The sequence below is a fragment of the Buteo buteo genome, chromosome 5, assembly GCF_964188355.1.
Source record: "Buteo buteo chromosome 5, bButBut1.hap1.1, whole genome shotgun sequence".
In the NCBI taxonomy this organism is placed as follows: domain Eukaryota; kingdom Metazoa; phylum Chordata; class Aves; order Accipitriformes; family Accipitridae; genus Buteo; species Buteo buteo.
This window is the reverse complement of record NC_134175.1, coordinates 33,639,323-33,757,754: the sequence shown is the minus strand read 5'-3', so window position 1 is coordinate 33,757,754 and position 118,432 is coordinate 33,639,323. Positions and strand designations below refer to the sequence as shown.

Below are 118,432 nucleotides of genomic sequence, written 5' to 3'. Positions count from 1 at the left end.
TTTGCTCGTTGCTTGTGAACAGCTATCTTTTTACACAGCTGCACAGACCAGACCACTGGTTTTTGCCAAATTGATTCACTGGCGTAAATGTGGCATGTTAAACCTCACTGTCTTCAAAAGAATAGAAGGAAGGACAACTGGTGTAGGTGCTCTAGGTAGAAAAATGAGGTCGGGAAGAGATAAAAACCTTCAAGTGGCAATTGTATGCTGATATTTATCAGATTTTAAAAGTTCAGCCACAAAAAGAAAATATGTTTTGACTTTTCACCCAGTCTGTGCAACTTGTTACAGAGATGCAACCTGACATACGTGGTACGTTTTTGTGTCTTTGGCTTCGTCATGCAATTGTTTTAAAATGGCAGGCAAATAAAAAACACGATTAGAAGGAATATTAGCAAATAAATTAAATACTTCTATGTTTCAAAATAACTTTGCTAGGATTCTAATGAGTCATGACAGCAAAAATGCCACTTGTAGGAAAGATCAATAAAAAATGTAACACTATTATAATTTCACTTGAATGCAGTAATTTAAGAAACAAATTGACTTAAAAAAAAGGTTTTTTTCTATTTCTAATAGTCTGTCCTGATGCTTGCTGCTTTCAGTGCTTTCTGTGGGAATAGCATTTTATGAGAAAAATACAGTCACTGCAAAACTGAGGCACAGAAAAACCTACGTGATTGTTCCATTGTAGCATTGGAAACATTGCATAGGTGAGAATGTGAAACTAAAGTTTCTCCTGAGTTACTGTCTTTCCTTGCAAACAACTGTAAGGATAAAAAAGATTGCCTCAGCTTGGCTAAAGAGATCTGAGAGCATTTGACCTATGCAGTTCAAGCGTAACCTTTTTTAACTCTTTCTTTGAACACGTACAAACCCAGTAATTTCTGGACAATTAGTAGTGTGGATATTAAAAGACTAGCAGATTTCTGCTGAGTCCTACCCCAAAATATTCGTTGAGCTGTGTGACTTGGCTTCATTTTCATCATAAATACACCTAAGCTGCCTAGTCTGTTTTTTGATACTTGCTATGCTTCTGCAGCACAGTGGTCCTTGTTCTAAGACTCAACATTTCCTTGAAACTAAATTTCTGGGCATTCTTCAATCCTCAACTCAGTAGTTTTGTTTTTTCTTTTAATTCTTTGTTAGCCCTAATCAAGTCCAGGTGTTTATCAAGTAAAATAAAAAATATATATTGAGAAAAAAACCCAATGGATTCAAGCTATTCAGTATGCACCCCACTTCCAGAAAATCAAGCTCTCCAGTTCTCAAAAGTCTGTGTGCTATTTAGAACTATGGTACTTGATTAACGTGACAAAATTATGCCTTTAATTAGAGTAAACTTTCACAGTTATTACTGACAAAGTGAATGCTTAAAAAATCCAAACTATCTGTGATTATCTCTGAAAACTGTAGAAGGTTTTTGCTGGATTTTTTTATTTCACCCTTCCACACATACCTCCTTGCTTTTATCAAGATATTTTCAATGGGGTTTTATATGTATAATGGCTTCACCATAAAAACCGTCACTATAATTTCTTAAAGATGGTTACACTAAGAGAACTAATATCATACCTTTACATTGAGAAAAGAATTATCTCTATTGAAGTACTAGATTGAAACCACAGAATTAGCTAGTTTTTTCAGTGCAAGGCTATAAGCAGGCCTAAGTCTTGCCTCCCAATACAACGTTTTCTCTACAAGCACCCCAAATTAAATTGCATCAAATGTAATGATACAAAGGATCACCTTAAGGAAAAAAAAAAGTGATTTGTCCAGTAAAAAAGGCATGCCCCAAGATATAAGCCTGAATTTGTAATTTATGTGTATTTATTCTCTCAATGTACCTAGAATATGTTGAACACGTATTATGGTCCTGATACAATGAGCTGTGCATCCTTGTTCTTCCTGAGCATTTCAAAAGCCCAGTTTTAACTTTGAAAACTGGCCCATCTGTTTGGGCAGTACTTCATGAGAGCCAAATTTATCCAATGAGTACAAGCAGAGATATCACTAGCTAACTTCTTGGCAGTACTGCATAACTCTTTGAAAATTATCTGTGGCTGAATGTTTTGTGAGGAGTCTTGCCTATTATTATAGCTTGTATTGAATGTTGAGTTTAGCATTACTGTTAAAATGTGTATCTTTTATTGCAGATAAGGAAAAGGTTCCAAGGGATTAAATCAGTACCACCAGTCTCGGTCGTTTCCAGAAGCTGCTTTTCAACCTAGTCTGAAACTCCCTCTGTGTGCACTTACACAAACCACAGCATGGTAATACTCTGGTGTTTCTCCTGACTTAATTTCCCCTTTCTGCACTTACTATCAAGAAGCAGATTTGCACTGTGTTTTCTGTTGGTTTTGGTTTGGGCTTGGGATTTTTTACCTATTGAAAAGTAAGAATACTTTAGTGTACTTTTGTAAGACACTTGCGTAGAGGGATGGATTTTATTGCTAGCTTCAACAACAGTGTTTGCTGTTTCAATAGCAAGCTCTGTGATTCCCTGCGACAGCTTTGTCCTCAGCCCAGAACATCCCCCTGCTGGAATTTTGCCATGAACTGTAACACAAGAACAGAATTAAATTCTGTGCAGGGTTTTGAGAATAAGAATGATACTCTTCAAATCAATCAAATCAAATCAAGAGCTTATGATTTCTGAAAGGTCATTGTAGCTAAAAATGAATATTTAGGTTCAGCATAGCGTTGACTGGGTGGCATGTCGGGCTTCTGAGATGCAGGTCAGACAACGTGACATACTGGCTTCTGCTCCTTCGCGCTAAGGCTGCATGAAATCAATCATTCAACAGTGTCTATAATAAACTGTGCATTAGGTGATGCGATCTGCACTGGCCAACCTTGAACTTCTATAAGGCATAAAGTTCCTTCCTAGAGAGAACTGTAATAGTCCAGGGTGAATATTACATATGTATGGATTACAGTGGCTAGGTCTTCGTCTAATGGGTCTAAATCTACTGGACTAGATGTAATCTTCTGGGTAGCCATGGATGAATGAACCGAATAATATACTGCTGTGGTTATTTGTGGAAGTGAATTGACGAGTCTCAGGGAACTGATTTAGCAGTGCCAAACATCTGTAATGATAGTATTGTAATGGAAGAAACATTTTCTTTTAATACATTTCTCTGTTCTTATTAATCCCTTGTAAATATTTATGATAATTAATGCTTTATTAGTTCCTCTGAAATAACTACCGTGAAGAGTGAACAACTTTAAAAATCACGTAAGTGATAAAATATTTGGATAAATTAAACAGGCGATGTTTCACAACAGCAGAGTACTGCTGATACTTTTTATAGCCCTTTTTCTGGAACTCCACCTTACACAAAGAACTTGATTTCTGAACTTCTTATATACTTTCAGAATACTGCACACAAACATGTAATTATTATGGAGGGAAGGGTGCAGGTGACTATGCTATCTGGTACTCCTTATGTTTATGCAGCACGTAGAAGTTCAGTTTCTGTAATGTGAGTTGTTCAGAAGTCAGATTCAAGGTCCTTTAACAGTAGTCATTTTGTAGAATGGGAAACAGAATACAAGCATAAAAAACCCACAAAACCCCCCCCGACCCCTCCCCAAACAACAACAACAAAAACCCAACCCAAAAACCCAACAAATGTAGAGCTAAAATGACTTTTCACAAACAGCCACAGCAGTCATAAGTCTCAGCAGCATTTCTGAGCTGCTGCCAAGGACACTGAAGCAATAGTACCAGACAAAGCACAGTAAGAGTCTCCAGATACATGTAAAGAGGAAGGGAGATGTAGAGTTATTTTGGGAAAAAGAAACAACATACTTGGTCAGACTCAAGGCAGGTAGCATTCCACTTTTGGTATCAAGAGAATAAGGATGATACATTAAATTTAAATACAAAATGAATTCTGTATTTTGAAAAATTGATGTATAGAGATCTGTTTGCCTAAATGCAGGCATCTAATACCAACTTAGATACTTATTCTACCATGCCCTGGGAAGGCAGGGGTTTCCTGTTCATCCTGTGTCACCTCTGACAGCACAGTGTGGATGTTTCAGATATCTTTGGACATTAAATATGGCATCAGACTCTTTTATTTACGTGCCTGAGTTTCACTCATATTTTTTTCTGCTTCTGTAACATGCAGCTCACAATAGACTATCCATGACTTTAGGAAACAAAATTAAAGTCTAGTAACTTCAGATATATTGCATTGTGAAATTGCATTTTGGAAGGTTTCATTAGATCTAAGGAGATTTTTCTCTAATTCTGGCAATAGTAAGAAATTTAAAATGTGATTGTATGCGTATCTGCATACATGTGAGGGGAGAAGGAATTTTTTTTCTTCCAAAATCACTAGAATAACTTAGCCCAGATTTGCACCCCCAAATTTGCACCAGCCCTGACTGAGCAAAGCAATTTCCAAATCAATCTACCTGTGCATGTGCAATTTAGAGCGCCTTGAAAATGGGCTCTGAAATGGAAAGCTCTGATGAACCTTAATGATGGAGTCATTACGTTCCTCCCAAATGACAGAAAGTAAAACAAACAAATGCTTATCTGGCCAGCTGGAATTCCTAAGGTAGTGCCGCTGTATGATAACATATCTGCCACCATTTTAATACATCACCTGGTAGGACATTTGGAATGAATTAATCCCACAGAGTTTACACAGAGAAGGGGCATTTGCTCTGTCTCAGGAGTTTTTTTCCAAGAAATCTATATTCAGGGAATGAGGTATTCAATAAACCTTTGAAAAACCAACCTACCGTTCATGTTTTAAAAGCATTGTGCTGACTACTTGGAATTTATTATATTAAAGGGTTATTAATGCAAACGTCTGTAATTCAGGAACCCTATCTAACAACAACAATCTCAGCACTTATTATGAACCTAATTATCACAACATCAGTGCACCTAACATTTTAACGTATTTATTCCCCTCATACGGCTGAGTAAATGTTTGCATCTTTATGTGACTGAACATGTTTAAAAATTAACCCTAAGTGGGTGTTCAGAGAATGTGACTTTAGACACTATACCAAGCTAGATTGGCCATTTAACTCAGAGGCATAGAATTTCCAGGAGAGAAACCAGACTCCAGAGGTCAACTAAAACACACGTAGGGGTTTTAGTGCTGACAACCATCCCAGAATGATTTTTTGTTTCCTCTTGACTACATGGGAAATCTAGGGAGAACTTTCTTCTGACAAGCATCTCAGTTAGCTGTTGAAAATTAGACAACACAATTAATTTGCTAAGTGATTTTCTCAAGATCTAATGGAATTTGTGGCTGAGTAAGGAATGCAAACTCTGAGTCCAAAATTAGTACTCTAATAATCAGGCTGTCCTTCTTTGTAACTATAATGAAGGTTTCTTGTTTCTAAAAATAAAAAAGGTAAAATGTATTAATACTTCAGTACTCCTGACAATAAGCCAGCTTTAAATCTGGTCCAAAAGGTGATTTTCCTTTGAGCTGGAGAAAAAAGTACCTTTTGCTTTGATTTCATGTTTACTAAAGCTGTGCTCTGGAGTTGTTTAGTAGCTACTGTACTTCATTTTTTTCTAATAGTCCTAATTTTACTATAACGAATAGAACAATTTTATTACACTGAACATAGGCAACCTTCTAGTTCACTTTTGTGTATTTATGAAGGAGATATTACACAATACATGAATAATAACATACAAGATAATTCCAGACAATTGTGTTACACATAGTGGCCCTGTAAATTCAACTTCAAAGTCAAAAAGTCTTACAAAATTTGCCTTGGGGTGGGAGAGGAAATGAGAAAAATGCTGGCTACTGAACAAGTTCATAAATAATTTGCACCTGACTTCAAAGACATTTAACATCTGATGTATGTGAAGCATTTGGGAAGCAAGAGTACAAACCGAGATCACATCTAAAATTAGGAAAATTGTTATAGCCACTCAACCCTTTTAAATTCAACTTCCAGTGTTTTCTGTCAGTTCCATAAATTTAGCTCAATCTGTTGTACTTCTTTGAGAACTCAAATATGAAAAAGCAATGCATGGGTTTTTTTGCATACCTTGAACTTATTTTATAAAACAATAGCAATGCAGTTTTCAGACTTCTAACCCACTTACACTTTCATCCTATCATCCAAGAAGAACTACTGTACTAATATGTTCCCTTTTCATAAATTCCAGATTTTTAATAAATCCACACTAGACACAAAAGTTGGTATTCTTTCTCGTGACTGGATTTCTGTGCTACTGGATCACTCAAGATGACATGCCCATTCTACAGGAGGAGTAAGCACACAGTCACATTTCTGTCAAATTAGCCACAGCACATGATAAAGAATCTGTAGCAGCTTTATGTTTCTGGGTTGACTTTATGCAGGCTGTGGGAGGACAGACAATATCTGATCTGGCAAAAAGCCTACTGGTAAATATTCAACCCATTGAAAAATCTCTTAACAAGTTTGAATTACTTAAGTAGGTTTGAGGATTCTTCCTATCGCAACTCTTCAAGGCCTCAAGCCCATTTTAGCATGTTGTCAAGCCATGACCTCAGAGCCAATACCAAGCCTCTGACCAAGAAATCATATTAAAGCCAGAACATGTCACTGAAGGTGATACATGAAACTTCCTAACTGATAAGTTGTACTTTGTGCAAGTGTTAGATGGTGCCTTAACTAAATTCCAGTTTACATTCCACCAGCCTGCATGGTTTTAGTTGGAGAAGTGACTTTGCACTGTAGCTGGAGGTAGCCCATTGAATATTGCATTCAGTCCAAATGTAATTGCAGGTCAGCAATGGGTGAAGAGAGATAATTGTTGCATGGACTAAGTTTTGCTTCATTGCAACTTGGATTCAGGCAAAAGCGGACATACAGTTTCAACAATGTTTTGAGTTTCCATAGGGAGTAAGAGGCCATCATCTAAATACGAGGCTTCCAAACATTCTACTTTCAAAGTGGCTTTAAAAGAAAGGTATATTCCAATCTCTTTTATTAGCACAGCCCCTTCAGAACATTTCTCCTTTTATTTGAAGGGAAAATCTACCATTAAGTGATTTGTTAAGATGTTAAAACCCCATTCCATTTTCTAAGAGAGTTTGGCTGGCTCTCAAGCAAGAACGTAGGCTTCTATTATAACATATTGGGAGCTTTTAGAACCAAAGCAATTCATAATAAATTTATTCAAATTGACACATTTCTGGTTACAATGTCTTCATTATTTCTTCAGAGTTACGAAACATGAATTATATCACTGTAACCACAACACTAGTCAAGGAAATCTAATTTGCTGTGAAGTCTGTTTGTACAGTCATCATGTAGCTCAAGGCATACATTCGATTATTTTCTTGTACTGTTTCTTATATTGTTGTTAGTCCAAAGGCTCTAGTAGTATTATAACCTCCTTACATCTAACTTTAAAAAATATTCTTACATGGCAGGCTCTAAAAATATATAGCTACATAACAAATTAAAAATAATTACATCACTAAAATCTATTAGGCATACATTGAAAAGAAGTGTATTTCAGATTATTTTATATATTTCAAACACTTTCTTTTTAAGCAGTACATGCATTTTATCATCATAGCCAGCAAGCTAGCCAATATTTTATTCCATTCAAATTAAAGCTGAATTAAATTAACCCAGCATAGAATTCCTGAATCATGAGAACAGAATCATTAACATGATCAACATAAACCAAAAAAGGACTTTTTAAAGCAAAATGAAAAGGTTCTCCATAAGTATCTTTTCTCTCTTATACTTCGTTTATTAAATTCTTCTAACAAGAATGAAGTGAATTATAATTAAAAAAAAGAAGCTGATAGCCTCTTTTACAGCTTCTTAGGATGGAAAGATTTTTTTCTCTCTCACTTTGCTGTCAGAAATGAAAGCCTGAGCTACAATTATTAAAGGTCTGAATTTGCATTTTTCAGCAATCCAGAGAAATGAGAGCAGCTATTGTTATGATCATTATCATTATAAAGTTCTTTGTCTATAGATCTCCTAACAAAGTTGTTGGTCAGCTGTTTGTTAGATGCCTTGCCAGTTACCAGATAATATCATAGTAGATCAAAAAGAACAGCAAATTAAAATGATAGCTTTGTATACTCACAGATGGTAAATCCTCTATAAACTAAAGTAACTGGATGCCATGCCTAGTGCTAGAAGTTAACGCAGAAAATTTGCAGAAGCTAAAAATACATTGATGGATTTGTTTGTAAATAGCTGATAGGATTTTGTCTCCAAACCTGGTTCTCTTTCCCCCCAGTCCTTCTTGTTGAGAGCGCTGTACTAGACAACTTCCCAGAACTAAAAACTCCCCTAAGCCATGACCTCTCAAGCTTACTGTATTCTGAACAGCTATTAAGGAAGAATATTAAAGTAAAAAAAGACTCTTGATAAGACCTTGGTGGCCTGAACTACCAGTGAGAAGGACCAGCTTGAGAGAGCAGAGAGTGCAAGATCCCTTCTGGAGTAGTGGAAGAGGGTATCTTCTCTGCCAAAAGTCAGACAAGTTCAGATGGCTCTTTAGGCAACTGAGCTGATTGAGTAAAATAGGCAACCCCAGATTATTCTATGAATGAATCTTTATAGACCTGCCTTGAAACATCTCCAAAAACAGCTCAAGCAGACACCCACTCAAACAGTGTGTCAGGAGCTTATCTGCTGGAAGTACCTGACAGGAAAAAGTGAAAGCCAAGCAGAAGTTTATTGTTCCTAGGAAGGTTTAAAGTATGTGTATTTTATTTCCAGTTTTCCCTTACAAAGTATATTTACTTGTATTACTTTTCACTGTAGACAGGTATGTGCCTATCTCTAGTCTTCATGTGGAGCCAGTCTTGAAAGATGGAGTCTAGCATAGCATCCTCTGATAAGTCTCTGCCCTGTTTCACTCAAAATTCTGTTGCTGCAGCAGTTACTGTGGAAGACTGTAGTGGAGGGCTACAGCTACAGACAGTCTTTTTGCCACTGGCAGCCTTTTACAGAGCCTTGACCCCAGGGCCTATGCAACCGACTGCCTATGTTCAGCCTGTTCCAAGGTAGAACAGGAGAGATGAAGTGAGGTAGCGGGTCCTCACATTTTTTTTAATGCTTTGGAAGTAAGGCAAGATTATGTTCATCCGCACAGGCTGGCTGTTAGGTGATCAACACCGGGGAATAAGTGTTTGCTTCCTGGTCCTGCACAGGATGGGAGGACAGCTGAAAGACAGTGTCTGCATCTGGTGTAGGTTCCCTTACCACCTCTTTGGCTACCTCTGGCAGACCGGTGGCATGGTCACTTCAAAAGCTCTTGGTCCACCTTGCTGTGCTATATAGGCACTGCAAGTCATAGATGTGATAGAAGGGCTTCCCAAATACATGAGAGGTGGTGTGACGCTGCGGTGAGGCAGGCGTGGAGAACTCTTCTGAGTCTGCTGCCTAGATGTGGACAAGGAACTCTGACCTGAAAAGGTCTTCTGAACTGCTTGGCAGCAGTCATATAGAGCAGTTGAGGTATTGCCATTGTTTCCAGAGTTCAGGGAATTAATGCATTTTCAGTCTCCGGCTGCTGCATAACTATGGGAACAGAAATAATTTAACAGGTACTGCAATTTGTTTTCATACTAGGATTCCATTTTTCAGGGAGTAATAGTGAGAATATATCAAATTGTTGACCCTTTGCAAGCAGGCTTCAACATAAATTAATTGTTGTGTAAAAAACTGAATTTAATGTTTACAGTGCCATTTGTCACCGAAATGGAGGCTCAATTAGAGTCTCAATGATTTACTAAAGACATTTTAAACATAATGTCCAAACAATGTTACATAAATTAAACATGATGTAATTGAGTGTAACACTAAGTGGCTCATCACTGTTGATTCATGTGGAAATCACAGAAATTTTACTGATCATTACGCATTCATTCAGTATTCATGTAGATACCATATGTGCTTCCATAGGGATTCTACTGTTACTCAGCATTCGTTAAGTTTTAATGTACCATTAAAAAGGCATCAAAAGACCCATATAAAAATACCGCCACAAAGGTAGTTCATTTAAAGAGAGTTAAAGAAACATGTTTCACTTTAACATTGCAATACAAAGTTAATAATGAATCAGCAGAAATAGTTCAGGTGAAAACACTGTGTTTGACTGCAAGCCAGACTAGAAAGAATATTTGAACTAAAGGCAATACATTTTTCCTGTTCTAGATTTCTGGACAGCTACCTGTATTTGTAGGCAAAAATGCTCCTCATGCAAGTACATGGTCTTCATTCAACTGATGCTTTACAGTAACCTTCAGCACAGTGATTGACTACACTGCAAATGTGATTTTAAAAAAGGGGAGATGGAGTACAAATTATGGCCAGATGGCCTGCTGCATTCAGTTTGGTGGATAGGGATTGAAGGGGGATGAGGAAATCCCAGCAGTGTTAGTAACTTGCCCACAGCTCCTTGCTTTTCCTGCTAGGCCTGGTGTACATCTGCTAGCAAAATGTTTTTCCAGGGGTGAACTCTAGCATATCTCAAGTACTACATTGCTGTAGCACCTTCCACTCACTGGCATCAGAGCCAGGTATTGAGGCCCGAAACGCATCCTCCCTTGTCTTGTGGGTTTGGCTCTCTGAGCTCAAGGCCAGGCCATTGCAGCTGGTGACCTTGGGAAGAGCTCTTCAGACAGCTCGGTGGGGAGGCTGTAGTCAGGGCTCTCCCCTTCCTGGGGAGCTGCTCTTGATCTGAGGCTTTAGTGCTTTGTGCCCACTTGAGCTACAGTTCCTGCTGCATCCATGCCCGTGTCTGGCCACGGACCTGCTGGTCTGCACCCAGAGCCACAGACGTTTCCTCTTCACTGTGGACTTGTCTGCTAATCTGGACTCTTGGCTGACCCTAGCTGCTCTCCCCAGGCCTGCCCTGCTCCCTCCCTCAGGGGTGGTGGGATGGGGCCCTGCCCAGCAGGGTCCCTGCGTTACTGTGCTGGGTTCTGACTTGCCATCCCTTTGGGAGCAACAGCTCTTGGTGCTCAGGTGGGAGGTAGCATGAATGTTTGCTTGGCAAGGCTTTTTGTTGTTGTTGTTAAGCTTCTTCATTTCTCATCTCACTGTTGGAAATCTTATATATTTGTGCCTTGATAACTTCCTGCAAAAATTGCTAACGGATGAATTAGAAAGATTAGATGAGCTATTCTAATCAAACATAGTATGTTGGTAGTGGATTTCAACAGAAATTCCTATCAGAAAAATGGATTGAAATTTCACATGTAAAGGTGGCACATTTTAGCTGTCAGAGGAATCTCATTATTTTAAGTTGAAACTAATGAACAACTATCACAGTAAACTGAGCAACCTATGTATCATATCCTCAAGTTTTTAAACTCTTTTGTTCACTGGCCAGAGAACTGAAAAGATCATCTGTGAATCAGATGATCACATCTATGAATAAATAGGACTTAGGTTCTATTCAGCTGGATATTTAGTACTTTAGAAGTGTGACACACAAACTTCTCTCAAACTCTTGATATTGTACAGAAGATAGGGGTATCCTGCAGGTGACTCACTATGGCAAACAGCTGCAAAAAGAGACAGATTTGAAAAATAAATGTGGCTAAGAGAATATATCCTTTTCCCAAGATACTGAGAGAAGTGAGTCATAAGGCATGCTCAGAGCTACATCTTTGTTTTGACAAACATCAATAGCATCTAACACATAAAATGGCAAAAGTGTACAAGTTTCAAATGCCTACGGTACAACCCCTTATGTTATGTAAAGACATGAGTGGCATCGAGAGCATGGATGGGGATTGATGAGTTAATGTCTCTTTCAGAAGAACTGGAGAGGATAAAATTAAGCTAGCAAGTGGAAGTTCACAACAAACAAAAAAAAAGATGGTTCTTCAGACAGTGTCATTAAGTCAAAGAACTCCTTGTCAGACAGTACTGTCTGTCACTGCTCAAATTTTACTGGAGTTGAAAGAATGAGTAGCCGAGTTCTTGAACAAGACAACTACTTAAGACTATTTAAGACTATTAAATACATAGAAATCTTCTTCACTTAGGCATTATCAGAGCTAAAAATTGTTGAAAGTTGAGCATACCTGGGGTAAGTATTACTTTGTGGGTTTTATAATCTTATGTTTTTCCATAGGCATGAATTTTTGATAATTGTCAAAAGCCAAGTAACAGGCTAAACAAACCTTCAGTTTGATCCAGTACAGCTATTCTTCCATTACGCTTTAAAGTTGGAACAGCCTATTGCTTGAAAATACAATGATTAATCACTTGCCTTGGTTTAGCAGCTTTTTTTGTGTTGAAACATGGTTATGTCATCTTAATCAGTCTTCCTTTTTTTTTTTTACACAAAACCAACCCCATTCCTTTAATCTTTCTTGACATGTTTTCTAAAGGTCTTATAAACTCTTGTTTTATTCTCTTTCTTGCCCAAATTGCCTTCCATCTTTAGATTATCAGTCTAAAAAGTCAGAATTCAATCTAAAATATCTGCTGCTTTTAACTGCTTTTTTTTCACTTTCTGAGACAAAATTGTTCCAGTTTGTTTTCTGCTATGTTGTTTTCCCCACTGATGATCAGGCAACTTACATTTCACATCACCACCAAACTATGTTTTTAAATAAATGTAATAGTTACACAAGAAAAGACTCACCTACTTCCTTTTTCTGACAATATAGTCTAGCAGACCCTTCCTTACTTCTCTTTTCAGCGTTTTATCTTTAGTGGGCACCAACATATATGCCTTCTACATCTACTAACTTCCAAGTACACCCAACAGCCTAGAATATTTTTTTCTTATTTTGAAAAGTCCCTTTTTTTTTTTAAAGCATTAATAGCAGACTGTTTTAATAAAAAAAAATATTAAACCTACCATTTCCAGGTAGAGCCCTGAAGCCCATATCCCCCAAACCTCCCTCTCTTAGGGTCCTTTGTCCTGATGGGCCAGCCCCAGATGAACTCTGTGCATAGAACTCACACCGGTGTCTCATGATAGCTTCTTGTAGAGGTCCCTTACACAGCTCACAGTAGAGCTCTGGTAGAGCTCTCTCACACAGCTATGAGTAAGAGAGTTACCATAAAGTTACCAGCAGTACACAGACTGTAATGCTCTCCTCTTGCCATCCCTTGGTTGTCTTGGTAAAGGGAGACTCAGGTAAACAGTGTCTCTGAGAGCTTTCAGTCCTCAGCACTCTGGAGATGGTTAAAACATGCCAGCTCTAAGAGCTGGGGCCATCAGCAGCTCAACTGCTTCTTGGCTGTCTCCCAACAGACCTTCTGACCTTTCAAGAATTAACCCTAGCAGTACTACAGCTTTTAATAAGACTTATGTCGTGGTTTAACCCCAGCCAGCAACTAAGCACCACGCAGCCGCTCACTCACTCCCCCACCACCCAGTGGGATGGGGGAGAAAATCGGGAAAAGAAGTAAAACTCGTGGGTTGAGATAAGAATGGTTTAATAGAACAGAAAAGAAGAAACTAATAATGATAATGATAACACTAATAAAATGACAACAGTAGTAATAAAGGGATTGAAATGTACAAATGATGCACAGGGCAATTGCTCACCACCCGCCGACCGACACCCAGCCAGTCCCCAAGCGGCGATTCCCTGCCCCCCCCTTCCCAGTTCCTAAACTAGATGGGACGTCCCATGGTATGGAATACCCCGTTGGCCAGTTTGGGTCAGGTGCCCTGGCTGGGCATGAGAAGCTGAAAAATCCTTGACTATAGTCTAAACACTACCGAGCAACAACTAAAAACATCAGTGTTATCAACATTCTTCTCATACTGAACTCAAAACATAGCACTGTACCAGCTACTAGGAAGACAATTAACTCTATCCCAGCTGAAACCAGGACAAGTTAACAGTAACAGTATGCTAATCCTTGAAAGTAAGGCACCTAACTGTGCAGTTGCCTGGGTGCTCATCTTCCAGTCCTCCACAATTTAAAGAGGAAGTCTTCTGCAATCCAATTCTTCAGCCTTTGCTTCACCTTTTTGTATCACTTAGGTGCTGGAGTTTAGAATTGCAACAGCTTGGCATATGTACCATAGGGACTTACTTGCTTGGTACACGCACTTTGTAGCTGCAGGTGTCTCCTGATGTGATCCATGTTTGTGTGACCAAATACACTTCAGTTTGCGGAACACGTGTTTAATTAGCTTTTAGCATTTGAAGAAATGGAATAGCGTCTGCTGATGGGATCAATCATGCTGTTTAACCAAGGTGGCCAATTGCAGCTCTCTTCACATTTCTGCCCCCATCTCCCTGTTTAGTTCAAGTGTTTCAATTAGAAAACTGCAATCAGCTTAACTATTTTAAAGATGTTTTTCACTGTATTTTTGATAAATCAGAGCTATATAAAGCCTTAAGCAACTGCAAAATAAATTCATTTGTCCTTGCCTTACCACTTCAGATTAAGTGTGACTGTAGCCATCATGTCTTAGTTCTCACTCAGGACCACATAGGGGGAAAGAAAAAAAGAGAGTAAACAAACAGGCAGACACACACATACAGCTGGGGGGAGGAATTATGAAATTCTGAATCCAACTATAGTTTATTATTTTTTCAACTAGAAATATATTAACCATTAATAAGTACACTAATGGTTAATGTACACCAGCACTAGTACACTATGTACACTAGTACTTGCAAATAGTCACTGTTGGCCAGATTTATTCTTTAACAGCAGTTGCAACTGCAGATTCTGTGGACTTAATTCCCCGCCCTGCCCTGAGCTGATTGTATGCTTCAACACCTTTACTCCTCTGGATATTCACTATCACATATGCAAGCCCATTCTTTAATATTCCCATTCTTTTAATTATTCTGTCACTTGTGAGAATTTCCTTGTATATGTACTGTATTTTAGTGTGTTCTTGTTGCTCTGGCTATGATGATATCAATTATTACAGGCTAAGCAAGGTCAGCCCTGCTTAGTACTTAGAGGGAAGACTTAAAACAAGTGGCATTACCCTCTGTGTGGTACAAGAAAGGGTGCTGCATTATTTGTAGCTGGTATTTTGCTTTTTGACTTACTGTGTTACAGATTGGTAAATAGTACTAGAAAACCCTGCTGTGTTAAAATTTGCTTCTGTATAAAAAACAGATCACAAAAGGAGGACTAAGAGCTCTGTTCAGTCACTAGACATGACAAAGTCAGTTCTGTAGAGGTGGAAACATCAGCTCTCCAGCCATACTGTATTCTAAGTAACTATATTCTCTGTACCCAGCTTTCCTTTGACACTTGTACAAGACTGTTCTACAACACTTTAATGCTACAGTCTCCACCTGGTAAGTATGAAACAATTATCCACAGACTTCAGTTTCAGTATTTCAGAGTTCCAATCCTTATTTGAACAAAAAAATGTCAGCTGGTAGACTTCTTTAAATTACTCACATAACCTTATGTTTTGTCTTTTTATTTAAACCTCACTATTTATAATACATCACTATGTTCTATGTTTTCCCCTCCTTGAGTCTGTATCAGCTTACTTCAAAATTAACAAAATTTTCTGATCTGCACATTGATGGGAGTACTCTCTTTTTTTCCATTATTACCTGTAGGAATTCAGGTACCCGATACCCACATGAAAATAAGGTACCATTGTGACCATCTAACCCTATGCAGTGGTAATATTGTAGAACCTCATGCAGAAGTCTCTGCATCAAGCCTATAATTTGTGATCAAGTTAAACCTCAATTCACATAGAGAATGTAAATAATGACTAAACCTAACTTTCTGTGGGAAGTTGCTTTAATGGTTAATTAATTGCTTTCATATTAGCGATGTTGACTTTGTTATGCAAGTTTCAGAGCAGCACTTACTCTCGCATTAGTGCCAGCAGCACACAATGTTCTCATTCTTAAATCAGAGCAGGCTTGAATTTATGTCTTAAAAATGACCAAAGACAGTTGTAAAGGAGCCATGACTACTAAAGCAGGAACACTTTAATATTTCAAGCATCGCTGACATGGTATGGACATCCTCAGGTGCTGTTCTAGTCCGTTTATTAAGGGAATGCCTCTAATCAAAGCCACTGTATACCTTAAGTGTCAGTATTTCATTAATAAAGTGATAAGGTCCACCTAATTATATAGTGATAAACATCTGGGGATCCTTCACACTTAGAGGTGTTAAAACATTTTAACAATTACACATTTGTTCAACATTTAAGTTCAAAATGATATTCAGATTAAAAAAAAATCCAAATAGAGACTTAGAACTAAAAAAGGTGATGCCTCATTGCTTTGACATTCTCTGAGCATGAGAGAATGCAGAAGCAGAACCCCCTATACTTACAATAGCTCTATTTTTAAAGTTTAACTTGAAACTTTGAAGACTGATGGAATATTTAATGAGCATTTCTTGGCACCCTGCAAATTCTTATCTTCACAGTAAACTGAGATGTAGGAGACTTTTACAGATTTACAGTTCACATAACCTGATGCAACTAGATACCACAGCTGCATAAAAATGCAGACAAATCCTAAGATTAAATCTGTGAGTGTTTGATAGCTATGTAAATACTTTTGAACATTCCACACTGTGATCTCCATTTTTTGCCACTAAATAACCAAGGGAATATGATACTTAATTCATACATGGCACATAGTTAGGTATACTATGAAGAATCATGCCAATCCAATGAAATCAAAGATTAAGGCTTTGAATTTTAGGTATTTCAGTTTATTCTCTCCAATGGAAGAATAAAAGGAATGGTCCATTAGCAAATTGTGGTTTTTTTCTGGAGTTCAACTGCATTGATCTTGAAGCTTCCTCTCCCTCACCCCAACCTCCCCCACCTCTTGATGCCCACTTTTTACTGAAAGTGGATCACTATTAATACAAATAACAAAACAATGCTGCCTTACATTTCATGTAAGGCAAGACTAGAGTGTATTCTTCAGAAATGCCTAGTCTTCCACTCTGATTAAGTTTTCTTCAGCCTCTTCATCTATTTTACCAGTTGCTCTGAGGAGTATTCAGATGACTAAGGAGCAACCTAAGAATTAGCTTCCCACCCTACCCCTAAACTCCTGTTTTAAGCATTGTTTGCAAATGCCCATGCACTCATGGAAACTAATGCTTCAGAAATCACCAAACAGATCATTTGTTGGAAGAGAAGACAGTTGTTCTTCACATACAGCAGCTGATATCAACAGGACAGCTACTAAAAATACACTCATTATACCATCACAAACTGGTAGCTAGTAAATGTCACTGGCATTTGTGTATAATCACATTGGCTATAATATGTTATTGGCACAAGACCGTTCTCAAAGTTTGGGAAGTTCACAAAGGAATTAGCAAATCCAACTCTTCTGGATTCTTTTTGGCACTGGAGTTGTATCTATTTCTGCTGGAGATACAGCCCTTGTTACTCCCAGGCCCTAAGTTATACATGCACAATCACTCTGAAATAATGATTACCAATAGATGTAGTTGAAATTTCCTAGTTTTAGTGTCCTTTTCAGGTACAGTTGTTTCTCCTTTTCTCCAATGCTAAGAGATTTTCTTTCATAGGTGTATTAGCAAATGTGAAACAATGCCTGTCCTGCGCAGGATTGCATTTCCATCATTGTAGTGATTACATGAACGGGGATCACAAGTTATCAGGCTTTCAGAGTTAAGCTTTTAGTTTCTGGCTTGTACCCACATGTTCCAAAATGGTACAATATTTGTAGAACCCTGAAGCCAAACCAGAAAACATAAATCATGAAAGGTGGGGGGAGAAGCAGCACTTCCTACTGGAAGACACTGATGAAGAATACCAAATTCATTCAACATCTTCCACTGGGAAGCAAATGAAGTCATTCCTTGACTGATAATTTGCCTGTAGAAGATTACTCCTTTATACATTAAACAGGGGAGGAGCAGAAATATCCTTCTGCCTGTCCTCACAGAAGTGGTGCTTCTCCAGATCAAGAAAAGCAGAACTCCTTTTTCTCTACCTCATCTCCTCTCCTTTCCCTGCCCATTAATTTTATTCTCTTAAGTGTCTTGCATAATTTAGGAATAACTGAGTCCATTAACAGTTTTAGTGGTCCTTCCAGGAGGATAGAGGAAGGGGGGAAGGAAGTGTTCTAGTCTTCCACTTAAACACTAGCTGTTGTACCATTACGTGAAAGAGATTTAATACAGCTAAAAGGAAAAAAACTATACATCTCTTCCAAATCTGCTCCTTGAAGACATATACACACCAAAAATGTTAAGGTGTTAGGTGCTTGTGTTCACAAGCAGGAACAGCTGACAAAAAATAATGCAACTTTATGTACAATACATTGTGATAGATTACTGACACACAGTTTCTGTGTTAGTTACCATGTCATGTAGCTCTTGCAAGGAAGACAAAAAGAAATTAAGTATTTTTTAAAAGTGTAGTTTCCTGTTACTTGCAAATTTCATGTCATTTTAACAAGGACACCTTCCCTCTCACAAAGCTACCTAAACAGAAATTTTAAAGGAAAAAAAATCCACCTTAGCTGTGATTTTCAGTTGGATTGTATAAAATAATCCACATAGAAAGCATCATTTTCAATTAAAAGCTGTGAAGCATTTCCATTAGTGCTACAGCTTTGCTTTATCATTGAGATAGACTTCATAAGAAATCTGTCTATAACAAGCTGTTTCAGATTCAGCTATCCAGTCAGCAGCCAAGCGCTAACAGAACATCGTAGCTTCTGAACCTCAGCACCTCTGAATTCTCAGCATCCAGAAACAGTTGTCATGCCTGTGAAGATGGCAGCTCTGGTCCAAACACACTATTTTGACTTCAGCCTCACATTGTTAACACGGACATTGACAATTAAATTAAGACACATTTTCCCTTCTTCAAAGAGCTCTATTTGCGTGGCTACCAACCCATCAACTTCAGTCATTTACATTTACTCTTCAATCTAGTTGTAGTTGTCCAACATCTGATAGATGCACTCTGGCCAAGCATTCAAGGATATACGCCCTACTGCTCAACAGCATCTTTTCTTGTTTCTGTTTAACAGGATTCTTTCAACCTTGTCAGCAACTGTGTATTCAAATGGGATTCTAACCATCTCCAACTGAAAATGTTTGCTTTGGCTGGTAACAGGTGCCTGTACAAACAAAATTAAAAGCATTAGCTGCTCTTATGTTATATTCTCATCCTTCACCTAGTGTGTGTGATCCCTTGCCTCTTGGTCCATATCCATGTCATTTTCCTGTCTTCCTTGGAGATCTTCATGTTGTATGCTACAATATGCTAGGGCACAAATCACAAGTAGCTGGGAAAAACTAGGGCAGTGAATACTAAATATATGTCCCCAAAATGGAGACATCCAGTGGTTTAACATCTTTCAGCTGCAAGTATGAGAGCTCTTGCCTTTGCCTTAAAACCTCTAATCACAAGAATACTTCCAAATATTATCTGGTGATGCTCTCCCAGCAAAACTGCTCCCTTCTCCAGGTACATCTGTAGTCTTAATTTTGTTCTTCTGTAGAATAAAGAAAAATTATGTCATCTATAATAACTAATGAGATAATTTTGCTATCTTTTTTTTTCTCTTCTAGCCTTCCTTTAAAAGTCCTGAAGTTTGAACTAGATCAAGATGCCACTATGCTACGTGGATATCTGCTGCTTCTTCAAAGAACTCATGACACTAAGACATAGCACACCTTTATTGGGGTCTGCTATTTTGTCTGCACAATTGCATTATTTCACTTACTGCAATATCCTGACTTCCCTTTCCTAAACAGTTTGCCATTCAAAAGCAGCAAGGGGATTGTAAGTTGTACGGCATTAACTAGTTACCTTCTGTTGGAAGACATCTGTGATACATGTTGCCCAAACTGTAAGTATTCTCAGGCCCCCCAAAAAAGTCTGTTTTCCCTGCACGCAAGGAATCCACAACAAAAATTTACTGCTAACTTGGGCTTGCAGTTGCTAGAAACACTTACTTGTTACTTGAGCAGAAATGTTTTCTTGTTTGAACAATGAATAAACGTCAAGTTCATCAACAAGAGTTTTTCTGGTAGAATTTAATAAAATATAAGAAATAATTAGTCTCTAGATACACAATAGCAAGATTTTAAAATGTCTTACATATATAATGTTGGAAGAAGGGTGAAAGAGAAAGTTTTGCTAAACAATGTTGCCAGCTAGTAACAGAAAATCTCATTGAAGGGTTTCACAGTACTATAGTGTCTGTAGACATTTCAGTTAATTATCAAGCAAGTTCAATTACACAGACAAGAAACCCTAAAATTCAAGCAATTTGTTTTTAGTTTTAATATCTGTTACATAAGATGATATTTGCCTTCAGGAGTTCACACAAAAGGGCAACGTACTTTTAACATATGGGAGTAAGGAACATACAGTAGTATAGTTTTGTAGTCAAAACCAAAGGAAACAACAACCAACCATGGTTATTTGAACTTTTCACCAAACCAGAATAATTGGACTACACCGATTTGGTTGAAATAGTGGAATGTCACATAGACTTGTATTGTTAATCTCCACAGGTGGAGATTAAATTAGTCTTATGAAATAACTTTGGTCACCTTGGCAGAGAATACAAAGGTTTGAGAAAAAACATGTAACTCCCTCCCACCCAAAGTACAAACAAGGAGATTCCTTTCGCAGTGCAACCTCTCTGTGTCAGTTACAGATCGCATATTGTATAGGAATGCTTGAAACATGGACTTCAAATATCACAATGAACACAGACGCTAGAATCCTGGGAGTGAGTTACAATTTTCAAGTCTGTCCCTTAAGACATGAAATCTAGAATGTGAGCCCCAGTTAGAAACTAGAAAAAAGCCCACCTCTTCCATCTTACCATTTTCAAGTGAAGTATGAAGCGTTGTTTTGCAATCAGACCCTGAAACAGATCTTTTGAACTACCTTCTGGGTTCCCCCCGCCCTTGGAATTAGCCCTCAATTGGAGGCAAGAACAAGGAAGAGAAGGAAGTGGCAATACATGTTGACAGAGGACTAAGATATAGGAGAGAAAATAGGAGAGAACAGCAGTGAACAAATGTTCATCAGCTCTCTCTATGAATTTTTATTTACTAAAACGTTCCTTGAAGGGTTTCAGCATTAAGTTAACACTGTTATTTGTGATCAGTAATTGTATCTGTACTAGAAAAGTAATGAGACCTCTTTGAGATTATTGCACAAAAACCTGGCAGCAAACCATTAATATGCCCTTGAAATGCACATATAGATCAGTTTCTGAAACTGAGTTACAGAATGTCTCTAAAGTATAAAATAAATATATTGTTAAAGAATAGAAACTACAATTACTTTTATTTAAATCAAGTCCAGCAAGAAAATATTTTAATATGGCAAATACCCTAGCACTGGCTGCATGCATCCATAATCTAGCTATTTCATCATGAGTGTGTGATTGTATTTCCACCCCTCTCCCCAAAATGTATAACCTTGACAAGAAATGCAAAATAGATAAAATATAACATGAAGCATTTTCTTTTAATATATATTCCATTTTGGTATTTAATGCTTAATCTATAAATAGACACTCTCAGACACAAGAATGCTTTGTAAGTGTGTTATTGTGCTGTTTTAAGATTAAAATATTTTACATGGATAAGTCCAAAGCCATTCATTCTTTAGTCATACTTCCAGTGAAAAAAATCTTCTTCTATTTCATTAAGTATCAAAACTGGAATTTGCATTTTATCACTAAGTGACTATATGCTGATGACTACTTTAAGATATCTCTAGTTCACAAAAAGTATTGCTTATCTGAGTGCTAGGTAAACACTATATACAGGTACTGAAAGAGTAGATGAGAAACATCATGTAGTGCTACTGTTAAGAAAAGTTTTTAAGTAGTACAAAAAATTCCAATAATTTATGTCCTGGGTTTTTTTTTGTGTGCTACCAGGAAAAAATTAAAGGAGATTTTAAAAAAATAAAAAAAAAAAATCAAAAAACTTATCCCAACTACTCTCAGCTGAAGGAACAAAACCATCTATTTTTTAACCAGAAACAGTATTGCATATAATTAGAGATTTTCTACTAATTACAAATTTAATTTAACAAAGTAATATGGAGGCAGCATGTGATAGATTTATATTCATACAATCTGTTAAAGTAATACACAATTGAAAATTAATGATCTAAAATTCTTAGATTGCTTTAAATCTGTAATTTCAACATAGTGCTACATATTGTTCAGTCTTGAAGGCTAAAATCAAGAATTTTTGATTCTCATTCTAACATAAGCAAAGCTCATCTGCACCTTCTCTTAAACCTTTTTAGCAGCATAGTCAGCTTTATAAAGAGAAAAAGGCAAAATATTACCATAATTTACATACTCTACTAATCTTTCCAAGGCATCAAAGAACCCAGCTTGAAAATCCTATAACAACTGACAAAAATATATTAACATATACTTGCATTTACACTTTCAAAAATCTGTAGTTAGTATTAAGTTGGCCTATGAAGCAGTAGTAAAGTGCAAAATATTTGATATAATATCTAGTGATTAGCTTTTGCTTCTGTGGAATACAAATGAGTAAGCCTGGCTCTTCCATTGACAGATACGGTGTTTGATGGAGGACCAACCTGGAGGTGGGGTGGGGGGGGTGGATAAAAAAAGAGAAAAAAAAAAAGAGAAAAGAAATATTAACCTAATTTTTCAGATTCTGCTCTCTGTAGTATGTTACACAGTATTACTTCAATGAAACAGAAATACTGTTACTTCAGATAGTGTTTTTCTTATTGCAATGGAAGACCTCATATGATTTCTGAACAAAGCACATATGCTACAGAAATGGAAACATAAGAAATTACTTAAAAACATATTTTATCCTGTCTAAAAATTCCATGTGTAACTATTCAAAACATGCATAATTTTTAGTCCTTCTCCAGACTCGATTGCAAAGAAATACTTTAAAAAACATCACTAAACCAAACACTTTTTATTAAATATTGAATAGAGCTGATTTCTTACAAGATCTTCTAACACTCCTTTATACCATGATAATGTTTCTTTTATCAGGAGCGAACTATAACTTTTAGGATAGATAGCAAAGACCTGATTTTCAGGGGCTATGCATAAACCAACAACTCCAATTGGAATTAATGGGAGCTGTGGATGCTCTGAAGAGAAAAATGGTTAAAGAGAAACCTCACTTGACCCATTTTAGGTTAGTAGTTACTGAGGGCCCTTTTGAACAGAAAAGACCAGCAACACAAAAGGCCACAGATCTCAGCATTGCATACTCACAATGCATTAAGTAAAACAGGAAAAAATAAAGAATTTGGTTAGTGGTGCCAGCATTTTATTTTTTTAATGATTCTCTCGCATAGCTGAAAGAAGGGAGAGTATGGTAAGAGGTAAAAAGAGAAGCAAGCACCTGACAGACCTCTTTCACAATTCAAATGGATCAGGTTATTACTCAGTTTACTAAGTGCAGCATGGAAGCTATGAGGTGAATGCATTTAAAAAGTCCTTTCAACACTGGAAATCACTTTTGGGTGCTAATAAGTTATTGATACAAAATGCTTAATTTCTCTGTCCTACTACTGCCAGTTCTCCATGTTAAACATAAAATGAGATCCATGTTTTTAATAAATTTACCATAGGCCAAAACCCCTCTCTTTTCTGCTGTCAGACATACCTGTACCACAGCATATGTGCTCTGGGTAAGAGTGAAGAGAACAGCATGTACAATTTTAAGTTTGGCAAAATTTCAGTGGGTTCTTCATTGCCTTTTTTGTGTGTGTGTTTCAGGGTTGTTTTTTTTTTAAGCCTGTTTCAGGTGTCTGTGTTGCAGAATGCTTTTCTTTATGCTTACAGCATCTTCATTACTGTAATTTCTTCTTAAAAAGTATAGCACTCCCCTCATCCCCAGTCTTAACAGATACTATACTGAGAAAGAACATCTCCCGCCCATAAGAGAGAAAGGGAGGGGAAAAAGGACTTCAATCATCATCTCTCTCTTCTTCCCCATGCCATTCTTGTACCTAGATTGATATATGGGTCAAATCTACCCTAAGAACATTTCTATTGGAAAAGAATGAATAACCAGATAATGAAGTTTTTCTTTGTGTTCTTTCTAGTAGAAATAGACTTCCTGAATTTTGAAAAGCATATTATGAGCTTTATTTTTTAAAACAACTACAAGCTACTGTGCCAACAGCCATGCCTATGCATATTTCCCATAAAAATCAAAAACCAAAGTTCACACACTATGCAAAATAAATAAAGTTCAGTATTATTCAGAATGTAATTATGCATTGGAGAAAAAAACCCAACACCTTAATAAAAAAAATCCAAACAATGTTACTGGTAGAACAAATACATTTGACCTCTAAGTCACTCTGAACAATACAGCATTTTCTTAATCTTATCCTGTTTTTGAAGTGGCTGCGGTTAGTGACATGTAGTTAGAAGTAATAATACAGTGTATTATCTACCACTCTTACTGACTAGGGGTCAAAACCTACTTGAGCATGCTTGTAAACTTTCTGGGAAACTGAATCTTCCTATTCAGTGTAGAAATGATGGGAGGTCTACAAGCCTCAGAGAGGCTGTTGCAGTGCTACACTGAAACAAAACCTTAGGTATGAAATGGATTGTTCTAATATTTGACCATCCACTGAGAAATTTTGACCCTAGGGAATCAAAGACTTCCATAAAACCAAAAAAACCCCTCACATCCACCCACCACACATCATTTGTTTCTTTCAAGTGGGAAAGGGAAGGAAAACAAAAACTACTGAATTTCTTTAACCTTCTGCAATGAGAAATTATTCCTCAATAGAGAATGCAAAATACTAATGCTGGGTCAAGAAAGCTTTGTGTGAGATTATTGTTAAATTGTCTGGTTACAAATTTAAACCAATACGGATTTTTGAAGTGTGCAATGTTTTACCCAGTGAGAGAAGTATAGGTGAATTTTAGGAGAGAGAAAAGAAAAATTAAGCCACAGTTTTAACCTGAGGGGGGTAGGGGAAGATGGTCCTACCAGGACTGTTGACAAAACATTGAGAAATATCTTACTAATGATACCAAACAGCAGCATGAGGCTTGAAGTACATTTAAGAATTAAGGACCTGAGAGAGTCTAATAAGTAGAAAAATACCATCTTCAGAACTTCTGTGTGTTATCTGCCTGCAAAAGATTGCAGCTACTTCAGGTCTAAGGTGAAGCTGCTTAGCATGTATCTAAAACCATACCACTTCAAACCATATAATACAAGCAAATAATTGAATATGTTCCTGATTTTATGAAAGAGATACTTAATTGATAACTTAAGAGATTTATAATTCATTTTAGGAAGATTTCCAATTGGATTTGTACTGCTTGAAAATATGGACATATGAAGCTTTGCGTGTGCATTCACCAGTTTATTCTGCAAAACTGAACTCTCTTCCCCACCTCCCTTCCCATTGTTAAGAGATGTCCTGGCAGCACTTTGTGCCACAGCTAGCTACTTTTAGTGTCAGGCATTAATATGGTAATTTTGAAGGAAGTACCACGAGTTCATTGTTATGGATGCAATGATGAAAACTCACCCTTTTCAATTTGGCAGCAGCTTCTCCAGAGCGGATTGCAGCCAGCAAGCTCTGGTGGATCTGTTCTGGGTCAGAGCACTGGAACGTCATCGCGGTTTGTCTCTTAGTGACAGGGGGTGGGTGGTCAGTGGAAGCACCTGACTGCGCCTGACTCCTCTGCTCAGTATTCACATTGCTGCCTTTCTATAAAGGAAGGAAGTGGGAGGAAAAGCAAAACAAAAACCTTTAATCTGAGTTAGTCATAAATGGAAAACTAAGTCAACCTGGCACAAGATTGTATATCAAACTGCCACCGTTCTAGTGTTTGCTTCATTTAAGATTTCAGAGATCAGCGACATTTCCACTATAGCACAGTTTCTTCCTCAGATAATTATGCCAGCAAAATTTTATACCCCCATTCAAGTTGTGTTTGTGCCATGATCACTTGAAGCCAAACCGATTACACTACTCAATTAAATTTAAGAAATCAACATACAGAACCATGAACAACAAATCATAACCGCTCTGAACATAAAAACAGGTATACATAGTATAAATTATTCTATTTAATTTACTGTTCTTCAAAGTAGGGGATGCTAATTAGGCAAGAAATAATAATATTAAATAATCTGAATGAGGTTTTTACTTTAACGTTCCCTGTATTCCTGTATTTCATTATGATGCTGTGCTACTGCTAGACACCACAAGGTGTTTACACTGTATGAATAGAGCACTTGCTGGTCAGGGAGCAGTTCAGAGACTAGCCTCTAGATAGTTACCTTATTCATTAGACTATTTTGTGACCCCCCTGTTATGGTCTGTAAGGAAGGATTTTTCACTTGAGGCACGGAGGTAGGTGAGGAGGATTCAGCTGCTGAAGCAGCAGAGGAGACTTCAACAGGAAATTCCTCTTTTGGTGCCTGGCTAGTGATTGTACGCATCTTATTGAATGATTGTGACCTTTTGACTGCGGATGAGACAGCAAGAGCAAAAGGGGATGGTCTCGAACTGGAGTACGGCTTTGGAACTGCAAAAGTTCTTAGAGTTCTTAGGTTCAATGGTGCTGGTGGACAGGAGGGAAAACTTGGAGGTTTATTGCTTTTAACAGCAGAAGTGGAAGATTCAATTTTTTTTCCATCATCAACTTTTTCTTCATCTGCTGGAGGAGGAGAAGTACTTGTTTTATGTAAAGACAAAGAAGTTGGATCAGGCGATGAGATTTTTTTTCCCATCTCTGTATTCTTAGCTTCATTTTGAATGGAATTAGGAGCACAAACTGTACTTCTGGCAATTGCAGATGTCACATAATGACCTGAAGCTCTTCGTTGCATCTGCAGATAAAAAGAACTAGGCTTTGTTGTAGGACTTAATACACTTGACTTGTCCTGAGTCTCAGAAGAAGGATTTGTATTATCCAAGCTTAGCATCAGTGGGACACGCTGTTTGGAAGACTGTGTTTCTGTCCAATTGCCCTCAGTAATAATCTCAGCTCCAGATGTCACAACACGTTCAGAAATGCTGTTCAATCTGTGCAGCACATCATTTGCTGCTGCAGGTTCATTTTGTGAACCAGCCTGTGAATGACCCACACTTTTTGGAAGATGAGGAATTTCAGCTTTCACTGTGAATTCTTTGGGGTCTTCATGCTTCAGAGAGTTTTCCAAAGTAGATACCTCTTGATCCTTATAATCCGATGGAATTTCTGATTCCCAGCTCTTCATTATTTCTAAGGATTTTGGAGGCACTATTTTATAAGTAGTCATTCCAATTTTTGGTATGTAATCCCTTGTAATTTCATTAGCGGGCTTGGGTTTAGGTTTGGTGTCCTGTCTATATAGAGCATGACATTTTACAGGAGAACCATCAGGAGTTTTTGCAGTTGTTTCTGGCAAAGCAAGATTACTGCCATTTATACAAACGTGACTCTGATCTTTCATGGGAATGACTTTTTCACTGTTAACTTCTTGTCTCTCAAGATTTTGTTCCGTAGAAGTATCTTCATCCTCTCGTATTCCATCCATCACTTGAAGAAGAGGATTGTTTATATCTGTGTTGTGCTGAGGGACCAGTCCTCTAAATGTGGATGATTCACAACCCTGAGGTACAATAATTTCTTTCTGTGTAGTCCTTTCCAAATTGCTATCCAATGGACCTGTCTGGATTGCAACATCCTGAGTTTTTACTGTGTCCAAGCTGGTTTGATTTGTTTTCTGATCTTGCTTTTCTGGAATCAGTTGAGGATAATTCCTATGACTTACAGAGATGTCATTTTCACATGCCTGGCAGTTTGATAGTCTGTCAACTTCAAGCTTGTTATTTTCTCTAAAATCTTCTGTTTTCATTTCAGCTGTCTGAAGTTCTTTCCCTTCTTCTGTTGTTGGAAGGAGTTTTGTATCACTGTGATCTTTAAGTTAAAGAGATATTCCAGAATTAATGCAAATGCCAAGAAGATTCAACCTTCCCCCTTACATCATGAAGGCCCGCATCCGAGTATTTAACTACAAGGACTGGCTCCTCACTGATATTGAAATTTTCCTTAACACTTACTTTTAAAGGCTATTTAAAGATATACTTATCTTTGACTAATATTGCTAAATAATAGTATTCTAACTCAGGTATTCTTCCTTAATTAACAGACTACTGGTGCCATGCATCAACATAATAGAAAAATCTATTCTAGGATCATTTGACAAGTGCTAATGAATTTCAGTTGATTATATAGGCATCAGTGACTCAAGAGCTCAATGACTATTCAATATTAAGTTAGATGCAATTTTTATTTAGTTCCACACTTTTGTGGCTTCTGTGCTTTAGTTTTAACATTACAGATATTATTTTTCAACTACAGCTTATGTATTTGTACAAGGGAACAAATGGAAAACATATCGACAAAAGCAATTTTCCAACTGTATTTTTCCAACTGTTTAGCAGGTCTGATAATTCAGTTTTCTATTCCCACACTAAACACGTAGTCACCTCCAAAACACAGGAATATTTGGGTCAAATTGTTTTAAATACAATATTGGGAAAAATTAAATCCTTTAGGAATAATCATCTGGGGTAGTATTTTGCAAAAAACCAACATTTTAAGGATCTTATAAAATAGCAGTTAAGACTTATATCACATATAAACAGGACTCATGCAGTATGTTGTTATGATTTATAAACAGAGGTGTCCTGAATATAAAAGACTATTGAAGGCCTAATATATAAATCTGAAAAATCAGTGTCATGAAAGGGTAAAATAAATCAGTCAGGTCACTAAATCCACAGAAAAATTTATGATCCATTAGATGCACAGGATGTCGTCATTTCTTTTCATATCAGCGTGTCACTTTGTTCTATTTGTGTTTAAAAAAATTTGCATTTTCATGCAGAAAACTCATGCTAATTTCATAAGCAAAGAACAACTGATGGCTCCTCCTTCCCTGCTGTGGCGCACTGCCCATGTCACACCATGTGGCAGGATAACTTCTGTGTCCAGCCTTCCCTCTCCTCAGCACTGCTCCACCCATACTGCCCTACAACAGCAGGATGCAGCTTTGACTACTGCTATAATAAAAAAAAAATTAAAAATAAAAAACCAAAACCCCAAAACTGCAGTCAATTCTTGTCACCTCATCTCAAAGAGGATACACCAGAGCTAGAGAAAGTATAAAGAAAATAATCTGATGATAGCAATTCAAGAGTTGACTGTATTGTCATTTTTTTTCAAAGGAATAGAAAAGTTCTCTTCAACCTTGCTTTGAAGTATTAAAAATGAGTGGGAACTACTCACCATCAGTTTTATTTTGATCCAAAATTCTAAGCTTCCTGTCTTTTTCAAATGCAGCTTGCTCACTGCTTATCTTAGTCTGTAGTCCTCTGTAAAGCACAACAGTACATTAAATATGCTGGTATCATTCATTTCAGTAAACACAAGAAATGATGCAAGAGAACTGGCAATATTCTCCAAACACAGATGGACAAAATAGAATCACTCTGCCAAACATTGGAGTACTCAACAGAATAGATTGTGGGGTTTTGGTTGGGGTTTTTTTTGGTTTTTTTTTAAAAACAATAGGAAATGCTGCTATGATATTTTACCAAAATGACATGCAGCTTTACTCTCTTCTGTGTAAGCAGATGATCAGTTTTCCTTTCTCCTCTCCCCCTTCTTTTGTTTACTCGTGCAGTTTGAACAAGCCCCTTTCCATAACAACTCAGTTTCAGTAAAACCACAATGGTTTATCATTCATATAAGAGTGTTCTTAGTGTGAAGTGTTCTGACACCCCCAACATTTAAAATATGTCCTTGATTTTGTCCCTGACACGATATACAGGAAGCTGCATGAGACACTGACTGCATATGAACATATGAACTGTGCAGTATAGACTTTTCAAGACAGTAATGAAAAATTTTCCGACCCTTTTAAGAAATACCTTGAGAACAACAGAGAAACATGCATGCAACATATAACCTGCATACTAAACATTTTGCAAATGCATAAAATTTCTGTCCTCAGATCACAGGGGACAAGAGAACTGCACAAATGCTGAATAAACCCCCGACCTTTTGGGGAGGGGAATATTAAGTCCTTGGCCTATATACTTAAAATTTCTCTTCAAAAAAAGTTATTAGAACTTCAAATTTACATCTCTAAGACATTTTTATTTTCTGTAGTTACAAACACTGGCATTATGAAGATTCCAATTCATTTGCCACATCAAATGTATTAGTTGTCAGGAACCAGTGCCTTGAGCTGAAACATCTGCCTTGAATCATTTAAAATGAGAACTTCCTCAATAACCATCCATTGTCGTGTTGCTTCTATGGTCCAAAATATACTGCAAGTGTCCAATAAACCACTAAACAGGAGCATACACTCTCAAAATCATTGTTGGAAGAAAGTTGAAGCTTAGTCCTGCACTCTGTACTCTTGCTTATCTCCTTCCTGTGAACACAGCTGAGGGACTGAACTACAAGTATTTACAACAGGCTGAACTGTTTAAAAAAACAAAAAACAAAACAAACAAAAAACCCACCACCCCCCACCTCCCCAAACCAAACCCAAAGCCACAAAACACCAACAGAGTATTGTTATAGAAATCAGTGGTTTTGACTGGAATATTACACGCATCCCTGGTTTGATTAAAAAGCACTTCTTCAAAGTAATTAGATCTTACATAAAAGATCTGAATTATCAAAAGGTTTCCAGAAATATGGCAGAGAAACCCTAGTCCTCATTCTGGAATCCCTGTGATATTTCAGGAAAGAAAGGACTGCCAAACTCTAAAGTTAGAACACACAGTACATGCTAGATGATACTCACCAGGATTATAGGCCATGAAAGGCTATTACAAGTTAGTGGGGGAAAAAAGAAACATCCCCTGGACAATTGGCCAAACTGGTCCAATAACACAGGTCTGATAATTTGCAAGTTCAAGACAACTTAAAAATAACATTTGGCCGATCCTCCTCCTTGTAGATCCCCACAAAGCAGACATTCCCAAGCAAGTGGCACAGTGTTTGTCAGGACAGAGCACCAAAGATTTTTGCAAAGCCCCATTTGGCCTTGGACTGACAAAAAAGACCCTTGAAATACAAGTCAAAGCTCTCCATACTACCTTGAAAGTTCTTGGCTACAGGGGCAGTCACACATTTTGGCTTCAGTACAATAATTGAAATAGTTCTTTCAATTTAATTTGGGAACAGAAGCCAGTTTAGTTGCCCCAGGGAACAGAGAAAGAGTGAATTACATTAACACAATGGGACTTCTCTGGACAATCAACATTTATTTCAAGCAGGCACTAACTCATGTTGGAAACCTGCTGAGTCAGGTAGTTTAACAAACATGCTGAAGGGCAAAGGTACAACATCACCAGAAGGGAAAAAGAGCGGTTAAGGAAACTAATGTGTTTATTCTTTAAAAAGGCAGAATTAACTTGTTTTCCTGAGAGCAGATGGATTGAGACAGGTCAAGACAACTGGCTAACATATAAGGAAAAGACAAAAGAAAAATTTAAACCAAAACAAATAGGTAAGCAATAGATAATTGTGTCCAGAAAAACAGAAATGGCCAATCTACCTATTTGTCCCCGACTGTAAGAATTAATTTGTAAATTTTCATTTAACTAATCAATCTAAATCTTTTCACGGCATGCTGCTCTAGTAAATATGCTGGGTATTTTAGAGCCAGGTTCACCTTTTCGGGGTCCGGCTCTTTGAGTAGTAAGGAAAGGGAGGCTTAAACAGAATAGCCTGCAGAACACTTCTTTGTCATTTTTGTTGAAAAGCTTCATGAATTACTGTGCACAGAAGAGTGCTACAATGAAAGCTAAGCATATTAAGCTCATTCCTCTCTCACAATTCTCTATTCTGTGCTCCACAATGAAACAGCACTCTACATTTTATTTGCCTCCCCCATTCCCTCCCCAATGCTCCTTTCTTTGTCACAAAACGTACTTACTTGCCATCTGTGCTCATATTTTCTTGTTTTTCTTCCTTGAAGCTTTGTGAGTTGTCTACAGAAACACTGCCAGGAACTGGAGCTGATGAAGCAGGACCATTTTTTTCAGTTTCCAGTGGTACCTCAGCAGAGCTGAAGGCTGCAGTAACCTCTCCTATCCTGAGCAAGGTATTTGTACTTTCACTGTCCTCTCTCTGTTGCACACTCATCTCTTCCCTTTCATCAATTTCTTCCAGATTGTATTCTGAGCTCCTGACACCTACACTCACAGGAAGAAAAAACAAAACAAAACAAAAAAACAAAACAACCCACAGCTCTCAATGCAGGGTGTAGATACAAAGGGACTGGTGAAGTCAGCCTAAGTAGTTTAAAGAAGGAAAAAGGAGACTTCTTTTCATAATTCAAGTTAAAAAAAAAAAAAAAGACAACTCAGAGTTTTAACTTCACAATATTTTCTGGTTCTTTCCAACTCTCTCTTTATACGCACAAGAATATGCTCATCACCATGCTACTGTCCGTCTGTTTCTGCATCTGTAACTACTGTGTGACATTTTCCTTGTTTAACCCAAATACTGGATTAGGATAGATCAAAATATATTTAACAATAACATAATCCCAAATTTCATGGGGGCACACAGTTTATTTTACCCAGATTTCTTAGTACTTCCATTAACTCCCCAATGAGTTTTAAAATACATGGGTTTTTTATATCAGAGTAGGTATGCTAGAGAACTAAAGAGCAAACTAAATCTCAGTTTTGCCTGTGGTTTGAACAAGTTTGATCATCACTATCAAAAATTTCCCATGATTATCCTAAATGTATTAAATCATAGAAGTATATTGTGCAGTGCACTGTATACAGTAAAAACACACAAAAATAGAGTACATATAAAAGCATTAATCCATAAAAATAATTAAGTTTTCAGCTACAGCATTGTTAAATTAAAAGGTTTAGTTACTGGATTAGGACACATGTACATCAGTGTAACTAAAGTTAAACTAATACATCTAGCTATTTTGATTTCCAGGGGGATTAACCATCTCTAGCTTTACTTCCCTGCCAGCAATGTTCCTACAAGACGATGATTCATATTTTTCAGATATTAGTAAGTAGACCACACAATTAACCTCTTGGCTTTGCAACTTGCATTCTATAACAGAAAGACGACAGTAACTCCATCTATATAGTGCAATATGGTGCCAGGGAAGGCTATCGGCAACAACCGAGCCATACAAGGAGTGCACTCTGCCTGACCTGACCAGGGTACTCCTCTCAGCTTTGCATGCACCGATACCTTTTAGGTACAGGCCTTGCACCCGGGCAGTTAGGTTTCAGACTTTTCTAAGTTGTGTCAGTAAATTTCCAAGTGTAAACCAAGGCTAACAATGAAAACAAAATACTGGCTTAAAGCAAGCAATACTGGAAAGCAGCAGATCCCAGAGTATGAAAAATCTTAAGATTGACTTTTTTTGTACAAACTGGTATCCTACAATGCTTCCAGTACTTCTAGAGAAGTACGCTGTTATAGAAACATAATAGAAGTCTGTATATATTGGACAAGATCTCAGTACAGAACAGAAACTTTGATATTTCCAATAGGGTCATTAGTTAAGAGTTCAGTAATACCAAAGTTACTCATTCACAGTTACAGAGCAACTACAAAAGCCGAACATTTTACTATTTAACTCTAGTTTTTGTATTGCACTCTTGTAATAATGCTTTGCAGTTACACATTAAGTAATGTGATCAACATGTGTCATAGCACTGAATGTAGAGGTGATTTAGATCCCCAGGAAAAGAGGAGCAAGACTGCAAAGTGGTGCAGGTGAGCTCCTTCCATGTGATTTAAGCACAGGTACATACAAATATGCCACACTGGTATTAAAGGGACTCCTTAAGAATTTACCATTAGTAAGGGCCTTCTCTTCCTTTCCCCCCCCACCAAATCCTTTCATCTCCATCTAGGGAAAAGTCATGCCAGCAGCCTCATACTTTGGGAGATGATTTTAGTGACAGCAGTACAATTTTTTGTGTGCAAAGATAAATATATATGTCACAAGGCACAAACAAAGCATAACAGAATGTGGGCAAACATCAAACCTGCTGACACTATTCCACAGCCCATAACCAGCCCTCAAGAACACTGTCTCCTTCACCAGAGAACTATTATGCCATGGGCCTGAGCCATCACCAGCCACAGGAACAAACACTAAGGCCTTTCGTCTAAATACTCCGTGGAAACCTGAATTATACAACAAAGCACAGCCAGGACTCCTGACAAGACAAATGGAAGCATTCTGGAGTTGCTATGGCTTTGTGCCCAGGCACTGCTGTCATCTCTATCACTTTTTCTCTGGAGAGAAGTATAACAAAGGCTGAGTTGTATCTATACTGATGGGATGGAAACTTAGCTTGGGTTGGTAGGAGGCATTCCTGACATTCCTGCTACGTGAAAAATCTGTCCTTTGCTGTGCTAGGAACACTTCCAAGCTTTGGAGTTGACTAACCTGACCTATGAATGCATAATACCAAACAAAAACAACCCTCACACTTTTTCCAAAGTGCTCTACTTCATTTGTCAGCATAATATCAGCCTTGCTTGGTGTTAGTTTCAACTAGTGGTTTTTCATCTGTTACTGGATCTCATTCCAGACCCGGGCCACCGCTGCTGCGGCAGAATGAAGTCTGAATGCATTTGATATATAAACAATATTTAACAGCCATCCTTCACTTACATCATGCAGTTAACACCCCAGAGGAACAGTTCAGATTTTACGACTTGTTTCCAAACCCTCAGTTTAGAGTTTTTATATGCAGCACTTTGCTAGGAAGTACTTACAGCAATACTGGCTACGTACTGTTGCCTTATTGCTTATATACTCTATACGTTGGTCCATATATAATATAAATTGCGTTTTCATCTGTGTATAATTTAGTTCCTATGAACATTAGTCATTGAGTTTTAATTAGCCCTAAAAGAACATTATTAAAGCCTACAGGATGACATTGTGAAGACATACCTCATAATATGACTGACATACCAACTGCAAGTCTCCTTTGAGTTAGTAAGAATACCCTTTGCACAACAGAGAATAGGCTGACACTGTGCTGTGAGCCATTATGCTTGTAAGCACCAAAGCCAGAAAGCCTGACCCCATCATGCAAATCTGCCAGTGTTTTTCCTCTTGACTCTATAGGCCTTAACAAGGGTCTTAAGACATACTGTAACCAAGAAAATTATATCACGGGATTTGCTTCATGGGAAATTATTTAAAAATCTGTAATTTTAAAATTATTTTTTTAAACACCCTTTCATCCTCTTCCCTAGAAAAAAGACTGAGCATTAATTGAACTTCGGGAAGGGGAACAAAAATCTTAATTGAGAAAAAAAATTGTTGTTTATAATCCCAAATGTTCAAATTAATTTTCTGTCAATGTTTATTCCAGTAGATGTATGCCTTCAAACTACTTTTGTCAAGGTACAGGCTATATCTACACCATGGGAAAACTGTAATTTCACAACAGAAATGTTGCCTATTCCAAATTGCATAGCATAGTTCCACTTAATGTATACACATCTATTAGCTATGCACTACTTAGACACCAAATTGAACATTTTTAATGGTTCATTATAGGGCAGAAGGTAATGCTATATTTGCAGCTTAACTTTTTTTGCTTATTTGCTCAAGTAGCAATGCATAACAGAACTACTTTGGGAATGCCAGTCACAGCTGAGCAAAAACTCACAATGCTTCCAGAAGCCTGACAATCAAAGCAGTATTAATCCAAATGGAAGGAACAACCAAGTTTATTGAAAGTTAAAATTATATCCAACTTAGCAATTAAAGAGATATTGAACTATTTTATCCATTTAAACTAATACCCAAATATGCATAATTTTCAAACTAGGAATAGGACAAGTGTACTGCAGTTGATTTTGCTACAGGTGAATACTGGTTCTCACAACATGATGGGTTTTCCTCAAAGGAGCCTTTATACATAGGCCTCAGGACAGTTTCAGAGATGCCACCAGAGAGCAGCAGTATCCCATGAGAAAAAGAGGGAAAAAAAAAAAAAAAAAAAAAAAAAAAAAGGCAGGGAAGCTGTGCTGTGTGACTCGTCTCTACATTTAAAAAAAACAAGAACAAAAAAACCCCAAACAACAAACCCAACAAACCACATTACATTAAGTCTTCAGCAAAGGACACTGCATGAAGACATTGGCAGCAGAACTAGAGAATGAAGACTGTCACTAACTGCAGAGGTAAATCCCAGAGCTCAAACACAGATTGTTCTAAGCCCAGTGAAGATTACATTTTTCTATTTCTTTCCATTACAGCTTAAATTAAAATATTAAATTACAAAATTCAAATGCCTCAAGCAGAGGTTCCTAAAATTACGGAAAAGCAAACAAGCCATTTCTATGAAGTTCAGGGTTGTTTATCTATGCAGCACTTGGACATTACAGTGATGGGAAATGCAGACATTCTAGCACGGATCTACAATCTTAAAATAGAAACAAGAAAAACTCAAGAAAACCAAACCCCTTGATTTTCAATCATAGTATAATAACTTTGCTCATCATCTTAGACTCATCATATGTAGGTAAACATAGTTTTCAACACAGAAAATTAAGTACTAATAAATATCATTAAGAGCCACTCACTTAGAAGTGACCACCTTCTGTCTGCTACAACTAGGAAAAGGAAAGGTTACAGCTTCAATACGTCTTCAACTTCAGATTGTGCAGTATAGGTTCATACTTCCCATTTATTAAGTTACATATTATTTCTATTAAAGGTCTTTTCTGACAATTTACATAAATTGCCCTAAACACAAACCAAGCCCAAATTTACTGATTTATTTTTTTCCCCTTTGCCAGAGACCTAGGATGGCAAGTGACACTTTCAACTCTTGTACATTTGTGTTTTACCACTCCAACCAATTCGATTGGCATTCCAAATAAAACAGCTGGAAAACTACTTAAGAGTTGCTGTCAACTAGCACAGAAATTGAGTGCTTAGCCTCATATAATGCCAGTGGCACTCCACATACTTAGTGTTTATATATTTCAACCTTAGTGAAATACATTGAAGAGTGATTTTTCCAGACTGTACTGGCACTGATTATTCTAAAAGCTTTTACAAATTTTAGAAGACTCCTAGATGCTGTATCTTGTATTTGATCCCTACAGTCTGATGCTTACAAACAACAGTACTTAACAGTACAAACTGCATAAAATAAAAAAGTATTAAGTTCAGCAGCTAAAGAATTGTATATTAAATAGCTATAATTTTATATATCACGTTTTTTTCCATAGGACCAACAAATGATTTCATTTAATGTATGAACAACTATTTATGCATACAGTTTATATTTACAACCCATGTTGTCACAGGCTGTTCAGATGCAAACAAAAAGGCAGGCACAGATTTGCTTCTACCCTTAGATTATGCAGGTCAAGTGCAGCACAAGGCAGGGTTCTGAAATCAAGACTGGGCTTTAGCTTTTGAAAGGCTTGTTATGAGATATACAAAAATCACAGAAGTACTGGCTTGTCCTTGTCTACAACTTGTGGGGGAGGAGGGAAAAGAGGAATAACGTTTAGTTTATTAAATGTAAAGCACAGAGACCAATAGAAAATACATTGTGTGTGTTTCTGTAGACAGAAAAGGTAAAACATCTTTATTTTAGAAAGTCATATTTGTACTTCAAAGGAAAAGTTAATTGATCTGAAGCATTACAATTAGTTCTATACTTATGACACATCTATAGTATAGTAATTTATTACTATGAATTATCATAGCTTGCTATGAAGGAGATTTTATCAATGCATTTGGAAAAAGAACCAACCTGTTTCGGACTGCATTTCGGTGGCTCTTTCTTCCACTTCAGTAGAGACTGATTCTGTTGACTCTGTTACTGCAAAAAGTCAAGCAAGAAGCTTTTTTATTGCCTCACAATTTCTGCACCAATGAAAGTTCTAGATAAAATGTTAAATCGTGATCCTACAGGCTGGTGAGTTCTTCAAGAAATGCGCCTTCTCTTAAGCAACCAGTGCTCGTTGTCACACTTCCCAGATATTTTAAATCTCAACTCCTAGGTATTTTTGAACCAGAGACTTGAATTTTTGATCAAACAGAAGAATTACAGAAGAACAATACAAAACTTTCTCTAAAATTCTTCACAGTCCATTTCCTATTAAACCCTCTCTGATCCAGAGAAGCTAATCTTTTCTCCCCACCCCAGGCTGTCCATCTGACTAACACAAACACAATTGCTATAGTTAACCGAACTATAATTAATTTGGTATTTTCTGCTTTTTTCTGATCTGCATGCCCTAAACCCTGCCTGCTTTCTCACACTTGTGGGAAAATAATGGAAGATTGGCAAGAGGCATTGTAAACACGCTCAAGTGACTTACAGCTGTGGTATAGAAAAACACATGTATCATACTAATTGTTGTTTACCCTTGTGTGTTTGACAAGTAGAACATCAGTTTTCAGGTAAACATAGGCCTCTGATAGACTTAGAGGCACCCTATCAGACATGCTTGAGATTCCTGCCCTGCTGCGGGAAAGATCAAAGCACCGTGGTAAACTATGCCTGTGTGAATCCCTGATCTACAGGTGAAAACAGCAGGTTCAGTGATCCTCCAGCATAGACTGAGCTCCGCGGTGCCTGTGTCCCTGCTTGGGTGCCTCTGCCCGGGTGCTGCTTCGGGGATCCCCTGGTTGGTGAGGTAATGAAAATAAATTTACTCTTTGCATTTCATCTGTGGCTTTGTGGTTGCTCCTGCGTCCTGTCCTGTGCTGGCTCACGCGTTTGACCTAGTTGGCAGGATCCAGGAACAAGTGTGCCATGGCTGGCAAAAAAATAGGGACTGGGGAGGCCACTATGCTGGCTCCCCATATTCTGGGATGCCCCAGTTCTGAGCACTGGACCCCCGTGACCACTTTCCTGGCTACATTGGCTCTGCCAGAAGCATGGGCTGAAATAGATGATGGGGCAGTGGTTAGCCCCCAGACAATTGAAATGGCTATGCACGGATTGCCATGGAAAACGGCATCAGATTCTTCTCTCAAGTTAGTGGGGAGATTGGGATGGTTATTAGTTACCAGTCTTAGAGCTCTTGACCGTGACGTCGTTGCATTATGGAGTAAAATGAGAAAATTGGAAAAGGAAGTCAGGACTTTACAAGATGCAAAGGCGATCATGCAAGAAGTAATTATTACTCGAGCAGAGCCATGGGTTGCAAGATATTGTAGAACAGTTGATAGCACGTATTGCTAATAAACAGTGGGGGGGGTGAGTGAGCAGCTTGCACTGCTTAGCTGCCAGATGGGGCTAAACCATGACAGTCCTTTTTGGTGCCCAATGTGGGGCATGAAGGGTTCAAGATAACCACAGATTTGATTGGAATGTGCTAGATCGAGTTAACAGTTATTATTGCTGTTTAGCTATTAATCAGCAGACTTCTGTGCTTGCCATGGGGCTTGCTTGCCTTACTGGATGTTAGAGTATAGTGCTTAGTGGCTGCTTTTTGCTTTCGCTGCTTGCTGTACTGCTTATCGTCTCAGTCTGATGTGCCTGGGGACATTCTGATAACAGCAATGGCTCAAGCATTGATTACAGGATTCAATCCAGACAAGGTAGCAGTAGCAAGAAGTATCAAAATGCAGCTTTTGAGAGGAGCACCCGCCTCACTCAAACCCTTGATTATACCAGCAGTCACAAATGCTACTGGTAGTGTAGGCACCCTAGCAAATACCTTGAAGGAATTTGGGGCTGTAACTTCGGGACCATCTGTGCAAGTGGTGAATAAAGGAAAGCCAGCAAAACCAAAAGGAGTTACATCACAGGTGACAAGGAAACAAATGTGGAATGATCTTGTACAAGCTGGTGTCCCACAGTCAGAAATAAATGGGATTACAACACCAGAAATGTTTCACTGATGGCAAAAGTCAGCAGCTATGCAAAAAAGCCGGCTGCCCCTGGCCCCAGCCCTGCCTCCCACCTCAAGCCAAGGCACTACCTGGCAAATGCCAAAACAGAAACAAAGGTTTGGCAGGTGCCCCAAAATTGCCACCACTGTAGCCTCTTACCAAAAGGCGGAGTGACAACCCTGTGTTCCTTTAATAGTAAAGTGGTGGTCTGGGGGGGATTTTACATGTGTTAGCTCTGGTTGATACTGGAGGTGAGTTTACTGTATTATATAGTAATATTAACAATAAAGAAGCCACATCACAATCTGTGGATTGGGGGGAAATCTGAACCCTGCCCTCTGAGCTAAGGTTACCGTAACAATAGGAAACGCCACTCCACTTACAATGGTGTTAATTGCCCCAGTTAAAGAATATATCTTGAGTATTGATGTGTTGGCAAGACGAACAGTTGAAACTTTAAATGGTCACTTCTGCTTCAGGACTTTGCAAGCAGGATTTGCTATTCAATCTATAACCATCTTGTGTGGATTCCCGAAGTGGGATCCTGTTGTGCCACCTGTGCCTGCCAAGGTGGTAACTGTAGAACAATACGGTATTCCAGCAGGGGGAGGAAGAAATTACTCAAACCATTCAGGCACTTCAACAAGTGGGAATCATTAAGGAAACCATGACTGCTTTTAATAATCCTATTTGGCCTGTCCAAAAACCAGATGGTACTTGGAGAATGGCTGTAGATTATAGAGAATTAAACAGAAGTCCTCCCCCAACACTTGCAGTTACAGTACCAGACATGGTTACTCTTATAGAAAAAAAGTCAGCAAAAATTTACAACCCTGGAAGGTGGTGATAGATCTTGCTAATGCTTTCTTTTCGAGAGCCATTACATATTTATATAAAGCATATGCATGTAATTGTCCTATTTGTACACAGCTACATTTAAAGGCATTATATAGGCCATAGGGAAAGATAAAACAGGGTCAATGGGCCTTCAATACCTGGCAGGTCGATTAAATGGGGTCCCTGTCGAGGTGGTGGCGATATGTACTCAATGCTGTGGACAGTATCAGGACAATTTTTTGCTAAGCCCACCACACACACTAATCAACATAGCACAACAGATGCATGAGAATAACTAATTCATCAATATGGACCTCCTCACCAAAACCAAAGTGACCAAGGAACACATTTTAGTGGACATAATGTCCAAGATTGGGCTCAAGAGCTAGGGATAGATTGGATATACCACATTGCCTACCATCCCCAGGCTAATGGCTTGATTGAAAGAATGAATAGAATGTTGAAGGAACAATTTAAAAAGCTAACCAGTACTAAAACTTTGCAACATTGGAGTTCACATCTTACTAAAGCAGTTTTTTTTGTTAAATAGCTGGAATATTCATAATCAAACACCCTATGATCATATTACAACACCTCCAGTACAAAACACGGTGAGGACTGAAATTCTTCCAGATGGTATCTCTCCCAGAATATTAACTACAGGGGAAATGGAATTGTTTACTCTGATGGATTGTGTGGTGGGACCACGAACTATTAGCCTAGACGTGAAGATTCATATAACAAACCCTGAGAATGTCATATGGTTGTGTACCCCAACTTCTGCTCTTATTTTACATCCTCTATTGATATCAGATTCTTGAGTTCTTGTATTTCAGGTATCTTCAACAATACCTGCATCTTATCTAAAAGAGATAGCATTGGAACAGTGTTATTGGTGTCGTGAACCCAACATTGAATTGAAGTTCAATCTGGAAAAGCGCAAGCCATAGCTCTTCAATCTGTGTAGGCAATTACCTCATATCAGGTTATCAAACCCAGAGTGATATTAGCTGAAGGACCTGGAACAACGACATATGTATTACTGGAAGGAGATGATACTCCTGTTTTCCTCCCTTATCACAGGTTGGCTCATTGTGCTTTGCAGCCTTGTACTACAAGCACATGCCCTGGATACCTGTTCACGAGATCAATGTGTAAATATTTGGATTTGGTTAGCCTCTACTGTAACTAACTCATCTGCCTTTTGTATTGAGGGAGAATTAACAGCTGCAGATCTTCAGACAACCTGTTTCATTGGCATGCCAACCCCCATAGCTGTTTAACAGAATTATACTATGCTAAGTGCTTTTGATATTAATGCTCCTCATTGCTATTTTTTCCAAGTAGGTAACAGCTGTATGCCAAGGAACATTACATAATTGACTGGCGGTGGACTATCTCCTTTTTCAACATCATAAACGCTGCTCCAGTTTTGAAGGCATGTGTTGCTTCAACCTAACTGATGAATCAGCCAGTGTAGAGGATGACATTCAACATCTCCAGAACTTAATGCATTGAGTGATACAATCTACTGGTGGTACCTTGTTGGCTGAGTAGTTTCATTCCCTGACAGGATGAGCAGGACACTTTATTCAAAGCCTTATTGTAGAGATATGTTTATTCCTTTTTCTATATGTGTTTATTACATGCCTCTGTAATTACCCTGCCATACACCCTGCAAGCCCAAAGGGACACCTCCAGCCTTGCCAGCCGCAGCAGAAGTGCTCCCTTGAGCGAGGGGGTGGAATGTGGGAAATAACGGAAGAATGGCGAGGAGGATTGTAAACACACTCAAGTGACTTACAGCTGTGGTATAGAAAAACACATGTATCATACTAATTGTTGTTTACCCTTGTGTGTTTGACAAGTAGAACATCAGTTTTCAGGTAAACATAGGCCTCTGATAGACTTAGAGGCACCCTATCAGACATGCTTGAGATTCCTGCCCTGCTGTGGGAAAGATCAAAGCACCATGGTAAACTATGCCTGTGTGAATCCCTGATATACAGGTGAAAACAGCAGGTTCAGTGATCCTCCAGCATAGACTGAGCTCCGCGGTGCCTGTGTCCCTGCTTGGGTGCCTCTGCCCGGGTGCTGCTTCGGGGATCCCCTGGTTGGTGAGGTAATGAAAATAATTTACTCTTTGCATTTCATCTGTGGCTTTGTGGTTGCTCCTGCATCCTGCCTGTGCCAGCTCACACACACTACATGAGCCAATCTCATTATGTAGTATTACTGCTCCTTAAAATCTGAAGATGTTTGGCACTCATATTTTTACTTAAAGTTCTTATCTCATAAGGTGGTATTTCTTTAATGTTTAGCCAAGTTGCCATACTTTGTTACCTCCCAATTAAACAGCATACAAAGATTACCAGTCTCACTACTGCTTTCACTTTGATCTTCTGGTGCTCTAGAGGGTGGTGAGGGTGCTTTGCGCTTCATCCTCCGTAGAGAGCTGTTCACGGAAGCAGCGTCACTGAGCGGCAGAGAACCCTTCCGTACTAATTCCAGAGGGGCCTAGGAAGGGAGACAGGGGAGGAAGAAGATTATTAGCAATCAAAGAAAACCAGCAAAATAGCTCTAGTAATTATTCTCCAAAAGTATTTATAATGTACATTTGGGAAAGAGAGAATATAGAGAATATATACCTATTACCAAACGTATTATATTTCTCCTCTTAATTCCTCTGGGGAGTAGTTTTCCAAAAAAAAAATAAAAAATAAAAAAAAAATAAGAATTTCTAGAGTAATTGAATATATTCACAGAGGTACAAGATACAGCAGTAAAAGAAAATCACTTGTTACATATAGTATAAAAGAGAATTTGAATTCTTTTATGCCCAAAGGCTATTCTACAACCCTCAAGTAATTTTTTTCTAAAAGTAGCTAAAAATCATTGTGGAAAGAAGCTTCAACTACACCACACTGCAATGACATGACACAACGTTTCCTTCTCCATTCCTTCAACAGCAGTCCTAACTGGGCTGTATACATAATTATTAGGATTTTTTTTCCCTACTTGAAATACTTGAACTTTTATAGAAATTTTTTGAATGCCAGCTTTCAAAACTTATCTTGGAAAGTACAACTGTCTTATAATACTTACTGAAGTTAAATTGTAATAAGTTGTAAAAACAATAATTATAATACCTACTGATGTTGAAGTGTAATAATGTCCTCATCATTGTAGCAAAAGACAAAAAAAATTTTACTTCACAAAAAATCAAAACCATTTAAAAAATGGACAAAAGCTACCTGCTGAAGACTTCATAGTTTTATGATATAGCAGTCCAATTGCATTTTAAATTGTTTTAAAAATACATTCTGTGTCTCAAAAAGACAGTGGTTGTAAATTTGCCTGCCATTCTTAACTGCAGCTTGCCTTATGCTGAAGAAATCTGGCATTTCTACAGCTATTAGAACGGTAACGTTCAGGATCCCAGCAATAAAGGAGTCTGTTTTGGTACTAGACACAGCTGCCTATTTCTGTAGTAATTTTGATCCAAATCACTTGTCTAGTCAACAATATAATAAAATCCAGCAGTGAGATTCATTTCTTGCTAGACGGATCCACACAGCAACTGGATGTGGGGTCATCTTCAGAGAACTTCCCCATGCTTCAGTTAACCAGCCCACTTCACAAAGCAGAATATCGAGGAACAGAGATGGCATAAATACACCTACAAATTTTTGTTTCACTGACAATCCTTTCAAAAACATCACTGACAACAGAATTGTTGACTGTGTCAATATCCATGGAATAAGATGCTTATCATTTAGAAAGCTACCACTGAACAAATACACATCCTACAGTAAGGGGGATGTTAAAGACCAAAAGCTAGAGTATTTGGCTGTACACAATCAAAACTATAAAGAAAATTACTCACAAGAGAAGTGATACTGGCACAAGATGTCTGTGAAGTAGTGTTTAGCAGCTCCTGTTAGATCTCAATAGAATACCTGAATGAATGAACTGGGATGGTGAAAACCATCCTCTGAGCTACCCTGGACATACTCAGTCATCTGTTTTGTCCCACCTCGATGTCAGGTATGACAGATCCCTTAGATACTTTACTGCACTCTAAGGAGCAACACTGTCCAAAATGTTCGCACAATTCTTCTACCACTTTAATGCCAAAGCAAGCAACTCAAACCTTTTACAGCAAAACAGGACTCAGGGTTTTAAGGAGAAAAAACAAAGCACAAGGTGAGATGTTCTTTTAAGAACAGCAGAGGATATGGACATAGCACTCCACTCCTAATTAAAAATACTTGCATGCTTGAATAGTTTTTAAATAAGTCAGTTTCTAGATTAAAACGTCACACAACAAAAATCACTTTACACTTTCATAGCTTCTTATTCACAGTTCCCAAATAGCTCTACACACACACACAAAAAGAATTAATAGTATTCAGCATCTAAATTTATTCAGGAGGGGATATCAAATATAATATCTCCCCAAATTAGGCTTTTTTTTATTGTTTAATCATTTTTCTCCTTGGTGTTGGGCAGTTCTATTTTTCTCCTCTCCAGGCTGCAGCCCCTCCATTCTACACAAAGACACTGTTTCTCTGTTCAAAGGTCTGCATCCTCATCTGCTTCGCACAGGCTCCCTCAGCTGACTGGGCTGGCAGAGTTCTGCACATACTCACTGAACTAAACAGATGTCACCAGAGTTCCCTCCTGCACAGAAAGAGTACGTGTGTAGGGGGGAAATAATGTTCTCAGCCTAAGAGCACAAATGCTACTAGAAGATTTTTATAAGCCTTTCTACTGCCCTTTGCATCCAAAGAAACAAACGATTTGCAAAGAGAGATTTCGAGAAAGTACTAAATGTTCTAGTTAAGGTTCAAGTGTTGAACAGATTTTCTCAGGAATTATTCAACATATGAATATTAAGAGCTTTCAAATCCTAACAAAGGCTGTAATGTGAAAATAGTAATTTAAACAGATGGAAAAAAATTAAAATAATGTTATTAAGATGTATCTGACAAAGTTTTGGAATATACATCTGGGTGTTCATGTGTCATACCAACTGCCAATGATAACCAGAGCTTTATCAGTTACACTTAAATTAAAATTCATGTTAGAATCACTAAAGTAATTAACTGTGCTTGTGCAGAAACACCCGTGAACTCTATCATAACTTCCAAAACCATATGCAAGAGTTCCACTTTTCACACTGTACACCCTCCTCATCCTGGAACAAGCAAGAGTGGATATGAAGGTTTTTAGCCTCAGATGTGTACAGACAAATTTGGCACCAAATCCCACACCACCCCAAGCAGACACTTGTAGAGGCCAGTGCTTCCCGAGTTCCAGGCTCTGTAAGCAGTGACAGACATGGTGCCTGGCCCTTTCTATCATTTCAAAAAACAATGGAAAGTAATTTTGCCACTGGAATGGAAGTGTGTGTGGGGGAGTATTTGGGAAAGAATGTAGTGGTGGAGCATTTCAGTGTGCTGGAAAGCATACCTCACACCAGGGTCACATTTTCACACCACCAGTACCTACCTCTTTTGCTCCATAGGTAACTAGGTTTAACAGAAGATATACAGGTGACTGGGATATCACAGCACATTGCTAGCCATATTGCTAGTATTTCTTTCTTGCCTTTGTACACGTATGCAGGCAAATGTATGTCCAAGGATTAACAGGAAAAAAAAATGTATTTGCTCTTACAAGGATTAATGCACTCAATTTCTATCACATGACTTAAGTTTCCCAAAATACTTAAACTTAGCCAAAGTACTACAGAGGAAGTAATAGCTCTGACCTATTGGAAAGAAAGGACATACAGGATATATTTGGAGAAACTCAGCTGGTGTTATTCTGTCCAAACTCCCTGTACTACTATTCTCTTCTATGATTTATCTACACACTTGCTGGTACAGAAGTAAATACAATTAAGGGGACAAGGTTATGCATTTGGTATACTGAGAAGTGGATGCATGAAATGTTCCTTACCAATTCTGAATCATATCAGAATCATATCAAATGATCTTCATGCAAACTTCAGTAAGAGCAAACAGCTAGTCCTGAGCACTCTCTTCTCCCAGGTAACCCTGGCTCTATTCAGGACTTCCCTGATGTTCATAGTGCTCACTAGGTCATTACCCAACCTCTCCTCTAAAGGGCTGACCATCAAGTCTCAGGCAACTGAGCCTCTGGTGTAATTTCTTAAGCATGGAACTCATCCCTCCCAGAAATTTTAAGTAAGCTGTTCTGTGACAGTGGCTAATAAATCTTTTCAGAAATACTGTATGATAGTTTAGTTGCTTCCCACGCTTCCCCCATTCTCCCATCTTCTACTTCCCTTACTTTTCTAACGGGTAGACTGGAGATTTAAATTTCTTTAGGAGTTAGGGTTGTGTAAATAACAGCAAGCTATATTTCTACAGTTGAGAAGTTCTATCCTTCATTTAAAACTGTAAATGTTTTGACTAAAAATCTCCACTTAATTGTTCCTACCCAAGCATAGTTTACGTATGCTCCTTTACAATAACTGAAAACAGTGTAAGGATACAAACATTCATAGGATAAAATGAAGATATAACAGTCTAGTTTTATAAATAAAGCATTAGGAAGAAAATCAGCAATGGCATTTTGGACATAATCAAATGCTTTTCTTTTAAAAGAAATTTTCTTTTAAAGAAGTGTTATTACTAGAAAATTGCATCCACTTATGAAAACTGAAGATACACATACTGCATTACACAACAGCACTTTGCAAAACCCCTTGAGAGTCCTCTCTACTTGCAAGTTTAAATAAACTAGTTCTAAACATACTTCTGGCAAGAGGCATCTTGCCCAAAATTAGAACTGACGAGTGAGGGATTTCAGTATTAAAGACTTATGTGCTCATTTCCAATCTGATTTAACATAGAAATTTTCTGGACAAATATTAACTATTTAAACTTACTAGTCATCTTCTGAGTCTCATATAGAATGAGTAAATCATGCTACATAATAATGTGTACAAGCTACCCTTACATCCATTGTACTAATTTCTCCCCTAAAAATAGGAACTTATCTCCAAAAACTAATACTTTAATCACTCTGAAATTGAGGCAGAAAAAATTCCAACCCTCAAAACAGAATTTAACTGCTTATATAAAGAGAAAGCAGTTTCTTTTTTAAAGGAAGAGGAGTGGAGAAGCTGTAGGAGGTAAACATTAAAACCCTTTTTCATACTGTGAGAAACTGGACTACAATACACTGTGAATTTGAAGAAAGACAACAGTGAGAGCTCTGTTCCCTTAAAGTTGGCTCATTTCACTGTTGTCTGATGTTACTACTTTGGCATGTTTCTATCAACACCAGGCAAACAGTTTATCCAGGCAAAACTGACATTTCACTTTGTCTTCCTTGTGGATGTTACAAAAGAGATTTGTCCATAATAAGGCACATGTAGAAGGTCACTCTGGTCCATAGAAGAAACAAAGTATGTATCCAGTCCACCAAATAAACTGAAGTGCAGGCTTCAGAACTTAGGCATTCTTAAAAGCAACATGATTTGCAAGGAAATGCTTCTTGTAAGGCAAAAGCAGATAAAAACTAATGCTTAAGAAAAAAATAAAGTATACCCTAAGTTCTGTAAATTAACTTAATGGGACACTGCAATAACAGCAAAACTCCCAGACATACTAAATAGCCCAGTAAACACACCAATCAGCCTGGTGAGCAACCCAAAAACCACTTTAAATCCTACCAGCAGGACACACATTTTCAACAGTGGGGAATACGAGAGACCAAATTCTTATACTGTATACAATAAAATAATGGTGGTCTAGTGTGACCATTGTACTTGCCTCATTACTGAGAACTGACTTGGATTAAACGAGTATAAATCGATCATTTTGGGTTGAGAAAACATTAATGCACATGATACAGATGAAAAAATGCTATTCAACCATCAAAACTGATTTTATTCTACAATGCTTTTACGTTTAATTTCAAATTCCATATTTAGGATGTGAATCCTTGGAATAAACACTGATTCTTACTACGTATTTAAATAGTGCCCAATTTAATTTGTAAAGTTGCAATGCCTGTAAATGACATTTTTATTTAAATAACATTATTTTACAGTGTCCCTTGCCTAACAACTTATGTTTTTAAGGGAACTTTCCTTTATTTTACAGTTAAGTGAGACCGGAATTCTCAATAGCTAGAGATACCTTTTATTTTATTTTAGAGACTTCAGTGGAAGCTCTGAGAAACAAGCTTCCAAATCTTCCCCTTGCCAGCATTACTTAAGCAGTGCTTGACCTCACAGCAAAAACAAGTATTTGTTGGTTTCTGTTAGTGATGAAGCCCTATTATATTTTTTTCTGTTCTCCTAATTATGTGCATACAGTTTGGAAAAATCAAGAGTCTGATTCACCCATGTGAAATAGAAAAGTAAGTTGGAAGGGACCTTTGGAGATCATTTGGTCCAACCTTCTGTTGAACACAAGGTCTTGGATTAGGTTATTGCAGGAGTCTGTCAAGGTACATCTTGAATATTTCTGGTGAGGGAGCTTCTACCACTTTTCCTGAGTGACCTATTCCAATGTTCAGCTGTTCTCATGGCGATGAGTTTTCTTCTTGTACCTGAATGGAATTTCCTCTGAAGCAACTAGTGCCCATTGGTCCTCATCCTGTCACCATGCATCCTTGTGAAGAATATACCTCTACTTTCCCTGATAACACCTTCTAGGTATCAGAAGAACGTGATTAGATCCCATCTGAGCCTTCCTTTTGCTAGAACATTTACTTTCTCCATCCTTTAAACATCATGGTGGCCTTCCACTGGACTCTTGCCTTGTTTTTAATCTCTATCTTGAACTGCAGGAACCAAATCTGGACATAATAGTACAGGTGTGGCCTAAAAAGTATTAAGTACACCAGATGCGAGGTGGATCACATAGCCAGACCCCAGCCTGTACTAGTGCTTGGGATTACTCCATTCCAGATAGAGAACTTCACACGCATCTTTTTTTTAAATCTCATGCAGTTCCAGCCTGTCATTGTCTCCCTGAATGGTGGCTCTTCTGGTGGACCTGTCTCTCTGCCCGGTTTGGTGTCAACTTCAAGTTTGTTGAGGGTGCATTCAATTCCATCATCTAGGTTGTTTATAAAGATGTTTAACAGTACTGGCCATACTACCAACTCCTCAGGAACTCCACCTGACAACCAGTCTGACTTTGAGCCATTAACCACCACCACCGGAGCTGTTTAGCCAGTTTTTATCCTATCTTGTTGTTCATCTGTATAGTCCATACCTTACTTCTTCAACGAAAAAAATGTTGTGGTAGACTGTGACAAACACCTTGCTAAAATAAAGGTAGATGACCTCATCCTTCATCCTTGGACTTCTGCTTGCTGCTAACTTACAAAAGCCTTTCTTGTTATTCTTGACATCTCCTGCCGCTTCGAGCTTCAGGCTTGCCTTTGCATTCCTAACTGCATCTCTGCACGTCCAAGAAGTATCTCTGTATTTCTTTTTGGGAATTGCTCTGTCCCCTTCCCATCCCTCACATGCTTATTTTTGCACTTGAGCTCTCTCAGTAGCACATTTAAATGAGACTGTCTATTTTTATGCCTACTCCTTTTCTCACTTAGGGGAATGGACCACTCTCGTGCTGCCGGAAGGCTGTCTCTGGAAATATCTCAGCACTCTTCCAAGAAGCAGCTTTATCTTCCAAGGAAGTCTCTCATAGGATCCCTCTTAAGAGTTCCCTGATCAAGTTGAGCAATATGTACTATGCAGTCCAAATTCATTCATTAGATGATATTTATTGGAAAGTAGATACTAAAAAGACAAAATATTTTACATGAATTAATAAAATTCAAAGCAAAGAGCAAATATTTGCCCACATTTAAGTCCCAAGCTCTGTATTATCTGATAAATCACTGTGCAATCAAATCAGAATAAAACAGAAGCCATCTTAAAACACACATGCCAAAGGCTTCTAAGTTCTAAGGGAGCTGCCCAAAGTAGTACAAAATAGAAAATACACACAAAAATATAACTTAATCTAGACTTCTGTCCTTTCTTTGTGAGCTGTTCAACTTCAGTCAAATCACTTTAGATGAATAAGAAATGTCAGTACAAAATAATAAATCTAAGCAATTTTGTTGAGTGACAGATCCTAGCCCAGCAGTCATACATTACTGTTAGACATAACAGGATATTAATCATTTAAAGCATGTTGACATTAATAAATTATTTTCAAAAAATTTGAATTCAATTAAAAGACAAACAAGAGGAGGTAAAAAAAGATCATGATTTTTTTTCTCCCCCAAGGTTCGTTTTATTAAAATACAGAAAGAAACCTTTGTCTTCTTCAAATGATAAAGCTTTTCAGCAGGACACAATACACAAATTCAGAACTTCTGTTAAACAGTGCTCTCTTGTGGTTCTGTGCATCAATGAAAGAGTAAATCATTCCATAAAGATAAAGGAAGTCACAGTTTGAAATTTCTTATCTCTGGGTCTAACAAAAAATTAATCCCTCAGACTTGTATTTCATTTAGTTCTGCATTTTATTTTTCTAGCATGCCAATAACCTCATTTATTAAAGACCACCTTCAGATACTGCATTCAAAGCAAAGTATAAAATGAAAAAAAAAAATAATTTTAGCCTTGATCTTTAGTTAGAATTCACAGTTGACAATTTGTGCAATACCAGGATAATACTTAATGCATCAATTCTCCCAAATTCTACTGGCAGAATTTCTGCATTGCATGGGATATATAGGTTACTTAAAAATGTAGCCTACATGTCTACATTTATTTTTTTTCTTCCCCCTATTCGATTAAAATAAAAATGTAACTTTAACTTGCTGGGAGCACAAGAACGTTAAGACTACTCCCCAAGATTTCTACCTTTTTCTAGTAACGTAATGTAAAGAACAAACTACTCGTTATCACATGTAACTAAAACATTAAGAAATTACTGGAAGTGTCAAAACATCAATTACTAGATATGACAAAGTGAGACAATATTCTCACATTTAAATATATAAACTATTCATCCAAAAGAAGAAAAAGGTGCTCACAATACCAACTTATATAAAAGAAGTTAGTTTTACCTTTTCAAAATACAGCAGCTACTTTGGATACGGGATATGAAGTTTAAAAGGAACACATCTTTCAATTTCTGTAGTTATTTTCAAACTAAAATTTTTAAAAGCAAGTACTACACTTTTATTTCCCATTTGTTTCAAGCCTCAGCAGATATTAATAGGGTTAATCAGGATTATTATGTCTAAGCGTCTTAAGAGGAGTGAAGCAAATGTAACTAACCTGTTCATTCCTATCAAAGCTGTTAGATTTCACAATATCAGATGCCGGTCTGACCTGGGCTTGTGCAAGTTCCTGGGGAGCGCTCTGAGAATTTGGCATAGGCGGTAAAGGAGCTCTCCGTTTCTTCGGCATTTCAGATGGCAGAGTGTTTGAATCATACTGCTTGCTAACAGTGTTAGATCTCGTGATAAATGTTGGCCTTGGCTTGCTCATCAATGGAGTTGCTGGGGCACTGGCAGCCTTGGGGTGCAGGGGGAAGAAAAAAATCCAAGTTACTTATACTTTCTGGAAAACAATCAACAGTATTGATTGCTCAATACGAATGTTTCTACAAGTTTTGCCTATACAAAGTTACACCTTACTTGTTCTTTTTTCTTCTTGCTTCGTTGAAAAAAGCTGAAAAATCCTTTGTTTTCTTTCTCCTTCAGAACATCTAAGTTTTCAGATTGGTAGGAGTCTAAAATAGAAAATAATAGTTCTAGATGTTATTTATTGCACAGATTATTTCTCCTGCATTCTTACAATTTCACTGTCTGTCATAAGCCTCCTGGAAGGATATACAAAACACAAGTCACCTATAATAGTTTTTCTAAACACTGCAAAATGAGCAGGTTTCCTACCATCTGTGTTCTTCCTGTCTTTCTCAGAACTAGGAATAGATGAGTTTCAGCTGCTACTAATGCCCCTAACATCTAATCCAGCCCATCCCACTTGTCATATGTTATGGTTCATATCACAATGGCTGTAAAAGGGAAAAAGAACATCAACCTCTCCAGCTCTCAGTTCCTAACAGTTTAAATTCATGGCAAAGTGTGAGGTGGGACAGGTCAGGCACAAGCCTGCCCATGGTGTGACTATGGAGAAAGATCACCGAAACACCTGAGAGGTGCTGTGCACATAACTGCATGGCAGTCATAGTAAAGATAGTCAAGTCCATTCTGGTATCTTGCAGAATTTATCCTCCTTATATTGTCTTATTCATGCAGACAATTTGTAAATCTAAAGGTTGTCTCTTTTTAATTTTTACTAGATTTAACCTTCTTAAAGAAATCCTACTGAATGCAAATGCAATGAGCAACAGAAATCATCAGCAAGGCCACTATGGGTTCTTGGTACAACTATCAATATAAACATGACCGTAAATGTAATCAATCGATCTAGGGTAAAACTATACAGAAATACTTCATATATAGCTGGGTATATCCACTTCTGTATTATCTTTTAAAATATGTATTTATGATAGGACAGAGATAATTACTCATGTCACAGTTAAGCAGATGTTACAATAGGAGCGGATGGTAATGTCATGTAAGTGCTACAGTTTCACCACCTGTTTCAGTAAATCGTACCTTGCAAAGACGGTAAATTTAAATCAACTGGTGATGTGGCTACAGAAAGACAAAAAGAAAGACAGAAAATGTGAATCTGAATCAAGGATGCAGTTATAAGTTACAAACACAGAAAGCCAGGCTGAATCTTCAACATTAGGAAAAAGTAACTGGGTACTTTCCCAAAGTAAAAGGATGTGTATCATTACTACCTAATGCTATAAGCCATTTAAGAACTTGAGCCTGAAGACATGCAACACAGACTGGAATCTTGTAAATAAGAAGAGACACTCCACTTATATTTCTGAAGGAAAAAGGAAAATAGGTATATAGAATAGTCTGCTTGCTAAGTTTTGGATTGTCAGGCAGTCCAAACTTGGAAAATAAAGAGGATTGTAAAATTAAAATATCATCTGAATAAAATAAAATCTGAATTTAAATTCTATTAAGTAAAAGGTACACCTCGTCATTTACTTTCATGAAGAAAGCTGAAAATTCAGAGCTTTGAAGCTGTCTGCAAAACTGAAATGCTGAACTACTTTGTCTTGAGGGAGCTGAAGTATACCTACATTTCCTAGCTGGACACTGCCACGTAGAAAGCATATATGCCCTCACATTCTCTCCTAAGGATTTTTGGCTATTGACTCAAATGAAGCACACGTCATACTGTGCAGAAGGCAGCTCTGCCAGTCTGTAGATGAAAGCAGTAGCCAGACGACAAACAAGACAATGCACTAGGGGCATATGTAGTCCAAGTAACATGTTTAGGCAAGTTAAAATATGTTTTCCAGTGGGGAAGAGAAAGATACTTCATTTTTGTTTTCTTCATGGGAAAAGGACGTATTTTCCAAATCTGTCATTCTCCTGTTGTTCAAGATAACTGGCCTTTGGGCAGTAATTGAGAGAACTTTTGAAACTGTAACCACCAAACGATAAGGTTACTGTATTTAGGTAGAAGGGGGGAAAGGACACAAACAAACAAAAAAAACCCCAAACCAACAAAACCCCCCAAGTTTTAGAGCAGAAGGAAAGAAAAACAAGCAAATAGAACAGTGGTCAAGACCAAGAGTGAGCCCATATTACTGCATTCTATATTGAGGTAAGAATTTCCTGTGAGAAGTGTCTGAAAAAGAACAAATCACACTGTATAGAATTTTTAATCACAGTACGATAAACTCTTCATGAAAAAGACAAGCTTACACCTAAAGGTGAAACCAGACATACGAAATATATACAAATGTAAGTTAATTCATTGTGCCCCTGTTGGACCACAATTAAAAAGAAAATTATTATTCCTACACAATCTATAAAATTCGCAAACAGCACTTAGAAATACACATAAACACCATCAGAACATTCTAAAACTTTTTAAATTTTAAATAATTTTTAAACAAAACTAAATTTCTCTAATGTTTGTTCTTTTCAGCTCCTCTTGATTCTATGTCTTTTTTAGGAGCTAAGGGAAAGTTGGTCTTTTTGGGGAAAGGCTGGGGGAAAGTAAAGAAGGGGTTGCTTTTAATTGATGGTTTGTACTTAGCCACCTTTGCTGGTACCTAACACTTTCTTAGAGAATGAAACCTTTATAAAGCACTTCTCAAACATAAGTACAGGTAAACTTGTCCCAGTTTCAATTTTGTGGAAGACTATTGACATATATACTAAATGGCTAGAAATTAATTTCGTCGTAAGTAAAAAAAACCTCAACAAACCTCAACATTATTGAAATACTAAGTAATTATCTTTTCTATAACTGCAATTTACAAAAGTTATCTTACCTCGACTGATATCCATGGCATATAATTCTCTTAGTCCAAGGTCATTAAGAGATTTTGTCACATCAAGGGGTTCTTGAGACTGGTAATTCTTCAACAGCAGAGTGTGTGAAGGATCAAACTCACATTTACTACAGATAATTGGTATGAGTTCTTGAAGGGGTGAATGTGGACTAACTCTTACTACCGTCTTCTGTGTCTTCTTGTAGTTTATCACTACCCTTACTGTTTGCTAAAGAGAAGAAAACTCCAATAAATACCAGCACAAATTCTGAAAGAAGTGGCATTTTTATAACAGCCTTACAGTAATCAAAGGAATTCCACTTATGGCCAACTTCACCAATGTTATAGATTCAGAAACATTACAAGTGAAAATAAGAACTATTTTGTGATTCCCTTCTACACAAGAAAAGGACACATGAAACAGTCTGCTCCTCCTTTAGCATCTGTCATTTGCCTGTCTGGCAGAGTACATGCTTGGAGTGAGATGCCCTACTAGGTTAGGTTACATTAGGTAGCTGTACAAGTCAGCCAAAGAGCCACGAGTGCACGCGTGTGTGTGCGCACGTGTAGAACGAAGGTAAAAGGGCAGCAGGAGAGATCCCCTGGCCCTGTGCAAGTGCTTTAGATAAATTAAAAAAACAGTATTCTTCTATACAGCAGGACAAAGGGAGAAGGAAAGATTTAGGCAACACCTAGAAGTTGCTTTAGTACTTCTAAAAGCCCCTGCCTTCTTAAGAAAGAAAAAAAGCCTAGTAACAACAAAAAAGTACAGTATGTATTAAAGGAAAATGAACATACAATCAGAAGGGCACATATATCACAGCATGACAGATGGCACAAGTTGTTGATTTTCAGTTTGTGGAACGCTGTATTCTGCCACACTTCATCTGCAGAATTTGTCAAAAGGACAATAAGGCGTGGGATTTCAGATAATATTGTAAAGTTTCCTTCTTTCAGCAGCAAAGATGTTTGCTGCAACAAACTGAGATATATTTTACCTAAGAGGAGGTTATCAAGAACATGAAGCCAAGCATTTCACGGGGGTACATGGTGAGAGGATGAGACACAACAGGAAAAGCTGAAACAAGAGGCTCAGCTACCAGCTTAACTTGTTGCATACAATAGTGATTCTAATTTCTCAATACACTTTAATTTTAGTTCTCACCTCTGGTATAACCGGAGCAGGTTTCTTCTTATCCATTTGTTTTGGCTTTACAATCACCTTTTCCACTTCAAGCATTCCCACTGGTGTGTTGGGTTTAAATTTAATCTGACTGTTTTCTGCTGATACCAACTCTATGGTATAACTTGATGGATTTAAGTGGTACTGTGCACAGAGAAAGATCAGCAAGTCCATCATGGGCTTCCTGTAAAAGACAAATGGAACTGTCACAACAGATGACAATTAAGCAGGCCATAACAAAACGTGGTGCTAAACATTTAACCCAAGTCATCCTTTCCTTTCCATGACTAAATAATTACTGCCAGGCACCAACTTTAAACATCTTCAACATCAAAAAGAAAAAAGGCAAGCCAAATCCCAAAAAGCACCACTAAAAAGAAAATGAAACCAGCTCGCACAAAAGTATGCCAAGTGCTTGAGCAAAGGGGGAAATTTTTGCTTGTGTGAAGTGATGCTTTTCCTGAGGTCAGCAGGGACACGTGAATTAGCCACCTCATTTGACATTTTATGGGAACTGTAGCAGTGGTGATAAACGGTATTCATTAAAAACAGCAAAAGCTGTTCCTTCCAAAGCTTGAAATTTTTATATCCATTCTGAGGTTACAAGGGACTTTATTTTCAGAAATTCTGAGCATGAGCCATTTGGAGGAAGCAGAAGAAATGAAGTTTGAGGATGTCACCTTTTAAGGAGGTCTTACATTAGGGATCCCAAAATGAGTACCAGGTTTTTAATACAGACAGAGGGAAAGAAGCTAAATGACAATATAGTAGTTGAATGCAATTTCTTGAGAAGCTCTGTGTGATGCAACAGATGTCCTTTTCACAATGAAGTATGGCAAACTGAATTTTTCGTATGTAGTCACTAACTGTATGTCCTTGTTCTCTCAGTGCTCAGTGAAGAACATGCAGAACAGTGTATTAAGATAGGCTGATAATTCCCAGTTGCTACTGGAATAAATTTATTAAAGCTGTACTTTAAACAGAAGTGTCATAGAAGTTTAAATAGGCCAAAGGTAAGAAGAGTATCCTAACCTTGCATGTTACAGCCACTGAATAAGGTTATAGTACTATCAGGTCACTGGAACTGGTCATTCCTCAATAACTTTTAGAGTTGGGTAATCATCTGTAAGGAGCATTTCATTTTGACGCCCTCTGCATGTCTCAGTTACAGCTACAAACAGGGAAATCTATCACCTGCTCGCTCATAAGCATATTATGAAAAGAATTCAAAAGTCTGTGAAGCAATCAAATACTATGTTGAAAAGTACACTGAAGTGTCTAGCAGAAAATTAATATAGGGTTTGGCTGCTATGGCTTTATCAGAAATCTTAAATTCCAGATGTAATCTCATAACAGATGCAGGTATTCTGGTAGCATAGCCAAATGTGGAAATAGATAGCTTCTACAAAAAGCCATCAAGCTAAGCAGAATTCTAGATAATATAAAGATTGTGAATAAATTTATTAAGTAGGAAGTTAAACCAGACTTTTCATGTGATGTGCTTCTTTAAAAAGAATTAAGAATGACTCAATCTTAGAAATTACTGTGAACACTGTTCCCCCCCTTTAATTAACCCTAGAATATCATGCCTGTTTTCACATGGTCTTAAAGAACAAGTGTTCCTTAAGCAAACTGCCTTCTGATCTCTAGAAGCAGGGCTGGATGCCCTGGTGCACATGCTGCACTTCTAGAAGATGGAAACAGTTTTAAAGCTGACAGATATAGTTACTGAAGACCTGTTACTTTGGTTTTTTTCCCCAGAGAAAAAATTTCTGCCTGCTTAAATGGCAGAATACTTGCCCTCAGGAGACAAAGGCAGGAGGAACAATAAAACCAAAAAACATGGAGAAATGATGCTCCAAGGTGTCAAAAAGCAGCTATCAGGTAGTCTGAAGAGGTATAGAAGAATGTAATATACTCCTGTGCCTTCATCTAGATGATATATATCATCCTGAGGGATTCCATGAGAAATGCACTGAGCACTGCAGAAAAATAACTATTCCTCCCCTTTCACATAGCTAAACCAGAGAGTTTATTTCAATTCTTCTCTCGCATATATTACAGCCTGCACCGATTAGAAGAAAGAAGAAGAAACTACTCTATTTCTCGTACTTCTAACCCACAATAGAACAAGTACATCCACCTCGCCCTAATAAGAAAAGAACTGCAAATGCAAATCATGTCATTCTCCCATTTCACTGGGGGCAGGGCAGGAGGGAGGAGGAAGCCAGAGGAGACAGCAGACACTACTTCTGTAGTCAACCTTTCTGGTTATCAGCCTAGCCAATAAGTTACCCATTACTTTTTTTTTCCTGGTGCATTTTTATACACTGACTAGCTTTAAAAACTACGCTTCCACTGGCCTTCAGTTATTGGAGAATGGTGAGAACGATGAGAATTCACAAGCAAAGATCACAGAAAGCTGTCCTGTGGAAATGCACCATGGTGACAGGGGCAAGCCCTCACATTAACCAGAGTCACAAGAAGTGACAGAATGGAAAGTAAGGAACATAGCTGCTCACAAACAACAGAGAGGTACATGCAAATTAGTACATGAAAACAGTAATTCAGTGCGAATTTGCTTTCCATTGGTACTTCCAGAAATGCCCTGCTTGACTGGAGGATGCTAGACTTTAAGTCCCCCCTCTACTGGAGGCCAAGACACCTTCAACAACTGTTTTAGACAGACATTCCTACAGCGATACAAAAAGCAATCTTTTTTTGTAATCACATCCTCCAAAACTTGTAAAACTATTTTTTGCTAAAGCCTTCAAGGATTGCAGGTAGAGGAATACATATAACACAATAAATTTAACAGCTGCCATAATTAATACTTAGTAAAACTCCAAGAAGTGGCCATCAGCTCTCTCAGAGTATATCATCTACTTGTCCTCCTTTACCTAATTTCAGTAAAATCTTTATCTGCAACATCTTTAACTTCATTACATTACTTAGTTTTCCAGAAATCTCAGATCATAAATTTATTTACATATTCCTGCACCCCTTCATCTCTCATCTATTTTCCCCTGGTTATTCCTACCTGACTAAATAACAATAAAAAGTGGGGAAGAGCAGCCTCTCATTACATCACATCACTGATAGTTAAACAACCTTCACCCAGAACGTATGAAACCATGTTATGTTTGTAACTGTGGGGGCTGACCCTGGCTGGACGCCAGGTGCCCACCAAAGCCTTCTATCACCCCCCCTCCTCAGCTGGACAGGGAAGAGAAAATGTAACAAAGGGCTTGTGGGTCGCGATAAGGACAGGAACAGATCACTCAACCAATTACTGTCACGGGAAAAACAGACTCAAATTGCGGAAAATTAACTCAATTTATTGCCAATCAACCAGAGTAGGGTAATGAGAAATAAAGCCAAATCTCAGAACACCTTCCCTCTACCCCTCCCTTCTTCCCAGGCACAACTTCACTCCCACATTCTCTACCAAGCCCCCCCAGTGGCACAGGGGGACGGGGAATGGGGTTTACGGTCAGTTCATCACACGTTATTTTCTGCCGCTTCATCCCCTTCAGGGACAGGACTCCTCACACTCTTCCCCTGCTCCAGCGTGGGGTCCCTCCCACGGGAGACAGTCCTCCACAAACTTCTCCAACGTGGGTCCTTCCCACAGGCTGCAGTTCTTCACAAACTGCTCCAGCGTGGGTCCCTTCCACGGTGTGCAGTCCTTCAGGAGCACACTGCTCCAGCGTGGGTCCCCCACAGGGTCACAAGTCCTGCCAGAAAACCTGCTCCACGGGCTCCTCTCTCCACAGATCCGCAGGTCCTGCCAGGAGCCTGCTCCAGCATGGGCTTCCCACGAGGTCACAGCCTCCTTCGGGAACCCACCTGCTCTGGTGTGGGGTCCTCCACGGGCTGCAGGTGGAGATCTGCTCCACCGCGGACCTCCATGGGCTGCAGGGGGACAGCCTGCCTCACCAGGGTCTTCACCACGGGCTGCAGGGGAATCTCTGCTCTGGCGCCTGGAGCATCTCCTCCCCCTCCTTCTTCACCGACCTGGGGGTCTGCAGGGTTGTTTCTCTTACATGTTCTCACTCCTCTCTCTGGCTGCCGTTTCCGTCCCAGCAACTTTTTTTCCTTCTTAAAAATGTTATCCCAGAGGCGTTACCACTATCGCTGATGGGCTCGGCCTTGGCTGGCGGAGGGTCCGTCTTAGAGCCGGCTGGTATGGGCTCTGTTGGACACAGGGGAAGCTTCCAGCAGGTGCTTACAGAAGCCACCCCTGAAACCTCCCCCGCTACCAAAACCTTGACACACAAAGCCAATACGGTAACGAACAGTAAAAAGTGTCACTTCAAATACTGGATCAAGTGTTGAAAGGAAAAAAATGCATCAAATTTCTACACTCCTCTCCAAAAATGAGGGCTAGAAACTTGCTACTTGAAAGTTGAAGTTATGACACAATCAAACTTTAGGAACAAGGTCTTCCTATCATGAGGCTCACAGTAAGCACCACTGAACAAATAAATCTGTCAGTAACCACCGAAAGTATTCCTAGGTAGGGATGGAATAGAGAAGGGGGCAGAGGGGAGAAGAAGCTGGCGGGGGCGGGGAACCCTACACACACTTTGGCTTTCTATAGATCTCTGACTACTTAAGCCTATGGCTTCATGGCCTTCCTTGCAAAAATATTTACTAATCCTATTCTCTAAAGAGAAAAAGACATTTGTTTTCATGCAGGACAACAAAAAAAACACCAAAACCCCCAGAATTTGTTACTAACAAATGTTAATTACAATAGGTTTTGAAAAGTAGGGCAACACCACAAAGCTTGTTATTCACTGGCTAGCTATACAGAGTAAACCAACAGTTTATTAAGAATACCCTAATGACTGAAAATACTCAAGAATGGATCAAATGGAAACTCACAAAGGACTCTAAGAAAACAAATTCAGCAAAGCTAAGGTCTCTGAGAGGCATCTGAAACTGAAGCCCTAAACATGTAATCCTGCAAAACTACTTGTCTGACACACCATTTCCAAATAAAATGCATTGCACTATCATACTGGCCCTTGAAATCTCTAAGTTAATTTACTGAATCACACAACTGAAACTAATTATTCAATTTTGAGAAAACTTTTTCAAACTCTGCATTTCATCCTTGTGGGAAAACAAAAAACTAACTTAAAATGATCAGGCTGCTAAATAAAATAGTTCAAGTAATTTTTTTTCTTCTTTGGCTTCAGAAAATTCTTCTGTCCTATGCTATATTTAGAACCAATGGAGAAGATTCATAAACTCCACTCTGAAAAACATTCCAATTAAAAAAAAAAGATAGAAAAAAGAAGGCGCAAAAAAAAGAAGGCACTTCACTCATTCCTTCCTCCAAAAGACTGTACCCTTCATTTCCTATCACTCACTGCTCTTACCATGTTTTTGGGGGGGGTTATGCATGTTTGCTTTTAAATAACTGCTTGCCTCGACCCCCCTGCAGGAATCCTGGTGATAGGAGAGTGTGAATGTCACTATCAGATTCTGAACAGATGAACTGAATCACTATCACCAACTGCTACAAAATAGAAATTGGTGTCTAGGTTTAAATAAGAGAATCCACCCATGCCTGAAGTTTCAGAATGAGAAATGACCTATTTCAGTCCTCCTTCCTTTTCTCAGTCTCTCAGTTTTTTTGCTTTAGCTGCCCACAGATCAACTCAAGGATCAAAAATTATTCTCTCTTGTAATCTTTTTCTCTAAAACCCCTTTTGGATTTCATTCTGATCCTCTTCTGCCTACTTCTACTCACTCAGGATATTTACATATGTAACATCTTGCTTTGTTCTACATAGCTCTTGCTATCCACTATGCCAAAGCAGAGAGCAAACCAACCCAACTTAATCTGACAACAGTAGAGGAGTTTCTTCTAGTGGACTATGGCATTTGAGCACAGTTGTACAAACTCACAGTTTTGCTTTTTCTAGTATGAGATTTTAAAAGGTATTCTCTCCTCAGGAGCTTTGAAGCTGCTCATCTCTGATTATGTACAGGAAAGAGACAAACCAGCGATTTATCTATGTCATTTCTAGAGGAATCTTGCCTATTTGTCCACAAAATTCAACTATCAAGACAGAGCAAAACTAGAAGATAGTTTGAAGGATGTTTCACAGTGGACTGCAGGTCCTGCACAGTACCTCCCCTCATTCTGAGTGAGCTTGGCAGTGCTAATATAGGTTCTCATTTGCAAGAGAGCCATTTATGAAATTAATCACATACAGTATCTTGATTGGAAAAAAAACCCAGAATAGTAACTGTGGGAGAATAAAACTGATGGGGAAACGTGTGTGCTTCCTGATAAGCCTGTGAGCCCTACCTTGAACACTGAGTAATTATACACAATGTAATTTGACCAAGTGAAGATATATGCAACATTGCTTTCTGTCACTTTCTTCTGATCAAAGCAAGATAGAGGGCACACAGTACTCAAGTGTGGACAAAGGGAGTGAAAAGGAGAAAGAGAAGTGTCTGACAGTATACACATGGAGTCTCACCTTTAAAAAATTTTAAAAGCAGGGGAAGCCACCGTATTTACAGACAGCAATGTTCCTTGCTGGAAACATGCTAGCACAAACACTATAAAGCATCATAGTAGCCACCAATTATTTCAGAAAACTTCTTCTGACAAATATAACCTCATACTTAAGTTATCCTGAAAATCACATGCGGGAAATCCACAAAAGTTCCACTGCAGCTCTGGTGAACAAGCTGGTATTTGATGTCTAAGCAACGATCTCCTGAATGCTAGCAAATGACAAAGCATGCAAACAGACTGGAGTCAGACTTTATCTCTCACTAAGAAGTGAAGTAGTTGTAACTATGCATTTACATTACCTGGTTTAAATGAGTAAATTAAATAAATCAGCCTGCTTGCTTTCAGCAGTGAAGACACTGGCAATGCACTAACATGAGCACAATATACAGATAGTTTCTTTATTTCAGCTTACAAAAGCAACAAACTGGCATCCTAATTGCTCTGATCCATACAAGGCCTTGCACAGCAGCCTTCTTCATAGATGGTCTATGATAATTAATATAACATTTTAAGTCCCAGAATTTATGATTTCAAGTCACCAGTCAATGTCCCGGTCTTTCTGAACTAAAGGTGACCTCAAAGTTATATGCACAATCTATACTACCAATTAGCAGACTGAAATATGTATTTCAAATTAAAACCAGTTAAGAAAATATATTTGTTAAAAAAAAAATGTCCAAAGCTGTAGCTAGAAACTATTTCTCTGAAGCATTATAGATTTTGTCTGAAGCGATGACACCTTTTTTTAGGACTGCTAGTAGTCTATAGGTAGCAGTGCTGAGCAAGTGCTGAACATATGACTTTGTACCCAAATAGGATGCTGAACATATGACTTTGTACCCAAATAGGATGCAGGAACTCATCTTAAGTCTAAAAGGAAAACTTATGTGGGAAAATTCAGTGACTCTTACAAACCAGTATTTTTCTATAGATTTGCAATGACTAGAAAGAGCAACAGGTATGGCTACACATCCTGATAGATGCCATACAGAATTTCTGAATCTCAGAAAACAATCTTCCCAAAAGGTAGGTAAATGTATGAAGTATATGCTTCCACAGCTACCCCAAAATCAGAGTAGAATCATAGAATCATTTAGGTTGAAAAAGACCTTTAAGATCATCAAGTCCAACCGTTAATCTAACACTGCCAAGTCCACCACTAAACCATGTCCCTCAGTGCCACATCTACATGTCTTTTTAAAACCTCCAGGGATGGTGACTCCACCACTTCCCTGGGCAGCCTGTTCCAATGCCTGACAACCCTTTCAGTAAAGAAATTTTTCCTAATATCCAATCTAAACCTCCTCTGGCACAACTTGAAGCCATTTCCTATTGCTTGTTACTTGGGAGAAGAGACTGACACCCATCTCACTACAACCTGCCTTCAGGTAGTTGTAGGGAGTGATAAGGTCTCCCCTCGGCCTCCTTTTCTCCAGGCTAAACAACCCCAGTTCCCTCAGCCGCTCCTCGCAGGACTTGTGCTCCAGGCCCCTCACCAACTTCGTTGCTCTTCTTTGGACACACTCAATGTTCAGGCTTACACAAGTCATATATCTTACTAAGTGACTAAAACCTGGATGGAGGTCAAAGTAAACTAGAGCAAGAAAGGAAAATTAAGTATAACTTACCTCCCGTTAACTGTAGTATACTTGATCACATCTCCTGGCAGGACCACTGACAGTTCAATATCTTTATCGATTACATTCTCTTTCTGTTCCATGATGAGGCTGGCTGATTCTGTGTCATCAAACAGAGAAACACCACTGGGTTTTGTTTCAGATGGAGGAGGCGGTGCTTTAGATTTTCTTCTGAAATAAATGGACAAAAATTAAAAGTCAAGTAAGTATTTATACATATGATTCCATACTGGCAAACTAACAAGTCGCAAGACAGGAATGAACCACACTTAATTCTTTTCACTTGGACTGTGTTAACTGATATGTGCAAGGAAGGGATGAGAGAATATTTTAAATATACAATCAGTGGTGACAGAAGATACAACTGGCTAAAGTATCTATCATATTAAAAAAAAAAAGCGCAATAAACATCAAGCCCAAAACAAAAAAGTTTTTTTAATATACATTAAAAAAAGTAAATTAATTACTTTTTTTTCCTTTGGGTTTTGCAAAGGACCCTATTTGTGCATTCTTCATACAGATTTACTGGATTAGTATAAACAGAAATACTATACAATGCAGTATGAAGCCAAATTGCACTGACAGTATGTTTAATATATAGGATAGATTGGTGAGGGAATAATCACACTTTTCCTCCCCAGATTTTTCTTTTGATTATTAAAATCGTTCAAACAACTCCTACCAGCTCTAATCTATTTAATTCTATACAGTAATAAAATAGCAGTATAACCAATACTATGTCATAATATTTCTTGACACTTCAGTCACAATATGTTTTCATATTTCCCCCTCAAAATATGCTGATTTCCTGTTTTATTTTCTCGCTATCCTTTCCCATCAAGAGTATAAGCCAGTGTATTCTTAAATGCAAAGAGCAATCACTAAATAGGTTTCACTTATTTCACTTAAAAAAAAATCCAAAATGGTATAAAAGGAAAACGCTCTACATCTCTTAATATATTTACATTACAGTAAATTCTGAAGGCAGGACTCTCCTGTCCTACAACATATAGTCCACCATTCCCTTTTATTCAAATAACTTTCCACAACTCAGCAGAATTTTCATAAGGAAAACATACTATTGTTAAGAATTTCACCATTAGCAACAAAGCCAAAACACACTGTGGAGACACGCTACCTCATGAGAATTTTTAAATTTCTTACAAACATTCTTTTAAAAAGCTTGAATGGAGTCACATTCACAGAAAACTAAAATACATTTCAAACGTAATACACAAAGGTTCCAAAAATATGCTTGCAATTTAGATTCTGGAGCTGTACCAAAGGTTTTTTTTTTTACTTTAAATGTAACCAAAGAAATTAACTTCTGTAATTGTCCTACAGAATTAAACCAAAGATCTAGAATACAAGAATTAGAAACACATATCTTCCTTGGGAAAGAAAAGTTTAAAGTCACTCACAGTGAAGAGCAAACAAGGTCCAGAGCAGCATTGCAAAAGACTGCGTAATGAGACTTCACATGACCATCTGCTGCTGAAAGTGCTTAGAGTTTTGAACTTCAGAACTCTGTGCTGAATAATTAACTATTCACAGCCTCTCAGAGCTAATCGGGAATACACACAGACCTCCAAACACACCAAATGAGGATCTGCCATCAAAATTCATACCTCCTCTCTGTTAATGTTTTAAATTATTTTCAGTGTACTCCACATACAATCCAAGACGTGTGGCATTAACTGCAAATTTAACTTTGGTCTCTACAGCAGCTTGCCTGGGTTGTTTCTGGGTTATGTGAACATTGCAAAATGTATGAATCAAACTTTTTTACTCCTCCCCAACTTGTTGGCGGTTTTTTTTGCATGAATTTTAGCTCATATAACTGCGAAAAATAAATTATTAGTCAATACAGAACATCAATAAAACTAAAAAAAAACCAAACCAAACCAAAACCCAACAAACCAAACCCTAAAAACTCACCTAACAACATTAATACCAAAAACCATCCAAACCCAAAGTGAAGCAGTAGTGCTTTTCCCCTTCTTTGGTCATTCTTACATCTTTAAGTGATTTCAAATGACTGTTAAAAGATATTTGTTGCAACTGAACTCAGAATTTAATCTTTGAAGAGTGCATGCCACAGAAAGATTTGTTTGCAAATGCTAGTGGACTCTATTTTGCATTAAGCAGAAAAATGAAATTTCATTGCTGGAACTCTCCTATAACTGGAGAGCATTTAATCACACACAGCAATAAATGCACGGTCCATATCAGTAAAATGCGGATTTATATAGAGTCTAACTTGCACTGTTGTGGTGGGCTGACCCTGGCTGGACGTCAGGTGCCCACCAAAGCCGTTCTATCAGCCCCCCTCCACCCCCGCTCAGCTGGACAGGGGAGAGAAAATATAACAAAGGGCTTGTGGGTCGAGACAAGGACAGGAACAGATCACTCAACCAATTACCATCACGGGCAAAACAGACTCAAATTGCAGAAAATTAATTTATTGCCAATCAACCAGAGTAGGGTAATGAGAAATAAAGCCAAATCTCAGAACACCTTCCCTCCACCCCTCCGTTCTTCCCAGGCACAACTTCACTCCCACATTCTCTACCAAGCCCCCCCAGTGGCACAGGGGGACGGGGAATGGGGTTTACGGTCAGTTCATCACACGTTATTTTCTGCCGCTTCATCCCCTTCAGGGACAGGACTCCTCACACTCTTCCCCTGCTCCAGCGTGGGGTCCCTCCCACGGGAGACAGTCCTCCACAAACTTCTCCAATGTGGGTCCTTCCCACGGGCTGCAGTTCTTCACGAACTGCTCCAGCGTGGGTCCCTTCCACGGTGTGCAGTCCTTCAGGAGCACACTGCTCCAGCGTGGGTCCCCCACGGGGTCACAAGTCCTGCCAGAAAACCTGCTCCGTGGGCTCCTCTCTCCACAGATCCGCAGGTCCTGCCAGGAGCCTGCTCCAGCGTGGGCTTCCCGCGGGGTCACAGCCTCCTTCAGAAACCCACCTGCTCCAGTGTGGGGTCCTCCACGGGCTGCAGGTGGAGATCTGCTCCACCGCGGACCTCCATGGGCTGCAGGGGGACAGCCTGCCTCACCAGGGTCTTCACCACGGGCTGCAGGGGAATCTCTGCTCTGGCGCCTGGAGCACCTCCACCCCCTCCTTCTGCACTGACCTGGGGGTCTGCAGGGTTGTTTCTCTTACATGTTCTCACTCCTCTCTCCGGCTGCCGTTTCCGTCCCAGCAACTTTTTTTCCTTCTTAAAAATGTTATCCCAGAGGCGTTACCACTATCACTGATGGGCTCGGCCTTGGCTGGCGGCGGGTCCGTCTTAGAGCCGGCTGGTATGGGCTCTGTTGGACACAGGGGAAGCTTCCAGCAGCTTCTTACAGAAGCCACCCCTGAAACCTCCCCCGCTACCAAAACCTTGCCACACAAAGCCTATATAACTGTAGAGAGCTAGAACTAATAAAATACTTTTGTCAAAACTTGCGTGCAACAGCTAGATAGATAAAGTTCTACATACTTATAAAGAACACACACACGGGGTCAGGCAGTCTAACGAGGTCAGCTGAATCTCCACGTACAGAGCTATGTGCCCTACCCATCTCTAGCACGTCTGCATATTCTTCATGGTTAGTTTTGCTTACATTTCCCACCCCACACAAAGGAGGAAAAATCTCCAAGTATACTTTCTCAGAAGTTATGCTGAGTTTTTGGCAATCTCTTATTAAACAACGGGGATCCCAATACTTTCATTTTCTGTTTCCAGATGCCATGTCTCTTTTTTCTTCATTTTTCACCAATTCTCTCATTCTTACCCCAAAGTATTTACATTTGGTCCTGCAGCTTTTTCTTTTCTTGAGTTTGTGTCTCTACCTTGCCACAGGAGAGGCTGCCTGACAGGTAACAGAAGCCCTGCACCCCCAGCACTGGTACTGGGCAGCAAGAACAATTCATTACCATGATTACATCTACAGGTGCAAATCAAGAGCAGCAAGTGACAGGATGGTGGAAATATACTTGCAAGGTAGTTTTAACCAACAAAACCCTCCTCTCCTCTTCTGCACTATGGGCCCTCCAAGAAGCTGACACAGGTGATTTCTCTTACAAAGACATCCTCCACATGCCATTTTATTCAAACACCAAAAAGTAAAACCAGCATTAACCACATAACTCCAAGTCTATGGCACCATTCCAAACACTTATGCATCATAAAGAACAAACAAACAAAAGCCCAGTTCTCTTTTGCTGCTTCACCTCTACCAGGTACTCAGCAAACCTGGAGAGCTGCTGGTTTTTACTGAATTTGCTAAAAAGACAGAGGGAGTGTAAGGTAGTTTCTTCTGAAGAAAAGAAAACCCTTGATTTTTAGTAAGACAAAATACAACCATAACAAAGAGAATAAATTTGCTATCATATACAAATAACACTTTAGAGGTCAGAAAAAAGGTGTTGAGTAAATGGTCTCACTCATGGCACCTTTCATGTTCAGATAGCTTCCAGATATGCTAGGAGCTAAGCAGACCTAATCTAATTTTCAAAGTAAATATTAGAAGGAGTTAGAACAGCCAAAACCATGCTCTTTATTTTCATGGCTACCACAGAACTAAAGGAAAGCTGCAGGAAGAATCAAAGTACAGCTTATTTAAGCTATGACATAGAGGCAGCTAAAAGTGAAATTTTAACCAAATAAGGCCACAACTCATAATATAAGAACTCCTCTGCAAATTGTGCTGCAGTATCCTACACAATGTGGGTCCTCACTCCTTCCTAGTCTCCACAGGTCCCAGCTCCATCAACTGACTGACCTTCCCTACACCAGATGTTAAAGCTGCCAATCTCCACTCACCTGAAGGGATGTGCTCCCCGCTGTTTATCACCAGGTAAACAATTCCAGCTACCTATTATGCTGGAACTGCTTGACTGTCATCTTCTGTTTAACCAATTGGTTAAGACAAAGCAGGAAAGGAAAAAAAATCCAACCAAACAAACAAGAACTCCCCCTTTTTTCTCTGATTCTTCCTAGCCCTGGAAAAGGCAGCCCAAGGGACACCCACAACACTCTCACAGGGTCCCACAAACACAAGCTGGTACAGCCTGGGCAGAGTTTGTATTTCCCTTGTTACCAGTGCACCTGGAGCCCACTGCTTATGCCAAGACTTTCAGCTAGCCCTCATCTTGTGAGATGATATTGTTCCTAAGAGAATTGATTCATATCTCTTCAAAATTTAAATTTCTGAAGTCCCACCTGCAATTCCCACCAGTCTTTGTGACAGAATACAATTCCTGTAAAGACATTAAAGAATTCTTTCAGCCCCATGCAGATAGAAGACTTTATCATTTTAAGAAAAACAATACATCTTTTAAAATCAAATGCAAGGCCATTAAGTCAACATTTTATGCGCTTCAGATCCCACTTCTACAGAATAAAGTGTCATTACTGTATCTCAATATATCTCCTGCTTGCCAAAAAAAATAATAGTGTCAGTGATCCGAATGTGTGGAAGCCCTTTTTAAAACAAAGGTCTGGCACAGTAAATAAATAAAGCATCTATTTATTTGATTTTCAAAAAATTCCTGTTAGAAAGTTACAAGCAGTATATTTTTAACTATCAGTAACTAGAGGAAGGCACTTTAAAATAATGAGAAATACTTGAACTGACAGTGACCTGGATATTCCAGTTATCGCCAGCAGTTCCTTTCAATAAGGATCACTTTCCCCAAAAAACTGGAGGAAAAAAAAAGAGGAAATCTATCTACTAGATTTGTGCACAACCGAAGGCTACAGCATAAAAAACACCACCTCTTCAAATCTTGGTATCAAGGAATATTAATGTTTACAGCACCTCCCCTTTTGAACACAATTACATTAGACACTATACAAAGACAGCTTGATAGCCCTCTCACTGAAATTATTTTCGATCTAACCTCCAACATCATAACCATCTCTCAAGTTCTCTATAGCAATCACCTAGGACAGGAAAGGTCATAAGGGACCCTCACCTGCAATTCAGTCATCTCTCAGGTACTGAAAAAGTTCATTAAACATAGTACAATAAAACCCTCCTACTGCACAACAGATAGGCTTAAGTTTGTTAATTTGACTTATGGCACCATGAAGAACACTGGTTTATACAAAGAGCAACTACACATTTTTTTTTTATATCAAACTTTACAAAATTATGTATGCCAAAACACAAGCAGCACTTAATTTTAGTTTCACTCAGAGTCAGAAAACGATCTAGCTCTACTACGATCACATCACAAGAGGAAAAAGGCTGCTGTGATAAAGCTTCTTCTAGAGCTTTTCTTGCCTTTGACCTCTCACCCCAAGCAATTATTATAATGCTTTCTTGATTATCACAATAATGCTGCTTCACTGCTACGCCAAAGTAGCAGACAGCCAAAACCTTGCACATCACCTGCTCAACCAAAGAACAGTTGAACAAGAGTTCAGGCCTACATCAACTACATTAATTTGTTTTGTTTACAATAATACATCAGTTTTGGCCAACAGGTATACAAAATATTTAAGCCCCTACTTTTGCCTATAAGCATTCCCATCCCAATATTCACCTTTAATACTCACAGAGCAAATTTGTCTTCTATACTAAGCAACAATCATGAACGTACCAAATTTCCTCCTGTTTATTCAGTTCCCTCTTTGGGGATTATGGTTTCACAGCATCACCAGTGCACATCTTCAAAATCAAACAGTACTTGCTAGGAAAAAGCTCGGAGACAACTGCAGCATTACTATCTGATTCTGCCCATCATAGTCCAGCAATGGCTGAAGTTATCAATGCAAGTCACTCAAAAAATCACTGCTATATGTTTCAGGGCATATGTATAGATAACCTCTTTAAAAGAAAAAAAAAAAAAAAAAAGAAAAAAAGGAGGAGGGGAAGTATTTCATAAGACATAAATGTTCAGTAATCCACATTTCAAGTTAGTTTTCAAGTTGGAGCTCCCAAATTGGGACTTGATCATTACTTAATCAAAGACATGAAAAATGCAGTATTTTACAATACTGTCTATTGTCCATGGACCAGTCTGAAAGGCTGGTTTCACCTGCAGTATAATTATGACGATATTTTGTTTTCTTTCCTTTAGTGAAATGCAGCATGATTTTCATTTTTATTGCTCTTAATCCAAATACTAACAATCGGATTGACGTATCTGTTCCACATGAATTATTTTTCTTTTAGCTTGAGAACTGGAATACACAGCTTTTCTTGTTATAGTAGCTACAGAGATGTTGTAAAGCCACTCTGCATAACCTTGTGATAGACTGAAATGAAAATACTCAAGAAACAGGACCATTACTCTTCCCACCCCCACCAGCACAGCAAAATAGCCTATAGGTGAGCACAGGATTTATCTTCTATGTACATGAAGCTTTTTTTCCTGTCTATGATCTGATACTTTGTATCTAGTCTCTTAAAGCAAAACAAAACAAAACCCCACCTTCTTCCAGAGATCAGTGAAAACAAGTAATTTAACAATGAGTAATGTGTAATAAGGTATATATTTTCATTAGAGATTTCATTAAAAATCTGTATTTAAAAACAAAACCTTAACAGCTAACATCCTACAACATACAAGTTTCTATTTTCCTGTGTGCTATTAGCAAAGAGCAGAAAATTCCTGAGTCCCTAAATTATCTGTTCATCATTATGTGGAAACATTGCATGGTATCAGTTAAAATCAACAGTGTCATAGTACATACCACTACAACAGCGTATGTATGTGTTTATTGCAAGCACACATCTTAACATTTTGCAATACTTGATTGTAAGTTCACTTGCTAGCTTACCTTTATATTTATTTCATACCACAACACATGGTGATCTGCTTTCTCATTTTCAGAAAGACTTCTCTTTCACATCTTGGATTCACCCATTCCCATCCTGGCTTCTTCCAGCCCGAGTCTGAAGCTGACAGAAAAAGAACTGACTGGAAATCCTTTGCTTTATACTGCCCAATGAATTGGGACTGTTCTCACAAAAAAACCACACTTTCAGCTTTTTCCAAAACAGGAAAGGCTATTTTGTTTATAAGCTTCTAGAGATTCTCCCCCTTAATGACTGTCACACTCAGAAAATGGAAGAACACCACCTGTAACTACATACATCTTAACCACCTTTCACTGCTGTTTGCTGCATCCTACCTCCTCCATACACACACATTTCTAACAAGTTGCTTGAAACAAATTCTAGAATTTTTTCAGTCACTTAAAGTTTTAGATCAAGAAGTCATAAGTTATACTACAGCTGTATCAAAACACGCTCTGCACAGCTGTATTGTTCTTGTGATTCAACAACTGAATTGAATACTAACTAGCATCAGCAAAAGTCTATGTATTTTAACGTTTGGTAAGAACAAGGACTCTTGTTGTCACTCTTGATTTGTCACAAAATTCTCCTGCCAGAAAAAGTACAGTTGCTTCTATACAACACATTTTATGTTATGGCACGCTCATTGGCAAATTAGAGTTCACTGCTTAGATTCTCTGATCAGGGCTTGGAATGGGAAGTCCCTAAATTTACTTACCTTCCGCGACCTTTACGGTTGCATTGTCCCAATTTTAGCTCTAATACTCCTCCAAATAAGACTGCAAGCCATCAGTCAAATCTAATGGAGAACAATGATTGCAGAAAAGAGTATGCTTTTAGGAGCACCTCCAGATGAAAGAAAACCTCTGAGATAAAGAATGTCAAATAAACCATTCAGAGACTAACATAACATCTCAACTTCTCCTTCTATTTTCTTCAGAGTCACTCTGTCAGTTCCAGATGGCCAGCACTGGTTTTCCCTAAAGCTGCTACAAAACAGAATTCAGACCATGAGCATCCCACAGCAGGAAATGGGCACTACGTGGCAGAGGTGCATGAAATGACCAAGACATTTCCTTGAAGCTTTACGACTCACTAAGCACCTAAGGCTATGAAGGCAAACTCCCAGAACTAACAGTCAACAAGTAGACTGTGCTCCTCAAGAACACAGTTCCCACCTTGGAATGGACATAAAGATACAGAAGTGAGGCAACTCCTGAAAACTACCCTTAGTGGAGTCTAGGGTTTACAGCAGAAGCCCATGCAATGGATCAAGTTAAGTGGCTGCCATTTGAGAATAGGCATCCTTTCTTCAGGTAAAGTTACTGCCTACTGGTAGAGCCCATCTTGTGTTTAGGTCTTGCACTGAGAGACTAAGACTAATGAACATCTGAACAGGGAAAAAAGGCTCAGATGAACTGGAAAAGCAAACCACAACCTGCAAGGAGATCAAGAACCAAGCTTGAAATAAACTATAGACTAGAGAAACTAAGCAAACCAACCAACCAAAAAACCCAAAATGCTCAAAATGTGAAGGAAAAACCAGAAACCGCTTTTTCCTGGTCATTGTATATTTGTTGTAAAGACAATCGAACTGAAGTATCCAGACATCTCACCTCAAACAAGTATCACAGAATGGCAGACACGAAAAGCATCACAACTACTCCCAGCTTTGACTCACCTTTTTATAATACATGAAATAGGTATACAGTCATTAGACTCAGCATGAATCTTTGCCTTTGCTTAAGAAGTACGGCTGTATGTATGCACCATCAAACGTCTTTGTTCCTCCCTTCTTACATAAAACAGTCTAAATTTTTCCTATGTACGGAAATTAAACACTGAACCTAGTCTTGAATGGCACATTCAACTTTTGCTTTCAGTTACAGCACTGCTTGCCAAGAAACAACAACAACAAAAAAGTCACCAGACTGATAATATTGTGTCTTCTTCTAGACATTGATTATTTTGTTTTCACATAACTGCATTTGGATCACAGAGAAGAGACTCCTCAGCAGTACGTTGCTTTCTTCTCTAATGATGTAACACATTGTCCACATTCACCTTTTAATGAAAGTCTTAAAACAATATAGTTTTCTTAATCACAATCCTTAAGACCACACAACTTCTGGTACATGACAGAAAAGCTATTCCAAAACACTAAGATTTGTTCTGCATATTAGTAGACTTACAATTTTGTTTTTAAAGTTATCAGCAGACCATAATGTGCAGTTTCTAAAGTGGAAACACTTCTTCCCACCCTCTAACTGAATGTCTGAACTTCCTACTTAGGTCTGTGGCTGATGTTTTGTAAGAATAGAGACCCACATGGGACTGTAAACATAAAATTCATCTAAGAACTGTTCTTGTTTCATTCCTCATGGAGCTTTTTCACCATGTCTGGCATTCTCACACTAAGATTAACCAAAAAACATTTAAAGTTTATCTGAAGACTTCCACTGAGTCTCTAACTTGCTATCACCTCTACTTATACCTAAATCATGCTCAAAGACCAGTTTGCTGTTGGTCATGAAAAGCACCTCTCTTTTTGGTGGAACCTAAAATATCAATTTTTAACTGGAATTTGACTAGTTGAAATGTCACATTCTATTCATCTTGACTAAGTTAATACCAGGCACACAGGTTTCTACACAAAATTTGGGTTGCCAGAAGTGCTGCAAAAAAGGTTACTTTTGTTTTAACATACTGTAGTATTCTAATATTTATCCTTAACATTAAGCAGTCTAAGTATTTGCTGTATCAGCCTTATGGCATCTATGTAACATAGCCTATCAGTCTCGATGCTAGGCTTTCATCTCTAGATCAGTATCACTGTTTGGCACACAGTCTGTCTCTATTTCTACGATAAAAGCACCAGCTGGATGTCAAGATCAAGGTATGGATCAATGAGAGTCAAGCACTGCCCATTCTTAGGTTATCCCTTCAAGCCAGGCTTATGATACATGTAGGACAAAATAAAGGAAAAATATTTGCTGTACTTGCTCCAAAAGAAATATCAGCTTTCAGGTTCTAAATTCAGCCACTTAGTTATTTGAGGAAGATTCTGAAGCTATATTGTAGGGATATTGTGCCTAGCAGGTGGCTCAACAGGTACCAAAAACCCCCAAAGTTCAGAAGCACATTTTAAGTTCAAGTTCCAGTTAAGTTCAATTTACAATTTGTATCTTTTGTGGTAATGGGGTATTTCACAGTGCACTTCTCTCTACAGATTCCCAAGGCTGAAAGGAGACCAATATTGCAAATAATACTGGTATTTTAGAAAATATTACATAAGAATAAGATGGTACTAGAAAAAAGACAGCGCGTAAATAGCTCTCCCAACACAAAAACGTATTGTGCAACCGATATACCAATTGACATGCCAGTAGTAATGCTACGGGTGATAAGATTATTAATAAACTGATATTTAAAGATTATCTCTATGGGTTTACCCAGTAAGGTTCCAGCAAACAAGAAATCATCTGCAGATATTCCTTAATTTATGCCCATGTTCAGATGACTGCTACAACAAAAGCAAAAAAATTTAAATACCTACGTTTCCACTCTCTTTCCATAAATAAACGGGATCAAGAAAACTAGACATCCCTGGAATCGAGACATGTTTTCAAAGCTCTTGCTAGAGAAATGTTTTTCCTAGCCAATGGGATGTGTGGAATCCCCCCCTAATTAGCCTCATAGCTCTGAAGAAAAGAATTTTTTTAAAAAAGTCTTATCCTAGAGGGAAATAAATCACGGGACTGGGACGGTAACCACGACAGTAAGGTGAAAGCTTAATGGAATCTTTGGACGTCTGGTTCACACTAAAAGCGAGAAAGCAGCAAATGAATCCTCCAGTTCCCTCCAGACCATTTGGAACAGACACTTGCCTGTCTGATTGTCTGTCCCCATGGCAGTGGCAGTCTTGAAAACAGAAGAGACTGTATTCGAGCCATAATTCATGCAATGTTTTCTCTTATTACAAGGAAAAACGGGAGATTCAGAGGCAATATAAACACAAATCTAAGGTACAGGCATGTTTTTAATCGTGCTCCTCTTAGCATTAAAGGGGCACCAACTCCAGTATAAGCTTATGTAACGTAATTAAGTCAAGTACAAATTTAAAACTTTTCTAGAAAAATGATTCATTCATTGCCGTTCAAAGCCCAATCATAACTATTATTACGATGACCTTTTCAAGCTCACTTAAAACATATGAAAGACTACCCAACTCCTGAGGACAGATAGCTACTGACTTAGTGTTGTCTTACACCATCCAACGAAACATAGCTCCTCTCTAGGCATTAGAATTGCCTCACCATTAGGAAGACAGCCAAGAGCTCAGAATCCTAGCAGGCAACAGAGGATAAAAAAATACTTTATGTTATAAATTAGCATAAAATTTATTATTATTACTGAGGAATTATAGAAATGTATTCTGATAAAAAATTTCCTTTACAGCACATTGTTGTGCCAAAAGAAGTATTTATTTTTCTCCTTAAAAATAAATAAATAAAACAAACAAAAAAGAAGACGTGTAGTGGAAAATTAGTCCCAACGACGTTACTTCTAAGGAGACTAAGAACTTAGATTTCTGAAGTAAATAAGGCTAACACAAAATACGAACACAAACTTGGCATGTCCATGTGCAACACAGCTCTGCAGCAAGCAGATACTTAAATCTATTTGCAACCTTTTTAGAGTATCAAATGAAAAAAACACAGTTTTTTAAACACAGTTTTACTACCAAAAGAGAGTACAAAAAACTTGAATGACATTCAAAACTATTAAAACTTCTTATGACTCACTTAGCCTTTATTATATTTACAGTTATGAAAACAGCCTGACAGAAAGGAAGGAGAGCAGGGAAGAGAAAGCAGTAAATCTGTAACAGTAATTGAGTAATATATAACTGGCTGAATAAACAGGAAAAGAAAACAAAGAGCAGCTTGAACTGAAAGGGGGAGCTTAACCTTTGATACACTAATAAATCTAACAAATGCTTAAAACTCAAGCAAACGTATGTTACCTCCACTAGGAACAAACCTTCAAATCTTTTTCAAGAACTGCTATAAAAGGATGGTCATACAGATGTTTTTCTCCCATGGCCAGTAAAAAAAGTTCAATTAAGGGCTCTCAAATAGAGCAAAACCTGAATCTGCCCTTCTGGCTGTTACCTCCTAGTCATGAAAGCAGGTATAACACCACTGTCTTTTCAAAGACTGCAGATGAAAAACACCTAGCTCTGCTCATGGCTTTTTCAGCTGCTATTCTGAACATCAATAGAGGTAAGAATTGTCAATTTATCTGAGCTCTTCTACTGCTGCTTTTCTCTCCTGTTCAAAATCATGTTTTAGTAGTAACACTGGAGGCAGGAACTGGATGGATTTAGAGGTTGGGAAAGGTAGGGAAAAGAAAAGCAGAGCCACTCAGTATCACAGCAGCCAGGAAAGAGGCTAATACGGACCCTTCCCTTTTTCCTCACATACAGACATGCCTCAAATATAGGAACACGGGTGTAGGTGGGTAATAGATAAAATATTGCAGAACAGCAGCTAGGAAGCTTTGCAGTAACAACAGGGAAGACAAACTTTACTCCCTCTTCCTTTTAGCTGTTATAGAAGGTTGGGTTCAACTGCAACAGTCCCATTTCTCAGCTGAAGATTCAGATACAGGAAGAATAATTGAGCTAAGCACAGCGATGCAACTTTGGGAAGCACTGCAGCTAATTTCTGTTTTTCATGCAGGTCTTTGGAAGAGAACAAGTTTTCTCCCTTGTAGAAAGCTCTTCAGCCACCAGAAGCCTTCTCTTAGCAGTTATGTCCTTTAACTACCAAAATGTTTTGTACATTTGCATAACCAAGAAATAGGACGGTTTAGTAAACTGGAGAACAGACTGATATTAAGCATTGGAAGGGAATGGAAAGCAGGGAAAGTTTCCTATCCTGAGCAAGAAGCTTCAAAAAAAACCAAAAACCACACACACATAGATGCCATGTGACATGGACATGTGTGTGTCCATGAAGAATGGACAGAGTTCCTACTCAGACAACCATGTCAGCAAACAAGGCACCCTAGTTCATTAAAGGAAAGAAAACGAAAGATAAAAAAGTTAAGTTCAGGCTAACAAATTGTACAAAACCAAGCATTTTCGTTACTAGATTGCAAGAGAAGCATCTTGGCAGTTAATATCCTGAAAGCTAGGATCAAGAGGTTTCTCACGAAGTATGAACAACATAGGTTTACTTCCCCAAACAGAATCGCTGAGCATCTCAGGCTAACACTCCTTGCAAAACTAAGAAGAAATGTTTTGAGTACCCACCTGCCACCAGATCCTCCTGCTCACCTTTCACAGCTTCTCCTCAACACTCACTCCTCTCCGTGCATCCTCCTCAGAAAGCGAAGTGGGACACCCTCTTACCTTCAGGAACAGGGTCACGTTTACTACCTCCTCAAATGTCAGTGCTGCTGCTGGAAGCCAAGCCTGATCTCTTATGCACCATGTGAGGGGAGATGGGTGGTACAAACACAGCTGGAAGCCCTATCCCAGCTCTCTTCATAGCATAAGCCCAACCAGCAGTTTCCATAGCCACCTTTGCTGCCTCTGACAGCAGATGCTCCCTCCCCTTTGTCCTACTTTAAGTTAAACTCCCTCATTGGTTGGCAACTCAGGGCCCCGAATGAATGCTATTATTTCCTCCCCAAAGTCATCCCCATCTACATACAAGAGCTGTCATTAGCTACCTTCTCCACTTTCTTCTGCACACTCAGAATCCCCTAGATCCATTTCTTACTGGATTCTTGCAACAGGCAAGGATGCAAGAAGCTATTCCTTCAAAGAAAGCTGGCTCCCTGCATGATGGTGGTAACACCAAAGCTATTTTGGATGACCCATTACTTTCATTAGAAAGCCTCTGCTCTTTCTGCAAAAGGGTGCAGGACTTCAGCATTAACTATAAAGTAGGAAAAAACTCTTCAGGAAAGAGAGAAGCATACTCCTTACTAACCTTTATTATAATCAGCAGCAGCAGTCTGCTCTGGGGAATGTAGAGAAATTTTCCTCTACAACTATGCTAATGAAGAATTTGCTGTTAACTACTATACTTCACTCCTGTATTCACTCCCTCACCCTATTCAACTTTCACTATCACAAGTTTACACCCAGTATTTTTCACTGCTGAGTTATTAACATAGTAACATATGATTCAGTGCCAGAAGCATACTGACTTAAGTTAAACTGCACAAGATTTCTTAAATTCTTTCTTTGTTGCTGTAAGCAAAGTGCATCTTGGCCTTGTGCAGTTATTTAGGTATTTAGTCTATCTAGGTACTACAAAATTGTTTTAATGCTTTCCATGATAAATGAAAGTGAAATATAATATTCAAGCAATACACAGAATACACAGCAAGGACTCTACTAAAGACATTGACTTTTACAAGTTATTACAAACAATAAGTGGGGTTTTTTCCAAACAAAATCTTCGATCAAAATCAGATGAAAGACGATCAAAGTCAGAAAAGCCTTACAGTCTGCATGAAATAACAACATTCCTCATTTAAAATAATCTCAGTAACCTCATTTGAGCTTCTAGGCCCCAATCATCAACTTAAAATAAAACATGGAACAGCTTCTATATCCAGAAATGCACTAGGAAATTTCAGCAGTCCATCCACATGGATAAATTTACAGGTCTTTATACACCCTCATCTTTGAGCCAGAAACAGGATTAAGAAAAGCTTTTGCACCTTGGACTAGAAGAATTACATACTTTCTCTGAAAAGAGGACAACAGACATTAATTATTCTTTCTTTTTACAGACCTACATCTGAGTTCTGGCAATTTATGTACTGTCCTACACCCAAATTCTGCTTTCCCTCAAAGAGCAATGACTTAAATGCTACCACAGATATACAATTATTGGTAAATATCTTTCCTCACAGCAGGCATTAGGACAAGCTCAACCAAACAAGCAAGAAAATGCTCTGTGAATACCAACATTTCCATCTAGTCTTGCAAAATGTGTCACTTGACATCAACAAACACTTCCAGAAATCCCATTTACACCAACCAGAACAGTTCTGTGGGTCAGAGTTTTATCCATGTATAGCAAAAAAAATTATTGTTAGTATGACACTCCCCAGTAAGATAATACAAGTATTACTTTGAAGCCATTCTGCTGATCATCTAAACAAGGAGAGGGAATAATAGCTAAAATTGACTATACTACTTTTCTGCTTACCTCCAAGACAACACAGGTTTTTCTTCTCCATTAAAATCAAGTGAATTTCTTTCAATAGCATATGTAGGCAGAAGGGATGGAGTGTGTGTGTGCATGGCAAGCTCACTGTTGTTCACTTCTGGTACTGGTGACATCAGTAAGCCTACCTATTTATAATCCCACCACCTGACCAAACAGCCTGCAGAGTACATCTAGAGATTTGTATAGCCATTAATCTTGACAGATCTACTTCAGCCAATTCAAAAGAGAGTATTAAGTAGCTTTGTTATGTCTTCTGTGGCTTTATACCACAAAAAGAATACAATCCTGTTTTCCGCGCCCCTTCTATTTTTGCAAGACAAGTTTAATGGGAAGTTTTAGAATTAGGACTTTCTTCCTTCCATGCTTTTTAGCCTTCCCTATTTCTCTGTCTGTAAGATACCTGACTAAACAGTTCAGGTGAGCAAATTTTAGTGATCAGTGGAATACTTAGGCAGGAGAGGCAAATACCCATTTACGCCTAGTTAATTTGATCATCAGTACTACCTACAAAATTATTGAAGCTTAATATCTTGATGAATCAACTTCACAAACAAAAGTACAATATTTATGCTATCAGGAAAACAAAAAACAACTCTGCAGTGTTTGAAGTACAATAATTTACAGAAGCTGGACCTCATTATCAATTAAAAACAGAAGCTGCTTAAAAGCAATTCTCAATTCAGTTATGTCTTCCTAAAGTCAAACCTAAAACATACAGTCATGGTTTAGCCCCAGCCAGCAATCAAGCACCACCCAGACACTTGCATACTCCTCCCTATTTGGTTGGGGGGAGAGAATCAGAAAGGTAAAAGCGAGAAAACTTGTGGGCTGAGATAAAGACAGTTTAATAGGTAAAGCAAAAGCCACGCATGCAAGCAAAGCAAAACAAGGAATTCATTCACCACTTCCCATCAGCAGGCAGGTGTTCAGCCATCTCCCCATCTCCAGGAAAGCAGGGCTCCATCACACCTAATGGTTACTTGGGAAGACCAACGCCATCACTACAAACATCACACACACACCCCCACCCTGTTCTTCTTCCCCTAGCTTTACATGCTGAGCATGACATCGTATGGTCTGGAATATCCCTTTGGTCAGTTGGGGTCAGCTGTCCCAGCTCGGTCCCCTCCCAACTTCTTGTGCCCCCCCAGCCTCCTCGCTGGTGGGGTGGGGTGAGAAGCAGAAAAGGCCCTAACTCAGTGTAAGCACTGCTGAGCAGTGTCGTGGTTTAACCCCAGCCAGCAACTAAGCACCACGCAGCCACTCACTCACTCACTCCCCCCAACCCAGTGGGATGGGGGAGAAAATTGGGAAAAGAAGCAAAACCCGTGGGTTGAGATAAGAACAGTTTAATAGAACAGAAAAGAAGAAACTAATAATGATAATGATAACACTAATAAAATGACAACAGCAATAATAAAAGGATTGGAATGTACAAATGATGTGCAGGGCAATTGCTCACCACCCGCAGATCGACACCCAGCCAGTCCCCGAGCAGCGATTCCCCACCCCCACTCCCCCCAGTTCCTATACGAGATGGGATGTCCCATGGTATGGAATACACTGTTGGCCAGTTTGGGTCAGCTGCCCTGGCTCTGTCCTGTGCCAACTTCTTGTGCCCCTCCAGCTTTCTCGCTGGCTGGGCATGAGAAGCTGAAAAAATCCTTGACTTTAGTCTAAACACTACTTAGCAGCAACTGAAAACATCGGTGTTATCGGCATTCTTCTCATACTGAACTCAAAACATAGCACTGCACCAGCTACTAGGAAGACAGTTAACTCTATCCCAGCTGAAACCAGGACAAGCAGTAACTAAAACATCTCGGTATTATCAACATGGTTTTCAGCACAAATCCAGAACGTAGCCCCATACTAGCTACTATGAAGAAAATTAACTCTATCCCAGCCAAAATCTGCACACCACTGTGTGGGCTGCTTGCAATTAAGTCTGCCCAGGGAATGGGAAGGAATGCAGTCAACAAACTCTTTTGGGCAAGCACTATCATCAATGGCAACACGCTACAGGTTCCTATCATTGGTAAATGTTGCTTCTAGATCTGTATCAGGCCCTGTAGTGTTTCAAAGTGGCTTGTGCACCACTTCAGTGAGAGGATAACAAATGTGTGAGTGCATGTGTGCTGAGTGAACATTACTGACGATTCCTCTCTTACCTGAGAAGTCCTATCACCAGCATCCATCCCCCATTATGTAGACAAAACAGAAATCTAAGTCAGTTTTCCTAAGGTGTGTAAGGTTGAGTGAAACAATCAATCAGATTGTGTTCCAAGTCAACTGCACTCTTCAACCAAACTTCAAGAGTTAACAATACAATGAATAGAAATCCTTGAAGCAATTTCAATTGCTTGAAAAGCTGGGGACAGCAATAATGCAGATGCAGCCAGACTTGCAGGGCTAGACCACCAGTAGTAAAAGTTTCAGTGCAGACAGGGTATCGGTGTTGCCTAAAATACCAACACATTCCCTATAGCTAGTATGTCCTACACAGGACAAAACATTTGGGAATACCACTTGGCATATATCTGGGTCTAAGGGCTGTAGCTAGAAATAGTCAATTAATATTCACAATAATAAAGTATCTGATTTTTTTTTTTTTAGTCACACTGGTATTATGTGGTACTAAATTTTACATACTGTTTATCCGCTTAGCAATTACCTTCTTCTGGCTTTCCCATATTAAGCAGTAAATTTATCACTGTTGAAAAATCATGTGGTTTTCACTCAGGGAGTCACCAATGGAATTTAATACTATAAACCACAATAAGCAAGTACCCAGCATTTCAGATAACCTGAAAGGAAAGAAAGGAAAAGTTATCCATTTCTGCAAGTATGTCCCTGGCTATTTCCCCTGCATCTCACAGAAGTTATTTTTACTTTTTCCCCCTACTGATATCACTCAGCATAGGCTACTGGTACTTTTTTTTTTTTTTAAGTTCCTAGAACACTTGTGAAAGGCAAAATGTTGAGAATTTTAAAAGACGGGGTGGGAGGAGAGCTTAGACAGGGTATTAGGAAAAAAACACCATCTAAAGGAATGGAATGAAAATGCTTTGTTAGAATTTCTTTAGGATTAGAATTTTAAAATGCTTCTAATTTTCCCATAAAGCATCTACTTAAATTACTCATCTTGGCATTGCTGTATTAGCAAATATTCCCTAAAAAGGAAACATCAACTGACTAGTATCAGCAGCAAAAGGGAATGCATATAGATGGATCATAAACACGGAATTTATTTCTTGTGTGTATGCTTTAAAAGAAATAAACAATCTAACTTTGCTAAATACAATGACACTGTAGTGCTAAATACAAAACATTTTCTAGAGGTCCCTGTATAGGTCACATTTTTAGTACAGGTGTTTCATGCTCTTTAATCCACAGAATTGTTTCCAAGACCAAAAGGATATGAAGACTTGCATATACCAGTGAAAGCAGTAAAACAAAAGCTTCCCAATATTAATTTTTAGATATTCAATGCCTTCAGATTCACTCATCTGTGATTATCCAGAGCATTGAGTATTTCTGCACTGAGGAAAAAACAAAACAAAACAAAAAACCCCCCAAAAGCCCAATAGGCTGTTAGAACACAACGGATGTGTATCAATTATCTGCATATGGAAAAGCTGGTCAGAACTATCTGTTTTTTTAAAAATCCCCAACAGGGACATATCTGTGAAGTTGGGAGCTCTTTGAACCTATTGTCTCTATTGTTACAAACAAAAGACTGTTTTTTAAAACTATCTGATATTTCATCTAACCCTGAAATAGTAATGATTATTTTTTTAAATCATATCCATGAGAAACTGAAGTCTGAAAGCAGCAAGAATAGCAGGAAACCCGGATTACTACGCTAAGAATTGGCATTCTTCCAGATTAAGTTCTTGCTTTATTAAATACTCTATTTGTTCAGTTGCTTTGTACCTACTGACATGACATCTCATCTGTGATGGATCAACACAGTCAAGTGTCCAGGGAAAGGCAAATAGTTTTGTTCTATCAAAAAGAACTTAAGAAGAGAGCATAGACAAGAGGCTTCCAAATGGCTTGGAAGCAGACCAAGATCTTGTTTTTCTTATGCAAGTCACACAAAAAGGAAACTTGATTATAGATTGTATAATCACGCAACATTAAGGGGGACTTAATTATTTTTCCATTATTTAACATTTGGTTTAAGGATTTTATGCAGCATCATTAGACAATTCTGTTGCATGTTCTCTTTTCGCTTACTTGGAACAGTTAGAACACAACAAATTGGTACACATAGAAATGGTAAAAGAACATGAGAGCTGAGAGACCACATCATTATGTCCCTTACATGAAAGCCATATCAAACCTTTGACCATCCCTGTTGATCCTCTCTGAACCTTTTCCAGTTCTACTATATCCTTTTGGAGATGACAGTGACCAGAACTGTGCACTGTATTGTCATTACAGATTTAAACAGTGGCATCGTTCTCTTTTCTTCTCTATTCCTTTACTAATATATGTGGCAAACTGATTTGTATTAAATTTATCTAAAGTGAATTTAATCTCATTTTATTATCCATTTATTTTTGTAAAATCCCTCTGCAGGTCTTCAAAGTCATGTCTCCTCTCATTACTACAAATAAAAATTTTTTACTGTTATCAAACTGCCACCTCACTATTCAGCTGCTCTTCTAGATTATTAAGATGTTGAACTAAGAGTTCCAGCACAGATCCCTGTGGAACTCCAAAGTGGCCTCCCCTCACCTTCATAGTAGACCATTTCCCATACCTCTGTTCTTATTTTTGGGCAAATTATTTAGCTATGCAAGGTCTACCATCTTATGCCATGTTTGTTTAGTTTTCCTAAAAGGTTAAAGACTAGCAGATGCCTTTTGAAAGACCAGAAAGACTGCACCAGCTGGCTTTTCCTCATACATTTGGTCAGCACAGCACTTAGATTCTTTTTACATTTTTACAGCATTAAAACATTTACACTGCTATATTGAAGAGTTTCTCTTTTTATTCTAAATGTGCTTCTTGCATCACAGTCTGCATAGAAACAGATTTTGTTTGTAAATTCAGCCACCAAATTTATAGTTTATCTTGAATACTAAGGTGGTACTTAAGAGCCCTCACACCAAAGCTGTCCTAGTTGCTGTGCAAATTCAGGACAAAAAGAGAGCGCCTGCTCAGAAAACTTTTGGAGACAAAAGGACAAAGGCCATATTTGGGCTGCCTGCCCACAGCATGGCTTCCCTTAAACTGCTCTATGACCCTTTCACCTCTCTATCTCAATTACAACCCTTTATCGTCATTTTCACATCATAGATCACTCAGATCTACTCAGAACAAAAGGTAATATGCAAACACTAACACATTTTATGACCTTACTGAGTCATATTTCATCTCAGCTGCTAAGGATCTGCCTTACTATCCCACAGATGTTTTAGTATTTTCTTCTATGCCAACTATCTTCCTGAGAGCACTTTTTGTAACTTTTTCCATGGGACCACCACCACCTTCTCACCTAAGGCTTTACCTGCATTACACCTACAAACATCTGACAATTAAGAATCCATAATATTTCTTGGTAAGTGTGTAGTAATACATTACAACTTCCCTCCTTTTTAAGGTCAAAGAGAACCACAAATCAAGGGACTTAGGAAAATTTGTATGGATTAAGCTCTATAGAGGAACACAAGGGTTAAGGTAAAATGAGCAGCAAACCCCCCTCCCCCCCCAAGTCTGATGAGAGCAAAATGCTTCCATTCACCCTCACTACTCAGAGGAAGTGAGAATACCAATAGCCGTTATCCAGAAGTTTTTATTTACTTAAACCCAAAGAACTGTAAATTGCCAGACAATCCTCAGCTTCTGAGTTTTGGTGAATGAGACATATCTGAGAGAATATGACACTGAAATGGAGGGGTAATTAATCGCCCAGAAATTACCATTTCGGAAAGTCAGCACCTCTTCCTCCCCAATATTGAAGTTACAATACAGAAATTGCAAACTAAGCAAAATACATTATTTAAGTGGTAAATGACACATTACTATGGTGGTGGTACTGCCATGGCACTAGTGGATACCACAAATAAAATATAAGAAATAAGAGACAACTGGGGCTGTAAATTGGGGGAACTTTTTCCTAGTATTATTCATGTCAACTTGATATGGCTAGGTAACAGATGGTATATTATGTTTTTCCTGCTTTGACACAATTTAAAAACAAGCTACAGATGGCTATAATGAAATCCTCATTAACACACTTATATTTTCACGGTTTAGTATAGCAATAATGAAACTTTCAGGTCTGGAATTTTCCTGTTGGCTAATTAGCGGTTAGGTTAATAGCCTGAGGAAGTGCACAACCCAAAAAGTTTCCTTATTGTTTAATCATATAATTACTATATTCATATTTCTGGGAAAGCTCTCAAGACAGATTTAATGTCACAGTAAAGCTACCTTTATAACTCTCCCTCTGTTTGTGAAACAACTGTATTATTTCATTTAGCAGAGTGTGTAGGCAGGAAAGCTATGAACAGGCTTAATTCAGCTGCCTCTGGGAAGTTTCAGCTTGTTTTTGTTTTAGAGATGCCAACTTACACTTGCAGAATTCTTCAAATACACATTACACTTGACACTCTACAGAAAAGCTAGGATCAACAACTCTTGGTCTATTGCTACAATGTTACCATAAGATCATTGATTAATGCTTAATTATTTTTTTTTTATCCCAGTTTATAATCCTCCACAAAAGCTTGAAATACAACATGTGTTTAGCAGCACACCAGGATATCACTAAAACTGGGATCTAGAAAGAGAGAAAAAAAAAAGAATCACCACAAATCCTGTACTCGGGTTATTTCCATAAATGAAGCTGCTGCTGTAAAACAATCAGGCATAATGCTAGCTGTAAATTAAACAATAAGATTAAAATAGCAGTGAAGGATGTGGTATTTGCAGCTAAAAGCCCTCTGAGGTTTAGTAATCCACACACCAGTTACTAACTGATGACACCCTGCCTTCATTACAGTGTTTCTTAGGCTACAAGATTAAAGCTGCAGTGAACAGCCATCCCCACACCCCAGTCACGCCTTCACTGGGTGGTACAGGCGTATCCCCAGATAACCGATACCTACGCTGGTGCTATGGCACAAGAAAACTGGTAGCTTGGCAGAACCAGGTCCCAAAATATTATTGAACATTGTTGTTGCATTTTTTCTTTTTTCAACTGCCATCACCAAAAATCTACACTGAGAAAATGCAGTACTCCTGTGCATACTGAGTTACCAGGCAAAGACCAATGGAAACAACTGTACTGCCTTTTGAAGTGCTAGAGGTTCAAAAGAGGATAGCTACTGCCAAGCCATCACGAAAGGTACATTATGTGGAAAACTTGACTTCTGACTGAAGTTGCATAGTCAAAAAGAGACAGTATCCAACTATTTAAAGGTTGTAATGCTAAAAACAGCTTTTAAACTCCCAAACTTATGACAGAGAACAGTAGGGAAGGAGAATTTGGATTTTCTAACAAACACCTTATTATTTAACAAACACATTATTATTATGACTATTCCATAAGATTCTGGAGCCCTCCCATTTCTTCACAATTTATTTAGACAACATTAAAGAGAAATTAAACAGTATTATCTTCCTTAACTAGCGGAAGCGGGAGCCACAAACAAAAAAGACTTTCTGGAACATTAAATGTCACTATGGGATTCAACAATCAAATGTATCCAAAAACAAACTGAAAAAAACTCGCAGTGTTTTTGGACATCTGAGAATTACAGCTCCAAACATAGTTACTGTGCTTCCTTAAATCACTCTCAGAGGCCTAGAAAGTTAATCAAAAAATGACAGGCAAAATAAAGCTCCCACAGTGATTTTCTTCTGGAAAATCCCATGCTTTAATGGAGAAACTTTCAGATCCAGTTTCACAAACAAGTTTTCATAATCATATCCATTCCTTGACAGAATAGTCTGTACTTCAACGGATCTTTTTATAGCATTGCTGCTGTAAGGAATTTAGATGTAGCTGTAGTAAGAAGTTGAACAAGTTTCTTGTTCTGAGTGTTTACGTGTAGCATAACGCTGTTTTTAAAAACCTGTAACTCTGGTCAAGTTTAGTAATACTCACTCTTCTCCTCCCAAACAAAAAGCTAAAAATAATTGCAATGTTTCAATGCTAAACAGTTTGTGAAGCAAGGACACCTTGTGTTTGCTTCATCCAGCACTCCCTCAACTCCATTCTTCAGAACTGTGTATCTGGTGGTGTTTTCTCAATCTTTTGAGTTCCTGTGCTTATCAAATGATAAATTAGAAAGAGAAAAAAAAAAAAGGAAAAAAATAACAAAAGCAAACATTATACTACAGTTACAAACTTTGTCATGCAAGTTTCAGGTACTTCCTCAAAGTGAAGTAAACATGAGACAATGGAAAAATTACACAGTTAATCACACTGGGATCAATACCAAAATTTGTAATGAAAAGCCCACCCCTTTTTAATAATGACATCAAATAATTCAGATCAGAGTTTGTTTTGCAGGAGCTGAAACTCATTTACAGAAGGGCCTTCATTCCAAAGGGGTAAGAAACCATCTGGGGAGCAAAAGCCCACGGTTGCAAAGATGGCACATGGGAAACAACATGCCTCAGGTTCCCTGCTAGCCATAAGACAAGAATGAGGAAGAAAAACAGAGTGTTCTTTCATACTTAACATGCACACACACAAGCTCCTTAATTCAGATAAGCATGTATCTTTGGAATCAGTATCACGGACAACTAAACTGGGAGTGTCCCACACTAACTTCTGGAAGGGGCGACTAGTCATGTTTAGGGATTCTCTCTAGCATTCAAAACAAGAAAGCTCAAATCAACAAAGTTGAAAAAAAGAGAAGAAAACATGCCTTCCAAAATACAGACTTCATTCTAGATATACTAGAGACGGTATGGTACCATTAAGAAAATTTTAAAATATCTCCAAAAAGATCAAACATAACAGGTTAGCATCCCGAAAGTGCTATTTGTGTCATTATGATTAAAAAAAAAAATATGCTCAAGTTTGGTTTTGTCTGCTTCAAACCATAATTCTAGAGTAATATTCAGAAGTGCAAGTGGCCCAGTCATACTCAATCTCTATTACACATTATAGTATTGGGGAATTTACTGTTTTATTTTATTTTTACAAAATCTACAGTGTAGTCCTAGAAAAATGCTCCTGTCATGACCTATTATGGCGGGGAGGGGGGGAGTGGGGGGTGGGGGGTGTATTTTACATAGCAAAAATTGACAAAACTCATGTTTCATCTTCCACCATTCTAATATTTTGCTGGAACGCCCACTTGAATGTAGAAACCTTCCTTGCACTACCTCAACAGTAGCTCATAGGCTCCTTGAAATTGCTACTAGATAAACCAGATATTCTAGAAACTAGTTACAACACCCTATATTGCATGGGTGTACAGCTCATCACACAGTACTACTATACCACTTGCGCAGACTGTCTCCTCTGTGCAATAGTACAAAACAGATGCTTAGCAAAATTTTGTATGTTAAAACCTCCCAAGTTCTTATAAGCTCTTCAGAGAGGAGGACTGTCAGCTTGATTTTCTACCTCCTCAGAAAGGATTAAAAAAAGAGGTGATATAAGTATTCAAACATTTCTATTTATGTGGAGCACAAATACTGAAATCCTATTGAATGAAAAAGCTTACAAAGAAAAAAATGAATGAAAAGCAGGAGGAAAGAAGAAATGCCAACAGCACAGCTTAAAGAAGCTGAGTTCTGCTGGAAAAAAAAAAAAAACAAGGAGAAAAAGGAAAATATTTACTCATGCAGTAAGAGGCCTCTTGTGCTATAGTAAGTTCACAAATGTTTCTAGGTGTCTCATCTTGATGTGCTGCTAAAAAACCATTACTTTATTGTAGAGTGATATACCAGCCACAGAACATTTGGTCTGCTTACCCGATATTACCTACTTTTAAACATAGGCATACAATACATCAAGTTTTTATGATTCAATGTTTTACTTTAGCCCTGTAAACTTTGCAAGCCTTCAACAGAAAGGCAAACAGTTATGGTAGGTGGCTATTTCTGGCAAATTTTTTTTCTATCAAACATCAAACAGTCCAAGTTAGACAAAGCATATCACAGAACTGAAGGAACAGCATGTATCAACACTGGGTTTTTTTGTTTGGGTTTTCTGTTTTCTTTTGTTTTCCCCTCCCCTTGTGGGCTGTTTGTAAAAACCAAAAAGCATCTTTTCATAAAGGTTCCTAAAGATAGAAAGTTTTATAGATAAGCTCATGTGACAATTTTTTAACTTTTATTTTAAAGAAAGATATAAATAAAAGTACCTATTAAAAAGATACGGAAGGGCATACAGCATGGTCACGAATTTCACTTTCACAATAGCAAGGACAGATTTTTCTTTCCCAACGAAATAAAGTGCCATCACAGACACTAACAGGCTTTTACTCACAAAACTGAAGTCTTACCAGAACTTGAATCAGACAGTATACAAGTTTTTAAATGTATTTTCTTAAAATAAAATTGCAGTCTTTTTGTGATCTAGGGTATGAAGCGATACATTTTGCTACCTGAAATTCTAATACAGGAAGGACTCAAGCCAGGACTCTGATACACAAGAATATACATGCAAGTGTACATTTCAATATTCTGTTTTCTGTTTCAAGAAAGAGTAATCAGAATTGTCCATGACTTACATTTGAGTCATTTGAAAAACATACACTGAACAAAACCCAGGATCTAAAGTACAATGAACTTGTTCCTTCCGTTGCAATTCATAGCAGCCTGAAGAAATCCTGCAATAACTACCTTAAATCACAGACACTTTAGTTTACACATCCCCAATACTGCAGAAGCCTGATGTGTGGTAGAAAGAACAAACAAGCTTCCTAAATAAAGACAAGTAACCAAAAACTTCTCTGTGACTTTCCCTCACATCCACTTCTTCTACCTTTGGTTGTTACTACCTGGAAATACAGGCTTCTGAAAACACGTATTTAACTGCAAATACGAAACCACTCAAAACTTTTGCAAAAATAAAGCACAGTCTCGTAACTGTTTCTTTTTAAACTATTTGTTAATCATTTTGCTTAGATACACATTGCATTTATATTAAACATAATTTAAAAAAATGCAACAGTTGTCAAAGAATGGAAATCCTTCTGCCAACACTGGAAAAAGAAAACTCTGCATTTTTAATTTTCACTATTTAAGACTTTCCAACTCCACATAACAAACAGTACAACCTACAGGTACAGACTGTAGTATCAGAAACTTCTACTGCTGCCTTTAAGATTCTGCAAGAACTTAGACCCCACATTCACACACCTCTACTTACAGTTTACAAGCAAAACATGCGAATTTGGAAAAAGAAACATTCACCTTCTAGAAAAGGCCAAGTATAAATTCTGCAGTTAGGACACAAATGTGAATGTAAGCACCTGCTTATCAGAGAAAGCCTATACACATTAAATACACAGCTTGATACTTACCATGCTCTCACATTTTACATTTCTATTACAGAAAAATACGAAGTCCTCAGCGAAGATGCTGAAGCCCAGAGGTGTCTGAACAACACATGCCGAGGCTTTGCTAGCCCAGACTCGATTTGTCCCCTTAGTCACTCATCCTGCCTCCGCACAGCATGAGTAGCTCTGGGGGAGGCAGCAAGTGCTCTGTGAAAGCGAGGAAGCTGAGGCAGCGCGATCAGGCCAACAGCACAGCAATGCAAGCGTGGAAAGTTCATTTCATTAAATTAAGTAACTACTTTTGGTAGCAAGAAAATACCAAAAGCACATACAAAGCATTACAAAAAAACCCTCTTACAACATTAAAAGCACCAATTTTAAACACTCAAAAGTGTAGCCAAACACCCTCCTTGGCCTAGGGAGTAGCAAGTCAGCTTTTGGTATATACTGGGGACAGGCGGTGGGCAGTGGTGGTAAGCAAGCCCGGGGAGCTGCTGCTGCGCCTGCATTGAGCAATGATGTAAGTGCTGCCACCTGGGCAGAAGGGGCAAGGGAGTCTGGTCTGTGTTCCCTGCCAGAATGGCAGGAAGAAAATACCGATAGGTAAAACCCTGCCTTTCTTTCATCCAGAGATGCTAATAAAGCTAAGCTGGCTGTGAGGAAGAAAACAGGTTATGCTCTCCGAGGCAGATGAAGTGCTAAAAAGCTCCTTCCTATATGCTAGCTTGGTGTGAAATATCCTCAACATTGAATTACTTCCTATACATGAAAACCACAGTCTTAAACCTGCAGGTACTTACCCCACCAAGATCTGAGCGACCCTTTAAAATGGTGCAAGGCAAAGCACAACATATCCCTCAAAACATAATGCTGCTTTTAAGAACAAAGTCTCTCTGACATCCTTCAATTAAAGTCAACAAAAATTCAGATGTTTTCAATATAAAATAATATCAACTATCTCCATAAGAAATGCTGTGTCTACCTAGACAATCTAATTATAAAATGAAATCATCTTCCTAGAAAACTGACTATTACCTGGAAAAAAACTTCATGCATACATAGGATTGCTGGAACAGACGAGACCAATGAGCATGCTCCTTCAAGTTATTGCTGTGAATCGACACATTTTTTGCCTTCCAGTTCCAATGTGATCTTTCCTCTTCAATGATGAAACCAGCCATTGCTTAGTGATTTCATGCAGTAGGTGAATGAACCAATATTGCTCAGAAATCCTCTTTCTGGTTCTCCATCTAAGCAGGTTTCAGCAGGGACAAATAATGCCACCTCACAGAAATTCGGCGAAGAAATGTGCTGTACTATCCTGGTTAGACCAGGTCTGCAGTCAGGACTACAGACATTTTATAAGTTTATTTTATAAGTTCACAAGTAATCTTCCCGCCAGGGATGTGGAAACAGAAGCTGGTTAGTTTAAGAGAAGCCATGAAAAACAAAGCCACAGGGTGGCACTGCAGGTAGGCTATATTTTGAAACTACTTGGCTTCTTTCTTTTCCAGACAAATCAGACCATATCTAATCCCATCTGTATAAACCAGGAGACTGGTTAATTAGTTTTTCTTCAAGCATTGTACTGTCCAGCAACAAATATCCCTAGAATATAAATCACATCTTAGAAGAGGTACTCTACTGCAGAGGTATCGGGGCATTTTATAAATTCATTAAATGGTATTTAAGAGCGTAACACAAGAATGCTACAGTAAAGATACTCTAAGAATTGAGATGTATTTTGGGTTTGTCAGTTCATTTTGAAATAATTGAAGAAGAAGATCTTCATAAAGCATGTGCATTTTCATACCAAAGCTAAAGAATTTTCTTCATAGAAAAGTAGCCTTTTATCAATGTTGAGGTGGCAAAAATCTCTAAATGGTTCTCTCCCCCTCTGAAAAGGAGGACAGTATTATCTTATGAGAAAGTGAATGAAAGTCTGTGAAAAAGTCTTAATACTGCATTCAATACTGTCACATCCTTTTAAAACGTTTTCCTTCTCATGTATAAAAGAATCATATATCATTTCATCTGAAACAGAAGACTTAGTACAGCAATATTTCAAAGCTAGACTTAGGAGTCTATTTAATGTGCTTCATTGGTTTCTTCTCCCCCAAATTTCAAATCCCTGGCATTTGAGTTAAAAGCCAAAACATTTGCAAGAAAAGCTATTCTTATTCATTTAGTGAAGAAACTGATTTTCAAAGGAGATTTGGAGGTCATCCAGGATTGCAACAGTTACTTTCCACTTTATAAAACAAAAGGTTCCTTCAAGGTATAAACCTGATATTTCAGTAGATTCTAAACTGACAGATAATATATGACTATGCACGACCATTTTAGTCACCTGAAGTCCTAGATCATTTTAAGTTTTCAGGTTGAAAGTATGATCAGTAACAGTCTTCCTTGTCAGTTTCTAGTAGTAAATGAAAAGAAGCAAAAAGTTCTATTTTAGTTCAGTTGCATCATATTATAAATTAGAACACCAGTTCATCTGCTGTCATTTTATTACCCCAGAGGGCAAGAATTCTAAAAAAACAGAGTTTTATTCCCTCAGACAGAAGTTCAAAAGTGGATTGGTAATTGTTTCAACTGCCAAGTAACTGTAAACCATTCTTTCTACTACAAGATTGCTCCTTGTATTTTTTAAACTGTTTGTATATGGAGATTATTTTGCTATTAGATAGCGTGACATTAATATATTGGCAAAGAAATACAGCAACACAGCAGTGACTTTAACACCAAGGCAGATGATTATGTAATAGTATTGATTCCCAAAGCTACACAAGTTTGATTTGAGCATATTATTTACCTCTTTTGCTGACTCTTATACTAAAGCACTCTACATTCTAATAAACAGTTTCAGAACACATGCCTGCCAAATACTAAATTAACAAGTTAGTGACATGGTAAAATAAACCGATTTTGGTACCAAAATCTCAGTGCCTGGAGTCAGTATTTCTTAAAAACCATATATTTAATAGAAAATTATTTAAGATCCCCCCCAAACCCCTACCAACCAACAACAAAACACAGAGGAAAATACTTATTACTGGAAAGACTTAGCTATAATTATTTTCTCTGTTTGGGTTTGGAGAGCAAGGGCTTCTGCTGAAGTGTTTGCTTGTAGACACTGAGTAACTGTAATTACAACACTTCATACAATAACTTCCCAGTTCATCAATTACATAAACTATAATGCTGTTTACATATAACACAGCAAGGTCATGTGCTGATGCAACTAATGGAAGTGAGCTCCATTCTTTCTAAATAAAATGAAGTATTTAAGCTAAAAATAGACACACTGGATGCAGTCTCATAGTGCTTTGAATAGGTTTTCTGTCCCATCTCTGTTGCCACCTATACCATTATTAATGGAAAGCTAAACAGAACTGGACAAATTCAGGTAGGTACTTTGCTAATCAAGGCCATACCCTTAAAAGTATGGCCTCTGAGAAAGCCGTGTGTAATAAGATATATTCAGGAAGTAACTAGCATATCTTCTGTTTGAGTTCTGTTTTCTTCCGCTTTTTAACTTCCTCACTTAAGGCAGAGAGGTGTTCATAGTTAATTTGCACATATTTTTCACAGGTTTGAAATAACACCTCAGGACAGCACTAGGAAGCCTATACAATTAAATTGCTAATTTTGCTTATCATATTGCTGATAATCCAATTGCTAATCATAATTTCAAAACTAGCCAATGCCTTAAGCTTTCATAGTTGGTCATTAGTAACTTGAGCAGCACTTGGTCTAGGATATGCCATTACAGAACTTTTCAATTCTAGATGAGAGGTTACATACACACCCCACCAAGAAAAAAAAAAATTAAACGCTACAATTTTACTTACCAAAAAAAAAAAAATCAAATACCAAAGAAAGGATTCTGCCAACCCTAGTCCTGTCTCACCCACTGTAGAACAAACAAAAAAATCATCTATGTTTTCACATCTTAGGTATCTGAGAACTTCATATCTATTTATTTATGCAGGTGACTAAATAGCTGCCTTCATTTTTCAAATATCCTTAAACAGAAGCATTTGTTCAAGAACATGAAGTTAAATGGCTGCATAGCTTTTGTCACTGCAAAACATTTATGTCCAACTCTTAACAACTGCAGTATCACACAACTGTATGCTCTTCCTCAAAAGTGCAATCAATATGTAGCCCAAATTTCTATACAACCCAAAGGAACTGAGATATAAGAAAACACATTCTAAAAAGCACACAACTCCTAGTCAGCACTGTGAGACATTCTTACATTCCCATGGAAAGACAACAGTACAAGGAGCCACATGCTCCCTCGAGGCCACACACAACTGAACTGTTGGACAAAGAGCAAGTTCTGGTCCCCATCACTTGTACATACACATAGATCATGGGAATTCATTTTCTCTGGCTCACTTGGCTACACAGCTGTGCGCGTCATTTGTTTTTAGAACGCAAATGTCTGCCTTTAAGTGAACGACAAATTACTGCATGATTAAAAAAAAAATCCAGAGAAGACAAAAACATCTGTACTGCTAGTATGGTATGCTTGAGAGAATAAGCTAACAACATATGCAAAGCTCCTGTTTCACTGAACAGTACGAGGGTATCTTACAAGTACAAATTTTGCTAAATTAAAAACTTCAGATGGGTGACTATCATAATCAGATCACTCCCAGAAGGAGTCCAAAAACTATGTTGCAGAAGCCCCATCACATTATGACATTCTTGTCTCTGTCTCTTGCTGACATATGACTAGAACTTATGCTAACTTCCTGCATTTTTCTAAGGGAAATAAATTTATTTTATCATCTACTTAAAAGAGAGATTAACAGCAGCTATCAAAATTACCTACTGGATCAAAAAGGTATTTCCACTCCTGGATTTCTACTCAGTTTTAAAATGTAGCCTGCATACATGAAGACTTCTTTAACGATTTCTGTAGAACTGGGCAATGAATGTGCATGGAAAACAGATGTAGTCATGTAACTGCAGCTACCATAACATGTAAGTGGCTTTTTGTTGAAAGTGCTTGGACAGCCACACATTAGGTTTCCTAGACAAACTTGGTCTAGTATTGTCTCAAACATACAGATAGGGATCAGGAACTAGGCTATGGCTTTATTTGTCACTTCAGATATGTACAGAGGACCAAACAAGCTGTGACTTACTGCTAGGAGACACCAGAATTCACCTGTCAGATTAGGGCTTACAGTAGCTAAAGATGGGGGAAACGGACTGCATGATTCTGGGTGCCTCCACCCTCCTCCTCCTCTTCATAAGGTCCACCAACCTTTCACCATCTTCTATATCTAAGGATCAGCCACTAGCTACACAACCTCACTGGATCCCACTGCTAATCATGGTATGAACTACTAAGACCACACCTTCTAACTACTCGCCAACAGCCTGGCTGAATCTGCTTTCTAAACAAAAAAGAAAATTAACATGGCTAAATAATGGTTACATAATGGCTAAATAATAAACACGCTGCACCAGTGCACTATTTCTGTGTGTGCAGTCACATGGTTTCTCAAGCTCACCGTAATTTTTAGTCTCATAATTCTATTTTCTGCATATTTGCTGATGTGAAACAACTGGGTTGAACTGGGGATACCTCTGTCCCAGTAACATTGAAGACTGTGTGAAACATTTTTTTAGACTGCAAGTTTACATATGATCCAGCAGCCTTTAAAAATATTCTACACCATTAGCTTTCTGGGGTCAAAGGTGGCTAATAAGAACACCAGGTGGTTGTCAAAAGCAAAGAATCATAACAATGACATAAGCTTCTGAGAAAATGGCAAGACAAATTTCACAGCTAGGCCGAGCTATCATCTCTCTGTCTTTTTACTGGTGTTTTTTAGTCCCAGTTACACGGCTGCATAACTTTATCACAGCTGATGCTAAGTGATGCAGCTAAGTGACTGGTGAAGCATCATTTAGGTTGGAAAAGACCCATAAGATCATTGAGGCCAACTGTACACCTAACACTGCCAAGACCTTCATTGGAGGGGTGAAACCACTGCTTCAGTTTGTCCATTCCTGTTCATATTATTTTTAGGGTTTTTTTAATAAGAAAGAGAAAGGAAATTGTCCCCAGATGCTCATAGTGGGCAAACCCACAACATCCCACTGGGTAACACTGGCTAGAAGTCCCAACTTTCCATGCATCTTAAGTGAGGGGGCTGGAAGTGAACAAGAACACAAACTTAAACTAGAACGAACAATCTTTCTGCTCTTCTTGAGCTTACGTGAAGCTCCATGCTGTGGTCAGTGACAGTTGTCATCAGATTCCTGAAGAAGAATATGTATATTGAGCGTAGTGGTTTGTGTACTTGGAATTCAAGACACTTAGCTTTCTTTAGAAGCTGCGTTAAGGAAAGTGCGCAATCAGAATTAATTTAACATTTGGCGGATTATTTCTACTGTTGGCAACTGCCAACAGCGACAACGTATACAACGTTGTTACCTGAAAATATGCAGAACTTGTAAGATTAAGCTCTAGGAAACAAAGGAAAATGCTTGAACCCAGACACTGTCAGTGAGTATACATATAAAAGTATGTGTAAGCATATGTAAATCAACATAACAAGTCAAGTGAGTAAACAGTGACTCTAGTAGTATTTAGAATTAGATCCTTTCACCTGCAAAACATAGTCTTGCTTATATGCCACAAACAAATATGGATGGATGAATGGATTGCTTGATTTCATCAGCACAAAGACAGACAATTCCATATATTCACCCATACTAAGGCTTGGTATTGTTATGTCTGGTCTTCTAACCAGAATTTAAGATTAGTCTGAGTTAGCAGCAGGAGAGCCCAGTCTCAAGATGTACAGTAGAACTTGTTTAAGATACTAGCCTGAAGTTTTTTGGCTTTTTTAAACATGTAAGTACATTGTAAAACTGAAGACAGTAGAAACTGAAACAAGCTGGCTGTTTGCCAAGATAGAGCAGACCCTTTCCTACATTTTGGAAAAGGTACATACAAGCTTAGTTGCCAAAGGATCCAGCACCAGAGGCACTATGAAAAACATGCTCCTTATGTTTTTTTTTTTTAATCTTTTTATTTATTTTTATTAATGATGACCTTTTCATGTCAAAACAGAAGCTTGATTAGTGAAAGAATTCATCAGAATTTATCAGCTCCCTGTGCTTAATTTCTTCTTGACTTAATTCCCAGGATATCAGTTATTTTTCTGTTAATTATATGGTCAAAGAGGACCCCATGGAAGCAATAAGCAGCAGGAACTATATAAACAGAAGACCGGATCTTTATTGCAAATGTGTTTCCTGGAGGAAAGGAGTAAATCAGTGCAGATAACATAGTACAGAAGCAGGAAAAAAGTTTAAAAAAAAAAAAAATAAGAATCACATGTTCTAAAACAATCTGTCCAAAAGATTTCTCACTGGAACATAAGTAGCTCTTCAAAACCAGTGCCTTGCTGAGGAATTTACATACTTGCCAAGGTTTAAGTTACTAATCAAAAGCAACAGCTATTTGCTCTGTGGCTGAAAAGTTGCGATACTTGCTCAAAAATTTAACAAACAAACAAACCACAATCATTTTAGGGTGCAATACAACCTCCACAGTGAGAACTGTCTGTGTGAGTGCGTGACTGACACAAGAACTCCAGAATACATCCCCCTTCATTAGAAGTTTTAAGAAAAATAATACTGGCAGTATAATTAAGAGGCCTTCGGAGTACTGGACCAGTTCAAATAATGCTTAATGCTTTTCAAATCCACCACTTAACAAGGTCACATCAGGGTAATTCCACGGCATGTCTCCTGATAACCACACTTCTGGCCTGTTAAAGAACACCGTGCATTTATATGAACAGCTAGAATTCATAATTTATCTTTAATGGCGACAGGGCATGACTACTTAAAAGTTATACGCATCTTCCAAAACTCTTGGTTTACCCTAAAACATTATGTACCCTTATTTGATGAACTGCTGCTACAGACACTAAGACATGCCATAACTGACAAATATGTTTTCAAATAAATTAGCTTCTGGCCCCAGAAAAGGTTCTCCCTCCAAAGAAATTACATATCTCTACATGTAATATGGTATACTCCCAAGTACATCCAATATAACTCAATCTGTACTACAGAACTCATTCTGTTTCAACAAAAAGACTTTACTCCTGGTTAATTCCTACAACTGTTTAGTACAGACAAGAAGCAAATTGAAGATTTTGAGACTTCTTCCTCCTATCCCACCCCTGTGGAAAATGTAGAAAGAAGCAGATTAGTGAGACCTCAATTCTTCAAAAATACATCCATTAATTGATATTGGCATACAGTTACATCCCAGTTTTAAATCTAAAGTTATTTCAGTTTTAAATCTAAAGTTATTTTATCAGCATTTATGTTAAAAAATAATGGAAAGTGCTCCAATACGTATCCCCCGAGAGCATCTCACCTCCGGTACTTTTGAATGGATAGTTTTCTAGTGTACACAAATAATGTGGCAACATAGGCATGATTTAGAAAATAGCTCAAACACCAGGAGTGTAGCTTGTTTAACCTAACACAACCAGTTCTCTCAATTGCAAAAATTTATAATAGTAACAAGTAATGATCCAAAATAACAGCACTATTGCCCTTTAAAGAAGTTGCCATTTCAAATGTGCTACCATCTGAACAACAAGATTGAAATGGTTTTTGGAACATTATATTATAGATATATTTTTCCTTAGGGATTACGACAACTTGTTACATAAGCCTAAACAGCTCCTGCAACATCCTTCTCTCACAGAACTTCAGTGAAATGTAGATAAGCAATGGTAAATAATAGAAAAGTCATTCTGAATATCAAAATTCATGAAAACCATAAATCTGGAAGATGAATTTATAATTCAGTATAAAGTAAAAGCAATATTAAAACAATATTAAGTTTATGCTGTAAAGCCTTCAAGAGTGAAGATTCTTTCATGAGCAAAGCATCTCTGCTTTCCCTTACAGGTCTGCGTAACTGACTCACCATCGCCGCCTTCTCACTTTCTTATCAGACTCTTCATTCCTCTACCGTGCAGGCATCAGCAGCATGGACTGGCTTCAAATCTGATTCATGGTCAGGAGTCTTACTGCAGGGAAGCTAACTCTGCACTTGAATACAAACACTAAGAGACTGACAACATTCTACTAACCAGTGTAAACTGCTATGCTAAAATCGCTCTACCAAAATAGTTCTGGTTTTGAGGACTTATCCCCAAAATTTTTCTATAAAAACACATGTAATATGACAGAAACATCACTTTAACCTTTACCCACATACTTTCATGAGTTGTTCCAGATTCAGCTCCTTCTGCCTAAGAGAAACTTACTAATATTTCTTAAATAACAATCTAGGCTACCCCACAGCATACTACAGATCTACCATGCGGGTTGGACAGATGATCTTCAAAGGTCCCTTCCAACTCAAACAATGCTACACTTCTAGGATTTCCCTGAAGAGCAAACTGGTGGAAACCAAAAGCAGAAAAGTAATTTGACTTCCTTCCTAAAGAGAGAAAGCATACTTGGATATAGTGCTTAGAGGCATAAAAACTATCAAATTAATTTTAAAAACAAAATTAAAGGCAACATCATTCTAGTCGGCATTGAGGAATAGTAGAACAGTACACTGAGTGGAATAGGGGCAGAGAAAAGCTTTAAAAGACCTTATGAGAATAAACAAAAAACTGCTTAAGCCTATCGAACCAAAATTTAAAGGGGCTATAAGTGAACTCTTAAAAAACAAAACAAAACAAAACAAAAAGTTAGGAGAAGGAAAGGTCACACATTGGCAAGGGGAGAAAGCCACCTGGCCATTTCCAGATGACATGACTAAGTGGACACAACTTGAACTGGCAGGGTTTAACAGGCACTGGGGAAACAATCCACAACCCCCTCAGTAAACCACCTTTGACCTGAATATAGGAAAAGGATTTTCTATTTGTATAATCCAAGGAACCATAAAGAGATAAAAATAACCACATTCTGTTTGTCCTATTGAATAGGGAATTAAAATAACTGGCAACATTTTGTTTTAAGTCATGAACTAGAGGTAGATTCACCAGGTCACAACTGGAAAAGGAGAACTGCCAGTCCTTGATAAGCATGGCAATTACCATTCTTTTATATACAGAACTACTCTAAGGGAGTACAGCTTCCTTGCACAGTAATAATAGCATATCCTTTGATTTATACAGTAGTCCTCCAGCAATACAACCAACATCCTGTTTTCATCTCAAAGTACAGCTGGGCTGTCTACGGACTTTATTTATCAGAGTTCCTATAACTGACTGCTTTCTCATTATGAGAAATAGCACCCTCCAATTTAGCAGCATTTTATCTTCCTGGTTCTTTCCTTCTGAAAATTCTAATATGGTACCTACCTAATCTATAGAGTATATTGATGTGTACTAAGTGCTCTGAAACAATGTGACTTAAGTTTATATATATTAACTAAAAAAAAAAAAAAAGGAACACACTTCTCCCACCCAGGAAGTCATGTAAAACATGAAGAAAATTCAGAGGAGAAGAATTTTCTTACTTTATGGCTTTCAGAAGAAAGGACAGAAATACTGCTTGAATGATCTAACCTGTAAGATCTTATAAAGCCCTTAAAACACACACGCACAAATTCCTAAGATCTGAAACCATGTCTGTAAGTTCTCCCCAGATTTAGAAGTTTTCCCTGAATATAACAGACACTCTCTCTAAAATGCCTAAAAGAATATATGTATAAAAAATTTTGATTAGACACCTCTCAGATTAAGTCTTTAATAATTCTGTACCCTGTGTTATCACAACAGTCAGAAATCCAGTATTTTCCACATTCCTACCCATGAAAGTAACCAGCCAAATAGCATTTTGAATGACTTACATGCTCATACTCTGTAACCATGCAGTAACTCATGAACATGCCATTCACATGTTGTCACGCTTTAGAAATAGAAAGACTAAGAGTGCTTAACTGTTAACCACTGTACTTGCTCACAACAGTTTTAGAAGAAAATGTTGCTTGTTGCATACATTAAATCACTAAAAATGAGGAATGTTTTGCTAGTTATATCTACAAGACATCCACATTTTTACCGATTTATCTTCAAGCAAGTGGTAAGCACATGCCAGCAGAACGTCAGTGGAAACAGAAAGGCAATTACTAATACCAATATAGGGCAAACTTCTTTATTAGAAAATAATGACCCTGATTCAAGAGCACTAGAGAACCTTGGATTTGTCTACAAATGGTCAAAAAAAGGCCTGGGGTGGGTTGGGTGGTGGGGGTCAAGAATCAGCAAAATTACCACCAACGCAGCTAGAGCAATAGAAGCTTCAGTGACAAGGTGTACAGATCAGAACATCACCTAGACCAGAGCTTCTACTCTTGTGCTTAGTGGTAGGACTAGATCAGAGACAAGCTGGAGGTAGTTCATTTGCTAAACCCTCTCCAAAATTTGTCATGATTTCCCCAAACTTAACAGCAGTACATCAATGTTTCACAGAATGTTGTAATAAAAGTAAAGTTAACATGCTGAAAACCAGAGCAGTCAATCTGGAAAAAAAGTTCATGGGCAGCTATTTACACGGATGATAAAAGCAGAACGAGACACAAACAAGAGTGTGCTAAAATTCAGCTGCAAACTCTGAAATTGAAAAGTTCACCCTCACTGTGCCAGTAACCTAAATCCCATTGACCTCTCCTAAGTGCCACATTTTCTCTCTCCCAGTAAGAGCTGGGTTTCGAACACTGCCCAAAGGAGGAACTCCATGGAAAGAACTCTGGCTTCATATTGGAGAACAGATTCAAGTTGTGGCTAATGGCAATCCAGCTGTTCTTTTGACACACATAGAATGATGACAACCAGAATTTTTGGAATTTTTATTACATGGATATAAAGTCACTACCATAGTGCTGCTAGCTTAAAGCAAAAGGCTCTCTTTGGATCCAGAAATTCAAAGCTGACAGTTCAACATCATCCCCAAACTGTGAATATAGGCAAGAAAGGAGGGCCTAAAGCGACAAAAGCCTTCCCTAACCTTAAAAAGAGAAAAAGAAATTACTTTTTGTGATTACAAACAGCTTATCGCTGACTACTTCTAACTGAAGAAAAGGACATAAACAGCCTGCAACAAACTTAACCCCACCAGCAGCAAACCTACTCAGTTCAGAACGAGACACTGAAACTTCCTTTCATCTAGATCATCCATAAGGGAGGGAGATGGGCACGCAATCTCTGTTAATTATACAACTACTATCAAAAAAACCAAACAAAGCCAAAAAAACCAAATGGGAGGGAAAACAGTGAATCTTCATATCCAGCACCAGATCTCTGAATAAATCGGTCTTTCTCATAGTCACCAAACCATTTCCTTCTCACTGCCACTTAAGTATTTAACTGAAAATATTTGTTAATCAAAGCCACAGATAAACACAATGGTATGTAATACTGGTACAGCTACATCAGATTGGGGATATGATTCAAGTTTACAGATGGATTTCTTTTTACTGTCAGAAGCCAAGAATTTTTTAATGGGTTGAGCTTAATGACTGAATTTTTATGATTTCAACAAATGCTATGCCATGTTTAGCTACCCCTTCCTATCTTTGACAAAGTATCACATGCTCTTTTACAAGCAGACTAGAGATCTTTCTACCACGTTAAGCATTTATTCACATGATACCACAAACTGACTCAAGGAAACACTTACTCTCAGTGTATGACTGAGATGTGAAACGTGATGTGACAGGATGCAGGAAAGGCCAATAACTGTAGATAGAGTTTTCCAGTTCTCACTGGTTATTTATTTTATTTCTAAATGAAAGTTAAAACCTCATAATATGATTACTTCTAATCTTGGAGCTTTTGTTTACATGTAACAGAAGAACTCTTTACATACTCAACCATTTTTCTTTTCTGAGTATGTTGTTGGCAGATGAACTGCATGCTTCTCAATTAATCAGGGTAGAATTTTGCAAGGGTATTTCTATCTTAAGTTGCTAAAGTTCTTCCAAGTGGCTCTAACAAACATTTGTTTACAAAATAAATGATTCACTGGGCACTTGATTTCCTACTACAGATCTCTGCACCTTGAATAGGAAGAGGCAGCATCAACTTGTCAAGAGTATACATAGACAGATTTCATTCAGGAAACATAAAAGAAAATCCAGTTGTTCTTCTCTAGTGGAGACTGCATGCAGGACATCTGTCTCTTCTGCAGAGGGGCAGAACTTTGTCACCATACAGATCTTTCCATGAGACTACTCAGTCAGGGTACCAAGTAATTTTAAAATCTCCATCTACAGTCAACACATATAAAATACTGCTGAGCACTGTATAGGATGAAATTTCAGCATTTATGTTATGTGTCATTATTTCCAAATATTCTCAATTCTACCATAAAAAACATTCTGGATTAAGTGCTAGAAAGCAGTCTTAAAAAAAAAAAATAAAAAATCCCATAAACCCATTAGCTGGCAGGCTTTACACATTGCAGCTACAGAATCCAGGAAAATTTTTTGGTAAGTAAAAGCAGGGGAGAAGAAAAAAAAAAAAAAAAAAAAAAAAGACAGAAGCCTATAAGCAGTATGTTAAGGAACACCATCAGAAAGAAAAAATAAGAACTGATCAAATTGTTTGAATATTTCTAAAACTATCATAGTAAAAAACCTCCATTTTTTTTTCCTAAAATAAATCATTGTCTATTTTAAGGCTTCAGTTAACATTTACAATTCATTGTGTTTCCCTCCTCCTCCTTTATTCATTTGAGATTTACAGATAAAGAGGCATTACAGCAGTGTATTTTGGGAGGAAGACTGGAAAGTTTGTAAGAATGTTTGGGCAGTGGAAATATGAGAACAGTCAAAGAAAGATACTTAGAAATAAGACAGAGATTCCAACAGTTCAGACAGTGATGTCAGATCCTCACTACTTTTCCAAAATAAGCTGCTTCAGATTCTCTCCAATCCCGCTCACTACTGCCAATCAGCTCTGAAGGAGTGCTTATAAAATGCTTTGGTTTTCCATACCTTCTAGATTTTCACCTTGCTTTTCTATAAAAGTGAACAAGCATTGCCTGGCATGTTGAGACTATCTCAATGATACCTATGGGGGAGGGGGGAATATGTGTCCTACACTGCAGAAGAATAATCAAAACAAAACCCCAAAGTTACCTAGATTTCAAAATCCTCTGATCCCTGTACGTATCACTTAGAAGAAAAACAGACCCCTCTCCCCACCCTCCCAAAAACCCAACCAATCAACCAAAAAGAAACAAAAGAGAAGCATTAAGGAGCTGAAGGAGTAAGGACACATCTGACCCAGTTCCATTTCTTTCTGACCCAGTTCATTTTCTACCACAAATGTCCTGATAAGCTGTCATGCAGACATCAAATTAAATATATCTAATTTTGAGGAAGGACAGCACAGTATAAGTTGTAAGTAAACTCTGACTTAGTTGAAAGGAGAAAAATAATAAAATAAATCCTGTTTCATGTCTCTAGCTGTCACTGCTGCCTTAAGATCTCAGCTGCAAGCCCTGCAATGTCCAAGGCACTACTCAACTGTAGGTAAGTGAGCAGACTAGCACAGCAAGTGCAAAGACAGCCCATGACCCCTCTTTAAAGTGTGAATGTGAAGGGGCCTGGGAAGCCCTTCTCCCCTTAAAACACTGTAGCAAATATAGTCTCCATGCCCCTGTAAGTACAAGGGAGCAAGATGCATTAAGCTAGGTAAAATGCGACACATAATATTTAAACACAAAGGCACATTTATAAAAAGAAGAATCTACAGTTTCAGGGTGAAGTCAGGGGAAGAGAAATCAGATACAGGCAGAATGGGTCACAGAAAAAAAAAAGAAAAAAAAACCAAACCAAAACCGAAAACCAAACCAACAGATGGAAGGACCAAGCTGAAGGGCCAGGTTCTTTTTAAATCTCAAAATTTAAAAGAACACCCAAAACCAGAATCCAAAACGCTAAAGCAGAAGGAGTCTATGGAAGACTTTAAGGATGGGGTCATACACTGCAAAATAGTTTAATGTAATAGGAGGAAGGAATCTTCTCCCCTCATAAAGGAAGAAAAAAACCCCAGGTGTTGTCTTCAAGAGTATCTGCCACCAATAAAAGCAGATGGGGAAAGACCACTTTCACTTCCAAATGTTAAAAACCACAACAGTTACGGTGCCTTAGGAATTGTTACAATTCTTCAAAGTTCCTAAGCATGATCTATGAGAAAGGCTTTTTGAAAAGAAGTAGTAGCACATTGAAGTTTAAGATTCAGCAAAACAGGACTTTCTCCAAGTAGTGAGTATTTTAAAAACTGAATGAGGTAAAAATAGCTCAAGGAGGGCGCCAAGGATGGAATTAGTGAGGCTGCTCTGTAGTGTGGGTGGAAGGAAAGGATCAAAATTGCAGGCAAGGGGAAATGAGAGACCATGAATCAGAGACCAGCAGAGGATACAGAAAAGTTTATGTCTGGAGACCTCATAGAGCAGATGAAGCAAGCAGTAACTCTTAAGAAATGAAAGTCTATGAACGTAGGGACAACTTTCAACACACAGCAGTACCTAATTTTGAGGAATTAAAGCTTCTGAATTAAAAAAAAAAAAAAAACAAATAAAAATTGTCAAAGCCCAGATTTCTATCATGGCTTGAATTTCTCATTTTACACAAACTCATGAAAACAATCAGAAATTCCACCTCTGGAAATTCCACCTACTACACGATCGTCATCAACTAACACCTTGTTTGTCTTGCAAACTAAAGAATTAAAAAAAACATCCAACCATGCAAATAGTTTCTATGCTCTCAAAGCCAGAATGGTTTCATATTTAATTCTGCACAACATGCATTTTTAATGAAAAGAACAAAAGGTTTAAGTCCACAGCTACTAGTAAAGAAATATGTACTTCATTTTTGCCTGAAGGAGTTACAACCCAGCATGATGAGTTGTAAACATTTGTTTTCTCAACTTTGTTAATAACAGACATTTTGGCTCCTACTTTTTTTTCCAGATCCAGAGACGAAACATCACTCCTCTCGAGTAAAAAAATGCTTTCAACATTGCTGTCACAAGAACAGTTAAACAATAGATACCTCAGTAGATTGTCTTGTACCTGCAGTATTACATCCAGTTTTGTCAATGTAGTTTGACAGTACAGAAGAACTGTACTAGGTTTTACAACAGTCAAGAGCAATACAATGATACTTAAACACATGATAAAATAGTAAATGACAAAACCCAAACTTGATGCACTGTATTCTTCCCTATTGCCCTTCTAATCACCTTGATAGCTACACATGCAAAGCATCTGGGCAATAGTAACACACAGTTTCCACTGCTACCCTACTGATGGTCCCACATCCTTGAACATTCTTATTTAACTCACTTTATTCAGCAAGGCTCCCAGCACAACAAACTGGGGGTTGGGGGCAAGGTCGGTGACAGACACAACATTTTGCAAAAAGAACAGAAAAAGGAGTCCCTCCAGACAACTTTATCAATAATATGTTTGTATTATAGGGACAACTGAAGAAGATGCTTATGCCTTTCCCGCAGCAAAACATTTGAAATTTACCTGCTAAAAAACAGAGCCTTAGTTTTTGGAAGAAAATGCATCTGAAGGTCTGACATGAAAGCCAGGTAAAATACCAAAAGGGAAAATTAATTCCCAACAGAAAACCAAGGCCCATGAAAAAATCCAAGATTTTTTAAAACAATAAATCAATATTCAGGGATATTAAGTCAAAAAGGGATTTGATTTTAAAGAAAAATATTTATGTGTCTAATGCTGTTATTTTGAGATAGACTGGTGTGGGGTTTTTTTGTTTGGTTGGTTTTTGTTTTTTTTTTAATTAAGACAGTATCACTTTGTAGGAGAGATGTAGGGCAAAGAACTAAAACTGTACCATTGTTGGTATTTCAGAAAAGTTCAAGATCACAACATTTCTTGTTTAGGATAGAGCAATTGTTTGCATTGTTTGGGAAGGAAGAGAGGTTGGTTTGTTTGTCTATTTTTAAATAAGATTGATCTATGTTTTCAAAATCAAGTAGCTATATTTCCAGAACAGAATGAAATTCAAAGAAGTGTGCAGAAAGGATTTTTAAAATACAACTAAGAAAGGACAGCTTGGAAGCTATTTCTTCAATGAAAACCTCTGTAGAACTAAAGCTTCCAACAAAACCATGCTTTCTCACACAAGAAAGCTTATGCCTAGCTAAAAATATTCATGTGCTCTATTTTCTTTAACTGAAAATAGCAATCCTGACAACCCTAGTCTCGTAGCACAGTCAACATATATGCAAGCTCCCCAGGGAGACATTTCATACGTAGATTAGGGATCAGTCCTCTAACCACCTACAGCACTTTGATCATTTGCAATCACCAAAAGATACACATAAACATACATGCCCCTTCTGAACGTCCTAGCAAATAAAAAACAAATCCAGGAACTCTCAATTCTGTAAAGATTCCCATGGCATTCCACTTCTGACACATAAAAAAAATGTTTCTTAAACTATGAAAAAAATGCACTTCTGTCCACTAGTCCATCACCATGCAGATTTTAAGTCAGAATGCATCTACTGGAACTCCAGTTAGTAAATGTTTTAAGTTTACTTTCATACAGAGAGTTGCATTTTTAATTGTGGGACCTTACCTTAGGAGAGAGTTCAGGTGAAACCTCAAGTTTTCAATTGCTTGTTACAGCTCAAAACAGCAGGGGTGGTTTTCCCCCTTGAACTCTCCATTGTCGCATGCTGCACAGTTAGAGTTTCCTCTTCATTGTGCTAATGCTGAGCATGGCCACAGAACTCTACAGGAGTCTAGGAGCCAACATCTCAGCTTCTTGTCATCCTCTAATGCCCTGACGTCAACTCTCCGAGTTTCAGAACAGTACATAGTGACAGCAAATACAGTAAAGAGCAACTCTTTCTCAAACAGTAGGCAGCTACGTGAACTTAAGTCAGAGTAGCAGGTCAGCTGTTGGGGAAGCAAGTGACAGCCAGGTGAAAAGAAAAGAAAGCATGCAATCAGATCTGTTTTAACTTGCAAGCAGCCATAAAAGAGAACACCTGGCATTCCTTGTATCCACTAAAATTAAGAGAGCAGCTCATTATACTGACTTGTTAACTTCTAGAGAAAAAAAACCCCACAACTTATTTGAGCAGGCTAATGTTATTACAACTCCAATGGCTGGCTGGATAATTTGGCATCTGCTGCTCTCCAGCACACGTAAAACTACAACAGTGGCAGCTAAAAACAACTGCAGTCAAGCTAGAAAAACTTGTATGCTTAGAAACTTTCTTCCAACCTACAATCAAGAAAGTCAGAAGCAGTACGGGACTTCACAAAGGGAGACCTAGTTAAATATTGCCAGATTACAGGAGAAACAATTTACTTGTTACTTTAAAAAATTCCTAGTGAGTTCATTTATCTGTCAGATGACAGGAATCCTGTAAAGACCTTCAGTTTCCTCTGGAATCTAAGCTTTTGGTCCCCTACAAGGGGCTCAGCTCTTCTTCTACCCAACACAGATGCATCTACTCAACATAAACAGTGATCTTCAGGTTTACATAAACACTGCAATCTCCTTTAAAGTTCACCAAAAAAAAAAAAAAATCCAGTAACAATAGAAAGAAAAGAACCTACCCTAAGGTAATGCTGAAACCCACCTTTTAGACTCAAACACTTTTTCCCCTCACATGCTTCTGATACCTCACTAACTATCTCTCACTTTTCCTTTTCACAGGATACCATCACACTTGAACAAAGCTTTGAAATAACTCTGCTGATTTCTCTATTTGTGTACTACCCTCCCACACATTTTTTCACCCTAGTATCCACATTCCTCAACTGCCTAATGTTTCCTTGATCTCATTCCCACAGCAACACACTCCAACAGTGAACGTTACCAGTGACTACTCTATAGGCACTCTGCTATGACTTCAAACTTGACAAAATTTGAGTAATCAAACCAGCTTTTAAATACAACATTCAGTTCATGGCACCACTGTGTCATGCAACTATTTGACATTGCCTTGGTTAAGGCAGATACATTAAAAAGAACAACATAATCCCCTCAAGAAGTATTGAGTGTATGTTCAGAACTCAGCTGGCAAATTACGCCCTGGAATGATGAGCATTCAAGTGGGCATGCACCCACAAAGCAGCTAATTCCCCGTTTCAAACATCCAGCAAACTCTATGGTCACAAACTCTCAAAGTTCTTTCCATTTTGTTGTTGCTCAATTAGTTGACCTTCATCAGTCATGGGGCTGAGAAAAAATGAGCTAACTATCTATCTTGAAGTCCTCAGTCTAAGAGATAAAGCACATCTAAGATTGGACTACTTGCTATACCCATGCCAGACTAACTTCTGACCCTAGATAGTGTTACCATTGAGTAGCACAAGCACAAAAGGACTTGCATTTCTTCATAAATACGTCTATACAATAATGTAGTATACAGAGCAATAGCAACAGCTAATTCATTGCAAGATAAATATGTAGTTTCGGCCCTGACCTAAATCTCACCAAACTGAGCAAATTCAGACACACCCCCCCACCCCTAGTCTGCTGCTGTGGCTTGGCAATAGAATGCTTGGTTTGCAGCTATTGCTACACTTTCTGTCCCGTCCCACACTCCACAACAGGGAGGACTTTCATTCATACTTGGAACAAACCTGTGGCTATGTTGTGAACTGACTCAACCGACAATGTGAAAGACAGGAAGAGAGCTCAAATCAGTATTCTAAGCTTGATACCAGACACTTCTCAACACTGAGCCACAGCTGATATCTCCAGAGATCCGTAACCTGATTGAAATGATTTGATAAAAACTCAACGGTTACACACACAAGAGAAAAGCTAATTTTCTCGTTCTTTCTGAAAACATCTCTCACTTCCTGAGACAGCCCTAACCATGGGAAAAAGACTTCTCTCCTGTTCTTATTAAACTTTTCAAATACATTCATTAGGCCGAGCAACAAGGGAATGGGAGCACGAAGACACACGCGAGGAGTGTTTCTGGCAGAAAGCTAACCAAAGCTCAGTTTGGCTCTGCCAGCCCTGGCAACCCACCCCAATACAACCATCTCTATCTTCAGCCCCTGGAGAGCAGCTGTATCTCCTAAGCATGTTCATTAGACACACAAACAGAAAATGACAAAACAAGGGGGTTTTGCTTATGTAAAGCAGGTCAGAAGCTGCTCTTTTGAAAGTAAGCATATAGCTTTAAATATGATTTAAGGGAACAAATGAAATAAAGTAAAATTATCAGAAACTGATTAGAATTGAATTAAAGGTGGACCTCAATATGCATTCTAATATTTCAAAGGAAATCAACCTCCCATTTACCAAAAATCCACTTTTGCTCCAATATTTTAACAGCATATTAACTTACAATACAGTTCTTCATGGTAAAAGCCTGTGTCAACTAGCGAAATCTACTTAATAATGTAAAAATTAATTTACTCCAGGGTACAGGATCGCTATCCAGCAACAGCAGGAAAACTGTATTCAAAAGGTGGGATACCAACCACAACCACTTTTTAAGTATTAAACCACACATTTTCCTATCATCCCATAACACAGCCGATGCATAAAGTCAATTCAGCTCTGTGATGAACAGAAGCAGACTGCGTCAACTGGCCTGGCAGGAGAACACTGTCATGAGTGCTGCTTAAACTCAGGGCAAGATAGATGAGCTATAAAAACGCCTTAAAAGTCAGTCCAGCCAAGTTTCTTCTGCTACCAGAAGAAACTATGTGTCATGTCCAGCCAGTTACCGGGCACACCTCCTATTCACCATATTCCAAAAAATTCCAGTCAGTTACTGGGCACACCTTCTATTTGCCACATTAAAAACAAAAAAAAATTCCAGCAGAGGCTGTTTTTTAAAAGTCTTTACCGATTTACCTTGATTGTACAGCGAGAATAACACTAGCATATTTTCCCCCAAATTCAAGCAAACATTTTTAACTACAACCAGTTTTAATAAACAATTTTTCAATAGGAAAGCATAATCCTGCATGCAAAAAAATTGTCTTCCAGGATATAATTGCAGGATCCTTTCCCAGAGCTTGTCCCCATAGAACTGATAACAAAATTCTATATTGAAGAGTCACTGATGATTAAGTTACATAGAAGTTCCAAGGCTAAATGAACACCAGTGCTTGAAAACTCACAAAACACCTTTAACAGCTCCAGCCTTCTTGGCAGTTAGCACAAACAGACTTTCTAAGCCGTGAAGAGTTATCAGTAATTACACCACATAACTTCAAACAGTGATTTAAGAACACATTTACTGGTAAACAGTTTTCAGCTGTGGATTAACAACATTCTCCACCTGGCTAAACAAGTTAAGAAGAAATATAATGCAGTATCACATCATTTGGTAATATATTTAAAGAAAATTGCTAATTCAACCGAAATTCTTCCCAGATTGCACAATTTTTCCTATCGACTCAGAGAGAGAACCACAGTACTGCTTACTACTCAAAAACATATCTGTGGATCATTTTCAGCAAACTGGGAGTTGCCGTTTTTGCTGGTATATCCAGATTTTTTTTCCTCAAATCCAGCATTTGGATAAGCAAATGAGACCATCTTCAGGAAATAATTAAGACTGCCAATAAAGAACTCTTGTTGTAACAAGAAAGGAATGATAAACTGATTTCCTAAGTACCAAATTATATGGGAACAGCTGATAAAAGGCCTGAAAATATATCTGCAGGGCTAACGCAAATGAGCTCTGCTGTTAGCTACATGTTTTTCAAAACTGAGATGTGAATGTTGACAGATGCTTGAAGTCACATTAAGGGAACAGACCACTTTTCCTGACTTATCTAAGTCAAGCAGCAGCCAAAAATTCAGTATAAGCAACAGCTTTATGGCAGGCGACAGGCCTAGAGAAACTGTCAGAACAACCAAAATTTTAATTGTGCCTTTTTGCTTGTTTTCATGCTCCTGTCCACAAGTGAAACTGAGGACCTCCAAGACATACTGATTTAGTCACTTCCTAACCTGGTATCATGCTCTATTAGCCTACGCTCAGTCTTTTCAACTGTGCTTACGTATCCAAAGTCTTAAAAAATCAGTAATTATCTATACTGGAATTATACCTTCTACATTGATTAACAATATAAACTTCATTTCTCAATGGCCATACATAAACGTGGAATTGCCACAAGGCCCTAAGCAAATAAATACCCCTCCTCTGTGAGTCTTCCATATTCACCACAGCCACGACTTCAAACTGATCTGATTACTACTGCAAATACTACATTAAATTACCATCAACTGTAGCTGTTTATCCTGTATTCACTTGGTCAGAAATCCAATTAATCCATTTTTGCATATAATATGGAAGCTTCAAGAAAGTCTTGCTGTTAAAAAATACACTCGCCATGTATTTTGTCCCTTCTATTTACAGGTAACTCCAGCAGTCTTCTCAGTATTTTGAATCCCTCAAGTTCCTACTGAAGTGATTGAGTGAAATAATTTTCTTCAAACGTAGCCGGCTACTTAACGGAAAGTCCTCCTCCTGATCTGTAACCGGGGTAGTTTTACTTAGATTTAAAAATACGTTCTTTAAAGTTACGTTTTCCAACAGATTATAAGCAATTCGTCAGAGGAGCTTAACACGTAAAAACAAACCGACCAACCCTTTTACTTCTCCCAACAGATGCTGCTTGTTTGGCTTTTTTTTTTTTTTTCTCTTTCAATGCGGGCAGTTACCACAGCACTGGGAAGCGCCCAGCTCTTCCACACACACAGAACTTACACCTTGCAGATGGTCAGGCTGGTAAATTCTGCGCTACAGAGATTTTCGAGAGGAGCCGATCCCCGACAAGTACTGCACTGGCGGCTGCCGGCAGTACTGCAGCCCGGCAGAGGCGGCCGGACGGCGGCGGCAGCAGGCAGGTCGCGGCTCGTCGCTGAGGAAATGCCCCCGGCCAGGGGCGAGGGCTGGCGCCGCAGCCCGCACACGCACGCCGCTGCTCAGCCAGCCACCGCCGAGGAGGGCGCCGGCCACCCGGCGGGCCTGTCCCGCAGCCAACGTCCCGCCGGAGAGCCCGTTCTCAGCCAGGGGAACCAGCCGAGATGCCGTCGGGGCGCGGGAGACGGCGCTCTGCCCGCCTGTTCCCGCCGCGCCGGCAGCCGTTTAACGGTCGCGCTGCTCCATCTGCCTCCGCCTCCCCGCTCGCGGTTCGGTTCGGCCCGGCCGGGGGGCTGCGGGCCCGCGCGGAGCTTCCGCCCCGCGTCCTCCGCCGCCGAAGCCCGGGGCGCGCCCTCGCCCCCCGGCGCTGGGGAGCCGCCTCTCGCCCCCGGTCGCCTCCCAAACGCCGCACCCTGCAGCCGGACGCGCGCAACGCCGGCCTCCTCGCCCCCAGCGGCCCCCTCGCACCGCACCGCACCTCACCTCACCCGCCCTCGCTCACGGCCCGGCACGACCGCGGCCCCCCGCCGGCTGCCCCCGCTGGGGCCGGGGGGCGCCCGGACCTCCCACCCGGGCGGTGAGCTGTGCTTACCCCGAGGGCGGCGGGGCTGCCGTCTGCTGAGCGCGACCGTCCATGCCGGCGGCTGAGCGAGCGCAGGTCGGCTCTCGGGGGCAGGGCGGGCGCAGCCGCTGGGACCCGCCCGCACAGCGCCGCGGCTCCCCGCCTCACCTGCTCGGGGCGGGCCGAGGAAGACGGCCCCGCTCCGCCGCCCCCAGCGCCGCCTTGCCCCCGAGCCCAGGCATTCTCCGCTGTTTACGGCGCGGCCATGGGGCGCCTTCCCGGGGCGGCGGCGGCGGCCACGGCCACGCACAACGGCCCCGCTGGGCTGCCCGCGCCGGGGCGGCCGCTCGCTAAACCACACCTTGGGCGGAGGGGGGGGAAGAAAAAAACCACAACAGCGAAAAAAACTTCGCGGCGAGAAACTTGAAACGCGGAGCCTTCCCTGCCCCGGCACCCGCGGAGAAACAGAGACTCCCTGTTCCCGTCCCGGCTCCTCCCTCCCTTTCTCGCCGCCCGCCTCCACGCACCCGGCTCTCCCTCCAGTGGCGGCCCGACGCCCGGCCGGTGCGGGGAGTCGGCTGGGCCCCGGCCGCGGGCTGTCAGCGGCCAGCGGGGGCAGGGCCGCTCCTCTCGGCTGGAATTTTCCTCTCCCCGAGCAAAGCGTCTCGGCGGCCGCTTCGGGCTCGGTCCTTCCCCATTCCAGCCACCAGGGCGCAGGGCGAAATCCCTACAGGTGGGGAGAGCCGGGCGAGGAGCCCGGGGGCAGGGCCGGCGGTCAGCCCCCGCGGTGGGATCCAGCGCCCGCAGGCAAACTGTCCCGCTCGGGGATCAAAGCTAGGCCGCCCTGCGCCCGCCGTCGAGCCCGCCGGGGACTTGTCCCGCGTGTGTGCGCTGAAGTTTCCGTGCAGTTGTCCCCCGCACCCCTAGGCTCGCCCCCTACCCCTCATCCCTGGCCGCCGGCGGGCGGCCTCGGCCTCGGCCCCGGGGTTTGGGGGGGGGCAGCGGCCCCGCGGCCGCCGAGCCGGCTGGAGCGGGTGAAGCAGAGCGTGACCTACCCATGTCACGGGAAACTAACTACCGATGTTAAGAATGGTTTCAGCTAGACCTTCAGTTTGCTCTCTGGGCGTGACGGCATTTCAGCCTTGTCTGCGTGACAAGCTGCCCCGCCGCAGTACCTAGTGAGCAGATCGGGCAGGACGCGCTACTTGCCCGCCTCAGCACAGAGCACCTTTCCAGCCGTGCCGTGGCATCAGGAGATGGCATTGCACGGTAAAATACAACTCTCTATGCAGGTAATATTTTGTCCAGTGCTTAACAGGAGTTGAAAAACAGCCAAAGACAAAACATTTATACCTTTTTTTCTTTCCATAGGGAAAAAGTAGAACATCGCATTCTATGCGAAACGTCCTTTTTCTGACTAGTTCTACGATTATGTATCTGGAAAAAATATTATAAGTGACCATTCTGTGTTAATATTATTCATAATATGGACATTGTCTGGTATAATACTGTATATAGTATAATACACATCTTGTACTTTAATAACATTTTGCTTCTCCCTGTACGCCCTTCTCATTTGTACTGTGCTTCAATAACGATTTTCTTGTGCTTTGATTTTCTGCTTCTTCAATGGAGATTAAATAACCCTGAAGCTGCCCGTTTTGACAGACCCTAGAGGTTGTTCACACCCTGAATAACCACATGCCATTATCAGGCACGCCCTGTTAATCTGTGTGCGTTTCTTAAACCAAAAGATAGATAGATTTTCCATGCTCCAGTTTTCAAAGAGACGGTGTTCAAGGAATTGATCGATAAGAATCTCAAGAACAATCCCACCAAAGACCTTATGTAAGTCTCTAACCCTTTTTCTCTTTTGACAGTCCACTTTCTTTTCTCACACTCCTCAAACTGTTTGGCCACTTCCTAGGTTAGGATGAAGGTTGACAAATAATTCTTTTGTATGTTGACTGTTCCTGCAGTCAGGGCAGGGTGACATTCTGCATTCAGACCGGTAGCCTCAGTTTAAGTACAAAAGAACTTCGTGTTTCCAACCAGCTACTTCTTGGGCAAAACCATTAAGTGACTGCATCTTCTAAATGGTAATGAAACTCCCATGCTGCAAAGGTGTGAGACGATTCAACACTATAGTGCTGTTTCAACTGAACTGAAGACCATTCTAGCTGATTGTATATGTTAGAATAATTACGTAAGTTGGTGTGATGCTGTCATCCCTTCTAAAAAACTTTGCCGGATCACCAACAGATAAGGTACTGTTGTACCATTCTCTTCAAAATCTCATTTGAAAATCACTATATACTGTGGTTTAATTCTTTTGGCAAGTACTAATGCCATGAAGATTGCAATCTACTGAATAGCTCACATGGGCTAATAATAGAAACTCAGCAATGCCAGGGAGAAAAGTGACATCAGGGAAATAACCTAAAAAATTTGTTAGTGGCGGCAATTTCCAACAGAGACTGGGGAATTATCCAAAAAAGCAGTTCACAGAGTAATGCCAATCTCACTTAAAAGGGGAGAAGTTATGCTTATCTTCTTACACTACCACTTCTCTTATTCAAATCTCGGTTGTTAACACGTCTGAAATGCTGATCACTGGAAACACTGTAGGCTCTAAACTTGAGTGCCTGCAGGCCATGTTCTGCAGTGACAGTTTTATGATGACTAGACTTAAAATAGTGGTTTTATGAGATACTGGGTATGCCATTTGTCCTAGGGACCTCCGTTTCCAAAAACAAATTCTAGACTCCTAGAGCACTTTGGTTTTTAACAATAGAAAATCAGTTCTGTGTTCAAGTTTTGTAAGTTGTTGACAGAGTCAAACTCTCTTTTTTTATTTTTCTATTTTTAAAAAGTTCACAACTTTGTCCTGAACTCAAAATGTTGCTCATATAAAG

At 38.7% G+C, this 118,432-nt stretch overlaps 1 protein-coding gene across 8 annotated transcripts; it reads right to left on the bottom strand.

The window, feature by feature from the left end:
- Positions 1-21,229: 21,229 nt before the first annotated feature.
- On the bottom strand, positions 21,230-115,957 carry COBLL1 (cordon-bleu WH2 repeat protein like 1). 8 transcript variants are annotated; one of them, XM_075028553.1, is made up of 14 exons: positions 115,548-115,957; positions 64,468-64,647; positions 56,275-56,476; positions 55,110-55,338; positions 53,356-53,394; positions 52,369-52,463; positions 52,007-52,246; positions 43,086-43,230; positions 37,784-37,852; positions 31,930-32,188; positions 29,259-29,344; positions 26,260-27,884; positions 25,502-25,684; positions 21,230-22,543 (listed from the first exon to the last, which is right to left on the bottom strand). In XM_075028553.1, exons 1-14 carry the CDS (start codon positions 115,589-115,591, stop codon positions 22,457-22,459), a joined length of 3,483 nt encoding a protein of 1,160 aa, XP_074884654.1. In that variant the 5' UTR covers positions 115,592-115,957; the 3' UTR covers positions 21,230-22,456. The 8 variants fall into 8 exon arrangements, with proteins under 8 accessions (XP_074884654.1, XP_074884655.1, XP_074884658.1 ...); XM_075028554.1 differs by having other exon boundaries at positions 43,095-43,230; XM_075028557.1 differs by having other exon boundaries at positions 52,061-52,246.
- Positions 115,958-118,432: the final 2,475 nt, after the last annotated feature.

Bases quoted from the DNA above. Each gene is read 5' to 3' on its own strand.
- COBLL1 (XM_075028553.1), bottom strand. From the start codon at position 115,591: ATGGACGGTCGCGCTCAGCAGACGGCAGCCCCGCCGCCCTCGGG. The intron at 56,477-64,467 runs GTAAGTTATACT...TGTCTTTTACAG, and splicing joins TATACTACAGTTAACGGGAG to GAAGCCCATGATGGACTTGC. The intron at 43,231-52,006 runs GTTAGTTACATT...CTCCCTTCCTAG, and splicing joins GCTTTGATAGGAATGAACAG to GCCCCTCTGGAATTAGTACG.